Here is a 144,179-nt window from a genome sequence, read left to right as displayed (position 1 = left end):
CGGAGCTCCAAAGGAAGGGTATTCCAAAGGTGGGAGGCCTTACTGGAAAAAGAATTGTTGCCCCAGGCTCTCTTAGATCGAGAAATGTGTGCATACCTAAGAGAGGAGGAACGTAAGTTCCTAGAAGGAGTATGCATGGAGATCCGTTTCCTTAGAGCGATGGGACCTTTACCATGTAGGGCCCTATGGACAATGCAGAGAGATTTAAAAGGGATCCGTTCTTTGATGGGGAGCCAGTGGAGGGTGGAGATAGCCAATTTGGCAGATGAATATTTTGAGGAGTGAGTAAGAAGCCTGGCAGCTGCATTTTGCACTCTTTGCAGCTTCTTTATAACATAAAAAGGGGAGCTAAGGAACAGAGAGTTTCCGTAATCCAGACGGGAAAGAATTAAGGCTTGGATGATAATTCTTCTGACTGTAGGAGGAAGAAGAGAGAGAATCTTTCTGAACATGCGCATAAGACCAAAGCAGGTAGAAGAAACTTTACTGGCTTGAGAGTCCATAGTAAGCCTGGGGTCAAGCATCACAGCTAGAGGCCAGGGAACCCCCAGAGATATGTGGACAACTAAATCTAACCTTCAGGAGACCTATTGTGCGCTCTATCACCCTCCTAGTACGTCCATGGGCCTCATTGTAATTCCTCTCTGCATCCGTCCTGGGATTCCTCACTGGTGTCAGGAACCCACGCAAGTTTGGATAGCCAGAATCACCTAGAAAAAGGTGCAATACAGAGTCGTCATTGTTAAGCCCCTTAGTCAGACAGCCTGGCTGTCTGCTACGTGTCAGTTGGTGCTAGTAAACCACAGAGGGTAATCCAAAAACCCAATCAGGCTGGGTGGAATATAATCATTACATACAACAATGCCCTAACGGGGAAAAAACAAATTGTTTATATATCATAAAACAACATAGGTGAAAACAAACTATTTATTCATACAAATATAATAAATTTTATTTACTTATACATAAACATCAATTTAAAAGATTCATCCTATATGGACATCCCATCTGATAAAACAACAAACCAAAGGACAGGTAGTGTGAGAAAAAGTGCTCGTGATAGATAGAAAGAAGAATAATACATATTCCAATGGATCAAAAACTTATACAAGAAGCATTAAAAACAGTCGGTTGGTTCTTTTCTGTTTGCTGCATTAAATCCATTCCACATCCTCAGAGAGTCTAAATCAATTGCTTCAATCCTCCAAAGACACTATGCAGAAACCAATCCAGACTATGATATATCCGTCGACGTTTCGACCCCTCTATATCTTGGGCCAAATCCCAGCTCCACAATGGGTCTTCTTCAGGACTAGTACGATGGGAGTCCCCATAACACCACAACAACTCAGTCAGAAACCATCACACTACTTTTTCTCACACTACCTGTCCTTTGGTGTGTTGTTTTATCAGATGGGCTGTCCATATAGGATGAATATATTAAATTGATATTTATGTATAAGTAAATAAATGAATATTATATTTGTAGGAATAAATAGTTTGTTTGTTTTCACCTATGTTGTTGTATGATATATAAACAAGTTGTTTTCCCTTGTTAGGGCATTGTTGCATGTAATGATTATGTGTCAGTTAGTGACAGACACACTTACCTATGAGCCACCCTCTGTCCTCTTGGAGTTGTTCCATCCTCTGTGGCACACTACTGTTCCTCAACACAAAGAAATCATGCACTGAACCTGGGAACATGGCATTCACATGTGAGATGTACTGGTCTGCAATACATACCAATTGGATGTTCATGGAGTGAAAATTCTTTCTGTTTCGGTACACCTGTTCACTCACTCTTGGGGGGATGATCGGTATGTGGGTGCCATCAATGGCACCTATAACATGGGTTATGTTGGCAAATGCATAGAATTCAGACTTGATGGCAGGTAGGTCAGTACTTTGGGGAAACCTCACATAGGACTGCAGGTGTCATACAAATGCATTTAGAAATCTTGTCAGTACCATGCTGAACATTGGCTGTGAAATTCCAGCACCCATGCCCACTGTCACTTGAAATGAGCCTGTGGCCAGGAAATGGAGTGGGGAGGGCACCTGCTCTTCAGTAGGGATGGCATGCTGATTACGATTTCCCGGAGTTAGTGCAGGTTCCAGTAAAGCACAAAGTTCCTGAATTGTTGCACATGTGAGTCTGTAACTGATTATGATCTGACGTTCCACCATGGTCATCATATCCACAAGTGGTCTGTACACCGATGGTGCCGTTCCTCACCACAAGGGTCGGTACCTACGAGGGGTATCAAAAAGGTGTGATGAACACACATACATAGGCACACATTGTCATCATTTGTGCACTGCCTAGTTCATTTCTAGTGACTCAACATTAACTGCTTCCTGACAGATCTACATCTACACCACAATGAGGGAACAGAGTTTTTCATGTGTGGTATATTACGGAATGGTCACATGCTTAGGTGCTTCATGTGGCTAATAGGGCCTGCATTGTGCACGTTTTTATTTATAGATGCATAGTTACTGCCAAAATGTCTGCCCACTGTAATCCAGGCCTTTCATTGTGGAAGTGACCTCATACTGCTAGCGGTTAACGTCACAGCGTAAGGCAGTGTTTACCGCCGTTCGCACTGTCATTAGTTAACATGGATGCCAATGGGGAATCCTGGTGTATTATGATCGCCGCCGGGGGTGACGGTGCACACCGCAGCGGTACGTACGCGATTTCGTCATCTATTATTCACTTGACTCCCTGATCTCGTGCAGACAGGTACTCCACTGTGTGTACTGCTGTGGTATGCCTCTGGCAATGGATGTGGCTCGTGTTGCAGGGGCAAGGGCCCCGGCCTTCACCCAGGAGGAACTAGAGAGGCTAGTGGATGGGGTCCTGCCCCTGTACGCAAAACTGTACGGACAGCCAGTGTTGACTGGACATATGTGTGCACCTCTGAGCCTGCATGAGCCGTGGTGCATGGCATGCAGTGTGCGTATGGCCTGTAAGTCTGAGAGTACTGTCCGTCCCATAGTGGACAATTAGCCAGCTGTACCTATCTTGCAAGTGCCTGACCTCTGTGTTCCATATCTGTGTCACCCTTTTGGGTCAGCGCCCAACAGAAGAGGGCACTTTGGCATGCCATCGCCAAGGAGGTGCAGACCCTGGGGGACTACAACCGGCAGAGCACCCACTGCACAAAGAGGTGGCAGGACCTGCGGCGCTGGGCACGTAAGGTCTGTGAAGCCCAGCTGGGGAAGTCCTCCCATCGTGGAAGGGGGTGCCCATCTGGCACTGACCCCCCTCATGCGACGTATCCTGGCGGTGGCGTACCCAGACCTGGATGGGCGCTTGAAGGCTGCACAGCAGTCAATAGGGGGTGAGTACTCATGTCACAAACTTCAGTCTGGAAGGATGTCTGTGTGTGCATTAGGGTTCATGCTGCTTAGAGGCAGGGACTCTGACTGGTGTCCATCTACATTATGGTCCCCAAAGGGTGTAGGGGTGGCTTTGTCAGGTCTCTCACCTGACGCCTCCTTAGGTATTCCAGAGGATTGGTGTAGAGCAGTATTCTGGTCAGTAGTCAGGGGCATGGCCATGGGCATAGTGAACGGTGCTGCCTGTTGGGTGTGTCTTCTGGGTGGGTGTATGTCTGGTCATTATGTACCTCCATTCAGCTATTTACAATTGTCTCTCCTGTTTTGTCTCCCCATCCCTGTTCTCTTGTGTTGGTTTGGTACAGCAGCAACATCTGGCGAGGGAGCTGAGGCACCAGCAAGTGGGGAAGCAGCAGCCAACGGATCCTCGGAGGCAGAGACATCTGATGCCCAGGGGACCAGTGGGTGGGAGGACGAGGGGAGTTCCACAAGGGAGGCAACTACCACTGGAGGTAGTGACTCTGAGACCTCCTCCGATGGGGGCTCCTCGGCAGTGGTGGACCCTAGTGGCTACACCACTACAGTGGCATCTTCCGCCACCCCCCCCATTCCATCACCGCCGTCCCTTCTGCTCCCCACCGAGTTGCCCGTGTCCGCTCACCCAGGAAGGTGGGCGTCTCCTTCGCACCAGGCACCTCCTCCCCTGCCCCAGTCAGCCCTGCTGCCCTCACAGAGGAGACGAATGACCTCCTGAGAACCCTCTCTGTAGGGCAGACAACCATTGCCAATGCCATCCAGGGGCTAGCATCAGAGGTGCAGCAGACAAATGCCTATCTGGATGGCATTCACAGTGCTGTGTCTCCCCTACAGAGATCTTTTCATGCTCTGGCCTCCACTTGTATGGCAGCCAGTTTCCCTGGCCATTCTGTCCCCCCTCCAACCTCCTCTACCCCTTCCAGCACCCCACTCCCTTCACCCGTCCAAAGCACACATTCAGACACGCAGTCAAGCACATCAACACACAAGAAGCACACTTCTTAACACAAGCACCACACCTCCCACCACAAGCATTCACACAGACACATGCACATACAACAACATCCACTTCCCCCAGTGTGCCCACCTCTTCCGCCTCCCTGTCGGTCCCCTCTACATCCACACCATCATGCACTGCACCTTCAGTCACTGTTGCTGCTCCTCTTACTGTACTCACCACAATAGCAGACATCCATACATGCACCACACTTCCCACCACAGGCATACACACAGCCAACACACAAAGGCACACACACCAACATCCACTTCCTCCAGTGTGTCCACCTCTTCCACCTCCCTGTCTGTCACCTGTACATGCACACTCACAGGCACTGCACCCTCATTCACTGTTGTGGACCCCAGTCTGACAGTCACCACAAAATGAGACATCCATTCATGCACCCTATACAGCAAACCTGCACTCACCACAACTATTGTAGTTGACACATGCAGCACACTCACCAGACTTGCAGACACTCACACAACATACATCCACACTAGTTGCCTATCTTCTCCCACTCTGTCCACCCCCTCCAAAAACACACAAACGCACCAAGACACCCACCCATCACACATCCACCACACCACAGCATACTGTCCAGTCACCGGCACCCACTACATGCACCCCTACATCACATACATCCACTGCCTCTGCCTCCACTCCCACGCCCTCATCCAGGACCACCCCAAATGCTCTGAAGAAACTTTTTCTCTCCCGTGCTGACCTCTTCCAACCCACTGGTCCACCCCGCCTTGTCCCCAAGCGTGCTCACCTCCTTACCCTTTCCACTCCTTCCACTTCACAGCCCACCCCTGTCCGCTCTTCACATTCCCATGCACCTTCCCCAGGGGAAAAAAGGCCCGGGCAGAGCCTAGTCCATCTGGCTCCACCCGCTCGACCCCCCCACTTCAAAGGACAAGCCCACCCCCCTCCACCTTCCAAACGAAAGTCCAAGGTCCACCCCGTCACAAATCCCCACCCCCATCACCCCCTGCCCCCATTCCGTGAGGTGCCTGGATACCCTTTTGTTGCCCCATTAGGTGGAGTACCGTGTACTTTTGGGTCCGTTGTGGCCCATGGCACTTGTAGCCGTACAGACTGGCCATTGGCCCTGTTTGGACTATTTGGATCTGTGAGCTTTCATTACATATATCTGTGTGGCCTGTGTTTTGGTGGCACACTGTTGTGCCCTGGTCTTTCGTTTCATTGTTTATGGGTGTGGGGCATTTGTATGTACTATGATCAAGTTAGATTTTCCTTGTGTCGGTTAAGTACCTCTTGCTGTGGGGTGTATGACTTGTGCTGCTGTGAAAGGTTGGGGGGCATTGCAGGGTGGGTGGAGTGGGTGGGTATGTGACTGTGCCCTTTCCTCCCTTGATTCGTAGGTTGCAGTACTTACTGTTGTTGTCTTCGTCGGTGGTCTCGGTCATGGAGGTATATGGCAAGGAACAGGGCTGGCATGATCTACAGCTCTCTATCCATGTCTGCTTCGGTGCGTTGGGAGGGCCTACGGTGAGTGTTTCATTGGATTTGGTGCATTTCTGCCTGGCTTTGTGTGGCGGTGGATCCTGCCCTGGAACTGGCGGCGGACAGGTGGTTCATTATTTGATGGGCGGGTTGGGCCTTTCCGTCGACCTGTGGGCGGACTCTGCCGTCGTCGTCGGCACTCTGCTGGCGGTGGATGGTTTTCGGGATGCCTGTCTTTCGTTTGGTTCATTATTTGATGGTTTGGCCCGCTCCTCTGTTGGTGTTTTTTTCCGCCACCACCGGCGGCACGGAACGGACCGCTGTGTTCATAATGAGGGCCTAAATCCATGTAACCAACACATGTACCAATATTGTTGTAGAAAAGGATTATACAGACTTTGTGGACCTACTAATCCTAGTCATTCCCGACCTAAAAACAAAGTCATGTACACTTATGGGGCTTACTTACCCCACAGGATTTACCCACAGACAACCACAGGTAGCATGCCAGCACCTAAATACAATGGACACCTGTCATGTGCATGAAGGCCACAGACAGTTCAACTATTCATGATGAGTGGGAACATCAATAGCCCATTATTTAAGTGGCAACATCACTATCCACACTTAAGACATTAGTAATCTTACATTTGTATAGGAACATTTCAATGCCATAAACTACTTCTAAAGTTACCATGACAGAGACATACAACTTAAAGCTAGCCAAATGACTGACCACACATACCATTCGATCAACATGTGAATTTGAGCTACCACACCTGCAATACAATTAAGTCAGTGTAAACAATAGGATTCCATACAAAAAGCCTTCAGAACATATCCACAATAACAAAAGTAAGTATGTTTAAGTTGCATCAAAATGTTAATGTATGGCATAACATAACAAATTACACATGATGTTGGCAAAAACCAATGTAGTTTGTACCTATTAATAAGATGTCTTGGCATGTTTAGCATACCCACAACACATTGAATTAGGAAATTCCTGTGTAGCCGCTTACCATACAAAGAACATGTACATGGTACTAGTATTCTGAGCTCGCTCTTATATCAATGGCATGGGTTGCACTAGGAGTGTAGGTATACCGTCATGGTTTCCAACATGTAGGATGCACATTCAGATGAAACATTAAAGGTGCCAATATATAGACCTCACTTACAAATGGGGACATCTCCCAACAGGTCTGAGTACGTGTAGCAAATGTGGCATGTGAAATGTCAGATTGAGATCAAAGCCTCACAATAAGTTGATACTCATTTGAAACCTCAGGAATAATAGGACTGTTTTGAACTTGTCAGACTTTTTGTTGCACATAGAGATAGATCAAGGGGCATTGGGATGGACAGATGGCAAAGACCAGGACAACTTACCATCAGGATATTGGGATTATGGTTCTGTAGGGGGCAAGGATCAGCCAGCAGGGTATATAGAGCAGTATAGTAGTGCACACATGATACAATCACATGTGCATCATCATATGCTTTTCTACAGAAGTGATAGCATAGGTGAGTAATATGTCCCTATATACAATACTATGTGCTCACCTCTGTACCAGTGTTGAGGACTGTACATCTAGGTGTTCCTAGGAGATCTTTTACCTTTTGCACTTACCCCCTTGTGGCTGCTGTGCTGCTCTCAAACACCCATCTAACTCAGGGTAGACCACCACCAATATGCAGGCCATTCGGGGGATCAAGGTATTACAGGCACCCCTTCCCCCTTGGGGGGACATCCCTAACTGGGCCTCAGTGGTCTTCCAGGCCCTGTGTTGCAGGTCCTCCTACTGCTTCCTACAGTGGGTCCTCTGCCGGCTGTGGACCCCCATGGTCTGAACTTTTTTGGTGATGGCATGGATGACACAGAGACGAGGAGAAAGTCATGTCCACATGCTCCATCCCAAAACAAGTAGGGTGAAAACTTAAATTAGTGCAGGTAGCCAAACATACCTTTCTTCACACTTCAAACTATTTTTCAAGTTACCATCTATAGACAGGTCATGTGTAAAGTGGAGTCAGCCATAACCAGTACCAGGTGGTGGCTAGAAACATGACCAGAGCATCAGAATGTCCTTAAAGTGGTATACCTCAACAACTATTTGTCACACCACCATTAGTGTTAATGCTGTAATGTATATTTGTGGATCAGGGTACATACATCAAACACTACCTACTATGTCTCAGGGGTAATAATCTTTCTATGCACATGTGCACATGTCCAACTCCCCACACATAATAGCTCAGTCCTTCATTACTGCACATTTCATCTACATCATCATACACTACCTTTCACCCATTGGTATTACATTGGACTCACCTGCTCCTCTGGTGCATTATATAGCTGTTCATACAGGGGTAGGACCTCCTTCACAAACTTGTCCAGCTCTTTTGGAGAGAAGGCAGAGCCCTATCACCTGCAGGAGGTGGCATGATTGCTCCCCGAGGCAGTACAGAGCAGCTCAGGTCATGGAGGTCTTGCTGGCAGCAGTGTCAGGAGTCAAGTGTACGATTCTGTAGAAGATGGTGGTCACGTCCACCACGTACAGTACTGTCACCACCGGCAGACGTCGCCATTGGCCCAAGTCTGCCAAAGGCAGCAATGTGTTCCAATGGCAATATCCACAGTGGTTGTAACCGCCTACTGCCATGATGACATCCTCTAGCGGAGTTAGGGTACTTCCTGATGTCCAGTACAGTAGGTCAAGCAGCTGCCATTTTAGGGCTCATATATGTACGTTAAAGTAATGAAAGATGTGTCATTTACTAAAAACTCATAGCTATGATGTGTTAAGTGCTGGCTTTATGTTTACAAGTATCAGTGTACATGTCATTAGTAGAGGATGTGAAATTGATGATTTTGGGTTATGTACATTAAACAGTGTTGTCACCATACTAATAACAATCCAAACATAGTATAGGTGCAATAAATATGTGTTACATGTCAACTAAGTTGATGTAACTTTTACGGTCAGTGACATGTATCTCCCTTTGAAGAACATGCAAGGGTTTAGCGGATCTGAATACAGTAAGCATTCATATTTTGCCTAGCTATGTGCTGAATACAACATATTTATTGTTTCATGTGACATGATTTAGAAATATGTGTGACGTTGGTGTGATCATATTTGTAATGTAAATGTAAATTGTAATTACCTAGGGATATTGTTGGATGCTAAGTTGTCCTGGACGCCGCAAATTAACAAAGCTACTACTTCTCTAGTTCACAGCTCTACGGCAATAAACAACAGCTATAAAAATTCAAGAAATGGGATTGTTTCACCAGTGTTTGAGGTCTATAGGTACAAAGCGCAGGCTGCTGCCTTATACGGTGCCGAACTTTGGGGAATTGCAAATCTAAACTCACTAATATCCCAAGAAAACAGCTTTATGAGGTGGGTATTGGGACTGCCACCATCTACTCCTTTAATCCCTCTCACTTATGATTTAAATATGAGGCAAATAGGTAAATTGGCAGTTCTGAGGCCATTACTTTATTGGTGTAGACTTTGTACAATTCCAGAACTGATTCATTACAAGCAAGCACTAATTGAGATAATGGACCTTGATAAATCAGTCTCCCTCCTGTGGCTACATCATATAAGGTATTGGTTCTACAATCTAGGGCTGAAATCTTATTGGGGCGAACCCTATACACTCACGTTACAATTCAAGATTCGATTAAAGCAAGTATTCTGGGAATTTCCCTCGATTAGGCTTTTCCGTAATAAGGATTTGGGTAGATTGACATCGAGTTTTTTGGAAATTAAACCAATACCAAGAGCTGAGGACTGGTTAGATACAATCCACCCTAGGCAAGCGAAAACACTATTTATGAAGTTTCGATATGGGATCCTTCAGTCTAAGGCTTTTACTACTAAATGGAGCCCTCAGAGTGAGATTAGTCATGAGGCGAAGTGTGGGTTGTGTAATATGGAGACTATTGAAACGGTGGATCATGTTTTGCTAATCTGCAAAACTTACTATAAACCAAGGAAAAAATGGATTCAACCTATTTGTAGGAATGAAGGAATTAGAAATTACACTGAAGCAACCAGACTGCTTAGGTCTACCATCACCCCACCCATTGTCTTTGGAATAAGCTGTTTTCTCTTAGCGACTTCATTTATTAGGGACAAGGAGGGCTTGAGCTTTTAATAAGTTCAGATTCAACAAACACACACAGATAAATTTTATGATGACGTAAATGGTTAATAGGTTCTCCTCCAAGCAAGTTAATAGACCCTAGGTATTTATTCATTTAAGATGTAATTTTAGTCTTTTATATGAAGGAAAATATAGGTATTTATGCACTTTAAGAACATTCCCTCTTATCTATTCATTGTTTTATAGAACGGTTAAATAGCTTTCTATTAGATAGCTAATAAAATAGTAGGATCATTTTGGGCAGGAGATTAATTTTCGAATTTTTTAAATTTTTAGTTAAAGTAATGATGAAAATGATTGTTATTTATTGATTTTAGGAGCGCTATTTGTCATTTATGTAAATTGGTCTTAACATTCATGTGAATAACTGCTGCTGAAACAATGTTTTTTTTGGGGGGGATTGTATTTTCCTTTCATGGCTTATAGCCGAATAAAGGTGTGTTGATGATGATGATGATAATATTTGTAATGTATGGAATGTGTCATTCACCAACATTTTGGTGTTGTCCCACATAGTTACCCTGGCCTGAGGCAAGCAGGACAACCTCCAGTGTACCGTCTACTAGCAGACCTGCAGACCATAGAGGTGCGACATGTTATCCAAATATATTGCCTGGATAGGCATACAACTATGGATCTATGTCGTCAGTTGGAGCCAGATCTGATGCCTGTCTTTTGCAATCCCAATAGCATAACTCCCATTGTTCAACTCATGCCCGGGCTGCACTTCCTGGCCACTGAGTTCTTTCAGTATACAGTGGTCCTAACTGCAGGGATGTCTCAGCCCATGTTCAGGCTGGTATTGAAGGCTGTACTGTCTGCATTGTTAAAACACCTGGACAGCTACACCAGATTTCCCCAACATGAGGATTTGGCCCATGTGAAGGGCACATCCTGCATGTGGTTGGAGCCATACATGCCACTAATGTAGCCTTGGTTCCCCCAAATGCTAATGAACAGTTATATAGGAACAGGAAAGACTTCCACTCCTTAAACTTCCAAGTGGTCTGTTTGGCTGACCTATACATTTCACAAGTTTGTGCAAAGTATCCTGGATCAGTCCATGATTCCTTCATCATGCGTAAGAGCAATATTCCACTGCGGATGACACGATTATACACAGAGAGGGCCTGACTGGCTGGTAAGTCATATCTGTCATGTGTGACTACCTTTTTTACTGCTACCATATATGTGGATGTCCAAGATTAAAGTTTGGATTGGTATCAATATACCTTACAGGGGACTGTAGCTACCCAAACTATCCTTTGTTATAGACACCAGTGAGGTACCCAACCACGACAGGGGAAGTCTGCTTCAGTGAGCCCACGGAAGGACAAGGCGTTTCATGGAGCAGACTTTTGGGCTCCCGAAGGCAACATTTCGCAGCATAGACAACTCTGGGGAGCCCTCCACTACTCACCCTACAAGGTATGTAAAATAGTTGTTGCCTGCTGCACATTCCACAACCTTGCCCTGAGAGGTCAGATACCATTCATACCAGATGAGGTGGAGCCAGCAGATCCTGTAGGTGGAAATGCAGATTTGCCAAGTGAGGATGAGTGTTGGACCTGGCCCTTTCTACAGGGTCATTCCCCAAAGTGTTTGCCTTTTCCTCCTAATTTTTCTGACTGTTTTTGGCTGACGTTATGACTGCTAATCAGTGCTAAAGTGCATGTGCTCTTCCTTGTAAACGTAGTATAATTGGCATATACCTGATCGGCATATTTAATTTACCTGTAGGTTCCTTGTACAGTGGTATCTCTATACCCTGGGTCTGAAAATGAAATGCTACTAGCGGGCCTGCAGCACTGCTTCCACCACCCACTGAAGTAGCCTTTCAAACCTGTCGCAGGCCTGCTAGCGCAGGACCTGCATGCCTAGTTTGCTGCCACAGGGACCTGGCAGCTAAATCTACTTGCCAGGCCCAGAACTCCCCTTTTACTACACGTATGTCACCCCCAAGGTAGGCCCTAGGTAGCCCTATAGGCAGGGTGCTATGTATGTAGAAGTCAGGACATGTGCATAGTAGTGTGGCCTCTACTGGTAGTGACTAGCAGCCTATTTGGTTTCTCACTGCTGTCAGTGCTGACTTCTCATAAGATTGTATTGGAAATGCCCTGCCTTATGTCTAGGGGATATTGGCTGATTTATGAGGGGTAGCGTAGGCATGTTTGGCATGTTTGTAATGGTAGTGATTGCCCAGTCCAGACTGAAACTCGACCAGAGTGGCATTGTGGTCATACCAGCATTTCATGTCTTCTTGGCTTGCTTCCAGGTTCTCTTGTGGGAGAGCTCTGAAGCGGGCTGTCTGGTTTCTCAGAGCCAGCATGTAACTGAATACATCCTGGTGGGGTTTACTAGAGGCTTTCTCCAAAGCCGCCTTTACCAAACTCAAAGGTCCCCTCACAGGGTGGCCATACAAAAGCTCAAAAGGTCTAAAGCCAAGCCCTTTTTGAAGCACCTCCCTGTAAGCAAACAGAAGACATGGCAAGAGGATGACCCACTTACACCTCAAGGTCTCTGATAGGCCCATAATCATGCCCTTCAAGGTGCAGTTGAATTTCTCAACCAGACCATTGCTTTGGGGGTGGTAGAGAGTGGTGAACTTGCACGTTACCCTACATTACCCCACACACCATCCACAGAGACTTCATATAAGTTGACATGACGTTAGTACCCCAGTCGGACACCACCTCCTTGGGAAACCCCATGTGGGTTTAAAAAAAAAACATCAATGCACGGCCCACCACAGGGGCAGTGATCGATCTCAAAGGAATGGCTTCCAGGTACCGGCTGGCAGGTTTCACCAGGACCAGAATAAACCTGTTGCCCATGGCTGTCTTGGGATCCAGAGGACCCACAATGTCAATACTGACCCTTGTAAAGGGGTACTAACCAAAGGGAAAGGTTGGAGGGGAGCTTTACATTTCCCCCCACTCTTGCCACTTGGCTGACAAGTTGGGAAGACTTACAATAAGCATACGAGTGCCTGCGCATTAGAGGCGAATAAAAGTGGGTGGCAAGCCGTTCAAAGGTCTTGTCCTGCCTAAATGTCCAGCTAAAGGAACATCATGAGCCAGACTCAAAAGGAAGGCTATTGTGCACTGGGGTACCACGAGCACATGAGTTGACCCAGGCTCATGAACCTTAGGCTCGCTACATAGGAGGCCATCTTCCCAGGAAATCAAATGTGATCCACGTTCCTGGCCAGACGCCTGGTCTGCAGCCTACCGCCACAAAACCTCCAGAGTAGGGCATGATTTCTGTGCCTCACAGAATGCTTCCCTGTTGGGCCTCCATTCCTGCTGCCACTGTGACAGCTCAAGGACCTCATCCACTTCAGCCCCCTGTTCTCCTGTAGGCTCTAGGTCCTCCCCCTCAGGTTCAGCCTCCTCTTGGACTGTGGGAACTTCTGGGGCCAGTTTCCCGCCGCCCCTTGCCCTTCCTCCTTCTGGCAGACACCTGGGCCACTCTTTTAGGCTCCACTGTCTCCTGATTACCCTGAAGGGCTGCCATAGACCAGGTAGACATATACACACACCCAGGCAGACCCAACAATTCAAATTGTGACCTGCGTTCCACCTCCTACGAAGTGGAATCTACCAGGTCATTGCTAAGCAAACAGTCTATAGGCATGGTTGGACTCATAGCTACCTTCAAGGAACCAGAGACTCCCCCCCCCATTCAAAGGGAACATGCGCCACTCTGCACAGGCACTCGGAGTTGTCCACTGCAACTACTTGGTGAAGTACACACGGATCTTTCTGCTCTTGAGACACCAGGTGACTCATCACTGTAGTCACACTGGCTCCTGTGTCTCTCAGAGCCTCCATGCTCTGTCCATTGCTGGTCACCCACTGCCTGTACCTCTTAGAGTTATCAAACACAAGGGTGTTCTGAACCATCTCACTGTCTCCTATTGAGACAAGGGTCATTTCAGCTGGCTAGCCACCCGGATGGATCCAACTCCTCCCCAAGATCTACATTGGCCAAACCCTGTGACTGAGCACCAGTGGGTGACAGTGTCCACTAGGGACATTTGGGGGTCACCCCTCATGTGACCATCCTGATCACATGCAAAGCACTTGTGAGGACCATTCTCTGCAGGTTTCCCTGTAGAGACCCATGGTTTCTTTCCTACTGTGGGCTGGGATACTTTATCTTGGGAACTAGGTTGGGTGCCTTTAGAGAACTCTCCCTGCTTACCCTTACTCCCCCATTCTTCTGACAGGGACCCTGCCCACACTTGGCGTGGTCTCCCCATACCTCTTTTGGACCCTAGTGCTCTCCCAGTGCTCCACTTCCTGTGTAAGCTTCCTGGGGTCAGGCAGCTTGCTGTCAATCCAGTGCTGGCGCAGCTCTGGAAAACATAAACTGTAGAAGTGCTCCCAAGCAATCAAATTGTAAAGCCCCTTGTTAGAAATGGGATCTTTGGTTGGCAGTCAGGTTACCCCATGTCCAAGCAATGATCCTCACTCTACTTAAGGGTAAGTCACACACAATCCAAATTATCCTGTGCCCATCCTCTAGTAGCTTGGCACTCAGCAGTCAGGCTTAACTTAGAAGGCAATGTGTGAAGTATTTGTGCAATAAATCATGGAATGACACAGTATAACACCACAAAAATAAACCACACAGGTTTAGAAAGTTATAGAATATTTATCTGAGTAGATTCAGGTCAAAACAATCAAGATTTGATAAATACAAGTTAAAATATCACTAGTAATGATGAATAGAGTCTTTACTTCTGAAAAACAACAATGGTCTCTTGTGATCGCAAAGTACCTGGTTTGCGTCTAAATTATCAGCACAGGACCACAGTGGAGGAGATGAGTGGAAAACGGAGAGTTGTGAGTTGGTTTCTCCGGGTGCACACAGATGAAGTGTCAATGCTTTTCCACGTAGCAAGGGCTTTGTGTCGATTTCCCGCGCACAGACTTGGATCCTCTTTGGGTTGCAGGGTATTTGGACACCCCAGGGACGATGCTGAGAAATCCTGGGTGTGCAGGACAAAGTCACAGGATGTGTGTCGATCTAGTGAGCGATGCGGGGCAATTTCTGTTGCACGGCAGGTGCTGTGTCGATTCCTCTCAGAGGAAATTGGGCTGCATTGTTCTGGCTCAGCAATGCGTTGATCCAGTGGGCTGTGCGTTGAAGTCCAGGTTGCAATGGTGGCGCTGCATCCTCCTCCACTCGGGAAGTCGGTCTGCGTCATTCTGGTTCAGCATTGTGATGATTTTGTCACTGCAGGGCAGACTATGCGTTGATTCCTATTTTCGCTTCACAAAGAGTTCTTTGGAGAGGTGAAGTCTTTTTGGCACTGAGACTCCAGGAAACAGGAGACAAGCTCAATCCAGAGCACTTCTCAGCAGAGCCAGAGGGCAGCAAGGCAGCAGGGCAACAGCAAGGCAGCAGTCCTTTACAGCAAAGCAGTCAGGTGAGTCCTTTGGGCAGCCAGGCAGCTTCTCTTAGCAGGTTGCAGGTTCTGCTTCAGAGTTGCTTTACCTGTTGGTATCTTGTCAAGAAGTGTCTGCAGAATTGTCCCTGTTCGTAGGGTCAGAGACCCGGTTTATATACCCAAGTGTGCCTTTGAAGTGGGGGAGACTTCAAAGAGTGACTTAGAAGTGCACAAGGTCCCCTTTCAAATTCCATCCTGTCTGCCAGAGTCCCAGTAGGGGGTTTTGAAGTCCACTGTTTGAGGGCAGGCCACTGTCCTTTCAAATGTAAGTGTCAGGCCCTCCACCCTCCCAACCCAGGAAGACCCATTTAGTATGCAGATGTGTGCAGGTGTATCTAAGCATTATGTGTTTGGGTTTTTCTGAGTGAAAAGCACAAGGGAGCTGCCAACTAACCCAGCCAGACATGGATTGGAAGGCACAGAAGGATTTAAGTGTAGAGAAATGCTCACTTTCAGTGGCATTTCTAGAATAGCAATATTAAATCCAACTTCACCAATCAGAAGGATTTTGTATTACTAATCTGGCCATACTAAATATGACAGTGTAACTCCTTTCAGATCAGAATCTACCAGTATATGATGGTACACCCAATGCTAGCCTATGAAGGGAGCAGGCCTCACAGCAGCGTAAAACAAATTTAGGAGTTTTACACTACCAGGACATATAAACTACACAGGTACATGTCCTGCCTTTCCCCTACATAGCAACCTGCCCTATGTGTTACCAATGGCCTACCTTAGGGTGACATGTGGAAAAAAGGGGAGTTTAAGGCTTGGCAAGTACTTTTAAATGTCAGGTCGAATTGGCCGTGAAACTGCACACACATGCCTTGTAATGGCAGGACAAAGACATGGTTAAGGGGCTACTTATGTTAGTGGCACAATCAGTGCTGCAGGCCCACTACTAACATTTAATCTACAGGCCCTGGGCACTTATAGTGCATTTTACTAGGGACTTATAAGTAAATTAAATAAGCCAATTGGGTATGAGCCAATGTCACCATGTTTTAAGGGCGAGAGCATATGCACTTTAGCATTGGTTTGCAGTGGTAAAGTGCACAGAGTCCTAAAGCCAGCAAACATGTGGTCAGAAAAAGAGAAGGAGGGAGTCAAAAAGTTTGGGGGTGACCCTGCAGAAAAGCCATTTCCACCACCCCTCATACATTGTTACCTTACTGCCCTTCACCCAACCATCCAGTGACCTGCAAGAAGAATCAGCACATTCCAAACATTTTTAGGATTCCTTCTTCTTATAGGACCTAAACTTGTCCTTATAATGATCAGGGGTGAGACCATACCTTGTGATCAGGGCGTCCTTTATGATAGGGTAGTTGAGCCCCTGGGGGTCCCCTAAGGATGTCAGAATATCCCTCCCCTCTACCTCGAAACACTTCCACAGACCCCACCCCCCATGAGCTTCAGGGACCAGATTCAAATGGAGAGCAGACTCATACCCCTAGAACCGCAACAGTATGTCATCCTCCCTTTTGTAATCCTTCACAAGGTCCTTAGGAATGTATACCCTGCTCTCAGACTGCACTGTGTTACTGCTGCCACCATCCCTACTAGATTGGCTCCTCTGATCCAGATTCCTCAAGCTGAGCTCATGAGCCAACAATAACTTCTTCTCTTTTATGGCCATCCTCATTTTCTCTAACTCCAACTGGTGAGCCCTCCCTGCCTGTCTGTCCTGCCACTCTTCAGGAGTCAGACTCTTGGATAAAGCACTTCTACCTGCCCTGGAGACCCTCTACCTAGACATAACAGGCTCACCCACTACACCACTGTGAATGGATTGCTCTTCCTCCTCCTCATCCTTTTCCTCACCCTCTGTGTGCTCCTCAGCTTCCTTGGCTGTTACCTAGGCCCTCAGTGCCTTCTGCAGCTCCTCTTTCCTTGTGGAGCCCTTAATGGGACAAGCAAGGTTTTTGCAGAACTGCCTCAACTGGGCAACTGTATAGCTCTCCAGTTTCCCTAAACCAAAAGCAGCTCTAGCTTGAGAAATTATGAAACATTAAAAGTGCAAAGTTCCAAAGGCAGAAAAACAAGTTCCCAAATGAAGTTCAAAAATCAATAAAGGATTACCACCAAATGGAAGTAGGGAAAAAATCCAAAAAAGAGAAAAAAGCAAAAATCACAAAGACAAGTAGTATGTGGTCACATAATGGTCTGCATTGAAAACAGTAGTGTACACTTAATCACTGTATCAGGTACAAATACAAGTCCAATCCCAACCGCTGATCACCAATGTTAGAAATGGGATCTTTGTTTGGCAGTCAGGTTACCCCCTGTCCAAGCAAGGGCCCTCACTCGACTCAGGGTAAACGAGAATCACCCTTAGTTAAACTCCGCTCACCCTCTTGGTAGCTTGACACGAGCAGGCAGGATTAACTTCATAAGTAATGTGTAAAATATTTGTACAAACACATACAGTAACTCAGTGAAAACACTTCAAAATGACAGAGGTTTAGAAAAATAGGTAATATATATATATAAACAAACCAAGACCAAAATAATACAAATCTGACACGCACGAGTCAAGTTATGATTTTAAAAAGATAAAGGCCCTCATTACAACATTGGCGGTAAAAGCCACTTACCGCCGTGCAGAAGACCGCCAACACACCGCCGCGGCCGCGGAAAACCGCCACAGCTATTATGACCCACAGCACGGAATCTGCCAAAATTCAGACACCCACACAAGTCCACCACACCAAAGGTCAGTGATAAACTGGAGAAAACAAATCCTCCACCGTCACGCCAACACAAATATGCCTACACTATCACGACACACAAATCCACGCGGCGGTCTTTCAACTGCGGTATTCCATTGGCGGGACACACACATCTCCAAAACACAGCCACATTGGAAAATTCCAAATACACACACCTGATACACATACACACACCACTCCCACACATCCAGTACAATATAAAACACACACCCACATCACCCACAAACCCCTACGACCAAATTTCACGAACGAAGGCCAGAGAGAGACACCACCATCAACAATACTAGCATCCACAGGCACACAACACCATCACCCACATAACTTCCACGCACCTCACACTACACACCACTACATATCAGCACACTTATCACCCCACACACCACCCCACACATCACCTACACCACCCCATGGAACGGCAAAGACACCCCAGGTTCTCGGAGGAGGAGCTCAGGGTCATGGTGGAGGAAATCGTCCGGGTAGAACCACAGCTATTCGGATCACAGGTGCAGCACACCTCAAATTGCAAGGAAGATGGAGCTATGGCGAAGATTAGTGGACAGGGTCAACGCAGTGAAACATCACCCAAGAAATCGGGAGCACATCAGAAAGAGGTGGAACGACCTACGGGGGAAGGTGCGTTCCGTGGTCTCAAGACATCACCTTGCGGTTCAGCGGACTGGCGGCGGACCTCCTCCCCCACAACTAACAACATGGGAGTAGCAGGTCTTGGCGATTCTGCATCCTGAGGGCCTTGCAGGAGTAGGTGGAGGAATGGACTCTGGTAAGTCAAATCTTAACTATTACATCCCCCACCCTACCAGCATGCCAGCACATACCCCCACCCTCACCCCATCACTCTAACTCCTCAAAATGTCCCAATATCACAACCCACCCATCCCAACACCAAGCCCTGCATGCAACAACAACACATGGACACACATCACTAAAGCATGGCCACTGCACATACCCATACACCCCCCTAAACCATCATCACACAAGGTCCCAGACAGGAATGCAAGCACTGGGGTACACAGTCACACACCGATTGCACACCATGGCACACACACATGTAATAAACATCCTTTTTTACCCCTGCAGGACCCCGACCCAACGTCACCAGACAGGAGGGTCCACACATGTCCACACCATCAACAGAAGAGGCCCACAGTGATGACAGCACCTCTGTCCAACTGGATCTAGATGACCAGCCCGGCCCATCAGGGACCTCTGGACAGTTGGTTCCCCACACCCAGTCACAGGCCACCACAGAGCTACCCCCCTCTGGAAACACCAGCACAGCCCCCACCCAGTGGGCCCATACCTCCGTCCCCAGAACATGTCAATCAGCAGTGTGTCCACCACTACAGGGAACCCAGGCTAACCCACCACCCCAACAACAACAGGGACCTGGGGGCAGTGGTAGTGGGCACACGGTCCAGGGGACGGAGGCCCAGGAGCACAGGGGAGCTGGGAGGGCTGCTGTGTGACAGGGGTCGGACAGGCCCAGGGAACCCAGTCTCCACGAGGCCCTCTCCTCCATCATGGGAGCCTACCACCACTCCCAGTAGACGATGGCAACGGTACTGGCCAAGTTTCAGGAGACCAAACGCCTGCAGGAGGAACAGTATATGGGCTTTAGGGAGGAACTCAGAACCATCAATTCCACCCTGGGCACCATCGTAGGGGTGCTGAAGGATATACTCAACACCAAGAGGGACACTGTGGCACAACAAGGGGCCCCTGACAGTAGCATGGACGATGAACTGCCCACCACCTCCGCCGGCGCTAGTGGACAGGAGGCACTGCCACAGGACCACCACACCAGCACCCCACCCCCTGCAGAGGAAGAACCACCTCACAAACAGTCCCTGACATCCAGGAACAAGACAGAGAACAATGCCAAGACCCCAGCCAAAAAATGATACCACCCTGATTGTCATCCTACTGTCCCACTTTGTCACCCTGTCCATCCTTAAACTGCCCCAGCTCCACTTACTATGCCCATTTGGGCAATGCATCTGTGAGACTAAGAGACTGGACTCCGCCATGGATATTCCTCCGCCATCACCCCTCACCATTTTACAACCCCCTCCAATATTGAGCACTTAAATAAACACCCTTAAAGCACAAAACAATCTGGAGTCAGTCTGTGATTTCGAAATACTGTATTAGCAATAACTGTTGCAAAAAGCTCTTTCATTTGTAATGTCAACATACCTATGTCACACAGCTCTAGTCCATGAGCAATCAAAGCAGATGACACACTGTGTGACCCAGATCTGTGAAATCGTAAGGGAAAGTGACAACTCAGTAACAATACACTGGGTGAAAATGACAGACAGTAGAGAGGTAGTAGTGTTTAAGTACACGTAGTAGGCAGCTCTGTATTCTTACCTGTGTTACACTGGAAATATTGCTGGATCACTGAGTCCCCGTTGTCCATGACTTCTTCCTCTGCTTCCTCGTCTTCACTGTCCACAGGCTCCGCAGCTGCAACAACTCCGCCATCTGGACCATCCTCCTGCAGAAAAGGCACCTGTTGTTGAAAAGCCAAGTTGTGAAGCATACAGCAGGCCACGATGATCTGGCACCCCTTCTTTGGTGAGTAGAATAGGGATCCACCTGTCAGATGGAGGCACTGGAACCTGGCCTTCAGGATGCCGAAGGTCCGCTCGAACACCCTCCTAGTTCGCCCATGGGCCACATTGTAGTTTTCCTCTGCCCTTGTCCTGTGATTCCTCACTGGGATCAGTAGCCATGACAGGTTGGGGTAACCAGAGTCACCTGCAAATGGCGAGGGACAACTGTTAGACACACACTAACCTGGAGGGATATCCCCAGACCCACACAGCCATTCCCATTGACTAGCTTCCAGGTGCTCACCTAATAGCCACACACGGTGCCTCTGGAGTTGACCCATCACATAAGGGATGCTGCTACTCCGCAAGATGTAGGCGTCGTGCACAGAGCCAGGGAACATGGCATTCACATGGGAGATGTACTGGACTGCCAAACATACCATCTGTACATTCATCGAATGATAACTCTTCTAGTTTCTGTACACCTGTTCACTCCTGTGGGGGGGTACCAAAGCCACATGTGTCCCATCAATGGCACCTCTGATGTTGGGGATATGTCCCAGGTCATAGAAGCCACCTTTCACTGTAGGCAAATCGTCCACCTGAGGGAAAACAATGTAGCCCCACATGTGTTTCAGCAGGGCAGACAACAATGTGGACAACAAGTTGGAAAACATAGGCTGGGACATCCCTGATGCTATGGCCACTGTTGTTTGAAATGACCCACTTGCAAGGAAATGGAGCACTGACAGCACATGCACTTGAGGGGGGATTCCTGTGGGATGGCGGATAGCTGACATCAGGACTCCAACTGGGTGCACAGTTCCTGGATTGTGGCATGGTCCAGCCTGTATGTGATTAGACATGTCTTTCTTCCATTGTCAACAGGTCCACCAATGGTCGGTACACTGAAGGATGCCCCCATCTCCTCACATTTCCCAGCGGGCGGTGCCTATGAAGGACAACAGCGAGCACAGAGTCAAACAACTCAGAGGTAAGTACCCACAGCTCACACAGAACACCATTCATAATCTAAAAAGTGCCCTGTATGTGTGTTGAATCTAGGCCTAGGTATGTGTGACGCAGTTGAAAATGTAGCCATGTGGGCCCCTGAAATGGGGCTGCCTGACCTGTAAAGTGGGACAATGGGATGTGAGGTAACTTCGCTGGCGTTGTACACTGTCACAGTAGGCGGTGGAAGAACGCAGCTCAATGCTGCATTGGTTAACATTGGACCCTATGGGTCCCAGGAGCCAATGACGATGTACGCGGGCGATAACGGTACGCACCGCCGTGGACGTGACCGCCATTTTCTATCTGTTCAATCACTCGATACCCACATTCGACAGGAGAGGACCTACACTGAAAGTGCTGCTATGACCTCGGTCAGGAAGAGACAATGGCTCGAGTGTCTGGGGAAAGGGCCCCTGCCTTCACATCGGAGTAGTTGGAGAAACTTGTGGATGGGGTCCTTCCCCAGTACACGCTACTCTATGGTCCTCCAGACAAACAGGTAAGTACACTGGGAGCATGCTGTATGGGCTATGCCTGTGTGGAGAGGGGTGGATGTAAGAAGGAAGGGGGAGAGTGTGGCGTGCATGAAAGGACGGTGAGTGCATGTGCCACATGGCAAGGGTAGGGATGGGGGCCAATCACTTTGACGGTGCAGTTGGTAAGAACTTTCTCTTACCCCTGTACAAATCATGTAGGTCAGCGCCCACCAGAAAAAATATATTTGGCGTGCCATCGCCAAGGACGTCTGGACCCTGGGGGTCTACCACAGATGGAGCACCCACTGCTGGAAAAGATGGGAGGACATTCGCCGCTGGAGCAAAAAGACAGCAGAGGCTCAGCTGGGGATGTCCTCCCAACATGGGAGGGGTGCCAGTCACACCATGACCCCCCTGATGTTCAGGATCCTGGGGGTGGCGTACCCGGAGTTGGATGGGCGCTTGAGGGCATCACAGCAGCCACAAGGGGGTGAGTACACTCACATTCTGCTGATTTTTCGCGCAGTGGAGGTGTCTGGGTGGGGGAGGTGGGCTGTGGGTTTCCCAAGGCCAGGGCGAGTTCCGTAGGCAAGGTCTCTCCGTTAGGCAGGCCATGTGGCACCCCACAGCACCTCTGTAGAGTGCCAAGTACACCTAGTCATACCCCTGTGTCATCCATGTGTGCAGATGTCGTCCATGGCCCAGTAGGCCATTTCCCAGGAATTGAACAGTGGAGGCCAAGAGCGCGGCATAGTGCAGGGGGCTTCTGTGTCTGTCGTGCCCGCCAATGGTAGCAGTAATGCATGCACTCAACATGTCTTTCTTCTGTCGTCCCCCCCCCCTTTTTGAGGTCTCCCTGTTCTTGTGTGCATTAGCATCATCAGGCGGAGGAGCAGTGGCACCGGAGAACGAGGGGGCTGCATCCCACATGGCCATGGAAGGCCACACTACGGAATCAGACTTTACCAGTGGGATGGAGGGTGAGGGGAGCTCCACGGCGGGGACAGGAGCTGAAACCAGTGACACGGACTCGTCCTCTGATGGGAGCTCCCTTGTGGTGGCGGCAACATATGTGTACCCCCATCTACATGTACAGCCGCCACCCCCTCTTCCAGCACCGCCCTCCCAGCACCCCCTCAGCCTTCGCCCCGTGCCCGCTCACCCAGGAGGGTGGGCATCACCTTCTCCCCAGGCACCTCAGGCCCTGCCCCAGTCACCCCTGCTGCCTTCAGTGAGGAGGCCATTGACCTCCTCAGGTCCCTCACTGTTGGGCAGTCTACCATTTTAAATGCCATCCAGGGTGCAGAAAGGCAGTTGCAACAAACAAATGCATTCCTGGAGGGCATTCATTCTGGTCAGGTGGCCTCCACCTTTCTCCACCCAGACCCAATCCCCTGTACCCCAGCCTATCTCAAGCACACCTACAGACCAGCATGCACACACGTCAACACACAAGGGAAGCTCAGGCAAACATAAGCACCACACATCCTACAGGCATCACACACATATGCAGACGCACCAACATCCACTGCCTCCACTGTGTCCCCCTCCTCCTCGTCTCCCTCCTCCCTCCCAGTCTCGTCTACACTCACACCTGCATGCACTACCTCTACAGCCACTACTACCATCACCAGCACACCCACCACCACACCCCGCTCACGTGCACTCACCACCCCCACTACCATTCACACGCCCACTGTGTCCTCTCCCAGTGTGTCTGTGATGCCCCCTCCCAAGATACACAAACGCAGGCACACACCCACCCAACAGCCATCCACCTCACGACAGCCTCCAGCGCATGCACCTTCACCCAGTCAGCAAACGGACACCTTCTACAACCACAACCTCTTCCTCCACTCCCAAACCCCGTCCAGCTACCCGTCCCAGTGTCTCCCAAAAACTTTTCCTGTCCAACCTTGACCTCTTTCCCACACCTCCCCCACCCCGTCCGTCTCCTAGAGCCCGAACTAGCACCTCAGCCACAACATCTCCGGGACCAGTGGTGCCTGTAGTCACCGGAATCTGGAGTGCACCGGCCACCAGGGCAGCCAGTGTGGCACGGAGCCACAGCACAGACAGTCCCCACCTGTGAAGCATCAGAAGTTGGCCAGTGCCTGGCGGGAGAGGGGGAAGACTCCAGCCTCCAAAGCCGCTCCCAGGGGTCCCGGTGAGAGTGTGGAGTCAGCTGCGACACCTTCCAAGGTGGGGAAGGGGCACAAGAAAGTCAGCAAGTCTGGAAAGAGCAGCATGGCGGAGAAGACCGCCATAATCCCTGCTGCCCAGGAGGCCAACGCCATCATCCCGCTGTCCAGGAGGCCACCGCCAGCACCAGCTGCCCAGGAGGCCACCGCCAGCACCAGCCCAGCTGCCCAGGAGGCCACCACCAGCACCAGCCCAGCTGCCCAGGAGGCCACCGCCAGCACCAGCCCAGCTGCCAGGAGGCCACCGCCAGCACAAGCCCCGCTGGGCCATGAAGGACCGCCAGCAAAAGCCCTGCTGGGCCATGAAGGACCGCCAGCAAAAGCCCCGCTGGGCCATGAAGGACCGTCAGCAGCTGAGTCACTGCAAAGGAGACCGCCGCTCCAAGCACCCCTGAACAGGGCACCACCGCCTCAAGCACCGCTGAACAGGGCACCGCCATCTTAAGCACCGCTGAACAGGGCACCGCCGTCTCAAGCACCGCTGAACAGGGCACCACCGCCTCAAGCACCGCTGAACGGGGCACTGGCGTCTCAAGCACTGCTGAACAGAGCACCGCCACCATAAGCACCGCTGAACAGGGCACCACCGTCTCAGGCACAGCTGAACAGGGCACTGCTGGCCCATGAGCGCCAAGGGCACTGACGCTATTGAGTCCCTCACGGACAGAATGAAGCACTCTGGGCACCATACCCCCTCCAGAACCAGTGGAGAGACCCATCCACTACCTCTGTCCTTAGCAGGATGAAGCACCCTGGGCACCATGCCCCCTCCAGAACCAGTGGAGACTGTTATCCACTTGAGACACTGTGGCTTTGCACTTCCCAGGATGGAACAGTGGGCAACCCACCCACTGTAGAGACTTGAGATACTGTGGCTTTGCACTCCCCAGGATTGAACGGTAGGCATGTGGCCCTCTCGTGGATTTGGCATTGTGCACTCAACCGGCTGAGGTGCCCCCCCTTTCCCTCCCCCTGAGGTGCCTGTTTTCTTGCTCTCTGATGCCCCTGCAGTGTTCTCTCCGTCATGGTCGGGGATCTTGTGTGGGCCTCGCCCATACCATGTTGGCCCAGTGTTCCACTGACTTAATTGGAGCACTACCTCGACTACTATGCTTGGTATATATTTTGTACATTTTCCACGCCCAGCGATGCTGCGTAGAAATCCGGTCACACGATGTCAAGAAACCGCGCTGTGTGGGGGCTTGTGTAGTTAACAGCAGCCACTGTGGGTGTTGTAATCCAACAAAAGAGGGCGAGGTAGTGAGTGATTGGCGCTCCTACTTCCACAGTTTATAGCTTAAAGTCACTAAATTAACACGGTGCACAGAACCCAGGTATCCACCCTCCAAAAATTACCTCCACGATATACCCCAAGGGGATATCTAACAGTAAAATAAAGGGTAATGGCACACATGCGGTATTTCACTCTAATTAGATAAAAAAATATTCTTACATCAGTCAAAGTAATCTACACACTGTATAAATCTGGAAAAAACACCAAACATTTATCCTTATACAGATTTATTGACCCTATTTTACATATTGAAATCCACAAAATTATATGAACTGTATACAATCATAGATATCACTCTATTTCAAGGCCTATATGTAGTCATTAACACAAAAGAGAAATAATACATTTCAGTATCGACTTCATTGTTCATATTCGCAATCCCATAGTTGATCTAATTGACACCACTGTCTAAACCAAAAATTCCCAAATTGCTTGTCCGTCGTCAACACGTGTTTCATCCGGGGGAGTACCCCTAGGATTTCCTCAGGACTTTCTTGTCAAATAAAGATCCATCAAAAACTTCCTGAAAACAATATTGCCATATGACACAAATCAATTACTGCTTATCCTATTCACCTATACCCTAATTCTAAATTAAATTTAAAATTGAAAACCAACCATGTGCTCTGGTGAGAACCATGCAAGTTTTCCGACATCACCATTTTATGAGTGATGTTTCATTGTGTATCTAAGTGAACAAATCTATTTGTAAATGTTTTACCCTCTTGTGCTATAAATTGTGTAGTAGTGCAAAGAAAACAGGTAAGTGCAACCCCACTATGAATTAAATTGAGATCATATATAGTACTTGAAAGATATACAATTGCAAATAAATAAAATAATAAGAATTAGAATTAAAAATAATAAAAATTATAAAAATAATACAAATGTGTGCCATGCTCCTCATTCACTAAGAAGGGCCCACTTGTGCTTCCTTATAACCCCAACAAAAGGAGGTGTGTCCCCTAGTTCATTTAATTTTTACCTTACTAGCTCCGTTGTACCTAATTTCTTTTAATGCTACAATGCATCTCTTGATTCCCGAAGTATGTAATCTAGTAGTATATAGATATGATAATAAATATACATAAGTATTTCATTGATTATACATTTAATAACGTATTGAAATGTCCGTGTGAACCCATAAAGAGCTTACCAATTAGCTTATTTGTTTGATTAGATTCTGGATCCTGTCTCCACGTATTTCTTATCGATTTCCTCTATTATGAAAATTGGCACCAATTAGTTACAAGTCCTGTGAAATTAAATCTATCCATGCATTTGGAACGCTCGAAATCACTGTTTACCTGTTGTAGTGTTTAGATGTCCACGAGTACGCTCCCGATTAACTAAACCGAATCTCTACCGTGCATCCTATTTAAATGCCTCAGAAACTTAATCAAAATGGAAGACGGACTACCGCGATCCTGGCCGTCTCTTCTATCAACATAAATGATGCACTTCTGTCTTGCGACTTCCCCTTCCTAGTTGCATTCAAAAGATACTAGACATCAAAAACGGACTACATTGACTACAAATGAGTCTTAAGAGAGGAGCAGCCACACAATTCTAGTTATTATAACCTTATTAGAGCCAGTTCTGATCTCTCTATGCTATGTATCAATACACTTATAATTGCTTGTCACTCATTCCATAAAATTAATTAGTGGCTTTTTCAGAAGGTTATTTCACAACAATCAACATATAAAAATTCTTATAAAACCACATAAACTGTTTACATCATACTTCACTTGAACTAATGATTCAATTTTCAATATATATGTAGTATACACTACAGTTATCCCAGAAATTAGTATTTTGCATATCTTTAATCTTATTAGGTTAATTTTAAATTCACTAACTGAAACTTTGCTTATTATTTCTCACCGAGAAAGTACTCAATCTCATGATCTGTGTTTAATCCTTGTTCCACCGCTCCTAACTTCATGATCCATAACGATTCCCTTCTTCTCAAGGCCAATTCTCTAGTGCCTCCCCGTGGGTTCTTTTCACACTGTTCAAAGCCAAAGAATTTAAAGTCTTTATGTGCCTCTTGTGCTTTACATATCATCATATGCGAGGCTATCGGATAACATTCATCTAGTTGTCTGATTGCCCTCCAGTGTTCCGAAATTCTCGTCTTAAGTGAGCGTATCGTACTGCTCACGAAATTTTCTCACATTTGCAAATAAGCATGTAAACTACAAATTTTGTATTGCAATCTATGTGTGACTTTATATGTACTTTACATCCTCTTCTATCAAAAAACTCTTTCTTAGCTTGCCATGCCCATTTACACATTGCACATGAGCCGCATTTGAAAAAACCACGATTATGTACACAAAGCCAATTTGCCTTAGTCTTCTCTGGTACATAACTTGGACTTAAAATACTCTGGAGGGTGTTCCCCCTTCTAAACGATACCTCCGGTTTCATACCTATATATTTCTTGAGCACCTCATCTTGAATCAGTATTGGCCAGTGTTTTTTCATTATTTTTAATAATTTCTGAGAGATATTCGTATAATCCAAAACAATCCTCAGTCTCCGAGCACTATTCCTCTTGACCTCCTCATTTTTTTGAGTCGTTAGTGATAGTGTCTGTGAACGGGAGGTCTTAAGAGCCTTGTTGCGGGAATTAAGTATATTGTTCTCCAAATAGCCTCTAGCTCTAAATCTATGTTCCACATCCACAATAGTATCATGAAAATCACAATCTCTACTAAAGATCCTTCTCGCTCTGATCATTTCACCCAACGGTATAGCCTCTATTTGGTGTTTAGGGTGTGAGCTTGACGCATGCAATATAGTGTTGCAGGAGGTAATTTTCCGAAACAGTCTACTTTCTATCCTATTGTTCTCCACAAATAATTCTACATCTAAGAATTCTATTTTGGACTCACTGTATTTATATGTGAATTTAATATTCACATCATTACCATTAAGGTAATCACAAAAGCTCTCCAAAGCTACTACATCCCCTGTCCATAACAGAAGACAATCATCAATGTATCGCCCCCAATAGAGGATATATGAGTGCCATGTTGCCGCATTAGAGCCCCACACACAATTTTCTTCGAACCATCCCATGAACAAATTAGCATATGACGGTGAGAATTTCGAGCCCATTGCTACACCCTGTTTTTGTCTAAACCAGCTTTGTTTAACCAGAAAGTAATTGTTACTAAGTATAAGATCAATCATATCCAGCAACATATGCGTATGTTCTAATAGACTCGCTGATCTCTTATTTAGAATGTGTTCTATTGCTTTCAATTCCCATTCATGTTGAATACTAGTGTAGAGTGCTGTCACGTCTAGAGTTACCAAAAACATACCTGGTTCCCATTGGATACCTGACAATAGACTCAGTACATGTTTAGTGTCATTGATGTGTGAAGGTAAATTATTTACAAATGGTTGTAAAAAAATATCAACAAATTCTGACAGTCTCTCAGTGGGCCCTCCTATGCCTGAAACTATCGGTCTCCCCGGTGGAAATTTAGATTGTTTATGAATCTTCGGTAATGTATACAGGCATGGATATTTAGGACGAAATACTTGTAAATACAAAAATTCTTCCTCATTCAGTAAATCCTTATCTCTCCAGTTCATTAACATTCTATTTATTTTCCCTGTCAAAGCTGACATTGGATTGTACGAAAGCTTTTCATAACATGCAGTATCGTTTAATTGTGTACTCATTTCCTGCTCATAGTCTGTCCGATTCATTACCACTATATTCCCTCCCTTATCCGCTTTTTTAATAGTCAAGTCCGCATCTGATTTCAAAGTCTTTAATGCCATGTATTCCTCTTGTCTCAGATTCGATTTCCTCCATTGTCTCTTCTTCGTTTCTTCTTTGTCCAGATCATTCCATACTAGTCCAAAAAATGTTTCTATATTACTGTCCATAGTTGATTTGGGTACCCAGGTTGATCTTCGTTTCAAACCGCTGGCAATATGTTTATCTGGAGATATACTCAAGTCTTGTAAGATTAAAGACGTAGTTATTGGATCTCCCTCATAGTCTGTAATTGTCATTAGTGTTACAGTGTCATAAACATCCTGAATCGACATTTCACTAAATGCCCCCGTTCCTATTGGAGCCATTTCTGTATCTATTACACGTGATTCAAAATATCTCTTAAGTTTTAATTTTCTAATAAACTTGAATAAATCAATTTTAGATTGACATACATTCCCCTTGAACGATGGACAGAAACCCAGTCCCCTATTCAAAAGTGATAACATCTCCAAGGATAGTTGCTTATCAGAAAGGTTAACCACATTATTCTCAGATTCAACATTTGTGTCTATGTCTTTTTGTCCCGTGACCTTGTTTTCATGCCCACATAAGTGTCGCCCTTTGCTTCCTCTTTTCCCTCTCCGTGTCCTCCTACCCAATTTCTTTTCTGATTTATCTCCCAATTGCCTTGTTTTATTCTTTTCAGTTCTTGTAAAAAACCTACTGCTTGCGAGTCAGATCCCATATGCAAATCTCTAGTCTCAGTATCACTACTATCTGTCACTAAACTACTTCTGGAGGTGGACGCTGAGTCTGTCAGGTTATTAGAATCTACTGTGGAAGCTACATTCTTTACCAAGTGGTCATTTTTACGCGAAAACGTGAACACTCTACCATTAAGGTAATCTAGTTCGTCCCTCTTCAATTTCCTGGCTTTTCTTTGCTTAATGTCCTCCTGAAATTTCATTATCACATCATTTAAAATAACATAATTTTTATCTGTCGCCTCCTTCAAGTTTAGCAACTGTGGGTGTTGCACATCGTTTCTCTAGCCGCGTTGCATCGATCTCCCAGCTGCAATGTTGGTGGACCGTCGATCTTAGCCTTGAGGCCGGTGGAGTGTTTTTCAGCCACGAGGCGAGGGGTGTGTTGAAAGTTTCCCCTCACGGCGGTCTTTGTGTGGATTTCTGTCCTTTTTCACCAGAAGCACCTTTCAAGGGCCCTGAAACAGGTTAGGGCACCACTTGGCAGGCAGGACTCTCAGCAGAAAGCCCAAGTGCAGGCAGAGAGACATCTTTGTTGTCCCTGAGACTTCAACAACAGGAGGCAAGCTCAGTTCAAGCCCTTGGAGATTTTTCACCAGTGGGAAGTCACACAAAAAGTCAGTTTTTGTCCTCTCTCAGGTAGAAACAGCTACTGCACAGGCCAACCCAGCAAAGCACAGTCACAGGTCAAGGGGCAGTTCTCCTCCAGCTTCTCCAGCTCTTCTTCCAGGCAGAGGTTCCTTTTGTTTCCAGAACAAATCTGATTTTCAGGGGTATGGGGGCTCTTCTTATACCCTTTTCTGCCTTTGAAGTAGGCCTACTTCAAAGAGAAGTCTCTGTTGTTTTCAAGATCCTGCCTTGCCAAGGTCAGCCCAAGTCACATACCAGGGGGTTGGAGACTGCCTGTGTGAGGGCAGGCACAGCCCTTTCAGGTGTGAGGGACCACTCCTCCCCTCCTTTCAGCCCAGATGGCCCATCAGGATAGGCAGGCTACACCCCAGCTCCCTTTGTGTCACTGTCTAGAGGAGAGGTGCAACAGCCCAACTATCAAACTGACCCAGACAGGGAATCCACAAACAAGCAGAGTCACAGAATGGTTCCAGCAAGAAAATGCCTACTTTCTAAAAGTGGCATTTTCAAACACACAATCTAAAAAACACCTTCACTTAAAGATGTATTTTTAAATTGTGAGTTCAGAGACCCCAACTCCACATGTCCATCTGCTCCCAAAGGGAATCTGCACTTAAATAATATATAAAGGCAGCCCCCATTTTAACCTATGAGAGAGACAGGCCTTGCAACAATGAAAAATGAATTTGGAAGTATTTTACTGTCAGGACATGTAACACACGTCAGTACATCTCCCACCTTTAACATACACTGCACCCTGCCCATGGGGCTACCTAGGGACTACTTTAGGGGTGCTGTACATTTAAAAAAAGGGAAGGTTTGGGCCTGGCAAGTGGGTACACTTGCCAACTCGAATTGGTAGTTTAAAACGGCACTAACAGACACTGCAGTGGCAGGTCTGAGCCATGTTTACATGGCTAATAAGGTGGGTTGCACAATCAGTGCTGCAGGCCCAAGAGTAGCATTTAATGTACAGGCCCTGGGCAGTTCTAGAGCACTTTTACTAGGGATTTACTAGTAAATCAAACACGTCAAGCATGGATAAGACAGTGTAAACATATAATTTATACAGGGAACACTTACACTTTTGCACTGGTCAGCAGTGGTAAAGTGTCCAGACCAAACAAAACAGCAAAACCAGAGTCCAGCACACAGAAGCAACCTGGGCAGTAGAGGCAAAAAGCTAGGGGAGACCATGCCAATGATGTCAAGTTCAACATGTATTGTGTGTGGTAGTACATTTTGTATTGTGTATGTTGTGCAGGTATGGGATGTGTGTGTAGTGAAATTTGTATGGGTGCCTATTCTTGCTTTTTGTAGCCCTATAATATGTTGGTTGTCTGTGGCCGTGTGTGGAGTTCTGGCTGCACATGATTGAGGGTTGTGTAGGGGTGTGTTATGTAGTGCAGCGTGTAGGTGTGTCATGTGTGTGAATTTGTGTAAGGTGTTAGGTATGCAAACTATCCAATGTGGTGTAGTGTTCTGACTGATGTGACTTTAGACCGCTGCGGCTCGCACTGACAATGGTTTTCCGCCATGGAAAAACCGCTCTCATGATTTGTGGATCATAATATGAGCAAATGATTTTTGTCGGGCTGGCGGTGCTGGTGGTGCGACCACCTCTTTTCCATCCTCCAGTGTTCTGGCGGTTTCAGAATTATGTCTGTTTTTGCCAGAATTAGCTGTGTGACTTAATTCGGCAGTCAGATCACAGCCAACATGGCAGTCTTTTGTTGACCTCCACTGCAGCAGTCTTGGGAAAAGAATGCCAAACTCATAATGACCCCCTCAACACCATAATTTGCAACTCAACCGATGGCAGGATGCTTATTTTAGCATTACTAAACTTCCAGATCCTCATTGTAATGTCTTACAGGAAGAGGGGTTTTTATGTCCTGAGAAGGAAGAGAGTTTTCTTAGTATGCCAGAATGTTACACACACCTGCCACGTTTCCTATCCACTTTTGTGTGACATTTCACTGTTTTCATTGGATATGTGTGAGACATTTCAATGGCTTATATGTGTCGCTTTGACCCTTTATGGCGAGTAGACCCTCTGCAGTGTCTGTGCAACAAGGTATGCTTTTAGGAATTGCAACTTGCTATATTGTCAAGGTCTAGAAATTTCTTTAAAACAATTGCATCGCTCCTAAAGTGCTTGTGGAAAGTCTCTGACCTACTTCAGCAGGCTGGTTCACTATGAATAGAAACAGTGGTTAGTGTATACTTGACCTAGGAGATAAAGGTAAGAGTTTGTACTGCACTAACACAAACAGCAGGTGGTTCCCAGCTGCTCACCTGTAAAGGAGTGAACATAATTGAGCATGGTTCACTATTAACGCTGTTGTTTATTATTCACTGATGTGCAATATCTCAATCCTCCAAAAGAAACATTGGTAAATGCATTAGGTTTCACTTATGTGATTAATAATAAGCTGTTTTTTTTGGTGTAAATTGTAGTTTGTTGAGCAGGTGTGCAATATAAGCTACTGAAAATCTGTGAAAGTGTTATGACTTGTTTATTGAGAAAGGCAATTTATTGTGCTGTTACTGGTGATGCTAGAAACCGCGGAGAATAGGTAAAAGGCACAGAGAAAAAAGCATTTCCCCAGACAAGTCGCTTGGAATGGGTGCAGCTATGAGCGGATTAGGTAACCGGTGGAGGAAAAACCAAACAAGCATAAAGAGTGGTATCAGAAATATGGACAAACTATTCAAAAGAGACTAGTCAGTAGAACAACAATATTGAGACACGTGGCAGTATCTGATGTAGGTCACAAGGAAATGTAGATGGATGGATAACACAGTGGGGATTTCTTCAATATAGCAGATTACACAAAATACTTTTTACGATATGCGTGCTATTACAGCAATACTTGCAAGATAAGCAGTTTCATGTAATAATCTGACCTTAAAGAACAGTAGCTTTCAGAGAGGAGACAGAAGTAGACCGAAAATTGAGATTAGTAGGAATCAGAATATATGTAAAACCTGCAATTCCAGATCTTAGAAGGTGCCAGTTAGGAGTCAACAAGAGTGAGATTGGCCAGGAAAAGAGAAGGCAGCATAATTGCATGTACAGAGAATCGTAATTTCCACATTGATCAACCGGCAGCCATTGTGCATGCGAGTGGGGCACAGACAGCCACATGTTCAGATCACAGACAACGCTATCACGGCAGGCTTGGAAACGTGAAGGGGAAAATGTATTTAAAGTACATCCAATATAAGATTTGTACGCATTCGAAGAGCACGGCCACCGCCATACAGGGCAGTCTCGGAAACATGAAGGGAAAAATATGTGCACATTATCTGCATATGCGCATGAAAACGAATAAAGGTTTCGCCCACCAATGCAGATAAAAAGGAGTATTTGTGCCATGGGACACTGATAAGAAGAACATAGAAGGGAATATAGGCTACAACCAATATAAACGGCGGAAAAGTTAAAGTGGCAAGCACGCATACCAATAAGAAGTGAAGGCAGGATATAAATCCCTTTTAAGCTATAATAAATACAATAGATATCACAACCACAGTACAAGCGCTGTGCAGACGAAAGCTAAAAAACAGAGAGCTGAATAAATGTTCCAGTCGCCAAATGCTCCCTCCATAGGAAGTCAATTAGCCCCTATCGTTTGTGAATCCCTCGTCCAGTATGGCTTTTGAAGTCAATGCACATACTTGCAATCTGGGATTTATAGTTTTGTATTTCGTAAAAGCTAAAACACAAGAACTCACTGAAAGCGTATTACACATCTCTACATCTCTAGCTACATAGTTATGTTTCAAAGCTTTACTTTAAAGTCAAGATAAGCAGTATTTGGGGAGGGCTCATGGGTGGTTGGGGGGACAGCTGCTGTGATATCATGAATTTTAGCTTCAGTGCTGCTCATCTCCAACAGTTATCTAAAACGCCAGGTCTTTCTGCAAAATGCAGAAGGCATCATGCAGAATAAAGTCTCTTGAGCCCTGCTTTGCCAGGACCAGTTAAAGACTCATCTGCCTAGCCTGATTCCCATCTATACTGCCGGGTCGCTGCAGCACGTACTCTAGGCCTCCTCTCAACTGAGCTATTTTACGTGTGTGTCTACTATGGGATATTATGAAGTATAAAACCAAAGACAAGAAGTTTGTTCGAACAAACGTTTTTTCGTTCATTAGTAAAATTGCAGGTATTTGTACTATATTACTCCACCTAAAGCAGAATAACTTGTTTTTATGATGTATACTGCACTTCTGCTCTTTCTTAGTTCCCTAAATAAGAGATAATTGCATTACTCAACATATGTTGCTTAATTTGCAACTCGAGGAAGGATGGAAGGCTGATTCCTCCTTGTCTGGGTTTAAACTTGTGACATTAAGAAAATCGCATTTATCTCGTTAAAACACTCAGAATTACACATTTTCCTTTCTTTATTATTTATTAGGGTCAATGTATAACTTCTCATACTCTGAACTCACTTTATAAAGGAAAGAACGAGATACCACTGGCAATAGTCACACTTACCGACTGCACATTTAACTGCTTTAAATTTACTGGAACATTTCGATCTTTTAAAATATTCACCTCAACAGATGCAGGTGAGGCATGGTAGGAAAATAGGCACTTAGGAACGTTTAGCCGCACAACTGTGCAAATCTGTGGACCCATTCCATGGCGTGTGACCACGGAAATGGGTCCACACGTCCCCTAACGCCTGGTCTGACCCAGATGTTAAATAATGGTGCAACGCAAGCTTTGCACCATTATTTAGCCCCTCCTCCCACCTGTGCGTCATTTTAGCATGGGGTGATCAATATAGGCCTATGGGATAGCACACTTTTTTAGATGGGAAACACCTACCTTGCATCTCATTGACGTAAGGTAGGTTCATGCAACAAAAAAATGGTGCAACCTCCAATATTTTGAAGTTAGATGGGTCTAACGTCAAAATGTAAATATAGAGTTAGTTTTGCGCTGAATTTGCATAAACAAATGACGCAAATTAGGCACAAATGTAGTATAAATATGTCCCTCTGTTTCAAAAGTAGTAATTTCACTTTCCTAGTTAGAACAAAGGAAAACCAACATGTAAACTCATGGCAGTCTTGAGATTGAAGCACGCAAATGCATTTTTGAGACTATCAACTTTTTAATTTTTCTGAAGACACAAATAAAAAAAAGTTAGGGAACAGTTTTAGGTGATGGCTGATAATGCATTGCAGTCCCCAATGACCTTTGCTAGAGGCAACAACCTATCAAAGTGATGTGTGCAAGAAGTACTTTGTTAACGTAACATAGCAATGAAGGAGTGAATTGTAACAGGATTAAAAGGCACCTAGAGTATCAGCGTGTACTATTGAATTTCCCCAGGGGCATTGACTCAAATTGGCTATTGATTTTGTTGCTCTTTTTTTGTTGTCTCGCAAAGACTTTTTCTGTGGTGGTAAATGACTACTACTGAACGTGACAGGAAATCTGGTTTTGTAGTACTGTACCACTGAATTTCTTAAAAGAGTATTTTTGGTGAAATAGTGCATGGTATAAAATTGCGGAGACAGGGACGTAATACAAGCCCCAGCTGCCCCTGTGGTGCCGGGGGAGAGCAACCTTTCAGGCGTCCCATCCATGCTTCAGTGGGCCTTTTTCAGCCCAGGGCTAGTGAATATCTCTGAAATATAGAAGACTTAGGGGTACTTCAACATATTTTGTGGTGGGAGGGGGGCATCATTTTGTATTATGCCACTGCCCTGACATAATGTATGAGGTTGTTGTCTGAGAGAAAATTGTCATTCAGTAAATCAAAATCAGGCAATCGCACTGGTCACAAAATAGAAAGAGCTTAGGGGCATATTTACGAGCCTCTAGTGCCACAGCAGCATCACTTTTCGTGACTCTCTGGTGACACTTTTTTGTGGTTTTACGCCTCTTTGTAAACATGGGCCCCTCCAACGCAGTTTTCTGCATCAGAAGGGTGTGCAATGGGTGTTGCTGTGGGCGTTCCACTGCAACACCCATTGCTTTTGACTCTGCCTCAGATTTAAGAGTTGCCGTAAACTTGAGACAGAGCCAAAAACTAACGCCACCCCAGGGGTGGCGTTAGCATGGCAAAATGAGGAGGAATGCTTTTATTTCTCCTCGTGTTTTGCTTTTTCTGCATTCTGCAGCACACATAAAGGACACAAGATGCAATTAACAATTGTTTACGTGCTGGAAGGGGCACCTTCTTGCACATAAACAGTCATTCAAAATGACACTTTGGTACTTCTATGTGTGCTGCATTTTTCAGCATACATGGAATTGCCAAATTGCCATTATAGATTATTTATGTGCAGGACGGGAAACCTTCCTGCACATAAACAATTTATGCCCTCAACTCAGACACCCTTGCACTATGGTGCAAGGATGCCTTCATTGGCATTAGGCAGCTTAATTCAGTGCCAGCGCAGGGTGAAATGCAGGGGTGCGCCGTATTCCTGTAAATAAGGCGCATCCCTATGTTTCAAAAGTGGCTCAGCGCTGCACTGCTATTTTTTGCGCAGCACTGCACTACGCCACTTTAGCATAAATCTGGGCCTGAGTATTTTGTTGAGGATGTGGCCTTACAGATAAAATAATCTGACCTTAAAGCAAGAAAAACCTCTATGAAAATGTATTTGGCAGAAAGAGCAAAAATAGTTTTGAGCTGGCCATATTAATTAGAAATGGGTAAATGACTGGATGCCATTTTAAATTCCCCTGAGCATGACTGAATCATGCTGAACTGTGGGAGATTCACAAGTGACATTAGAAGAGTGAGATTAGTCACTGGTGACAACAATTCATCACTAAACCTACATTAAGTGATAACTAGATACTTATTGGGGACTGCTATGATCACTACTTTAGGTGTTCTATGGAACTACCATCAAAGTGAACTGGATGGATGGCAAAAACATGTTGTAGCATTTAGTAGTACATATAAAGTTTCATTCTGTAGGATGCCTGTTTGATTAGCTAGTGTAGCATCAATTTTACAAAGAATCATTAGTAATATTTTCCTGGATGGCTTGAATGGGATAATAGCTTATCAGGATACCATTTTACATTTTGGAGGGAACCAGAAAAATGTGATTACAATCTCATTCATTACTTATGTCTGATAGTGAGGAGTGGCATGCACTAAAAATATAATAAATTCATGTTTGTCAGAACCAGGTGGAGTATTCCGGTCACTACATACATGCAGAATGCATAAAACCAAAGGTAAACATGTAGCAACCACTGTTTAGTGATCTTAAACTTTCAATATAATATAAACAAATGATGTAATTTTAAGTGCCAAGATTTACAGAAAGTTGGTAGAGTACAGAAGCCAAAGCTGTTCAAGACATGCATTGGTACATGCATTAGGTTTCGCCTATGTGACTAATAATAAGCTGTTTTTGTTGTAAATTTTAGCTGGGTGAATAGTTGTGCAACATAAGTTACAAAAAGTCGGATCAAGTGTCATGATTTGTTTTTTAAGAAACGCAATGTATTGTGCAGTTACTGGTGTTATTTTAAAGTGTGGAGATTAGGTAAATGGGCTAGTACTATGATTAAAAAAACGTACCTGATAAGTAGGATTGAAATTGGTGCTGCTATGGGGTGAATGTGTAAAGGGTGGATTAAAAACCAAAGAAGCACAGTGTAAGCTCTGTTTTTTTAGTACCTAAAAACTAGCTTTTGAAAAATAAATGAAAAGGTGTTCTTTGGTTATTGGCCATTGATAAGATACAGAAACAACGTATGGGCTTTTGCTCATGCGTTCCCTATGGTGGAAAACTGACAGGCCCCAGAATGGCTTCTCGGATCCACTGCCAAAGGAAGCTGGGAAAATCTAGGAATGAGGAAACATATATGAGGCACAGTGGTCAGCATTGTAAGGGGACGCAGTGCGGTCAGTACTACAAGATATGCTGCACCCTTACATGTCTTGCGATCAGTTGTGTCTCAGGGGAGGGACACTGCGAGATGATGGCACCCCACTCGTCCGATCTTCACCTGGGACCGTGAGCAAACCCGCCAACTGTGAAGCACACCCCAATCCCCGTGAACAGTAGTGGGATGGGCGAGACTCTGCGCACAGAGCTCCAATGCCGCTCCAGTCTGCGGAACAAACCGATCCATACCTTAAAAGTTCCTCTCACAGAGCACAGCCAAGCGGGTATTGTAACTCCGCTCGAAAGCTATTTCGAAAGCGGGAAGGAGTCTTGGGCATCGGAAGTTCAAAACTGGACCACCACCAACTAAAGTTTGCGCAGCCAGGGAAAAATGTGTGTGCACCCAGGGAAAGTTAAGTAAAGGTGCAATTAAATAATAAAAATGTGGGAGTAACAACGAAATGTAGCCTAGCCGTGCATGCTGCCATGAAAATAATTCTTCAAATGTATCGGCGAAAGTAGTTCCAGCCATCAAAGTTCTGCACTTGTGAAAGGTTTTAGATTTGGCTCAAATGAACGAACTAAAGACAAACACTTTAAGAATCAGTTGGACATTCTGAACTGCTGGTCAGTGCTGCCCCGAAAATAAATATACCGGATAATAGGGCCTCTTTGGAGCATTACAGACATTTCTCGAAATGCCAAGGGGATATGAATGTAATACAGCATAGCTTCTATTTCTAATAATGTCTCCTGGCAACGTTTGGTAGATATTTTTCTTAAAATGCTACATGTAATGTTAATACCAGACCTGCCATTTCCTCAACTCTAAGGCTTATTATGGAGAATCAATTCCGGTTTATTTTAACATACATCTTTACAATATGTTTAGCCTGCTTTAATGCACTTCTGCTAATTGGTGGACAAATGACAAAGGAAAAGCAAATCATGACACACTGTTCATAAAGTTAATCTTTTCATTGTACTTTAAATCTAAGAGCAAGTGCCTGCAAAGCAATGAAAACCATTGGTTTCTATGTGCTCGCTTAAACTAAAAATAGTGCATTTTCTGATGGCCAAGAGGCTGGGTTACTGTTACACAAGCAATTACTCTGTGGGTATTTTACCTTCAGAATAGGCTCCCCTTGCCATGTCCACGAGAACACTCATGTTTCTACGGCTGACCCGAAATGTATGACTGCAGAAAATTCATTAAATGTTAAAAAAAAAACTCTTGTTCTGTGATTCAGAATTTGCTGTACACGTCTGCAAGTTCAACATTATGTGCACCTATGGTTTACTTAGGTGTTCATCATGTGTATGAAATGAAGATAGGGTTAAGGGTTACTAAGCACTCTGCCAAACATCACCTAATATGTGTTAGCGGTGAAGCTGGAAATAAAATGCAGCTTCGCTAATTGTGCCCCTGGTAACTTAACCACTAATTCACATATCTCCATTTTATTTCAAAAGAGTAGACATGAACACTGAAGAGGTTCCCATAGTTTGGCTCCAGCAGTTGGCACCTCAGGTGAAACATGCTATTCGCGCCTCAAGTTTGTTTCATGATATTGTTTTAATTAGGTTTGTATTACTCTAATTTGGTGAACCACTTATTTCGGTGCCCTAGAGGACTGCCTTGTCCGTCTTCACGGCGTCTTAGTTTATGCAAATTCATATGCATGAAAATGTGTGATTTTCATGCCACTTTGAAACGTTCTATTTTGAATGAACTACCATTCCGAATTCTACTGTAGCTGCATTCATACAGTGCTTACTACCGCCGATGAAGCACTGAGGCGCTTTAATTGCCACAGTGAAGCACATTCTTACATCATCTGAATGCTTTGGGTGGTTGTGGTCTCCTCTAAAATGGCACTGCGCCTGTAAAGATAAGCAATGCTGAATACGGCAATGCTGAATATAGCGAGAGTCGTACGTCCTATTTGGAAGAGCCCGTTGGTAATTTTGAGTTGTCATAGACAAGATTTCCTACTTCGATCCACTAGCCTAGGGTGATACTGCAACAAATTGTGTTAAGGAGGAACACGCCAAAGTGCTCCATGGGAGATCATGTTGAACACCCCTGATGGTTTGCCGCTGGGCTCATCATCTGTGCATATTTAACAACAACATTTTAAGGTACCGCCGTCAGAACACCGCACCGCGGTCGAAAGACCGCGGCGGTGATTCTGACATTTGCCCTGGGCTGGCGGGCGGCCGCCAAAAGGCCGCCCGCCAGCCCAGGGCAAATCAACCTTCCCACTAGGATGCCGGCTCAGAATTGAGCCGGCGGAGTGGGAAGGTGCGACGGGTGCCCTTCGCGTATTTCAGTGTCTGCTGGGCAGACACTGAAATACTTTTTGGGGCCCTCTTACGGGGGCCCCTGCCGTGCCCATGCCATTGGCATGGGCACGGCAGGGGCCCCCAGGGGCCCCGCGGCACCCCCTACCGCCATCCTGTTCATGGCGGGAGAGCCGCCATGAACAGGATGGCAGTAGGGGGTGTCTGAATCCCCATGGCGGCGGAGCGCGCTCCGCCGCCATGGAGGATTCAGACGGGCAGCGGAAAGTCGGCGGTAGCCCGCCGGCTTTCCGCTTCTGGCCGCGGCTGTACCGCCGCGGTCAGAATGCCCGGCGGAGCACCGCCAATCTGTTGGCGGTGCTACCGCCGACCTCCGCCCTGGCGGTAATTACCGCCAGGGTGAGAATGAGGCCCTTTATGAGGCATCTAGGCTCCTAGCTGTTTTTACTCACTTAGCTTTCGGTTGTGGGTCTGCTAAATTTCCCCATTGCCCTCCCCTCCATTATAGCGTAATATGTTTTTATTAATGCACGTGTTTCGTGTGATCATGCTGATATGTTACAGCTCAAACATATAAAATGAAACCCGCCTTCTCCTCCGCTCTGTGGCGGTTCACTGTAAATACAGCGCTTTGCACTGCTAACAATTTCTGAGTAGCGAGATCTCTCTGCGGACACGTCTTAATGCGATTAAACAGATATCTCTTCCTTCCGAATTGTAATAATCGGTAGCTGAAAGATGCTCTCAGGGCATTTGTCAGCACCTAGAAGCAACCTTTTGGCAAACACGCACTTGAAAATCCAAGAGGTTTCGCTATTAGTAATGCCTTGGTTCATGCTACATAGCATAAACAAAAGTAACAAGATTGTCTCTAACATGCACACTCGAAATGCGTGCGGCCATGGGGAAATTAGGCAAACAAGCAGAGAGCTGTACTTGTTTTGTGCTTGTTTACCGAATTTCCCCGTGGCTGCACACATTTCAAGCATGCATGTTAAAGGCAATCTTGAAATGCATGCAGCCACAGCAGAAAAGTATTTTTTTCTTCTGACCGCTGACGGGCAGGAAAGTTAACCATAGTTTCATTGCTTTCAGCCAGAATAAAGTACCCATATGTGTTCCCATAAAAAGCATTTTTCCTGTCAATACTTTATTAAAAGCACAATTTCAATACGTGCAGCCAGGGAAAAATGGAATCCAAGCCTTAATGTAATGAAGGAAGTTCCAACCATAAGCATATGAGAATGCCTAATTGGGCCTCAGGATACTGATAATAAAAGCACAGCCCAGCAAGCTCTGGTAAATGCAGAAAAAGTGTACTGCAGCCAATAGAAATGGATGAAAAGTAAGTGGCTAGCAAAGGAACCAATGAAAAGCAAGGAAAACAAGAGGGCAGGATCCAAGCCCCTTTTAAGATTTATATTATTACAATAGATTTCACAAGCACAGCACAAGTGCTGCGCAGGCGAAACCTAAAAAACTAGATGTTTACTGGGGTAGTAGAAAGGCAAATATTTCAAATGGTTGAAAGTGAATTTTAACATTTGATGTCCTGAAACTTTGTTAAAGTAAAAAAAAAAAAATGACTTCAGTAAAGTAGAAATTGTTTCAATGGATTGAAACCATTACAGAATGATGCAATTCTGCTGCAGTTATATGGAAAGGAGTGGGCAGACTTGTAACAGTCACGGACATTGACGCCTGGACCTAGAATTCCTTCTGTTACAGTAGAGTAATGCAAAATGATGTAATCAGTGTAAAACATATGACGCAACCTTATAATTGGGAATGGAAATGTGTCAAGTCTGAAAAGGGGCCAGATGTACAAAGACATTTAGGGTCTGATTTAGATATTGGTGGATGAGTCACTCCACCAGAACGGTGACAAATATCCTATCTGCCGAAATATTAACTCTTTTTATACCCTCACCATTGTGGATTGATATCTGCATGTAGAGTTTCAGCATTTATGGTGAGGTTGGCCAGGGCCTTTGCAGGAAACCTCTTGGTGATGTCATGAGTTTTTTTGGTGTCTCTCAGAGGGAAAATTATTGTCTGTTGATAAATGTCTACGATTGAAAGTGGTGGGAAATCCAGATTTAATATATAATCACTGAATTTTAGAAGGAAGTTTTCACTGAAAGAGTCTGCCAGAAGAGTTATTTTTGATAATGATCTGAAATTTACATTGAAAAATATTTTTATTTTTTAGCATTCATAGAGAAAATATGCAAAAATGAAAATAGCGGCTCAGATGCTTCAGATTTCTTGCGCTGACCTATGCCCACCATAACAACACCATGGTAGCGCTGTGTTTACTGTACAGAGCTCCATGGTGCACATTTTCCACAAATGTGTCAGAAATTCTGATGCATCTGTGGTCCTAAAGTCATACATGACATGACACTACTCCAGCAATGCATGAAAGCCTCACATTTTAAAAAGCCTTGCATCAGTTGAATGCCTTCTCTGAGCAGGAGTTACATTTTTGGTGTAGTGAAGGTGCAAAACAACTCAGTGAAATCTTGTAGATTTCACTGCGCTAGTTATGCGTGGCTTTTTACGTAGGAACACCTACCTTGCTTACATTATACTTGGTGCAGGTACAATGAGGCATAAGGCTTCACAAACTGGCACAATTGTCCCATTATGCCAGTTTGTAAATGTGGTGCACTATATGGGACTGCTTAGCCCCACGGCTGCATTAAAAAAATGACAGAACAGTGGCGCTAGGGTCTTGTAAATAAGTCCTTGAGAGTTGGTCTCTTACTCTCTTAAGTCTACCTTGGGACTACCAGTTCTTTCACAAGAGAATTGATAAAAAGGTGAAATTACCACTACATTTTCAATTTTCACACGTTATTCTCTCACTTACAATGTGTGTGGAGCCACATCACATACTGGCTATGGATGCAGTGTAATTCATATTTAAAAAATCACAATTGGCCACTTGTTACTTTTACACTTAAGAGGTCTAGATGCTCATGCATGATGGTGGTCACTCACCCCACGTTGGTAGTACTGACATGCAGAATTATATCTGGCCTTCTAGGCAGCCCACAAACAATTACTGATGCGTTCTAGAGAAAACATTTTTCTGTTAATTGAAGAATAAAATACGAATCCAAAGTATAATTAATTTAAAAAAAAGAATGATGGCAGTATTTTTCAGCATGATTGTGGCTCATTCATATGGAATGTATAGTTCTCTGTAACTCAGTGTCCCTATCAATGTTAGGTCTTTGCATGTCAATGCTTCAGCCAGGTTAATAAATGTGAAGTAGCTGTTTCTATTACACTACATTTTGTGTGAAAATATGTTTTGAGGATTTATGATACCATATTTAACCTAAGATTGGTTCCCCTGGTAATCCAGGCACCCTGCTAGGTATATTTTCCACCTGGAAGGATAAACAGTCCCAGCACCTTAGCACAACACTCTTTCATTCCATAATTTCATTGTCTGTTTGAAATGTATTTTATAATTGGGCATGTCCTCATTAACTTCAGCAGCTGTCGGTCAACGGAGAAATCCTGAAAAGTAGTGAGGTAGTCATCAGCATTACAAGTCTCTTGTGTTACCTCTTTATGAAGAGGTATGAACTGTTTGAAGCCACAACATCTTCTAAATACCCTCCTAAGTATAACACCCAAGTTCCTCTTAGGTATCATGACAGTCAAAGGTCACCCCTGCCAGAGCAATAGTGCAATGAAAAATTCAAATCATGAAATCAAATCAGCGATTATAAACCGCAACTACTCACCCGTAAGGGTCTCAAGGTTCTGAGGGGGTTTGTCATCTGAGCTTCACTCGAAGAGCTAGGTATTAAGGTCCTTCCTGAACTGATTCAGCAGTGGTGACTGCCTGAGATGGAGGGGAGGGTGTTACAGCTATTTGCTGCGAGGAGGCAAAGGATTTTCCAACAGTCAAGGTCTTCCGTATGCAGGGTGCAGTGGCTAGTGCTCGTTGAGTGGAGCAGAGAGGTCCAGTGGGGGAGTATAATGCATTTCTATATTTATTTAATTTGCTATGCCCATTTTGATCATTGTCCCATCCATAAGTTACCATACAAGGAACTCAAAGACTAAAATATGCTTTACAACCTTTCAAAACCTAAACATCGTTTGTGCTTGCTTGATTTTCCCTGAAAGTAAATTCTAGAACCGAAGCTTCATTACGCAGAATCTCTAGTTTCTCTCCAACCTTTTTGGGGACCCAAATATTCAATTTGATTAATGGACTTAAGTGGTCAAGAATGGGGATATCAAGACACTTTGGCCCTCATTACAACCCCGGCGGTGATGCCAGCAGGCTGGCGGTAAGTACCACCAAATTATGACCATGGTGGTGATAACTCCCATAGACAGCCAATGTACACACCAATCGCCAGAGTGGAAACAACACACACCACGGCGGTAGCCACCAATGGCCAGGCAGAAGACAAAGTACCGCCCACCATATTTTGACCCTGCTAATCTGCCACCTTTTCCAGGGTGGTACCAATGCCATCAAAAGCCTGGCGGAAACACATCACAGAAAAGAAAGGACTCACCATTAAAGACACAGGGAAGAACAACGCTGCCATGGAACCCAAACTGCAAGTTATCCCGATGATCTTCTACGTCATGCTCCACATGGAACACCAACCACAAAGAAGACGATGACAGTGAGTACAGCCGCCTAGCACACGAGGGATGGAGGGAGGAAAACAAGAGTGACACACACACACGCACAACACACACCCGACACACACACACCATACACACAACCAGCTGCACACGAAAAACAATTTGTGCCCACTACACAGCAGAATATTGCAAGGACAACAGAACTGGACGAAAGTGTAATGAAATCAACATCTAAAAAACGTAATTGATTTTTCAATGAAACAGATATGTACACATGTACACAAAGGGACATTGCCCAGTCTAATGTTCAAAGGGCCCACATGGCCACGGGGCATAGTCTAAGGCCCAACTCAAATCCTGACTTCATCCGGACAAAACACTGCATGGGCATCAGTTTGCAGCTGGACAGGCACCTCGGGGGGGCACTTCATCCGGATGCTGGAACAAGCCTACTGGTTCTGGATGGGGCTCTATGCCCATTGCTCTGTCCTGAGGAGTGCAAGGCCACAGTCTCTCAGGTGGGTGACTTTCCAAATGGTTCTGGATGGGGCTCCATGCCCGTTGCTCTGTCCTGGGGAGTGCAAGGCCACAGACTCACAGGTGGGTGACTTTCCCAGTGGTTCTGGATGGGGCTCCATGCCAGTTGCTCTGTCCTGGGGAGTGTAAGGCCACAGTCTCTCAGGTGGGGGACTTTCCCACTGGTTCTGGATGGGGCCCCTCGCACAGCAGCCCCTGGAGGATGGCCTACATGGCGCCCACTGGTGGTGACGGCTGCAGTGTGTTGGCGGACGGAGGTGCCTCTTGGGCACCCTCTGCACTCGCTGATGGCTGCAGTGTTGTGGTGTATGGAGGTGCCTCCTGGGCAGCCTCTGCACTTGCTGATAGCTGTAGTGTCATGGGGGATGGAGGTGCCTCCTGGGCAGTCTCTGCCCTTGCTGATGGCTGCACTTCATCAGCCCGGGGCCCCGTGACAGCTGGTGGTGGTGGAGGTGTCACCCTGACAGCCTCAGCTGGAGTATAGGGCTCCATCTCCTCCATTACATGGGGCATGGATTCCTTACCCTTCCTGGCAGGGGTAGATGGCCTCTTCCCCTTCTGGGATGGAGGTGCAGACTCCTTCCTCTTCTTGCATGGAGGTGCAGACTCCATCCCCTTCTTGCATGGAGGTGCAGGCTTCTTCCCCTTCTTGCATGGAGGTGCAGGCTCCTTCCCCTTCTTGCCTGGAGGTGTAAACTCCTTCCCCTTCATGCATGGAGGTGCAGGCTCCTTTGTCTTCTTGCCTGGAGGTGCAGGCTCCTTCCCCTTCTTCAATGGAGGTGTGGTATTCTTACCACCACAACTAGGTGGTGCTACCACTGTCCCTGGGGGCTGTTTGGATGAGGTGGTGTGCTGTTGCCTCCCTCATGATGTTGGCCATGACTGCCAACACCCCTGCTATGGAGAGCATGGTGGTGTTAATGGCCTGCAAGTCCTCCCTGATCCCCTGATACTGTCCCTCCTGCAGCCGCCTGTTCTCCTTCACGTTGTCAAGGATCTGGCCCATTGTGTCCTGGGAATGTTGGTAGGCTCCCAGGATCTCAGAGAGTGCTTCGTGGAGAGTCGGTTCCCTAGTCCTGCCCTTCCCGTGGTGCACAGCAGTCCTCCCAGTGTCCCTGTTGGCCTGTGCCTCTGTCCCCTGAACAGTGTGCCCAATGCCACTGACACCAGGTCCCTGATTGTCTTGGTGGTGAGGTGTTGCCTGGGGTCCCTGTACAGGCGGGCACACTGCTGATTGACGTGTCCTGGGGAAAAAGGTGTGTGTGCGCTGGGTGGGTGCTGTGGTGCTGGATCCTGATGGGGAGGATCTGTGGTGGTCTGTGAGTGGGTTGGGTGACCAGCTGTCCAGTGGTCCCTGATAGGCCAGGTAGGTCATTCAGATCCTGAAGTCCAGAGTTACTGTTTGGGGTATCTTCTGTTGGTGAACTGGATAGTCGTGGCACCTCCTCTCCACTGACATTGGCTGGGGTACCTGTGGGGATGTAAGTGATGTATTATGCTTCATGTGTATGACATATTGTACATTCCTGGCTTCCACTCTATCGTTGGTGTTGCCCTGCCATCTTTTGCTTGTGTATGGTGATATATTGTGGGATTATTAGTTCCTCTATGCTGTGCATGCTTTTGTGATGGGTGTCCATGCAGGGCTGAAAGGGCTGTCCATGCATTGGTATTGCATGCAGGGCTTGACATTGGTGTTAGTCATACGTGTAGGTGCAGTGTGTGAGAGGGAGTGGAGTGATGGGAGTGAGGGTGATTGAGTGTGATGCCATGCAGGTATGGGGGGTGATATGTTGTAAATGTTGACTTACCAGTTTCCAGTCCTCTGGCTACTCCAGTGAGTCCCCCAGGATGCAGTATAGACAAGACTTGCTTCTTCAATGCTGTAATCTGTTGGGGAGGAGGTGATGGTCCACCACCAGTCCTCTGGATAGCGAGCTGGTGCCTTGCTGCTATGGAACGTACCTTGCCCGTAGGTCGTTCCACCTCTTCTTGATGTCGTCCCTTGATCTTGGATGTTGTCCCACGGCATTCGCTCTGTCCACGATCCTCCACTCTAGGAAGGTAGCCTCTTTCTAGCCTTGTTACCCCCACTTTTGGCCTGTTTGTGAGTATATGTCAGGATGTTTTTACTGTCTCACTGGGATCCTGCTAGCCAGGGCCCAGTGTTCATAGTGAAAACCCTATGTTGGCAGTGTGTTTGATATGTGTCACTGGGATCCTGCTAGCCAGGACCCCATTGCTCATAAGTTTGTGGCCTATATGTGTTCGCTGTGTGGTGCCTAACTGTATCACTGAGGCTCTGCTAACCAGAACCTCACTGTTTATGCTCTCTCTGCTTTCAAAATTGTCACTGCAGGCTAGTGACTAATTTTACAAATTCTGATTGGCACACTGGAACAACCTTATAATTGCCTAGTATATGGTACCTACGTACCCAGGGTATTGGAGTTCCAGGAGATCCCCATGGGCTGCTGCATTTATTTTGCCACCCATAGGGAGCTCAGACAATTCTTACACAGGACTGCCAATGCAGCCTGAGTAAAATAACGTATACATTATTTCACAGCCATTTTACACTGCACTTAAGTAACTTATATGTCACCTATATGTCAAACCCTCACTTAGTGAAGGTTAAGTGCAAAGTTACTTAGTGTGAAGGCACCCTGGCACTAGCCAAGGTGCCCCCACATTGTTCAGGGAAATTTCCCTGGACTTTGTGAGTGCGGGGACACCATTACACGCGTGCACTACATATTGGTCAAAACCTATATGTTGCGTCACAATGGTAACTCTGAACATGGCCATGTAACATGTCTAAGATCATGGAATTGTCACCCCAGAACCATTCTGGTATTGGGGGACAATTCCATGCATCCCCGGGGCTCCAGCATAGAGCTAACTAACTCTCTGGGGTTTCCTCTGCAGCTACCGCTGCTGCCAACCCTCAGACAGGTTTCTGCCCCCCTGGGGCCTGAACAGCCCAGCCCCAGGAAGGCAGAACAAAGGATTTCCTCTGAGAGAGGGTGTTACACCCTTTCCCTTAGGAAATAGGTGTTAACGGCCTGAGAGGAGTAGCCTCTCCTGGCCTCTGGAAATGCTTTGAAGGGCACAGATGGTGCCCTCCTTGCATAAGCCAGTCTACACCAGTTCAGGGATCCCCCCAACCCTGCTCTGGAGTAAAACTGGACAAAGGAAAGGGGAGTGACCACTCCCCTGACCAGCACCTCCCAAGGGGCAGTGCCCAGAGCTCCTCCAGTGTGTCCCAGACTTCTGCGATCTTGGATGCAGAGGTGTGAGGGCACAATGGACACCTCTGAGTGGTTAGTGCCAGCAGGAGACGTCAGAGACCCCTCCTGATAGGTGCTTACCTTTTTTTGTAGCCAATCCTCCTCTGAGGGCTATTTAGAGTCTCTCCTGTGGGTTTCGCTTCAGATAACAAATGCAAGAGCTCACCCGAGTTCCTCTGCACTTCCCTCTTCGACTTCTGCCAAGGATCGACCGCTGACTGCTCCCAGACGCCTGCAAAACTGCAACAAAGTAGCAAGAAGACTACCAGCAACATTGTAGCGCCTCATCCTGCTGGCTTTCTTGACTTTTTCCTGGTGGTGCATGCTCTGAGGGCTGTCTGCCTTCACCCTGCACTGGAAGCCAAGAAGAAATCTCCCGTGGGTCGACGGAATCTTCCCCCTGCCAATGCAGGCACCAAATTTCTGCATCACTGGTCTTCTGGGTCCCCTCTCATCTTGACGAGCGTGGTCCCTGGAACACAGGAGCTGGATCCAAGTGTCCCAGACAGTCCAATGGCCCTTCTGTCCAAATTTGGTGGTGGTAAGTCCTTGCCTCCTCACGCCAAACAGTAAACCTGTATACTGTGTGAACTGCAGCTGCTAGGGCTTCTGTGCACTTTTGCAAGACTTTCTTAGTGCACAGCCTAGCCCAGGTCCCCAGCACTCTGTCCTGCATAGCCCAACTCGCTGAGTTGGACTCCGACTTTGTGGGACCCTCTTTTGTTGTGCTGAGTTGCCCATCATGCTCAGATCTTCTGAATGCCTGTTCAGGTGCTTGTGCAGGAGCTGCCTGCTTCTATGTGGGCTCTCCGTGTTGCTGAGAACCCCTTCTGTCTCCTCCTCCAAGTGGCGACCTCCTGGTCCTTCCTGGGCCCTGGCAGCACCCAAAACCTTCAGCCATGACTCTTGCAGCTAGCAAGGCTTGTTTGCAGTATTTCTGTGTGGCAACAACTCCGCGTCCTCCAGCACGCCGTAGGACATCTTCTGACCAAAGGAGAAGTTCCTAGCACCTTCCGTTGTTGCAGAATCTTTGGCTTCTTCCACCCAGAGGCAGCCCTTTTGCACCTTCATCCGGGGTTTAGTTGGCTCCTGCCCACCCTGTACACTTGCATGACTTTTGGACTTGGTCCCCTTCCTTTGCAGGTCCTCAGGTCCAGGAATCCGTCTTCAGTGCTTTGCAGTCAGTTGTTGTCTTTACAGAATCCCCTATCTCAAGTTTACTGTCTTTCTGGGGTAGTAGGGTATCTTTACTCCTACTTTTCCGGGTCTTGGGTTGGGGTATCTTAGACACCCTTAGTGTTTTCTTACACTCCCAGCACCCTCTACACACTACACTAGTCCTGGGGTCCATTCGTGGTTCGCATTCCACTTTTGGAGTATATGGTGTTTGTGTTGCCTCTAGGCCTATTGTCTCCTATTGCATTCTATTGTGTTCTACAGTGTTTGCACTACTTTTCTAACTGTTTACTTACCTGATTTTGGTCTGTGTGTATATTTTGTGTATTTTACTTACCTCCTAAGGGAGTATATCCTCTGAGGCACTTTTGGCATATTGTCACTAAAATAAAGTACCTTTATTTTTAGTAACTCTGAGTATTGTGTTTCTTATGAGATAGTGCTAAGCGATATAAGTGGTATAGTAGAAGCTTTGCATGTCTCCTAGTTCAGCCTGCTCTGCTATAGCTACCTCTATCCGCCTAAGCTGCTAGAACACTACTAATCTACTAATAAGGGATAACTGGACCTGGCACAAGGTGTAAGTACCAGAAGGTACCCACTTTAAGCCAGGCTAGCCTTCTACATCCACCATAGCTCCATCTTCCTGTCAATGGATATTTGCTGTACCTGTGTTCCAAACAGCTGTGGCTCTACCCTGACAATTTCCTTCACCATGACCCTTAACTCCTCATCAGTGAAACAGGGGTGCCTTTGTAGGGACATGGGTGTTGTGTGGTGTGTGTTGGTGAGAGTGTGTTGAGTAATGTGGTGGGGTGTGTACTGTGGGGTGAGTGAGGGATGTATGGGTGTAAGTGGTGTGGGTCTAGTTGTCTCATTGGTCTTTGTGTCAGTGTGGTGGCAATGGTTTGTATTCCTAAAGGGTTGTGGGTAATGTGGGTGTGTGTTTCATAGTGATATGGGTGTATGGGTGTGGTGTGTACATGTGTGTCAGGTGTGTGTTTTTCGTATTGGCCAATGTAGTGTTGTTTTGAATGTGTTTGTACATTCTGAGGGCGGCAGTATGTACCACCAATGGTTTACTGACATTAAATGTCCGCTGTGGTGATTCATGGGTCATAATGTGGTGGTGTTGTTCTGTTGGGGTAACGGTATGGGTGTTGGTACCGTCATTTTATCACTGACCTTCGGGCTGGCGGATTTGTGAATGTGGCAGTATTCTGTTGGATTGGTGTGTGTGTGTCATAATATGGTGAATGGATATTCGTCACTGCGGCGGTATGTTGGCAGCCCTCAGTGTAGAGATAAGCAGCATTTACCACCAATGTCATAATGAGGGCCTTTATCTTACAGGTACATGGTTGCACTCAGATTAAGGCATTTAAAAACAAAAGAAACTAGGTTCATGTTGATCTGTTTAGACACCAGAATAAAAGGTTCTGTTTTTTCATAGACAATGTCTCTAAGTACTCTTCACTGTATTGAGGAGTTGTATACCAAATCTTTTCATTTTTGCCAGTCATGGTGTCTGCATAACTATGTAGTTCACCTTGATGAGAATTAGGTACACACAACACCACTCCTTCTATAACTTGATCCTGTATGATCTCTATAGAGTGTACCTCCTTTATCTGATTTCAGAGGCAATTGTATATGCTGCTCCTCAACTGATTATGATGAGTAATGGTCAGATTGACCAAAAACTTACTGTACAGGACAGCTGGCACAAATGACCATACGCTTCTTACTCAAACACAATCTCTTGTTCTTATTTAGGTATTTAGAAAGTGAAAAGTTTGCCAGATGCAATAGGGGGCTTTATAGGCCAGAGATCAAGATTATGGTTTAGAAAGGCTCAACTCTTCAAGTGATGCAAGGGTCCATAGTATAAGTAGGACTCACTGACCCTGTTCGTGCTGTGGTGTAATTTTAACAGTGAGCTGGACACAAAGAGGGAGAGAGCCCCCTATTACAGGTGCAGAGCTTTAGCAAAGGCATGCATTTGTTTGGAGCAACTGCTCCACTATTCACAGTGCAGGCAGTCCCCACCCTGTACTTCAAAGGGAAACAGAGATCCCCCTGCAAGCATATGCATGAGTAACTGCACCTAATTGCAGGGGCATGACTTGTGGGTGGGTGATCCATGAGGTCCCTTCTCCTGAGAGCCTCTATGCCTGCGCTCCTGCATCCATAATAAGGAGAGCAGCACAAAGGCAAAGTGTTCCCTCATTTTCATACAGTCCTTAGCTCTATCCTGGAACTACCAGTTCCTTGACAAGAGCAGTGATAAAAAGGTGAATTCACCTCTACATTTTCCATTTTGACATTTTACTCTCACACTTAGGATGTGTATGGATCCACATCAGATTATAGCTATGGATCCAATGTAAGTCAGATTTAAAAAAATCACCATTTGCCACCTGTTACTTCTACACGTACAGGTCTAGAAGCCCAGACACAGTGCTGGTCAGCCACCCCACTTTGGTAGCACTGACACGCACAATTATATCTGGACTTTTAGGTGGCCCACAAAACAATTCCTGATGCGTTCTAGAGAGGACAACTTTCTGTTTATTTTAAGAACAACATAAGAATCCAAAGTATAATTAATTTAAAAACAAGAAGGGTCGCAGTAGTTTTCAACATGAATGTGGCTCCTTCGTAAGTGGAATGTATAGTTTACCGTAACTCAGTGTCCCTATTTATGTTAGATCTTTGCATATCAATGTAGGTGCTCCTATTACACTTCATTAGTCTGCAAATAAACGTTTCCAGGAGTTATCACACCACGTTGAACCCAAGATGGATTTCCCCTGGTGAATCAGGCAGTCTGCCAGGTATTTTGTCACCTGGAAGGATAAAACGTCCCAGCATCTTAGCACCACACTCTTATAATCAATAATTAAATTGTTTGACATGTATCTTATAACTTGACATCTCGTCCTGACCTTCAGCAGCTGTTCCTGATCAGGGAGACATCATGAAATGCAGTGAGGTTGTAGTTAGCATTACAAGTCTCTTGTGTTACCTAATTATGAAGAGTTGTGATCTTTTTAAAGCCACAGCATCTTCTAAAAAGTCTCTTTAATACAAACCCCAAGTTCCTCTTAGGTATCATGATGGTCAAAGGACACCCCTGCTAGCAGCAACAGTGCAATGGAAAATGAAACTCAGTACAAAGCATTTCTATATTTATTTTATTTGCTACACACATTTTGATTGTTGCCCGCATCCACAAGTATCATACATGGAACTCAAAGATTACGTATGCTTTACCTCTTTTCATAACCTCAGCATCATGAGTGCTTGTTTGATTTTCTCTAAAAGTAAATTCTAGAACTGAAGCCCTAGTTTGCAGTCTATAGATTTTCTCCATCTGGGGACCTAAAGATTCCATTTGGTTAACAGAAAAAAGTGGTCAAGAAAGGGGATTTCAAGAAACTTTGGCCCAGATTTACACTTGCTTTGCACTGAATTAGCATCATTTTTCTAAGCCAATTCAGCGCAAACTTAACTCCATATTTATATTTTGACACTAGACCTGTCTAGCGTATAAATATTGGAGTTAACATCATTTTCTGGATGCGTGAAACCTCCTTGCGTCAATTAGATGCAAGGTAGGTGTTCCCATCCAAAAAATGACTCAAAGCCCTTGCACCATATTTATCCACCCGAGCAAAAATGACACATGGATGGGAGACGGACCCAAAAAATGACGTTAACTCCAATTTGCGTCAAATTTTAACGCCTGGGTCAGACCAGACATTAAAATGAGGCCCACACACCACTACTTAAGGAAAACTCACAGAAGCAACATCACTAACCCACAGGACAGGATGGAAGTGCTACTGCTCCAGCTTGCGAGACGACGCAGAGGACAGCAACAACAACAGCAACCACCACCACTACAACGTGGCCCACAAAGGCAACACAGAAGGCAGGAGAGAGGTAAAACAGGGGGTCTATCAATATGATGACTTCCAGCATGTGCTCTGCAAAATTGACTGCACCCATGTCCGACTTGTTCCACCTGCAGCAACAGAGCATCTATACCTGAATCGCAAACACACACATTCCATAAATGTGCAGGCCATAGTGGACCACTGCGTACTATTCACATACATTTTGGCCAAGTATCCTGGGAGTGTCCATGACACATATATTCCGGCACAGCAGGATCAACAAACACTTCCAGGATTGACAATATGGAAATGGCCTACTTGTGGGCAAGTCAACAGACCTAGCAATTTACACACAACATACCAACCCTGTAGGACACACAAGACATACACCACTCTAATAACACAAGGCCAGGGTAACACAGATGTGCAGACAACAACACATATGCACCAGGCTGCAGTACAGCACAATCAGTGCACACCACAAACACATACACCCACATGTACGTAACACACTCACAACTTGACAGGCACACCACATGAAGGACATGAGCATATATGTATCCTTTGCTAACAGAATATGTACACAAACCACTACAAATGCCCACAGGTTGCCCACTAGGTACATTACACACTCACAGCACACCAAACAAAGAATAGCACAGCACTGTCAATGGCATACACCATGCTCATGTAACGTAAGTCACGCATAGGCACATATCACTCAAATCATGTTTTTCAAGTCTCTGCCAGAACAAACTTCACATGCTAGACAACTGGTGCCAAAACCAACTACATCTCATCAACACATACCTGACTTAACTATAGTGTGCATATACAACTGCCTGATGCATTGGGTCACACACATAGGAATACAACATCAATGGCATCACATACCATGTGGCAGATTTGTGAGAAGTGGCACCACACCTACTGTAGTGCCACCTCATATGCTCCACTTTCTGACCCACAACACCATCATGTCTGTACTGTAAATAAAACAATAAATGGCCCACCATGGGACAGAGTCACTGTTAGACAGTGCAGAGCATGGATGCCATAGTGGGACCTTGTGGGGGTATAGATGATATCACTGACCTTACATGTACTTGCAAAGAGACACATTTGCTAAGTAGCTCAGCTCCATCCCATAGCCTGCACTGTACATATGTGGACAATAGAAATGCTGATTCATGTTTTGGAAGATAGGAGAGACACTGGTAGTGATGCTGATCATCCTGAAACAATGGGATACACACTCTTGGATACCTGATGGCTGGCACAAACTTCAGCTGCCAATCAGGATCACTAAGGGTCCTATGTAAGAGCCCCCAGTGCCATTGTCGTGGCCTGCACTGTATGTACAAGTTGGCGGATGACCACTCTTTTGTGACTTGAAGCTATATTGGAAATCGACCACCCTCCCACACAGCACTTAGCGTGGAAGGGGCTTGTAATGTGTGTTACTGCAGGTCTGTCACCACAAGATACATAGCATGATGATGCTGACACAGGTGTAGGTGTCATCTAAAACCTGAGGCATTGCCAACAACAAACACCATCCCAGGGGTGCTGTTTGCAGGTTACAATAAGGAAATAGACTGTTACTTGACCTCATATGAATGTGTCACTTATGCATACTGCATACTGCTGAACACACAGAAAGAGCCAATTGGCCATCAAAAATGTATAGGTATAGGAAGCTGTCCCTACATCTATAGATACATCCACCTCCACAGGGCAGCTAGCCAAGCACCCTGTTACAAGGTTGGCTGACTTGGTGCATGGCTGCATATTAGGTGCCGGCGCAGGGGACAACAAAGGGTGGCCTAGTAACATGTCACACTTGGTGCTCTCCTGCATAGTCAAAATGTTGCAGCACAGTGCTGCCAGTGTTGGAGGTTTGCTGTGCATTGTCACTTCCTCATTAAAATAGGCCTAAGTGTTGTACTTCATCTGTAATGACATGTCAAAATGGCTGGGATGTCCAGGCACAGAAGATCTACCATTTTGTCACCACATTTGACCCCAATGTGCTGTGAGTATTTATCATGTCCCCCCTAGTGATAGCACACTGATACAAAGTTGCACTACACAACCCATGGTACATACATACTGAGCATCAGTTAGGATTCCAAAATAATTGTCCCAGGTCCTCGAGCCTGTTGTGTAGCCATTTTAGTTATAGGTCCATGCAAGTTACTTTAGCACACTAGGCCTGCTGCTGTGCACTTTAACCTAGATATATTTTACTCAGCTTTGTTTATTATTTTAACAATAGCAACATTTGCGGTCTTGTTTTATTTCTCTCTATCTAGCTGTTCTTTGCTTAGGCCAGCACTGTGTTTTTAAACAAGACATTCCTTTCATTCTGTTCTTCTCTCAAAGCTGCAGTAAGATAGGTTGCCGGTAAACGTGATAACATTTTGTCTCTGGTATTCATAGAAACATACACATCCTTACGTGGGGCATTTTCTCAGAACATCAGCTGTTTTATTATAAAAACACTTCCCTGTCCCATACACGTTAGAGGGAGATTCCAGCCAGATGCCCACAACTGTATGCCGATTGCTGAATGCTTTGCTACAGATGCTTATGCAGACTTCAGGCCTTTGCTCAGGTATGGGGGATGATGTCTTCCCAGGGGAACCTGAAGGGCAGAACTAGAGCTTAACATGCTGTGCTCTAATATAGCCTAGGTAGGAATTAGTCTATTGACTCTAGTGACAATACGGTAGAGTTATTTCTAAGCTTTACTATCCTTGTCACAAGTTTAATCCTGTCAAGCTTTATTGTCCTTGTTATTGCAGTACATGCTTTATTGTCTAAGATGCAGCTGATTCATTAAAACCTTATTGAAACATATACTGCCTCTGCTTGTCCTTGTATATGTGAGACTAATGTAACTGAGAGAAACGGATGAGATCTGAGTGACCACGATTTCCTTGGGGGGTCAATTGTGTCATGCGCTCGGCTTCCCAAACATCCCTGCTCTTGGGTGGAGATGAGGCACTGCTAGTTAGCTGGAGCAAAAAACCCGGATTAGTCTGACAGGTGTCACCTGTAGTGGGTTAGACTCAGTCCCCCACACCACAGGTGATTCTACTGCTCAAATCCGGTAGTCTCATTAGGATAATGAGAGCTTAGGCGACAAGCTAATACCCAAAATTGTCATTTTCAACAACACAGTTCTAAGAAACTTTGCAAAAGGCCAGGAACTCACACTATACCATAAACACAACCAAATCAAAATTACAGCTACCATGCAACATGACAAACCTGTTGCAAACCTAAACAACAACACCTTTTTATCACTTGCAGGGGATCAGGGTTGTGGCATACAGCTGTGGATGATGACCCCATTTGCAAACCCAAGCACAGCAGCAGAGCCTGCATACAATGAGGGACACCGTAAGACATGCAATATTGTGGAATGGACATTTGGCATACTGAAAACAAGATTCAGGTGCCTGGACCTCACCGGAGACAGCCTTCTAATTGCCCCACGCATTGTGTGCAAAATCATCCTGACATGTGTTATTCTGCCCAACATATGTGTGCGGATGAGCATCCGGATGTATGACCAGGTAGATGACCTGCCTGAGGAGGAGGATGGTGGTGATGATATAGAGGGGGAACAGCACAACACAGCTGCTGAGGTATGCTGGACTCAAAACATAGTTGACAACATTTACTCTTAAGAACGACTGAATTCACCTTGTCAGTTTTGTAAATAAACTCTTCACTAATACAACTAATTCTGCTTTGTTCTTTTCATTCTCCTCTACACATAGCATAGGAATGTGAGTCAAAGGTCAGGGATCATGTTACAAATAGGAATCTGACAAGTACTGTTGCAACATCATATGTGATGTATAAGATTGTACTGCCACCATCACACACATCACTAACAGCGTCATCACTGGTATGCGACAACTGAAGGACACAATCTTTGGACCACTATATATTTTGTACATCCATGTTGCCAACTTGTAAGTCAATAGGTCATCAGACACAACTACATCTTGTCAGAATAGGATGTATGCAAGGGTCCCCGCACATGGGGTAGTGGATGCCAATAAATAGAAATTAAGTTGTGTTGGAACTGAACTCTGTCACAACTGAGTGTGAGAATTGCAATGGTGGCATTGAACATGTGTGACAAGGGGGGGACATCATTAGTAACAATGGTCATCATGATTTGCCCAGGTATTACAACCAATGGTAGAAGTTGGGCCTATGCAGTACATCCATGGCAATCTGTCCTGCCACTGCCATGAGGCACAATCCTGACACAGGGTACGCATGACCTCACACATTGAACGGACACATCGATGGATTGCACATCAGCATGGATGAGACCATATGTAGCTAGGGCTGCAGGTCTACCACACAAAACCAACAAACATTGTTAATTGCACCAATTTCAATCAAACGTTTGTGATCAAAACATATTCGGAGTAGAATGTAGGCAGAGTGTGTCATACACACTATGTACCAAAGATGTACACATGTCAGACAAATATGCAGGCTTCACACAAGTCTCCATAACCTCAAAATCTACATAAGGAGACAGTTGTCAGGTAATAAGTTCTATGTAGCAATTGTTCACCTATCATCAACAATGCCTGACCCGTGTATGTAGCTTTAACCCCTTCGCTGCCAGGCCTTTTCCCCTTCCTGTGCCAGGCCTTTTTTTGCCTATTTGGGGCAGTTCGCGCTTAGGCCCTCATAACTTTTTGTCCACATAAGCTAACCAAGCCAAATTTGCGTCCTTTTATTCCAACATCCTAGGGATTCTAGAGGTACCCAGACTTTGTGGGTTCCCTTGAAAGAGGCCAAGAAATTAGCCAAAATACAATGAAAATTTCTTTTTTTTTTTTTAAATGGAAAAAGTGGCTGCAGAAGAAGGCTTGTGGATTTCCCCCTGAAAATGGCATCAACAAAGGGTTTGCAGTGCTAAACTCAGCAGCTTCCTAGCTTTCAGGAACAGGCAGACTTGAATCAGAAAACCCAATTTTTCAACACAATTTTGGCATTTTACTGGGGCATACCCCATTTTTGAATTTTTTTGTTCTTTCAGCCTCCTTCCAGTCAGTGACAGGAATGGGCATGAAACCAATGCTGGATCCCAGAAACCTAACCATTTCTGAAAAGTAGACAACATTCTGAATTCAGCAAGGGGTCATTTGTGTAGATCCTACAAGGGTTTCCTACAGAAAATAACAGCTGAAAAAGAAAAATATTGAAATTGAGGTGAAAAAACCATCAATTTTTCTCTACGTTTTACTCTGTAACTTTTCCCTGCAATGTCAGATTATGGAAAGCAATATACCGTTACGTCTGCTGGACTCTTCTGGTTGCGGGGATATATAGGGCTTGTAGGATCATCAAGAACCCGAGGAACCCAGAGCCAATAAATGAGCTGCACCCTGCAGTGCGTTTTCATTCTATACCGGGTATACAGCAATTCATTTGCTGAAATATAAGGAGTAAAAAATTGCTATCAAGAAAACCTTTGCATTTCCAAAAAGGGCACAAGATACGGTGCTGAGGAGCAGTGGTTATTTGCACATCTCTGAATTCCGGGGTGACCATACTAGCATGTGAATTATAGGGAATTTCTCAAATAGATGTCTTTTTTACACACTCTCCTATATTTGGAAGGAAAAAATTTAGAGAAAGACAAGGGGCAATAGCACTTGTTTTGCTAATCTATGTTCCCCCAAGTCTCCCGATAAAAATGATACTTCACTTGTGTGGGTAGGCCTAGCGCCCGCGACAGGAAACGCCCCAAAACGCAACGTGGACACATCCCATTTTTTTTAAAGAAAACAGAGGTGTTTTTTGCGAAGTGCCTACCTGCAGATTTTGGCCTCTAGCTCAGCCGGCACCTAGGGAAACCTACCAAACCTGTACATTTCTGAAAACTAGAGACCCAGGGGAATCCAAGGAGGGGTGACTTGCGGGGCTCGGACCAGGTTCTGTTACCCAGAATCCTTTGCAAACCTCAAAATTTGGCTAAAAAAACACATGTTCCTCACATTTCTGTGGCAGAAAGTTCTGGAATCTGAGAGGAGCCACAAATTTCCTTCCACCCAGCGTTTCCCCAAGTCTCCCGATAAAAATGATACCTCACTTGCGTGGGTAGGCCTAGCGCCCGCGACAGGAAACACCCCAAGGCGCAACGTGGACACATCCAAAATTTTGGAAGAAAACAGAGGTGTTTTTTGCGAAGTGCCTACCTGTAGATTTTGGCCTCTAGCTCAGCCGGCACCTAGGGAAACCTACCAAACCTGTGCATTTCTGAAAACTAGAGTCCTAGGGGAATTCAAGGAGGGGTGACTTGCGGGGCTCGGACCAGGTTCTGTTACCCAGAATCCTTTGCAAACCTCAAATTTTGGCTAAAAAAACACATGTTCCTCACATTTCTGTGGCAGAAAGTTCTGGAATCTGAGAGGAGCCACAAATTTCCTTCCACCCAGCGTTCCCCCAAGTCTCCCGATAAAAATTATACCTCACTTGCGTGGGTAGGCCTAGCGCCCGTGACAGGAAACACCCCAAAGTGCAACGTGGACACATCCAAAATTTTGGAAGAAAACAGAGGTGTTTTTTGCGAAGTGCCTACCTGTAGATTTTGGCCTCTAGCTCAGCCAGCACCTAGGGAAACCTACCAAACCTGTGCATTTCTGAAAACTAGAGACCTAGGGGAATCCAAGATGGGGTGACTTGCGGGGCTCGGACCAGGTTCTGTTACCCAGAATCCTTTGCAAACCTCAAAATGTGGCTAAAAAAACACATGTTCCTCACATTTCTGTGGCAGAAAGTTCTGGAATCTGAGAGGAGCCACAAATTTCCTTCCCCCCAGTGTTCCCCAAAGTCTCCCGATAAAAATGATACCTCACTTGCGTGGGTAGGCCTAGCGCCGGCGACAGGAAACACCCCAAAGCGCAACGTGGACACGTCCAAAATTTTAGAAGAAAACAGAGGTGTTTTTTGCGAAGTGCCTACCTGTAGATTTTGGCCTCTAGCTCAGCCGGCACCTAGGGAAACCTACCAAACCTGTGCATTTCTGAAAACTAGAGGCCTAGGGGAATCCAAGGAGGGGTGACTTGCGGGGCTCGGACCAGGTTCTGTTACCCAGAATCCTTTGCAAATCTCAAAATGTGGCTAAAAAAACACATGTTCCTCACATTTCTGTGGCAGAAAGTTCTGGAATCTGAGAGGAGCCACAAATTTCCTTCCACCCAGCGTCCCCCAAAGTCTCCCGATAAAAATGATACCTCACTTGCGTGGGTAGGCCTAGCGCCCGCGACAGGAAACACCCCAAAGCGCAACGTGGACACATCCAAAATGTTGGAAGAAAACAGAGGTGTTTTTTGCAAAGTGCCTACCTGTAGATTTTGGCCTCTAGCTCAGCCGGCACCTAGGGAAACCTACCAAACCTGTGCATTTCTGAAAACTAGAGACCTAGGGGAATCCAAGATGGGGTGACTTGCGGGGCTCGGACCAGGTTCTGTTACCCAGAATCCTTTGCAAACCTCAACATTTGGTTAAAAAAACACATGTTCCTCACATTTCTGTTGCAGAAAGTTCTGGAATATGAGAGGAGCCACAAATTTCCTTCCACCCAGCGTTCCCCCAAGTCTCCCGATAAAAATGATACCTCACTTGCGTGGGTAGGCCTAGCGCCGGCGACAGGAAACACCCCAAAGCACAACGTGGACACGTCCAAAATTTTTGAAGAAAACAGAGGTGTTTTTTGCGAAGTGCCTACCTGTAGATTTTGGCCTCTAGCTCAACCGGCACCTAGGAAAACCTACCAAACCTGTGCATTTCTGAAAACTAGAGACCTAGGGGAATCCAAGGAGGGGTGACTTGCGGGGCTCGGACAAGGTTCTGTTACCCAGAATCCTTTGCAAACCTCACAATTTGGCTAAAAAAACACATGTTCCTCACATTTCTGTGGCAGAAAGTTCTGGAATCTGAGAGGAGCCACAAATTTCCTTCCACCCAGCGTTCCCCCAAGTCTCCCGATAAAAATGATACCTCACTTGCGTGGGTAGGCCTAGCGCCCGCAACAGGAAACACCCCAAAGCGCAACGTGGACACATCCAAAATTTTGGAAGAAAACAGAGGTGTTTTTTGCGAAGTGCCTACCTGTAGATTATGGCCTCTAGCTCAGCCGGCACCTAGGGAAACCTACCAAACCTGTGCATTTCTGAAAACTAGAGACCTAGGGGAATCCAAGATGGGGTGACTTGCGGGGCTCAGACCAGGTTCTGTTACCCAGAATCCTTTGCAAACCTCAAAATGTGGCTAAAAAAACACATGTTCCTCACATTTCTGTGGCAGAAAGTTCTGGAATCTGAGAGGAGCCACAAATTTCATTCCACCCAGCGTTCCCCCAAGTCTCCCGATAAAAATGATACCTCACTTGCGTGGGTAGGCCTAGCGCCCGCGACAGGAAACACCCCTAAGCGCAACGTGGACACGTCCAAAAATTTGGAAGAAAACAGAGGTGTTTTTTGCGAAGTGCCTACCTGTAGATTTTGGCCTCTAGCTCAGCCAGCACCTAGGGAAACCTACCAAACCTGTGCATTTCTGAAAACTAGAGACCTAGGGGAATCCAAGATGGGGTGACTTGCGGGGCTCGGACCAGGTTCTGTTACCCAGAATCCTTTGCAAACCTCAAAATGTGGCTAAAAAAACACATGTTCCTCACATTTCTGTGGCAGAAAGTTCTGGAATCTGAGAGGAGCCACAAATTTCCTTCCACCCAGTGTTCCCCAAAGTCTCCCGATAAAAATGATACCTCACTTGCGTGGGTAGGCCTAGCGCCCGCGACAGGAAACACCCCAAAGCGCAACGTGGACACATCCAAAATGTTGGAAGAAAACAGAGGTGTTTTTTGCAAAGTGCCTACCTGTAGATTTTGGCCTCTAGCTCAGCCGGCACCTAGGGAAACCTACCAAACCTGTGCATTTCTGAAAACTAGAGACCTAGGGGAATCCAAGATGGGGTGACTTGCGGGGCTCGGGCCAGGTTCTGTTACCCAGAATCCTTTGCAAACCTCAACATTTGGTTAAAAAAACACATGTTCCTCACATTTCTGTGGCAGAAAGTTCTGGAATATGAGAGGAGCCACAAATGTCCTTCCACCCAGCGTTCCCCCAAGTCTCCCGATAAAAATGATACCTCACTTGCGTGGGTAGGCCTAGCGCCGGCGACAGGAAACACCCCAAAGCACAAAGTGGACACGTCCAAAATTTTTGAAGGAAACAGAGGTGTTTTTTGCGAAGTGCCTACCTGTAGATTTTGGCCTCTAGCTCAACCGGCACCTAGGGAAATCTACCAAACCTGTGCATTTCTGAAAACTAGAGACCTAGGGGAATCCAAGGAGGGGTGACTTGTGGGGCTCGGACAAGGTTCTGTTACCCAGAATCCTTTGCAAACCTCAAAATTTGGCTAAAAAAACACATGTTCCTCACATTTCTGTGGCAGAAAGTTCTGGAATCTGAGAGGAGCCACAAATTTCCTTCCACACAGCGTTCCCCCAAGTCTCCCGATAAAAATGATACCTCACTTGCGTGGGTAGGCCTAGCGCCGGCGACAGGAAACACCCCAAAGCACAACGTGGACACGTCCAAAATTTTTGAAGAAAACAGAGGTGTTTTTTGCGAAGTGCCTACCTGTAGATTTTGGCCTCTAGCTCAACCGGCACCTAGGGAAACCTACCACACCTGTGCATTTCTGAAAACTAGAGACCTAGGGGAATCCAAGGAGGGTTGACTTGCGGGGCTCGGACAAGGTTCTGTTACCCAGAATCCTTTGCAAACCTCAAAATTTGGCTAAAAAAACACATGTTCCTCACATTTCTGTGGCAGAAAGTTCTGGAATCTGAGAGGAGCCACAAATTTCCTTCCACCCAGCGTTCCCCCAAGTCTCCCGATAAAAATGATACCTCACTTGCGTGGGTAGGCCTAGCGCCCGCAACAGGAAACACCCCAAAGCGCAACGTGGACACATCCAAAATTTTGGAAGAAAACAGAGGTGTTTTTTGCGAAGTGCCTACCTGTAGATTATGGCCTCTAGCTCAGCCGGCACCTAGGGAAACCTACCAAACCTGTGCATTTCTGAAAACTAGAGACCTAGGGGAATCCAAGATGGGGTGACTTGCGGGGCTCAGACCAGGTTCTGTTACCCAGAATCCTTTGCAAACCTCAAAATGTGGCTAAAAAAACACATGTTCCTCACATTTCTGTGGCAGAAAGTTCTGGAATCTGAGAGGAGCCACAAATTTCATTCCACCCAGCGTTCCCCCAAGTCTCCCGATAAAAATGATACCTCACTTGCGTGGGTAGGCCTAGCGCCCGCAACAGGAAACACCCCAAAGCGCAACGTGGACACATCCAAAATTTTGGAAGAAAACAGAGGTGTTTTTTGCGAAGTGCCTACTTGTAGATTATGGCCTCTAGCTCAGCCGGCACCTAGGGAAACCTACCAAACCTGTGCATTTCTGAAAACTAGAGACCTAGGGGAATCCAAGATGGGGTGACTTGCGGGGCTCAGACCAGGTTCTGTTACCCAGAATCCTTTGCAAACCTCAAAATGTGGCTAAAAAAACACATGTTCCTCACATTTCTGTGGCAGAAAGTTCTGGAATCTGAGAGGAGCCAAAAATTTCCTTCCACCCAGCGTTCCCCCAAGTCTCCCGATAAAAATGATACCTCACTTGCGTGGGTAGGCCTAGCGCCCGCGACAGGAAACACCCCTAAGCGCAACGTGGACACGTCCAAAAATTTGGAAGAAAACAGAGGTGTTTTTTGCGAAGTGCCTACCTGTAGATTTTGGCCTCTAGCTCAGCCAGCACCTAGGGAAACCTACCAAACCTGTGCATTTCTGAAAACTAGAGACCTAGGGGAATCCAAGATGGGGTGACTTGCGGGGCTCGGACCAGGTTCTGTTACCCAGAATCCTTTGCAAACCTCAAAATGTGGCTAAAAAAACACATGTTCCTCACATTTCTGTGGCAGAAAGTTCTGGAATCTGAGAGGAGCCACAAATTTCCTTCCACCCAGTGTTCCCCAAAGTCTCCCGATAAAAATGATACCTCACTTGCGTGGGTAGGCCTAGCGCCCGCGACAGGAAACACCCCAAAGCGCAACGTGGACACATCCAAAATGTTGGAAGAAAACAGAGGTGTTTTTTGCAAAGTGCCTACCTGTAGATTTTGGCCTCTAGCTCAGCCGGCACCTAGGGAAACCTACCAAACCTGTGCATTTCTGAAAACTAGAGACCTAGGGGAATCCAAGATGGGGTGACTTGCGGGGCTCGGGCCAGGTTCTGTTACCCAGAATCCTTTGCAAACCTCAACATTTGGTTAAAAAAACACATGTTCCTCACATTTCTGTGGCAGAAAGTTCTGGAATATGAGAGGAGCCACAAATGTCCTTCCACCCAGCGTTCCCCCAAGTCTCCCGATAAAAATGATACCTCACTTGCGTGGGTAGGCCTAGCGCCGGCGACAGGAAACACCCCAAAGCACAACGTGGACACGTCCAAAATTTTTGAAGGAAACAGAGGTGTTTTTTGCGAAGTGCCTACCTGTAGATTTTGGCCTCTAGCTCAACCGGCACCTAGGGAAATCTACCAAACCTGTGCATTTCTGAAAACTAGAGACCTAGGGGAATCCAAGGAGGGGTGACTTGTGGGGCTCGGACAAGGTTCTGTTACCCAGAATCCTTTGCAAACCTCAAAATTTGGCTAAAAAAACACATGTTCCTCACATTTCTGTGGCAGAAAGTTCTGGAATCTGAGAGGAGCCACAAATTTCCTTCCACCCAGCGTTCCCCCAAGTCTCCCGATAAAAATGATACCTCACTTGCGTGGGTAGGCCTAGCGCCCGCAACAGGAAACACCCCAAAGCGCAACGTGGACACATCCAAAATTTTGGAAGAAAACAGAGGTGTTTTTTGCGAAGTGCCTACCTGTAGATTATGGCCTCTAGCTCAGCCGGCACCTAGGGAAACCTACCAAACCTGTGCATTTCTGAAAACTAGAGACCTAGGGGAATCCAAGATGTGGTGACTTGCGGGGCTCAGACCAGGTTCTGTTACCCAGAATCCTTTGCAAACCTCAAAATGTGGCTAAAAAAACACATGTTCCTCACATTTCTGTGGCGGAAAGTTCTGGAATCTGAGAGGAGCCACAAATTTCCTTCCACCCAGCGTTCCCCCAAGTCTCCCGATAAAAATGATACCTCACTTGCGTGGGTAGGCCTAGCGCCCGCGACAGGAAACACCCCTAAGCGCAACGTGGACACGTCCAAAAATTTGGAAGAAAACAGAGGTGTTTTTTGCGAAGTGCCTACCTGTAGATTTTGGCCTCTAGCTCAGCCGGCACATAGGAAACCTACCAAACCTGTGCATTTCTGAAAACTAGAGACCTAGGGGAATCCAAGATTGGGTGACTTGCGGGGCTCGGACCAGGTTCTGTTACCCAGAATCCTTTGCAAACCTCAAAATTTGGCTAAAAAAACACATGTTCCTCACATTTCTGTGGCAGAAAGTTCTGGAATCTGAGAGGAGCCACAAATTGCCTTCCACCCAGCGTTCCCCAAAGTCTCCCGATAAAAATTATACCTCACTTGCGTGGGTAGGCCTAGCGCCGGCGACAGGAAACACCCCAAAGCGCAACGTGGAAACATCCAAAATTATGGAAGAAAACAGAGGTGTTTTTTGCGAAGTGCCTACCTGTAGATTTTGGCCTCTAGCTCAGCTGGCACCTAGGCAAACCTACCAAACCTTTGCATTTCTGAAAACTAGAGACCTAGGGGAATCCAAGATGGGGTGACTTGTGGGGCTCGGACCAGGTTCTGTTACCCAGAATCCTTTGCAAACCTCAAAATTGGGGTAAAAAAACACATGTTCCTCACATTTCTGTGGCAGAAAGTTCTGGAATCAGAGAGGAGCCACAAATTTCCTTCCACCCAGTGTTCCCCCAAGTCTCCCGATAAAAATGATACCTCACTTGCGTGGGTAGGCCTAGCGCCCGCGACAGGAAACACCCCAAAGCGCAACGTGGACACATCCAAAATTTTGGAAGAAAACAGAGGTGTTTTTTGCGAAGTGCCTACCTGTAGATTTTGGCCTCTAGCTCAGCCGGCACCAAGGGAAACCTACCAAACCTGTGCATTTCTGAAAACTAGAGACCTAGGGTAATCCAAGATGGGGTGACTTGCGGGGCTCGGACCAGGTTCTGTTACCCAGAATCCTTTGCAAACCTCAAAATTTGGCTAAAAAAACACATGTTCCTCTTATTTCTGTGGCAGAAAGTTCTGGAATCTGAGAGGAGCCACAAATTTTCTTCCACCCAGCGTTCCCCCAAGTCTCCCGATAAAAATGATACCTCACTTGCATGGGTAGGCCTAGCGCCCGCGACAGGAAACACCCCAAAGCGAAATGTGGACACATCCAAAATTTTGGAAAAAACCAGAGGTGTTTTTTGCAAAGTGCCTACCTGTAGATTTTGGCCTCTAGCTCAGCCGGCACCTAGGGAAACCTACCAAACCTGTGCATTTCTGAAAACTAGAGACCTAGGGGAATCCAAGGAGGGGTGACTTGTGGGGCTCGGACAAGGTTCTGTTACCCAGAATCCTTTGCAAACCTCAAAATTTGGCTAAAAAAACACATGTTCCTCACATTTCTGTGGCAGAAAGTTCTGGAATCTGAGAGGAGCCACAAATTTCCTTCCACCCAGCGTTCCCCCAAGTCTCCCGATAAAAATGATACCTCACTTGCGTGGGTAGGCCTAGCGCCGGCGACAGGAAACACCCCAAAGCACAACGTGGACACGTCCAAAATTTTTGAAGAAAACAGAGGTGTTTTTTGCGAAGTGCCTACCTGTAGATTTTGGCCTCTAGCTCAACCGGCACCTAGGGAAACCTACCACACCTGTGCATTTCTGAAAACTAGAGACCTAGGGGAATCCAAGGAGGGGTGACTTGCGGGGCTCGGACAAGGTTCTGTTACCCAGAATCCTTTGCAAACCTCAAAATTTGGCTAAAAAAACACATGTTCCTCACATTTCTGTGGCAGAAAGTTCTGGAATCTGAGAGGAGCCACAAATTTCCTTCCACCCAGCGTTCCCCCAAGTCTCCCGATAAAAATGATACCTCACTTGCGTGGGTAGGCCTAGCGCCCGCAACAGGAAACACCCCAAAGCGCAACGTGGACACATCCAAAATTTTGGAAGAAAACAGAGGTGTTTTTTGCGAAGTGCCTACCTGTAGATTATGGCCTCTAGCTCAGCCGGCACCTAGGGAAACCTACCAAACCTGTGCATTTCTGAAAACTAGAGACGTAGGGGAATCCAAGATGGGGTGACTTGCGGGGCTCAGACCAGGTTCTGTTACCCAGAATCCTTTGCAAACCTCAAAATGTGGCTAAAAAAACACATGTTCCTCACATTTCTGTGGCAGAAAGTTCAGGAATCTGAGAGGAGCCACAAATTTCATTCCACCCAGCGTTCCCCCAAGTCTCCCGATAAAAATGATACCTCACTTGCGTGGGTAGGCCTAGCGCCCGCAACAGGAAACACCCCAAAGCGCAACGTGGACACATCCAAAATTTTGGAAGAAAACAGAGGTGTTTTTTGCGAAGTGCCTACTTGTAGATTATGGCCTCTAGCTCAGCCGGCACCTAGGGAAACCTACCAAACCTGTGCATTTCTGAAAACTAGAGACCTAGGGGAATCCAAGATGGGGTGACTTGCGGGGCTCAGACCAGGTTCTGTTACCCAGAATCATTTGCAAACCTCAAAATGTGGCTAAAAAAACACATGTTCCTCACATTTCTGTGGCAGAAAGTTCTGGAATCTGAGAGGAGCCACAAATTTCCTTCCACCCAGCGTTCCCCCAAGTCTCCCGATAAAAATGATACCTCACTTGCGTGGGTAGGCCTAGCGCCCGCGACAGGAAACACCCCTAAGCGCAACGTGGACACGTCCAAAAATTTGGAAGAAAACAGAGGTGTTTTTTGCGAAGTGCCTACCTGTAGATTTTGGCCTCTAGCTCAGCCAGCACCTAGGGAAACCTACCAAACCTGTGCATTTCTGAAAACTAGAGACCTAGGGGAATCCAAGATGGGGTGACTTGCGGGGCTCGGACCAGGTTCTGTTACCCAGAATCCTTTGCAAACCTCAAAATGTGGCTAAAAAAACACATGTTCCTCACATTTCTGTGGCAGAAAGTTCTGGAATCTGAGAGGAGCCACAAATTTCCTTCCACCCAGTGTTCCCCAAAGTCTCCCGATAAAAATGATACCTCACTTGCGTGGGTAGGCCTAGCGCCCGCGACAGGAAACACCCCAAAGCGCAACGTGGACACATCCAAAATGTTGGAAGAAAACAGAGGTGTTTTTTGCAAAGTGCCTACCTGTAGATTTTGGCCTCTAGCTCAGCCGGCACCTAGGGAAACCTACCAAACCTGTGCATTTCTGAAAACTAGAGACCTAGGGGAATCCAAGATGGGGTGACTTGCGGGGCTCGGGCCAGGTTCTGTTACCCAGAATCCTTTGCAAACCTCAACATTTGGTTAAAAAAACACATGTTCCTCACATTTCTGTGGCAGAAAGTTCTGGAATATGAGAGGAGCCACAAATGTCCTTCCACCCAGCGTTCCCCCAAGTCTCCCGATAAAAATGATACCTCACTTGCGTGGGTAGGCCTAGCGCCGGCGACAGGAAACACCCCAAAGCACAACGTGGACACGTCCAAAATTTTTGAAGGAAACAGAGGTGTTTTTTGCGAAGTGCCTACCTGTAGATTTTGGCCTCTAGCTCAACCGGCACCTAGGGAAATCTACCAAACCTGTGCATTTCTGAAAACTAGAGACCTAGGGGAATCCAAGGAGGGGTGACTTGTGGGGCTCGGACAAGGTTCTGTTACCCAGAATCCTTTGCAAACCTCAAAATTTGGCTAAAAAAACACATGTTCCTCACATTTCTGTGGCAGAAAGTTCTGGAATCTGAGAGGAGCCACAAATTTCCTTCCACCCAGCGTTCCCCCAAGTCTCCCGATAAAAATGATACCTCACTTGCGTGGGTAGGCCTAGCGCCCGCAACAGGAAACACCCCAAAGCGCAACGTGGACACATCCAAAATTTTGGAAGAAAACAGAGGTGTTTTTTGCGAAGTGCCTACCTGTAGATTATGGCCTCTAGCTCAGCCGGCACCTAGGGAAACCTACCAAACCTGTGCATTTCTGAAAACTAGAGACCTAGGGGAATCCAAGATGTGGTGACTTGCGGGGCTCAGACCAGGTTCTGTTACCCAGAATCCTTTGCAAACCTCAAAATGTGGCTAAAAAAACACATGTTCCTCACATTTCTGTGGCGGAAAGTTCTGGAATCTGAGAGGAGCCACAAATTTCCTTCCACCCAGCGTTCCCCCAAGTCTCCCGATAAAAATGATACCTCACTTGCGTGGGTAGGCCTAGCGCCCGCGACAGGAAACACCCCTAAGCGCAACGTGGACACGTCCAAAAATTTGGAAGAAAACAGAGGTGTTTTTTGCGAAGTGCCTACCTGTAGATTTTGGCCTCTAGCTCAGCCGGCACATAGGAAACCTACCAAACCTGTGCATTTCTGAAAACTAGAGACCTAGGGGAATCCAAGATTGGGTGACTTGCGGGGCTCGGACCAGGTTCTGTTACCCAGAATCCTTTGCAAACCTCAAAATTTGGCTAAAAAAACACATGTTCCTCACATTTCTGTGGCAGAAAGTTCTGGAATCTGAGAGGAGCCACAAATTGCCTTCCACCCAGCGTTCCCCAAAGTCTCCCGATAAAAATTATACCTCACTTGCGTGGGTAGGCCTAGCGCCGGCGACAGGAAACACCCCAAAGCGCAACGTGGAAACATCCAAAATTATGGAAGAAAACAGAGGTGTTTTTTGCGAAGTGCCTACCTGTAGATTTTGGCCTCTAGCTCAGCCGGCACCTAGGCAAACCTACCAAACCTGTGCATTTCTGAAAATTAGAGACCTAGGGGAATCCAAGATGGGGTGACTTGTGGGGCTCGGACCAGGTTCTGTTACCCAGAATCCTTTGCAAACCTCAAAATTGGGGTAAAAAAACACATGTTCCTCACATTTCTGTGGCAGAAAGTTCTGGAATCAGAGAGGAGCCACAAATTTCCTTCCACCCAGTGTTCCCCCAAGTCTCCCGATAAAAATGATACCTCACTTGCGTGGGTAGGCCTAGCGCCCGCGACAGGAAACACCCCAAAGCGCAACGTGGACACATCCAAAATTTTGGAAGAAAACAGAGGTGTTTTTTGCGAAGTGCCTACCTGTAGATTTTGGCCTCTAGCTCAGCCGGCACCAAGGGAAACCTACCAAACCTGTGCATTTCTGAAAACTAGAGACCTAGGGTAATCCAAGATGGGGTGACTTGCGGGGCTCGGACCAGGTTCTGTTACCCAGAATCCTTTGCAAACCTCAAAATTTGGCTAAAAAAACACATGTTCCTCTTATTTCTGTGGCAGAAAGTTCTGGAATCTGAGAGGAGCCACAAATTTTCTTCCACCCAGCGTTCCCCCAAGTCTCCCGATAAAAATGATACCTCACTTGCATGGGTAGGCCTAGCGCCCGCGACAGGAAACACCCCAAAGCGAAATGTGGACACATCCAAAATTTTGGAAAAAACCAGAGGTGTTTTTTGCAAAGTGCCTACCTGTAGATTTTGGCCTCTAGCTCAGCCGGCACCTAGGGAAACCTACCAAACCTGTGCATTTCTGAAAACTAGAGACCTAGGGGAATCCAAGGAGGGGTGACTTGCAGGGCTCGGACCAGGTTCTGTTACCCAGAATCCTTTGCAAACCTCAAAATGTGGCTAAAAAAACACATGTTCCTCTTATTTCTGTGGCAGAAAGTTATGGAATCTGAGAGGAGCCACAAATTTCCTTCCACTCTGCGTTCCCCCAAGTTTCCCGATAAAAATGATACCTCACTTGCGTGGGTAGGCCTAGCGCCGGCGACAGGAAACACCCCAAAGCGCAACGTGGACACATCCAAAATTTTGGAAGATAACAGAGGTGTTTTTTGCGAAGTGCCTACCTGTAGATTTTGGCCTCTAGCTCAGCCGGCACCTAGGGAAACCTACCAAACCTGTGCATTTCTGAAAACTAGAGACCTAGGGGAATCCAAGGAGGGGTGACTTGCGGGGCTCGGACAATGTTCTGTTACCCAGAATCCTTTGCAAACCTCAAAATTTGGCTAAAAAAACACATGTTCCTGACATTTCTGTGGCAGAAAGTTCTGGAATCTGAGAGGAGCCACAAATTTCCTTCCACCCAGCGTTCCCCCAAGTCTCCCGATAAAAATGATACCTCACTTGCGTGGGTAGGCCTAGCGCCCGCGACAGGAAACACCCCAAAGCGCAACGTGGACACGTCCAAAAATTTGGAAGAAAACAGAGGTGTTTTTTGCGAAGTGCCTATCTGTAGATTTTGGCCTCTAGCTGAGCCGGCACCTAGGGAAACCTACCACACCTGTGCCTTTCTGAAAACTAGAGACCTAGGGGAATCCAAGATGGGGTGACTTGCGGGGCTCGGACCAGGTTCTGTTACCCAGAATCCTTTGCAAACCTCAAAATTTGGTTAAAAAAACACATGTTCCTCACATTTCTGTGGCAGATAGTTCTGGAATCTGAGAGGAGCCACAATTTTCCTTCCACCCAGCGTTCCCCCAAGTCTCCCGATAAAAATGATACCTCACTTGCGTGGGTAGGCCTAGCGCCCGCGACAGGAAACGCCCCAAAACGCAACGTGGACACATCCCATTTTTTTAAAGAAAACAGTGCCTACCTGTGGATTTTGGCCTGTAGCTCAGCCGGCACCTAGGGAAACCTACCAAACCTGTGCATTTCTGAAAACTAGAGACCTAGGGGAATCCAAGGAGGGGTGACTTGCGGGGCTCGGAACAGGTTCTGTTACCCAGAATCCTTTGCAAACCTCAAAATGTGGCTAAAAAACACATGTTCCTCACATTTCTGTGGCAGAAAGTTCTGGAATCTGAGAGGAGCCACAAATTTCCTTCCACCTAGCGTTCCCCCAAATCTCCCGATAAAAATGATACCTCACTTGTGTTGGGAGACTGAGGGGAAAACTGGGGAGTAGGAATTTTGTGCTGAAGCGGTGATCCTACTAAGAAAAATCAGGAAAATATGCTTTTTTATGCAAATTTTGAGGTTTACAGAGGAGTCTGGGTAAGAAAATGTTGGGGGAGCCACGCAAGCCACACCTCCCTGGACTCCTTGGGGTGCCTGGTTTTAAAAAGTTTCTGGGTTTTTTAGGTTTCCCTACATGAAGGCCGCATCCAGGACCAAAAACATTTGTGGGCCCTCCCCCCCAAACACAAATTTTTTTGGAATATATCACTTTGATGTGTGCACATACGTCCGTGATGTGCCAAACACTAAAATTGTGAAAAGAAACACACTTAGGTTATGTGAAGAAGACCCCTCACCCACCAACCAACTTGGTGGCATGCTTCATCATCGGGGTCCCACCCGAGGCACCTAGCGTGTCACAGGTGTGCTGCAACGCCTGATTACAGCGGAGCAGGTTTTGTCATTTTTTACTACACATACTGGTTGGATTTGGCACGAGGGTGAGTGATGGTACAGTGGATCAAATTTTATTAACAAGAGATTTCACAAAAATGAAATGCACTGCTAATAACTGAAAGGCAAAAAAGTGAACCAATGACTCACAGCTCGTGAGCTGTAAAGCCGCGACAAGGCACCAACCGCTTTACAGTCCATCACACACCTTTCATACATGACACGCACAAGACCATTCACACCGCCAGCCACGGGCCCAGCACATTACAACACTCACATCGACAGACCGCGCCATTCAAGGGCCCATCACTTACATACGCCCACATGCCTGATACAAGAATCACACCAGCTGATGGGAGTGTGGACTGCCGTTTGGCTGGCACTGCCAGCCAAGCGCCACCCCACGCACACCGCCAGCCAAGCGCCACCCCAAGCACACCGCCAGCCAAGCGCCACCCCAAGCACACCGCCAGCCAAGCGCCACCCCACGCACACCGCCAGCCACCCCAAGCACACCGCCAGCCAAGCGCCACCCCACGCACACCGCCAGCCAAGCGCCACCCGAAGCACACCGCCAGCCAAGCGCCACCCCAAGCACACCGCCAGCCAAGCGCCACCCCACGCACACCGCCAGCCAAGCGCCACCCAAAGCACACCGCCAGCCAAGCGCCACCCCAAGCACACCGCCAGCCAAGCGCCACCCCACGCACACCGCCAGCCAAGCGCCACCCCACGCACACCGCCAGCCAAGCGCCACCCCATGCACACCGCCAGCCAAGCACCACCCCACACACACCGCCAGCCAAGCGCCACCCCAAGCACACCACCATCACTTTTTTTGTTTATAAACAACAAATAAGCCACTAATTATAAAATAAGCACAAAACTACAAACACAAAAGCTCTAACTAAATACATGACAGAGATGCCAACCGTGAAACATATGAAAATATAAAACAGACAGCTTACGCTCAAGGTATTTCCCAGAAATTCTTTTGGGTATGGTAACTTCTGTAACAGCCGGGAACACACAGCCCAGGCTTTGAAGGGCATTCGGGGCAGTACATCCGGCTCTCCCTCCGGATTAATCTCCGGGCACATACTCTACATTTCTTTGTGGGCATGTCTTTTTTGGGAGTGGGAGGAATGTGATCTGGAAAGTGCCGATCTTTCAATCTAGCCACATCCTCCACCACTTCTACTCTAGGAACTCTTGCCGGTTCCACCACAATAAGGCTTTCTATCACCGACTCCTGAAATTTAACAAATGTCATCCTTGACTCGGGTGAACCATCCTTGTATACAATAAAGGCATTCAAAGTTGCCAAATGAAATAAATGTAGGGCCAACTTTTTATACCACACATAAGACTTACGAAGAGCAGTGTAAGGTTCTAACCTCTGATCTACTCTATCAACACCACCCATGTGCCTATTGTAGTCCAAAATGCACGCAGGTTTGCGCACTTCCGCAACCTGACCCCAAACAGCCACAGGGGAAGTACTCTCCTCATGGATGGTCGATAGCATGTACACATCCCTCCTGTCTGAAAATTTCAGAGCTAGCAGCTCATTATTCCGCAAGGCACTGCACTGTCCCCTCTCAAGTTTTTTACAGACAAGCTCCCTTGGATAGCCTTTCCGGTTAGAATGGATTGTGCCACAAGCAACAGTGTCCACCCTAAACAACTCCTTGAACAACTGCACTCCAGTGTAGAAATTATCTATGTACAAATGGTGACCTTTGTTAAACAGCCGTCTAGCAAGTTCCCACACAATCTTTTTGCTAACTCCAAAAGTGGCCGGACAACCAGGAGGGTCAATACTGGAATCCCTACCAGTGTAGACCCGGAAATTATACACATATCCTGTACTGCTTTCTGACAGCAGATACAATTTAATCCCATACCGTGCCCTCTTACTAGGAATGTACTGCTTAAAAACTAAACGCCCCTTGAAAAGGACCAAAGACTCGTCCACACTTATCTCTTTGCCTGGAACATAGACCTCTGAAAACCGATCCACAAAATGATCAAGGACAGGCCTAATCTTAAAAAGGCGGTCACTATCAGGGTGATCTCGTGGCAAGGCTAAAGCATTGTCTACAAAATGCAGCATACGAAGAAGAAGCAAATACCGATTACGTGTCATAGTTGCAGGAAATATAGCAGTTGCCATCAAGGGACTAGTAGACCAATAAGAAGCCAGTGACGGCTTCCTGATCAACCCCATCAAAAAAGACAAACCTAAAAACCTTTTAATCTCTTCCAGATATGTGGGAACCCAATGAGTAGCTCTAGACTGAGGCTTAAGTCTGGCAGCGTTGTCCCGCAAATATTGCTCTGCATACACATTTGTCTGCTCCACAATCTGTTCCAAAAATACATCGTCCATAAACAAGTGAAAGAAATGGACAGGCAGAAAGTTTTCCGTATTAACTCTACACCCTGGGAGACCAGTAAATGCAGGTAACTGTGGCTGCTCCATGTTTGGGGCAATCCAGGTGTCAGGTCTTCCAATGGGAAACCCTGCAGCCCCAGGCTGCTGCACTCTTGGCACATCAATGTCCTCCGCTAACACAGGCCCTTCATCTGCACTGAGAGTAGCTTCCTCATCAGAAGAATACTCTCGGACAGAAAACTCACTTCCAGAATCTCCTGCTTCCTCCTCTGCCTCAGATGCAGAGTCAGTGTCGTAATCATGGTCTGAAGACGACTCAAAGAGCATGCGAACAACCTGCTGAACGGTCACTTTGCGGCTAGCCATGATCCTAACAACAAATGGATTGCCAACAACAACTAGCACTAAAATAAGTAATAAACAAAGTGTAGCTTTATCACAAAGAGTTATGTACTACAAAAAACTATACCACTCAGTTGCCTGAAATAGCTACTCACCAAGCAACTACTCTGCACAGACAGCAATCACCAATGATATCCCACTAAAAAGAAAAAAGAAAAAAGCAATTTAGACATATGACAACACAAACATCACTGTGCTCAAATCTAAGGACAATGTCAAACACAAAATACTGCATTTAGTACACCACCTACAAACATGTCAACAATACTCCTTTGGAGTAAATTGCTTTCACTTACCTAAAACATGCAACTATGCAAACCACAGGACAACTACTGCCAAAACCGCAAAGATCCACAGCAAAGGAAGCAAAAGCGTTGAACTAGAAGAAAAAGAAGAAATAAATTGTTATAATCACAAATACAAATACTTTGCCAGTTGACAAACACCCCACCACCAAGAACTTAGAAGTTGTCCCTGGTACCTAAGTGGATCCTGCCCCCTTGGGGGTAGATGGGTGTAAAAAAATTGGCCAATCTGACCCCAAGGGGGGCAGAAATGGGCAACACCTCTGTGCCCCTTTTCAGGGGGCGACCCTTCCCAAAGGGGGCACCCCCAGCACAACACAAAACAAAAAAATCCCTGCCGTATTGGTGGTCTCTGCCTTCCTTGGGGGCAGATGGGCCTACAAAATTACGGGCAGAGATGGGCAATACAAACTTTCCCCACCTTAGGGGGGCGACCGTTGCCCAAGGGGTGCCCCCAAACACACACCAGACACACAACACAATCCCTGGCACCTAGTGTGCTTCCACCCCCCCCCCCCGGGCCAGATCGTCCAAAAAATGGCTGGTCTGCCATCGGGGGGGGGCTGAAACAGAAAAAAAAAAACCTTGCCCAAGGAGTTGCCCCCAAAATAAACAATAAAAACAAAATCCCTGGTGTCTAGTGGTTTTCGCCCCCCCCTGGGGGCAGATCAGCCCAAAAATCGGCGGATCTGCCCCCGGGGGGGGGCGAAATACAAAAAAAAATTGCCCCCAGGGGGGGGGCGACCCTTGTCCAAGGGGTCGCCCCCAAAATACACATAAATAAACATATCCCTGGTGTCTAGTGGTTTTCGCCCCCCCGGGGGCAGATCCGCCGAAAAATCAGCGCATCTGCCCCCGGGGGGGGCGAAATACAAAAAAAAATGGCCACGGGGGGGGCGACCCTTGCCCAAGGGGTCGCCCCAAAATACTTATAAATAACAATATCCCTGGTGTCTAGTGGTTTTCGCCCCCCCCTGGGGGCAGATCCGCCGAAAAATCGGCGGATCTGCCCCCGGGGGGGGGGGCGAAATACAAAAATAAATTGCCCCCGGGGGGGGGGGGGCGACCCTTGCCCAAGGGGTCGCTCCCAAAACACACATAAATAAACATATCCCTGGTGTCTAGTGGTTTTTGCCCCCCCCTGGGGGCAGATCCGCCGGAAAATCGGCAGATCTGCCCCGGGGGGGGTGGAATACAAATAAAAATTGCCCCTGGGGGGGCGACCCTTGCCCAAGGGGTCGCCCCCAAAACACACATAAACAAACATATCCCTGGTGTCTAGTGGTTTTCGCCCCCCCCCCCCGGGGGCAGATCCGCCGAAAAATCAGTGGATCTGCCCCCAGGGGGGGGGGCGAAATACAAATAAAAATTGCCCCTGGGGGGGGCGACCCTTGCCCAAGGGGTCGCCCCCAAATTTACCAAAAAAGAAAATCCCTGGTGGCTAGTGGAGATTCCTGCTCCACGATCGCGGGCCCTGCCCGCGATCGTGGAGCAGGAATCTTGTGAAAACAGACACAGGGGGAAAGGAAAAACCCTTTCCTTTCCCACCGTGTCTGTTTTCACCACCCCCGCCCCCCAAAAACGGAGAGGACTCACCTTGCAGGTCCTCCTCCGAAGACGCGCTGGAAGCAAATGGCTTCCAGCGCGCCCGGCAACACTAGATGACGTCAGCGCGCTGTGCACGCGCTGATGTCATCGGATTGCCGTTGGAGGGGGCGGGGGTGGAAGGGGATGGTCTTCCCCTTCCATCCCCGCCTTGGGGGGGAGGGGGGTGCACGGGGGGGGCGCGCTAGCGCTCCCCCAAGTTCCCCTGTGCCTAGGACGAGATGATCTCGTCCAAGGCACAGGGGAACTGTAGCCTTGGACGAGATCATCTCGTCCAAGGCACAGAAGAGGTTAAATATTATGCTCTGTATGACAACATCACACGTCACAGACAAAAACACAATGCACAATCACAAATTAGAACTATTGCATTGAACTGAATGACAAACATATGTGGATGCACTGTTGTCACACATTCATATATATGCACGACGTGCAACAATTTGCATGCTGTTGAGTCTGTAACACACACATTGGTGGAAGAGACCAATCACACCCTTGTCACATTGTTGCATGGACTACCACATGTAGCCATACCCAAAATGCCACACTGCAGCACAGAACATGTCATATGTATGACAATGCAAAAAAAATGCAATCAGGAATTGGGTCAAAAAATATGACGCAAATGTGTCTAAAAGATCCGCAAAGTAAATGACACATGGGCCCTTAGCGCGAAATCCACCTTCGCACACCTCTCAATGCTGCCTTCAGTGTCTATTTAAACAGCGCATGTATGTTATGCGTCTACAAAAACCAACGCAAATGTCAAATGTGTCAAATAATTACACGTATAACTGAAAAACGTGAGCATGGGGACAGGAAGTGATGTATTAGGCAATCCTGTCTACAAGCATTGTACAGTAGGTATAGTTTCACTTTTTCTATACAAACTTTGGCTTTCTGACTGTGTGGTTGTGTTTTGGAGCTGGTGGTTTTGTCTAGGTTGTTGATTGCAGTTTGTGGTGTCCCTCCTAGTGTGTCCTCTCATTAATTGTGTGAATTGTGTCCCAGTTGTTGTAAGTTTAAGTGTTTATTGTCTAAATTTGTATTTGTATTGTGGGGGGTCTGTCTGGGGTAGTTTAGCGTTTGTGGTAGTTGGGATTATTTAGTGGGGTTAAGTTTCCATTTATTTTTCCTTTTTATATTGCTGTTTGGGGTCAACTTTGACCATTACAACATATCTGGAAGGGGGAGGCAGACAAGGATGTCAGAGGAGGAGTTAGGTGGATTTATGTGGCTGATTTGCCACTACCTTCCCATGATGCTCAAGATGGGTGGCCGGGTCAGCCAAGGATACCGGACGGAGGCCAGGCAGCTGCAGTGGGGCAAGGTGCTCCACCAACTGAAGAGAGTCTACAGGACTGGCAGGAACGAGCACCAATTCAAGCATCTATGGGCAGATCTGGTGGCCAGGGAACAGGATCTGCATGATCACCTTGATGTCGACATCGCAGACCTTTTGGGGAGTCCCCAATTGGCATACTATTCACTGTTCACTACTCTTGAATGACTGTAGCAGATGAGTTGGATTGCTGCATGCAATGCTTGTGGACAGGTTGTATGCAACCAGTCTGAAGTGTATCTGCGCCAGTGTAGGCCTGGATTTCACATGCCCAACCATGATACCAATTCAGGTCAGATATCTGGTGAGTCCTGCACAACCATCACATAGGCACACATTTCAGAGGCCATGGCGACACCTGTTCCCCGGCATAGTGTCATGTATGAAACGCCAAGAAACTGCCAGCCTACCATATTTTTTCTCTGGATTCTGTCAAAAAAGTTGGGCAATGCATGAATAGCGCAACTTTGTCATCATTTAACGCACATGACCCCTGCCATTATGTTAGCTAAAGGGGCTTACCCTCCTTAGGGGGCAATGTATATGAGGGCATTTAATACCATTAGACAACTTTGCCACATTAGTCATGGACTATTCAAGACATGATCATTGCAGACCTTAAATTGAGGCGCATGTCTGTCACAAAGTGCCTCTGGGTGCCTTTCAGGACAGGCATGAGTACCTGAGTCATTTGTCTTGCAAATCACCAGGGTAGTGTCATGTTTGTTTACACAACTTCCCCTCATACCATGTTGTTCCGTCTTCAAAGACGACCACATATGGTTGTTACGGGGTGTAGCACAACATGAGTCCTTGGCCCAGTGTTAGTGTTCAAATGTGTGGCTCTTAACTGAGTGTCTGTGTTATAGTGTGATTGTAGTGGTGTGTCTGATGCACTGTTTTCCACTAGGATAACTAGCTCACTCCTCTCAACTAGTTCACACTGAAATTTGTTGCTAACTTGCAGTGACTGTGATATGACATTAAGCATGGTTTTCCAATCATGTCTTGCAAATTGACCTGCCCCCTACACAATCTGTGAAGTGGCACGATTTGAGGACCCAGATGTATCCAGTAAGTGTGATAGTGTGGTAATGTCCTGTGAAGTAATTTGGGGTTTTGTGTGAGTGAGTCCTGTGTGTTGAATACAATGCCAGATGTGATAAGCTGTCCAATGATCAGATATCAAAGTAGGCTGGATGCTGACTTCATTGCCCATTTAAAAGATCCCCATGCACCTCCAGAGGGTAACATCTTGTGAGGCACGTGATGCACAATGGCCAGCATCGTGTATACAAGGTGTTGACAAGCCACATGTAGGGCAATATTTGACTATAAATGACAGTGTGCAAGGCTGTGAGAATATTGTAGTGGCACCCTTCATCATTCTCACAATACAGCGATGCACCACATTGAACCCAATTTGATGCAGTCCTGTACTGTCATAAAGATGGAGAACTGGGCTGGCAATTGTCCCCTAGTATGGTGCTCCGTCGTTTGCACTCCATACATGTTACACTTATGTGGTATGTAATAGGCTTGCATGCAGGTCAAAGCCAAACATGTGCTGGCATGGAAATGGGAGTGTAAGGAATAGTAGTGGCAGATCAGGTATTGCTGTGTATCTACACCTGGACACATGAATGTAGATGTGATAGTCCTATGGATACCAGCTTCCTAGTTGTCAGCCCTCCTAACCAATGGTCCACTCCATTGAGATGATGGATTGCATGGCCATCCCCCCTTGGGCTCAGTGGGAGTTGAATACCAAATTAGTAGGTAGATGTGATGCTCACAGTGTAGGTGACAGTTATATTCATCAGGCTTGCATGTGTACCTATCACCTCTGACCCCTAATGGTTACCAACAGCATCCCATCCTCCCATTAACATGCCCATGTTCCTGGTGATGTATGGTTGTAAATAGACACAGATGATGAGGAACATTGGGCTTGATCTCTGTCAAGTTTGCACTGCCTTCGCATTATTGTTTAGAATGCAAAAGCAATGCACAATTCCATGTGTCTGGTTCTTTTTCGCATTTTGCGTCGCCTTAGAGGCCATGAAATTATGCTAAGGCAACGCTGTTGTTACATTTACCAGGGCCATTGTCTTTTCTAGAATGTGAGTTGGAATACATGTCTAATTGATGTAGCAGTGTAAGGTACTAATCTGGACAGACTCCAGACAATGCTGTCACTGATGGTTGCCTGTCTCCATTTCACAGCAGCCAACATGAGCACTGAAGAGCTACGGGCATTCAAGTAGAGGGCGGTGAGGTACCACCATATATTGGCAGTGGAATCTGGCTACTGTAGGATGACTCGCCGATACCATGCTGAGAGGATACCTGGGGAATGGCGGGCATTCCCACAAGGGGTCCCTACATTGGCAAGGAAGGCACCGCAGACACAGAGGTCCTCAGAAGTGAAGGGGGGCACATCTGGCACCACTCCCACAACCTCGGCTGCAACTAATTTGTCAACAATTGCGCAACAGCCCACACCACCTGCTGCCATGGACATGCAACTGTTGCAGGATCTGAGGAGGGACGTTTCTGTGGTACTGACATGTTTGGACAGTTTAGAGAAGGAGGTGGCCGCCAAAACCACGCGGCTGCAGTTCATTAAAAAAACTCTGAAGAAGGCAAAACTCTGGCCCCTCCCTTCTGCTTTTAAGTTACGTTTCATTATGAGCTTTAGGGGGATAGTGTTAGGTTAGTGTAGGTATGTAGTTTAGTTAGGTTAAGTGGATTTGGGGGGTGGGCTTTCACTTAGTACGTGTTAAATGTTGGGTGGGTGGCGGGTAATGTTGGGATATCTATGTGTTTAATAAAAAAAAAAGGTTTAAAAATACAAAAAAATATATTTTTGTTTAGTTTAGTTAGTATATTTGTGGTATTAGTATATGTAGTCCTGTATGTGTCCTGTTACTTAAGGGTGGTGGGGGGCCAATGTTTAGAGTGTGGTGTTGAATGTGTTAGTTAAGTTTAGCATAGGATAGTTAGCTTTAGATGTTGGTTAAGTGTAGTTAGAGTAGGTTAGGTTAGGTTAGGGTGGAATTTAATAATTTGTAGTTCTGTTTAAAACGTGATAAACAATTTTTGCGTACTCCTTTACATTTTGTGTTAAATGATAGTGTCTCAGGATCTTCCCATGAGTGCACAGTGGAAATTCTGTTTTGGCCTGCGGATTCTGTCCTGCCTCCATATACCTCTCTTGACATGTGCATCACATACTGACCACTGAACCGTCACAATGACAGCAACAATACATCTACGTGTCCATGCATCTGTCATCCAGTGTACCCACCACTCAAGGTGACTATGATAACTTTGTATTGGACAGGTTGGTGTGGTAATTCAGCTATCAGTTTTGGGGTCCTGTGTATGAATGTCTGGGACTGTGGCACATCTGGCAATAGCCTACATTTGAACTCTATCCTGCAAAAGTGACCGGTGGCAATCACTGATGTTAGGTTCCTCTGTTTCACACCAATGTGGTCTACTGGTACTCTCAGCTGACGATATAGCCCGAGAAATGTTTCACAGCCATTCCTGCCATATGTAGTGAGTGATGCATACATATCTTCTTCATTTTTGACATACTTAGTGAATTGCTTGTAGGGGATGAGACCCGCATTGACATTTATCATGTTGGAACGTTGTGTGTAGGTATGTGCCCCCATTTTCCTGCACACTTGCACTGACACTCTGTGACTAATGACATGGTTACATACATCACAATTCCTAAGCGTAATAGATTTGTCACAATACACATAGACAAACTGTTTGTTTAGGAGGTGTTTATTTTTTGTGTGTGTCGTAATGCAATATATACAATGTCCAGGTCAGTGACCCCCATTTGTGAAATCCATACAATTGTGACACAACACGTTTCCAGGGTTGAGGGACATGTCATGGGACATGCTTGGGTGAAGTGTGGTTCAGTGCAAAGGAACATGAATTGGCAATTGGAAAGTAAGAGAGACAATTATAGTCCATAGCAGAAAGGTCAACAGTGTGTTGGTGAAGAGTGCACATATCCAACTGTACTAACACTGGCATGATCCCTAGAACAGGACATAGGAAAACACTACCCATGTGGTATTGGGTGGTGCTACCGGGAAGTCTTATGGGTGAAGATGATCAGTTCCACATCTTCATCTCATCTTCATCCTCCGATGTGTGTGGTGTCTCCTCTGCCCTTGATGGTGGTGGTGGGGAGGTTGAAGGGGCCACACACACTTCATTGGTTGGAGATTTGGACTTCCAATTTCTGGCAGTTGCCATCTGTGGGACAACATATGGAATCACTGCAGCAAGGAGGAGCTCCTGATTTTGGAGGATAGCAGCAACATCGTGGTGGTAGACAGCCATGTCTGCCCTGTGGGAGGCCACTTCACAGTGCATGGAGTCCAGCTTGTTCTCAATCATGCTGCTGCCAGTTTAAGAGGTGTAGGAAAGTACCATCTTTCTTGGCATGTTACTCCCATTTTTACCTGTATATCAGTATGTGTTTGCCTGTCTCACTGGGATGCTGCTGGTCAGAACCCCAGTGCTCACAGTTTATGGCCTAATGTGTGTGTCTGTATAGTGCTTAACTGTGTCACTGAGGCTCTGCTAATCAGAACCACAGTGTTTATGCTCTTTCTGCTTTCACATTTGTCACTATCGCCTAGTGACTTATTTGACCAATTTAATTTGCCACACTGGACCCCCCTTATGAGTCCCTAGTATATGGTATCTAGATACCCAGGGCATTGGGGTTCCAGGAGATCCTTATGGGCTGCAGCATTTCTTTTGCCACCCATAAGGAGGTCAGACAAACCATTCCACAGGCCTGCCATTGCAGCCTGTGTGAAATAGTGCACACACTATTTCACAGCCATTTTCACTGCACTTAAGTAACTTATAAGTCACCTACATGTCTAACCTTCACTTGCTGAAGGTTAGGTGTAAGGTTCCTAAGTGTTAGGGCATCCTTTTACTAGCAAAGGTGCCCCCACATAGTTCAGGGTCAATTGCCGGGACTTTGTGAGTGCAGGGACGCCATTACACGCGTGCACTACATATAGGTCAATACCTATATGTAGCTTCACAATGGTAACTCCGAATATGGCCATGTAAGGTGTCTAAGATCATGGAATTGTCCCCCCCCATTCCAAATCTGGGATTGGGGAGAACATTCTATGCATCCTTGGGGCTCCACCATGGACCCCCAGTACTGCCAAACCAGCTCTCTGAGGCTTGCAATGCAGCTACAGCTGCTGCCACCTCACAGACAGGGATCTGCCCTCCTGGGGCCTGAACAGCTCAGTCCCAGGAAGGACAGAACAAATCATTTCCTTTGGGAGGAGGGTGTTACACCCTCTCCCTTTTGAAATAGGTGTAACAGGCTGGGGAGGGGTAGCCTCCCCCAGCCTCTGGAAATGCCTTAAAGGGCACTGACGGTACCCTCCTTGCATACACCAGTCTGCACCAGTTCAGGGACCCCCAGTTCCTGCTCTGGTGCGAAACTGGACAAAGGAAAGGGGAGTGACCACCCCCCTGTCCATCACCACCCTAGGGGTGGTGCCCAGAGCTCCTCCAGTGTGTCCCAGACTTCAGCCATCTTGCTTTGCAAGGTGTGGGGGCACTCTGGAGGCTTCTGAGTGGCCAGTGCCAGAAGGTGATGTCAGAGACCCCTCCTGATAGGTCCTTACCTGATAAGGTAGTCAATCCCCCTCTCAGGGCTATTTAGGATCTCTCCTGTGGGGGGGTATTCAGATTCTACTTGCAAGTTTCCAGCAGGAATCCTCTGAAACTACTACTTCATCCTCTGACCTTCGATCAACCTCAGACTGCTCCAGGAACCGCTGCGACAGCAACAAAGTATCCAGAAGGGCTACTTTTCCTCTGCAACTTCAGCTCCAGCCAGAAATTGCAACAGTTTCCATGGTGTGCACACTCTGGGGACTCCCTGTCTTCACCCTGCACCAGAAGGACCGAAGAAATCTCCTGTGAAGTGACGGAGTCACTTCCCTGCTCACGCATGCACCTTCTAAGTTGAAGACCGATTCTCTTGGACTCCTCCTGGTGATGAGTGTGCTCCTTGGAACACAGAGTGTGGACCCCATTGACACAGACTGTCCTGAGGTCCTGTTGTCCCAATTGCGAGGAGGTAAGACCTTTCCTTCCCCGAGAACAACAGTACACCTGTGCACTGCATCTTCTTTGCCTCCTGAGGCCTCTGTGCACTATTTGCAAAAGTTCTTCATGCACAGCCTGGCCCAGGTCTCCAGCACTCTATCCTGTGACGCTCAACTCGCTGAGTTGTTCTCCAGCGGCGTGGGACCTTCCTTTGTAGTGCTGCACCAACGTCATTTTGTACCTCCTTTGTCCCCATGTCCTGGGACTCCTGTGGGTGCTATCTGGTATCCTCTGGGCTCTCCAAAGTGCTGAGAGCCCCCTCTTCCACCTCACACAGAGTTGAGGCCCCCAGGTCCCTCCTGGGTCCGGATAGCGCCAACATGATGCAAAACATGACTTTGCCGGAACCAAGGCTTGGTGGAGGAATCCAGCGGCAAAACTCACCTGAATCCATCTTCATGACGTGGGACATCCAGTGCATTATGCAGGAACCCGCTGACATCTTCCTTGGGTGCATTTCTGCAGTCTTCATCCAACCAGGAACTCTTCTTTTGTACCCTCTTCTGGTTTGGCTGGGGCTCCTGTCCTTCCTGGAACTTCTTTCGACTTCTGGACTTGGTCCCCTTCCTTCACAGGTCCAGGAATCGACCATTTGTTGTTTGCAGTCTTGCTTGATTCTTGCAATAACTACAATCATGACTTGTAGTGTGTCCTAAGGAAACTTGCAGTACTTTACTCCTGCTTTTCTGGGCTCTGGGGTGGGGTAATTTACTTATCTTTACTGTATTCTTACTCTCCCAGCAATTCTGCACACACTACACTTGTCTAGGGGGGAATTCGTGATTCACATTCCACTTTCTTAGTATATGGTTTGTGTTGCCCCTAGACCTATTTTCTCCGATTGCAATCTATAGCCTTTCCTATTGTTAGCACTATCCTATGTCTAATTGCTTACCTTATTTTGGTGTCTAGTGTATATATTGTGTATAAAACTTACCTTCAGAAGAGTATTGCCTCTAAGATATTTTTGGTACTCTGTCACCCAAATAAACTACCTTTATTTTTGGTAACACTAAGTATTTCCTTTACTTGTGTATAAGTTCTGGGTAACTACAAGTTATATTGCATGAGCTTTGCATGTCTCCTAGTTCAGCCTAAGCTGCTCTGCTACAGCTCCCTGTATCAGCCTAAGGTGCTAGAACACTACAACATTTCACTAATGAGGGATAACTGGACCTGGTGTAAGGTGTAAGTACCAAAGGTACCCACTACAAACCCAGGCCAGCCTCCTACAGGAAGGCAGTTGTTGTGGCCTTTTCCTCATGGCAGCCACTATGTCCCTCAGACACTGCTGGACTCCATGCATTGGGGATTGTGCGCTTCATTGGGCTGCAGTCTGTTCCATGGCTGTAAAGAGGCACTTGCGCATACCCTCTAGGCTGGGTGCCATAGTCCCCATCCCCACCCTCACCTCCTTGGCCAGCTCCCACTGGACTCCTACCACTGTCCTCTCAAGGCTGGTCCCTGGGTCCTCGGAGTCTTCAGCTGTGTTGGTGCTGTCGGGTCCTACCATTGGGGTGTTGGGCAGCTTTTCATCAAAAAGTATAAATCTGGCCCTTTATCTTACGGGTACCTGGTTGCAGTCAGATTAAGGCATTTAAAGATAGAAGAAGCCAGGTTAAAGTTGATCTGTTTGGACACAGAAGCAAAAGGTTCTGTTTGTTCATTCACAATGTCTATATCTACTCTGAATTAACTGAGGAGTTGTATACCACATCTTTCAATTTTAGCTATTCATGGTTTCTGCATTACCATGTTGTTCACCTTGATGAGAATTAGGTCGAAACAATACCACTCCTTCTATATCTTGATCCCATATGATCTCTACACAGTGTAGCTCCTGATTTCAGAAGCAGTTGCACATGCCGCTTCTCAAATGATTATGAAGAGTAATGGTCATATTGACCAAACGTTTCTTGTACAAGACAGCTGTCACAAAAGGCCCATACACTTCTTGCCCAGACACAATATATTGCTTTTATTGAGGTATTTAGAAAGTAAAAATCTAGCCAGATGCAATGGAGGGGCTGTATAGGTTGGAGGTCAAGTTCATGATTCAGATAAACTCACCTCTTCAAGTGATGCAAGAGGTCATACCATATGTATGACACACTGGCCCTGTTTGCGCTGTGGTGTCATTTTAATTGTGTGCTAGACACAAAGAGGGAGAGAGACCCGTATTATAGATGCGCTTTAGCGAAAGGCAAAGCAGCAGTTTGAAGCAGCTGCTTCCTCTTCCACAGTGGAGGCAGTTCCCAGCCTACACTTTAAATAGGAACAGAGATCCCCCTGCAATTGGGTGTAGCGAGTAACTGCACCTACTTGGGGGATGACTTGTGGGGGTCCTTTGGGTCCCTTCTCCTGACAGCCACTTTACCTGTGCCCCTGCATCCATAAGAAGGAGCCAGCACAAAGAGAATGTGTTTTCCTCATTTGCATAGGGTGAGTCTTCTTCCAAATAAGACAATGCCCCTGTAATATGGGACCTGTGGCACTCTGTATTATTCAATGAGCTGCACAAGCATCTGTAGTTCTGCCTGGGGATGCAGAGAGGGGGGCAACAAAGACTTGTAATAGGGAGGTTATTTTTTATCAGCAAAGAGCATGGGACTTGAGTTAGGAGGTAATGTACTTTAAAGAAGTGAGGCTTCAGCTCTTTGCTGTAATGGACGACATTTGGAGCAGTTGTGATGGCTATTGGGTTATTATTCTCGAGACAATGAAAGGTTGAGTTATTTTGAAATGGCAGGTGCAAATCTTCCAATTCATTTATATATACTTGTGTACGGACATCTATTGCTAACAAATTTAGAAAAATATTAACATTTTTTTGTGCCTCTCGTCTTATTTCAAGCCCTACCACCTTTTCAAAGGAACTTGCCTGCCAAAGAATCTGAAATATACTAGAGACTACAGGAAGCATCAGTCCCTGTTAGAAATTAATTCATGGCTGAAAAACATACTTTTAATGTGATTTCAATTAAAGGTACCATATCATTACCAGTTCCTACAGAAGCACATAGTTAATGAAACAGATCAAGCTCTTGTTCTTCCCAGGATAAATCTGAGTGCAACTGTCTGAGTTATTTATTGGGGGCAGAGGTCACTAGATCTCTCCACTGGAGGCTGTATTTCAATCCAGAAGATTACATGCAGCATAACACAGCTTTTTAGGTGTCAGTTTTTAAGTGTTTCGAAGGTGTGGTGGTCTGTTCTTATGCATTGTATTTAGAATATTCTGAGAACATCTGCAGTTTCAACAAAAAAACTTGAAACATTTTGTATCTCAATAGGTTATGTGTGTGCCACAAAATCAAACCGATGACAAAACCCATCAATTCGTAGGATATTTTTTTTCCCAAGTTTCTTTCACAAAAAGTAAAGTGGAAAAAGCGGGTAGTTGAAAATTGGGGGCAATGAATATTACTATGTATGTAACAATGCCTTAGAAAGCCTGCATTGTAGGTCCAGCTGCCAGTCAATAAATCAGCACACTGTAAACTCGAGAGAGGAAAGCACCGCCATTACTCAGGAAGAAGGATCATAATTTTAGGAATAAAGCATGAATTTACTACACCGTACTATCCAGGAGTTATTGATCAAGCTGAGACATTTAACAATGTGGTAACGGAATCAATAAAACTTGCCATTCTACCAAATTTAAGTTGAATTAAGTCAGTACGGGTGACAGTGAACCCTAAAAGAACACCACAAAATTAAGTTACAGAAATTATTGGGGGTTGAAAACCTGCCACGAAGTTAGTAATATCTCTCTCGTAACCTTAAAATGTGGGTCAGACGAAAGTGGTTTGTGAAGAGCAAAGAAAGAGCAAAGAAGTAACACGATGTAGTGAAAGGTTAAAGAAATATGAGAAGAGGATTAACAAAATCCAAATATGCAGCATCAGGATTGGTCAGAGTTTCAGGATCCCGCAAGTGACAGGAAAGTGCAGCAAGGTGGTCTGAGTGAGAGTTGAACGTTTCAGTCTGTAGGAAGAGGGTGAGTGAAAGTGGTGGCAGGTTTTCTGGGGATGACAGTGTGTACATGGATTCCAAAGATGAGCAAATTATGGTATGCAGTAGGAATTCGTTTTGTTGCAGCTGGTGGCAGTGACTGTATGACAGATTAGATTCCGTAGGAGTTTTCCTTTTTATTTCTTCATTTCGGATTAAAACAAATCCATAAAAACACAAAATAACAATAATTATCACGACATGGGAAACAACTTAAGTTCCCTATTAATATCACACTGATAAAATATAAATGCATATTAGAACACTCTTAAAGACGTTTTAAAATGTTTAAACCCAACATTCTATGTTAAATTTATATTTGACCGAAACGTGTTTGATTACTCAACTAAAATAAATTGAGTTAAACAGTTAAAACACGAATATATTATATATATTAAAATGCTATACGCCCAGAATAAGATAATATGCGACACATAGATAAAAATCAATCCCCACATCTTCGACCACACTAAAGTTTTCTCCAAAGTCCATGTGCACCTGCCAAAAAACTAGCCTCATTGTGGCAAATTGTAGGGAACTGCAACATTTGAAAATAAGTCAAAATGGGTTTTACCTGGCAAAAACCTTCACCCCTCAACGGAGGTAGTATATAACGCTGTCTCAAGGTGCAATACAGCCCACAAAAAAAGATAAAGTGCATTGTGTCCTGAGTTGAAAAATTATCACAAGAACATGGGCTCTGATTATCCCCATTATAATGTACCTCGGGTTCTCCAAAAAACACAATGTAAAAGGTGTAATCTAAAACGTGTTAATAAAAAAAGGAGATTCACTACTCGGAGATAGGGCTTCATACTTAAATCTGTTTTCAAAAGTATGTATGACCAGTCCAAAAGTTTTTCAGCTCCTCTCCCTCACTTACCATAAGTTGCTTTTTAATCCAAAAAAATTGCCGAAGTGCCTCAAACAATGCTGATCAACCCAGCTTCTCTAGGGAATCTTTAATACAACCATGGAATACTGAAGCCTTTGTCGAGGGCAAGGCAGTCTATAATAATAGCCTAATTAATTTCCAAATTGGGGCTTGACCAGACTTTAAACCATCTGACTATAGAGGAAAGAGCTAACTTGTAGTCCAGGCCCAGTTCTTTGTGGGCAAAAAGGCGGGAGCTGACTGCAGGAGACACAGTATTCTTCTTGCGAAGACATTCTCCACTCTCTGTAGCTCACTACAGTCCTTGTTCCCTGTAACTCACTTCCATATCTCATTATCGCTAAACATTTGGCTGTGTAGACTTTTATCATTGCCTCTGTCGGTCTAGCCCCCAGCCAACTTGCAAAGTCAAAAAGAGAGGCCACTGCCTTGACCAACAAATTTCTCATTACCTTTCATTGTGGAGCCCAGGATCCTTTCTTATCAAACATAACCTCTAGATATGGAAAAGTGGAAACCCTCATCACCTCCTGACCACCCCCAAAAATTTCCTTAAGGCTCTTGTTTGGGATCCAGTTACCATAGTATGAGACTTGGACTAGTTTATGTTCATATTAAGGGAGGACATGAATTCAATGAAAGAGCCAAGAAGACTTCTGAGCCCCACCGCGGTCCTGGCTAACAGGACCGTGTCATCCACATACACCAATGCCAATATCATCAGTGACAGTGCATAGTACCGGACGCAAGTTATTGATATATAGAGTAAACAAAAATGGGGCCAAAGTACAGCCCTGCCTCACCCCTTTATGGATTTTTATAGGTACCGACATGGACCCTCCATGGTTAAATCTAACTACTGCTGTTAGGTCCTGATGAAGGTCATGCAGGAAAGTAACAATGCTACTATCCAGACCTATCACAATTAACATAGACCATAGCTGTGCTCTGTTGACTCAATTGGGCATCCAAGACAAATTCATAAATGCTATGTGTAACCACTCTCTTTAGGCCACTGTATATTTACCCACAATCAAGTGCAGGTTCAGGCATTGGTTCAGGCATTGGTCAAGTGACTCCTAACCCCCTGAACCCAGACTGAAAACAGGAGATCACATTCCTTTGTTCTAGCCAATCTATTGGCCTGGCCAAGATCACCCTTCCTGAGATCTTAACAGACAAGTCGGTTAGCAAGATCAGCCTGTAGCATCTTCGGTCCGATCAGACCCCTTTTATAAATCAGGGGATAATGATTTTACGTCGCTAAGTAGGAATAGGGCCTTTTCTCCATGCTGCGTTAAATACATGAGTTAGGACCTTTGTCCAAAGCTCTGTGTCATGGCAAAATGGTACCCCATCAGGCCCAGGGACCTTGTTTTTAGACATAGTTACAATGGCAGCCCCAATCTACTCTTCTGTAAGACAAGTGGCTCCATACGCCCTGGACATATTCAATGTTACAAGGGGTCGTACTCTCCACTGAACTGCTTTAAATTCCTGAAAAGTGCATACCGACTCGTCAGCTGGAATGGTGATGAGTGGGTAATCTATGACGCTATTCACCTCACCTGTTGTTTAAATTAAGAGGATTCATCAGATCCTCCTAGGCTTGTTCCCTGATCCAGGAGCGGCTCGCGGGGTGCAGAAGGGGTGGGGCGGTGCACGGGGGGAGGGAAATAAACATTAAAGTAAAATAAAAAGAGAAAACACTTAACTTCCCACGCTGCTGCGCCCCTCCTCTCCTCTGTTGCTGCAGGCAGGCACAGGCTCCCAGTCTGCCCTGCAGGATTGACACTTTCACAATGTGGAGGGCTTTGGTGTTATTGGAGTCAAACCATCTCTCACCTAAAGGATGACCATGACTTCCAGTGGCCCTAAGAATGCTGTTGATCAGGTTCTACCAAAAGTCTCCAGAAGCATTAAATCATTCCCCAAAACATTCAAGCACAGTTCGAGGTCTGGATAACATATATTATACAAGGCATCTAGGAAGGCATCATGGGAAATATTCCTTAATTTCAATCTGCGGCCCTGATCATGTGGAATAATTCCTTTTGTTTGAAGGGCCTTTCTCTGATAACATCGCCTGGAGGTTCCCCAATACAGAAAAAGGTCCAACTTCAGTCATTATATTCTAGGTCCCCCAATGGCTGAAACCTGTTTCTGAGTTCCAGTGGAGCTAAAGTCCCCCTATTTTGAAAAACTAATTACCCCAGTGTGGCGATGGAAATTGTTGCAAACCCTTGACATTAACCTCAAGGCTGGTGGAAATAACAATCCTAATGGGAGAACTTTGATGTCTGACCCCCTCAGCCAAAATGCGGGAGATTAGTGGCCAGACTATATCCAGCTATCTAAATTTCAATGCAATATTATCCCCATTGAATAGTTTTTCCATGTAGCCAAACCAACCTACTCTTCTGGCCATAATGATATTTTCACAATCATGACAGGGTATACCTCCTCTTCAAAACACACCTATTTATGGCTTTCCGGATGAGATTTCACACATAGGTTTCTCTACCCCTGGTCTCAAGGGAGGAACATTTGCCAAAATAGTCAAGTAAGGAGTAGAGGTCAGGGCGAGATGTAGTCTAGGTACGGGGCTTGATGTGAGTTACAGGCAGGATTTACAGAAGCCCCATTTCCAGGCTCACAACTGCAATCACTCCTAACTGTGGTGGATGCTCATGCAGGGTAATCAAGCAATGCCTCTCACCAAAACCGGGACATACTATCCCCTGTCTGGCCCCAGCACCAGTCCCTTCTTCATAAGTAGGAGGCCTTCTGAGTGGGGTAAGCTGCATCACTGGTTGATGATCTCCTAAATCGCCCCCATGCCTAATCCAGCGGCGTTCCCCGGACGCAGGGGCAGGCTGATTTAAAATACCAGATTGTGTTACCTCCCCTCTGGGGGACTGGTGATGAAGAGACTCGATTGAAACCAAGTGGGCTCAAATAGGATCTAATTGTGTTTCAAGTAATCAACTTCCTCCAAATTAATGGCCCCAGAGGTGAGGGAAGTTGTCTCTTTTATGTGCCCTGTTGCAGCTGGCTGCAACTATTTGCCACCCCCGCAGTGAATCCCTTATTTCTTTCGCTTGGGAGATGGTTCAACCGGGGATGCAGCATTCTCCCTCCAGGAATGACTCCTACCAACTTCAAAGGAGGCAGAGCCATGCATCAATGCTAGACCACAATAAGCTGATTAACACCCCCACCCCCGGAAGGGGCCTCCTCAATCTGGCTATCAGCATCAAGACAGGTTAAACCAGAACAATTTGCCCCTTCTCCCAAGTTATCCGCCTTCCCCAGTGGCAGCCTCCTTTCCGCTAGATCAATTACGCTTGACACCACCCTAATAACCCAATCTAGCACAGTGTCAATGATGGTGGGCTTACAAGGGACAACCGGGCCTCCAATCACTTTGCGCTTACCCATAATGTGCGTCAAAAAGAAAAGATGAAGACGTTTCTCACCACTTCTTCTAGTAATGAGGGTTAAACCTTGACTTCCACATCAGAGCGGTGGCTTAGCGGCCTAGTCTGGCCACTGACGTGCACAGATGGGCCTGCCTTTGGACTGGTCTTTGCCCAGGGATGTGCAGGCCGTCCTATGCGCATCACATGCTGTGAGAAAACTAGAGCTCTTTTGAAGCACCTTGGCCTCTCCATATGTCTCAGGGTGCGTTGGGGGATGTAGTCCTACTCAGCAGGGCCTGCCAGGCTGCAGTGAAGTGCAGCAAAACAGTAACAGTGTCTTACACCGCAGAAAAACTAAAGCACTTTTGAAGCACGTTGGCCCCTCCTTACCACTCAGGGTGATCTGGGGGATGTAGTCCCACCCAGCAGAGCTTGGCAGGCAGCAGTGAAGTGTGGCAAAATAGTAGGAGTTTTCTGCGCTGCAGGATAACTAGAGCACTTTTGAAGCATGTCAGCTCCTCCTTATGCCTCAGGGTGCACTGGGGATGTAGTCTCACCCCAGCAGGCCTGACAGGTGGCAGTATGGCAAAACAGCAACAGCGTAGGAGTCTTTGAGATCAGTGCATTCCATATTTTCAAATTATTTTATTGTTGTTTAAAATGATTAATTTGCAGTGAATGTTTTGTTTTTAGTAGTTCTGTTTCAGAGTGTGTGAGGAAGCTTGGTGTGTTTGTGTTTCTGTCATTTTTCCCATATTTATACTTTTTGACGCAAAACTGCGCAAACGCAGTTTTGTGTCAAAAAGTAGAACACTGGCTTGTGTATTCCAGAGCGCCAGACAGGTGCCAAATTTATGGAATCCTGAATGCCGGTGAAAAGGCTGGGCTAGCGTCTGGGAAAATTACATTAGCCGGGTGGGGGTGGCAGTATGGGGGAAGGAGGTTTTGCACCAAAAAATTATGCTAAGCTGGCTAGAGGCAAAAAAAATGTTTTTAACCAGCCTAGCATCATTTCCTGCTGCAAAACCATCCATACCACATGACTCCTGTCTTATAAAAGACAGGAGTCATGCCCAAAACCCCAATGGCCAGAACAAGGGACAAGAGTCCCCTGGGAATGGCCATTCCACCCAGTGCCATGTTGGGGGACCTATTTTAGGGCCTCGAGTGGCACTTTACATTTTTTTTAAATACTTACCTCTACTTACCCTATTTACCTTGGATGGGGTTCCTCAATCCTCTGGTGTCCCTCTGGTGTGGGTGGGGTGTTCCAGGGGCTTGGGTGGGCACCTGTGGGACCTTACCATGGTGTTTGACCATGGAAATGGGTTCACTGGTCCCCTAACTCCTGCCCTGACGCAGGCGTTAAATAATGGCACTAAGCAGGCTTAGCCCCATTATTTAGGCCCACCTTCCCCTCCCCCGCCATTGTTGCATGGGAGGATAAATATGGCGCTAGGGGCTTTGAGTAATTTTTGGGACGGGAATGTCTACTTTGCATCTCATTGACGCAAGGTAGGTTCATGCACCCGAAAAATTACTTTAACTCCAATATTTTGACGCTAGACGGGCCTAGCATAAAAATATAAATATGGTTACGTTTGCACTGAATTAGCATAAAACAATGACGCTAATTCATTGAAAAGAAAGTATAAATAAGCCCCTATGTTTTGCAGGAGCTGATAGAACCACTTTCGATTACTTTGCTGCATTGGTATTTGTTGTATTCTGGGCAATTTAAAAAGTCTGCAGATTCGGAGAATCTATATTATTAGGAAGGATTCTGGTTTACATTTTATATTTGCCTGTTAATTTAAATTAAGAGAAAAAGTATTAAAATGAAACTAAATCTTTGCTTGTTTTGTTGTCACTAGATTCTACAGGATCACTTATATGTACTCGGATACACTCCTCTAATCTGCCATCTCAAATTCAAAGAAAGGCACAGATTGCAGACCACCAACCATGAGTTTCAACGTGTTGTGTTCAGCAGACTACATTAAACTCCTTGGAGACAGCATAGTTGAACTTTCGACTAAACTTGATGAACTAGTTCTGGGAATGGAGGAGGTAACAAAACTTCGTACCAATCATTAAACTAATATTGTTGTCCCATATTTGTGCAGCAGGTTCTAAATGGCATTGCAATATTGATGGGGATTGTGGATTGCAGAAAATCTGGCAACTTTGTGGAAAAGTATTAAAAAGAATGTCAGCTTGAACTCTAATTTCAACCCAAGCAAATAGAAAATGATAACATGATAGCACAACATGCACCTGATATTTTGTTTAGAATGTGAATTTCGGATACTGAAAAAGTTGTAGATATGATGTTGGATAACTGACCTTTGACAAAGGGTCTGATTTAGATCTTGGCGCTATAGGTCCCGCTGTTGGTCCGGCTGCCATATTTAGATGCTGGCTGTCCCATAGGCGAAACACCACCTGAGTCCTGCCGACTCCACCAAGGATTCCTATCTGCGTCAACTGCACTATAGGAAATAGTTGCTGGTGGCGGGACTCCATCCACCTTGATCGCTGTGCAGATTTTGATGTGTCATACCACCAAGCTAACTGTGGCAGTCTGACCTCCACATCTGAGTTGACGGGTTGGGGTAAATGAGGTAAAAACTTATCTTTCTTCCCGATTCCACGTTTGTTTTCAATTGAACATGACTGGACAACACCTTTCGTCACTGCTGCCACTGAACCATGGAGAAAACACAACCTCCCCGTTGCTGGACTCGATGGTATTGAACTCACATTGCCTGTGTCCATTATTGTGTGGCCACTGCACATTTGCTCAGAACCACTGCAGTCATATACATGTCACAGTGACTTTTTCAAATTACTGTGACATGTACTGTATATGTTGGGAAATCAATAGTGTCCCACATGGATGGCGACACACTGGTACAAGACACATATCACACACATGCACATCTGTCATTATGGTGTCAGTATTCATTGCCAAATGAACGCTGGCACCAAAGAAACTCTCACATTAGCACTTGTCCATTATGTCCATGTCTGCACGTTGCAAGAAGACCTGTACCTGTCATGTTGTGCTGTCAGTTGTGTATGTGAGTCAGTATGTATATGTATATGTGTGTGTGAGATGGGGTTGGCTGGTTGAGGTGGATGGAATTGGAGTGGGTGATGTGGTTGTTTCAGTATGTGTGCCACTTGAATCTGGTTTGGATGTTGTTGTGTATGTTGTGTTTTTGGTTGTGTTGCTGCATGCAACGTTCAGGTGAGTGTTGAGTGACAGTAGTTTTGATGTATATATTTTTGCCTTTCTATGACTGTGTTTGTGTAGATAAGTGTGTTGTTGTGTTGGTTTTTGTGGTTGTGTCCTTTGTGGATGCAGTGTCAATAGTGTGTGTATGTTGTGTCATGGATGTACGTCAATGTGTGATTGCAGCATGTGTGGGTTGGGATGTGGCGCAATGCCAATGGATGCAAGTGTGTATGTGGTGTGTTGTGTCATGTGTGATACAGGTGGACACATATGTCTAATGTACAGTGTGTGTGTGTGTTATGAGACTTAATTGTATTCCATTGCCACTGCAGTTATTTAATGTGCATTGGGTCCAGCAACAGGCTCCCTCTGTTAGCAATCAACTGGAAGGACACTGCCTACAAAACTGTAACATCTAAATGTGGTCAGAAGGGACCCCCCAGCCTGATGACTAGGAACAGCACTCGATCATGATGGTGTGCAGGTCAGCCGCAATACATTTAAATATGGCAGGCCGACCACCGGCAATGTCCCGGTGTTCTGAGGTCTGCCGTCCTGGAAGATTTGCATTAATACCGTTAAGATCTAAATTAGGCACTAAGGGCCAGATGTAGGTAGGAAAAATTTAGCGAGTCGGAAATTGCGTGTCGTTGCAACTCGCAATTTCCGACTCGCTGAATGGTATCCAAGAAGAAAACGCAACTTCAATTTGCGACTCGCAAATGAAGTCGCACCGCAGATTGCGAGTCCGCTGTTTGTGATGTCGCTTTTTGCGACCGCACTAAAAACGAACACGCAATTTGCGAGTGGGTGTCGCAAATTGCGACTGTGCCGCAAATTGAATGCAGGTGCTGCAGAACACTCTGGAAAACACTTCCTGGCTCATGATGATGACATCACAGCCAGGAAGTTTACAAATACACCTGGGAGGAGGGAGGACCACACCCATTTTAACAGCAGAACTGCAAACAGAGAGAACAGCAGCTACCATGGCTGAGACACCAAGGAAGCGCAAACTTAAATTTGCAGAGAAAGAGCTGGAGGTGCTGACAGAGGAGTGCTGCCAGCACCATGACCAATTTTTTGGGAGGGCAGCCCTCACCGTGCCACAGGTGGAGAAGAGAAGAATCTGGACGGACATCCAAGACAAAGTGAACTCCCTGGGTGTCAGCCACCGGAGCATCGATGAGTTAAAAAAATGGTGGTATGACCTGCGCTCCCGGACCAAGGAGAGGGTGGCAGAGCGGCTCCGGGAGATGAGGGGCACTGGAGGGGGACCGTCCACAATACCATCACCCACACCCCTGGAGGAAAGAGTTGAGGAGAACCTTGAGCCAGAGGCAGTGTGCGGGATGGGAGAGCTGGATACATCAGAGCCAGGACCATCAACCGGTGAGTACCATGAGACATGCATGTATCCTCAATTGTGCCATACCCCCACCCACCTTGTACACAGTCGCATGCACAACCCAAATAGCTCCATTTCAGAGTAGCAACCACCTGCATGGTGCATTATGGGCAATGTAGTCAAGTAGGCAGTTGATAGACAACAGTTTATTAGGAACTTGATAACAGATAGTAGATACTGACAGTGTGTTCCGTATGTCCCACAGGTCTCCCACAAGACACCCCCACCAGCCAAAGCATCCAGGGGCCACTGATGAGCCACCAGCCAACAGATGAATCAGGACCAGCCACCACTGAGACCTGCACCACCAACACTCAGTCCCCTCATGATACACCAGTTGCCATACTGGTGTGTGATCCAGCACCTGGTCCCAGCCACAGTGCCACTGTAGAAGACACGGAGCCTCCACTGCGTTGCAGGCGACGTGTAAATGTACCACCAGAGCCGCAGGCAGAGTCAGGGGACGCCTCCATGTCGCGTGCTGAGGCCGCACTCCTACGTGGTCAGCGCCTGCAAACACAGGAGATTAGGAGAATTTCAGGGACAATGCGGCGCATCAAGCGAAACCAAAGCAGTAGTATGCAGCTTGTACACATGGAGTTGCAACAACTGAACACACATGTGAGTGACCTTGCACTCTCCATAAGATAACTTGTGGTCGAACACATAACTGAGAGAGAGGGTGCAAGGCGTTGTGACAGGCAGCTACTTAACCGACTGAACAGCATGTCTGCCTCCATAGTCAGGCTGGCTGTGAACACTACTCGCCTTTCTAGGTGCACCGTCAGCCTCCAAGTTGACATGGGCCACTTTGCCAGTGATGTGGCACGTGGACTGGGCCGTCTCAGTTACGCTGTTGATATAATGGAGACACGGCAGGTGGCCAGGGGTGCGGCTGACACGCCGCAAGACAGCGAGGAGGGCTCCACCATCAGCAGTGTCTCTGCCAGTGACACCAGGGCGTTGCGCAGTGGAAGCGCAAGGCAGGGCACTGCTGACTCCCCTGGTACCAGCCATGCTGGCCGAGGCCGGCGTAGGATATGAACTCCACACTGTCCTGGGGTTGGGGCACATGAGGTCAATGTGTCCTCATGCCAGGTGGACTGTTACAGCCCCTGAACTGTTGTCAATGTATATAGTTTTTTTGGTTGCACAAATTAAATCACTTGTTAGTTCCACTTCACACCTGGACTCTTTGTGTGTGACATTAGTGAGTGTGGTGACCTTTAGCACGTACCTTCCAAAGTATTGGTTTGCAATGTGTTCCTGTCTCAGTCTGCCTTGATTTGCGATGCTTCTATCCCCATGATGGTGATGTGGTAGCTCTTGCTCTTCATCCTCCGAATCAGGGTCTTCAGGGGTGAGAGGTAGCCCACGTCTGGTGGCAATGTTGTGCAATATAGCGCATGCAACAACAATCTTGAAAGCTGTAATTGGGGTATACTGGAGGGCACCTCCACTTCTGCGGAGGCATCTGAATCTTGCTTTCAGCAGTCCAAAGGTCCGTTCTATGATATTTCTGGTCCTCCTATGTGCACTGTTGTATCGCCTCTCTGTCTCATTGCTGGGTGTTAAGTACGGGGTAAGTATCCATGGTCGAAGTGCATATGTACTGTCACCTGTGTGGCACAAAATGTACAATGTTAGTTGGGCATAGATGGGTTCCACATTGACCTGTGTGTATGTCTGCAAGGTGTATTCAGCTATACCTAGGAGGTATCCGTCTCCAAACTCCCCACGTTCTAGGCGTTGGTGTATCCCACTGTGCCTGAAAATGAAGGAGTCATGTGTACTCCCTGGAAATTTGGCAACCATGTCAGTGATAACATAGTGGGTGTCACATACCACCTGGATGTTCAGTGAGTGGGTACACTTCCTATTGCGGAACAGATATTCCAGGTTTGCAGGAGGGCATATTTGTATATGTGTCCCATCTACACACCCTATGACATGAGGGAAGTTGGCAATCCTGTAGAATTCCAACCTGGTGCTGTTGATTTCTGCCTCATTCCTGGGTAGGTATATGTATCTGGACATGTGTGTGAGTAAGGCATCTAGGAATGCCCTGAAGAACTGTGAGAGTGAACTTTGGGAGATCCCACCTGCCACGGCAACGATCCCCTGATAGCTACCCGAGGCCAAGAGGTGCAGTGAGCAAAGCACTTGCACATGCGTAGGGATGGCGCAGCCACGCACAGTCTGGCGTTGTAGCTGTGGAATGGGTAATTCTATTAAATCTAGTATTGCTGCACTGCTGAGTCTATATTTATCATAAATCTCCTCCTCAGTTTGTTGGAAAAGTGTCTGCCTGGTTCTGTATATCTTCTCCTGTCTCTGGCTCCTACTCCTCCTCTGCTGGGCGGCGTGGGCTCTCCTCCTCATTCCTATCACATATATCTCCGCCATCTTGAGTAACACAGGTGCCTTCTGGGTCTCCTTTTATATTTTGGTTCTGGTTACCACCTGCTCTGAGTTAGTGGTAAATTGGAAGTGCAAAATGGGCTTTTTGCAACTAGTCGCAATTTGCGAGTGGCTATTGCATTTGGGTTGCGATTCGCAAATTGCGACTTCCTATTAGCGGGTCGCAAAATGGGGTTGCTATTTTTGTGAGTCGGTAATGGCTCGCGTCGCATTTTGAGAGTCGGAAATTGGATTTTTGCATCCCATTTCCGATTTTGCGGGGTCGAAAATTGCGATTCGGCCCATTTGCGACTCGCAAAAGTTTCCTACATCTGGCCCCAAGTGAGTTCTGAAATGTCAGAAGCCATTCAGAGTTCAGACAATCTGAGTCACAATGTCAAACCACAAAAATGTCATTGATAGTGTACCTGTAGTAGCATCCTTATTGCCTTGGCATTTCCTAACTGATGAAGACAGAATTGAAACAGGTACCTGAATATTGAGTTAGAATTGAATTAGAAAGTAGCAGTCACTACAGTGTAGTTACAGTTAGGACCATGTTTCCATAGGAAATTGATTTTTTGGTTTGTTAATAACTCAGAATCCCTTTGATGAATATTCACAAAACATTTAAAAAAAAGGTTTATCTATCACAGCTCTTTCTTGGAAAACTTTGGGATTGATCTGTTAACCAGGGCTGAGAAAAAGACATGCTTTCCCTATGCAATTTCCCTTAGGAACTTTGGAAAACAGTACAGTCATCAATAAATCAAAGCAAGCTTTGTTTTGGTTTATGAATGAACCATAAAAGCACATTAAAGCAATTAAGTATAAGATAGTATGACAAAAATTACAATCATGCACATATGAAAAGCAAACAAGTGTCTAGAAGTCATTGCCACTTATGAAAACACTAAAAATAGAAAAATGTGCATGCACTGATTCCGATGGAGCAAGCACAGATCAAAATCCAATTCATATCTGTTGGACTTTTGCTTATGCAGGGTCATCCCCAGTCTTATGCCTCCTGCCTCCTATTTTTTTCTGACCTGTTGCTGTTGGCTTTTCAACTCTGAGCACTTTACCACTGCTAACCAGTGCTAAAGTGCATATGCTCTCCGTGTAAATTGTATGTAATTGGTTTATCCATGATTGGCATATTTGATTTACTAGTAAGTCCCTAGTAAGGTGCACTAGAGGTGCCAGGGCCTGTAAATCAAATGCTACTAGTGGGCCTGCAGCACTGGTTGTGCCACCCACATAAGTAGCTCTGTAATCATGTCTCAGACCTGCCACTGCAGTGTCTGTAAGTATATTTTTACACTGTAAGTTCGACTTGGTAAGTGTACCCACTTGCCAGGCCTAAACCTTCCGTTTTCTTACATGTAAGGCACCCCTAAGGTAAGCCCTAGGTAGCCTCAAGGGCAGGGTGCAGTGTATGGATAAGGTAGGACATATGGTAATGTGGTTTATATGTCCTGACCGTGAAATACTGCCAATTTTGTTTTTAACTGTTGCAAGGCCTGTCTCTCTCATAGGATAATATGGGTGCTACCTTTAAATATGATTAAAGTGTAGATTCCCCTAGAGAGTAGATGGACATGTGGAGTTTGGGGTCCCTGAACTCACAATTTAAAAATACATCTTTTAGTAAAGTTGATTTTAAGATTGTGCGTTTGAAAATGCCACTTTTAGAAAGTGAGCATTTTCTTGCTTAAACCATTCTGTGACTCTGCCTTGTTTGTGGATTCCCTGTCTGGGTCAGTTTGACAGTTGGGTTGTTTTTCACCTCGCCCTAGACAGTGACACAAAGGGGGCTGGGGTGTAACCTGCATTTCCTGATTAGCCATCTCTGCTAGGAGGGAGGGGCGGAGTGGTCACTCTCATCTGAAAGGACTGTGCCTGCCTCTGACAATGCCAGCTCCAACCCCCTGCTGTGTGTCTGAGGCCTTGCCTGGGCAAGGCAGGATTTCACAAGTAGGTGTGAGTCCCTTTGAAGAAAGGTGACTTTAAAGACTAAAATGGGTATAAGAAGGGCACCCAAATCTACAGACTTTAGAAACACTTCTGGAACCAAGAGGAACCTCTGCCTGGAGAAGAGCTGATAACTGAGGAAGAAGTGCTGCCCTGCCTGTGACTGTGCTTTGTGGAGCTTTCCTGCAGTGCTGCTTCTGCCAGAGTAAGAGGGCAAAGACTGGACTTTGTGTGCCTTCCATCTTGTGAAGAAATCTCCAAGGGCTTGAGTTAGTTCTTGCCTCCTGTTGTTTGAAGTCTCAGGGACAGCAAAGACTTCTCTCTGCCAGCACCTGGGGTCTCTGGAGAGACTCCTGCCCCGACAAGTGGTGCCCTATCCAGTCCCTGGGCCCTTGAAAGGAAAGCTGGTGGAATCCAAGGAAATCGTCTTCGAACGACTTCGGACCGACGCCACTGCTGAATCCGGTAACGCCGCCTGCACCTGACGCCGTGACCTTCGCTGGAACGCGACGCTCTTCGCAGGCCCGATGCCGCAGCAGCCCCGCTGAAGTTCGCGACTCCGTGGAAGTCACCGCACCATGTCGTGACCGACGCCGCTTGAAGTGCACGGATTCAACGTTTCGCACAGACGCCGCGATTCCCGACTTCGCGCCTCGGCTTATTTTCATTCTTTACATAAGGTACTGTACTTGGGGGTCTACACGACTCCGTGTCCGGCGCCGCTGGTGTCGGCTTGTTGGGAACGACTCCGTCACGACGCCGTGTTAACATCTCATTGAAGCATTTTTGTTTCTAAGCGCTATTTTTGAGTTTAATCTTTAAAAATTCATACCTTGACTTGAATGTCGGATTTTTGTCGTTTCGTCTTGTTTTGTTTAGATAAATATTTCCTATTTTTCTAAACCGGTGTTGTGCCATTTTGTAGTGTTTTCATGAAGTTACTGTGTGTGTTGGTACAAATACTTTACACCTAGCGCTCTGAAGTTAAGCCTACTGCTCTGCCAAGCTACCAAGGGGGTAAGCAGGGGTTAGCTGAGGGTGATTCTCTTTTACCCTGACTAGAGTGAGGGTCCTTGCTTGAACAGGGGGTAACCTGACTGTCAACCAAAGACCCCATTTCTAACATTGGTGGCAGCGGTAGGATTTGGACTTGTATTTGTACTTGACATACAGTGATTAAGTGTACACTACTGTTTTGAGTTCAGACCACTACGTGACCACATACTACTTGTCTTGTGATTCTGCTTTTTGTTCTCTGATGTCCTCCTGGAAGTATTGCTAATATTTTTGGACTTTAGTTTTTAGTTGTGAAGCCTTTGCAGAATGGAAGTCAATTTCTGGCACCTATTATGTATAAAAAGTGGCAGCTTAAAGCATTCTGCATGGAAAGGGGACTGGCTGTGAACAAGAAATCCAGAAGGGAGGATCTTGAGTCAGCCCTGTTTCAGTATGAATTGAAACATTGTCAGTCAACACCACCAAATGAGTCTGAGGAGGATAACTACTCTGAGGAGGAGGACTACTCTGAGTAGGAGGGCAGTGGCCCTGAGGAGGGAACAGAAAGAGATGATTGGCTCCTAGCTCGAATCTGGAGTCTGGAAGAGCTAGATGCTGAGCTTGAGAGGGCTGAGGAGAAGAGAGCCTTAGTCCTGGAAAAAGAAAGGATTACAGCTCAAGAGCTGAGCTGTGAAGAGCTGAAGCTGGAGGCCATGAGGGCTGAGTCCAGTTCAGATGGTGGCAGCAAAAATCTTGTATCCAGTAATGCTGAAGAAGTGCACATGCCCAGAGTTGTGGTGCCCGACTTGAAGGAAGGAGTTAACACACGCCAGGAGGTTCAGGGGTATGAGGTAGCTCCAGTGATGCACAGGGTCCCTGAGGTGGATTGGGGAACTGGCATGGGGAGTCATATTCCTACTGGTGGGAGGGACACTCTACTGACTCTAGCTGAGAGTGACAGGTAGAGGGGTTCCCCCCAGGTAGAAGTCCTAGTTATGGAGTGTGAAGACATCCCAGAAGAGTGTGGGTTGAGTGTCAGGGACAGTCAGGTACTGTCTCACCAGTCTCAGGAGGGTGATGTGGGGTGCTTTTTCAAAGCAGAGTCACTGGATGGTTGGGTGATGTAATTGCTGGAGAGCATATGTCTAGTCCTTATTTTTCAGAGCTACGCCAACACCAGGTGGAGTGTGAGTTCTCTGACCCCAGGGAGCTTACAATGGAGGCAGACCTCTTGGTGAGTACCAGAGAGTCTGAAGAGGCATTTGGGGGGGCTCCTGAGAGGAGTGGTCTAGGTATTTCCCAACCAGGTGAGGTAGGGAAGGATTGTAGTGTCCCAGGTAGGTCCCAGTGTAGTGGGATGGGTGGGGTACCCCATGTCCAGTCTCTGAGGAGAGGGAATGGGGATGGGCTGAGGTCCAAGGTGCCTGAGATCCGGTCCCAGGTCCTGGAGGGTTCCATGAGGGAACACCAGGAGGGGAGCCTAGCCTGTACCATAGGGCCATCTGTTGAGGGAGATCCCACAGTGTCAGGAGAACTTGGGGGGGAGGCTGTAGCCAGCGTCCCACCAGTTCTGGTGTCTGGAAGTACCACTCCTAATGAGGGGGTGCAGGAGTCCAGACAGAGGGTTGAGAGGGGGTTGCTGACCCCAGTGGAGAACCTGGAGGGTCAGGGGTCAGCTCTGAGAGCAGAGCCCCCCAGGAATGACCTTGGTAAGACCATTTCTGGGTTGGGGCGAATCCAGACTCTGTCAGATGGGCAGAGGTCAGGAGACCTGCGCCAGCCAGACTCTTGTGTGGCCCTTGGGGACAGTGTGTCCCTTGAGGGGGGTAAGTGTGCCCCCCTGGAAGTCCTGGTGTGCCAGGCAGTAGTTCAACCGCAGGGTGGTGACACTGGGTTGAATGATCAGGTTCAGGAGGTAAACTCTGACCTGGTGGGGGGTAAGTGTGCTCCCAAGGAAGTCCTGGTGCGCCAGGCAGTGGTTCAACCGCAGGGTGGTGACCCTGGGTTGGATGACCAGGTTCAGAAGGTAAACTCTGACCTGGTGAGGGGTATTCCTGGGTTGTCAGGCAGGGGTCCAGTCTGTGGGTACAGACCCTGGACTGGAGGATCAGGTGCAGGGGATAAACCCTGACCTGAAGGAGGGGGCTGTTTGCCCAATCACCCCCCCTGGTGTGATTTCAAGGGGTACTCTCCCTGAGGGGTGGGTGCAGAACCCTGAGAGTAGGGGAAGGGGAGAGAAAGACTCACCCCTGACCCCAGAGCAATCTAAGGGTACAGACCCTGGATTGGAAGGCCAGGTTCAGGATCACAGCTATTTCTCAGTATCAGAGCAGCTTTCAAAAAGCTAACTATGTTCAGAATGATTTCACCTGAGAGCATTTGCAAGTACATAAGGGCAGGTCGAACTTGAACACAATTTGCCTGCTTAAGTAGAGGGATAATAAAAGCCTTTTTGGGGACCACATAAAAAGTGCAAAACATGGTAAAGCATCAGATGTCCTGCAGAGAAACATTGTCGCAGCCGTAGGGCCACCATGTATGGCCCCAGGATCTGCCGCAGGGAAATGCTAACAAGTAATGCAGCAGATTCAGCTTAAACCAAGTGAGTAAAAAATAGTCATACATACTAGGCACCACCAATAGATATGGTTCAATAGTGGGAACAGTTTTCAGCAAGAAATGATTACATGTATGAACCTTCATTAAAGCTGTCTGGTCCCTATCCAGAGCCTTTTGCCTCAAGAACTGAGCTTTAAGCCATATCCGGTGAGCCTTGACTATATGCTCAAGTATATTAAAGAGCTCCACCCCACCTTAGGACTGCAATGTGTCCTTGATATATTTTAGGCAGGATATGCAAAGTATGTGGTCAAGGGTCAGATAGTCATTCATGATCTCTGTGTTCACCTTCGTCTCAGGCCTGGACCAAACATCTAACCAGAGCGGGACAGGACAAAATGTCAAAATACCTTCAAAAAAACCAACACCTAATTCTTCGTGCACTGAAAAGATAAGAGCACATTGGGACACACACAAGAGGCATGGCAGAAAGGTGTTTTCCACTGTCTGCAGCACAGACTACTTGGCGTAACCCCACACTTCACTCCCATGGACCACCTTAGAAATGCATTTGGTCCTGCACACCTATAGCAATGCCCTAATTGATCGCTTGCCTGGTGAAGAGGCAAAGCTGAAAATAGCCACATTAGCTCGTATGAATTTCTCTTCTTTTCCTACACATCAAGGAACTGAGAAAACTCTAGCCTTTGGCAGGATACTGCCACATAAATCAAACATTTTAGTTTTGGTGTTTCGAGGACCAACCACCATAATAAAAGATTTTTTAATGTTCATTGCTAGGCCCAATTCCTCCATAAGGGTGGAAAAGGAATTTAGCAGGGATTGAAGACCTAACTCTGTCTTAGCCATAATGACGGCATTTTCTGCTTTCAGAAGCACTGGTAATAAGCAAGGTACCATCTATGGACAATCTGCTTTGGTGGTGATCAAGACCAGCTCTAGTTGATTCACATACAGGTTCACTTGTTGTATAGCTATTTTAGCCATGTTTTATACACATTGGGGGTGATTCCAACCCTGGCGGACGGTGTTAAAGCTGCGGTAATACCGCAAACAGGCCGGCAGAAAAAAAGGGAATTATGACCGTGGAGGAAAACGCCAACATAGACAGCCACTTTAACACTCCGACCACCACGGCGGTACAGACAAACAGCGCGGCGGTCACCGCCAACAGGCAGGCGGCAGACAATGTACCGCCCACCCTATCACAACTCACCAATCTGCCACCTTTTCCGGGGCGGGAGCCCCGCCGATAAAAACACGGCGGAAACAGACTACGAACAGGAAAACGCTCACCGATACACACTCCACGAGGAAGGAGGACAGCATGGAACCCGAATTAAACATCTTACCAGCTATTGTCTACCTGCTCATCTACCAGGAGTACGAACGCCGGCGCAGACGACAACGGTGAGTACTGCACCTACGACACAGGGGAGGGGGGAGGAGGAAAGCTTACGGGCACACACATACGCCAAACACCCACCCCCCCACCCCAAATACCTACACCCCAATGCAGAGCAACAAGTCAGAGTGACACCCCCCAATCCCCCCGGAATAATGCAAAGACATAATTAAAATGATCTTTAAAATTTATGTATAATATAGCTCTATTGAAGTTATGGGAAATATGCAATATGAAAGATACAAAATAAAGAATGAACATAGTGAAAAATAAATACATAGGCAATAAGTCCTGCACATTTTGTCAAAGTTCCATAGTCCGTGGGCCAATGTGCACAAACACATGGGCAAAGCCCACACAGGAGACCAGATACCATTGGAGAGAACACTGCTGGGGCATCTGATGATAAAATTACAGGCACCTCAGGGGGAAGGGAAGGGGGGGCACCTCATTCACAAGAGTCCACGACGCCAGATCCACGAGGGGCCTCCATGGCCACTGTACCATCCTGGGGAGTGCAAAGCCACAGTCTCTCAAGTCTCTACAGTGGGAGGGTTGCCCACTGTGCCATCCTGGGGAGTGCAAAGCCACAGTCTCTCAAGTCTCAACAGTGGGAGGGTTGCCCACTGTGCCATCCTGGGGAGTGCAAAGCCACAGTCTCTCAAGTCTCAACAGTGGGAGGGTTGCCCACTGTGCCATCCTGGGGAGTGCAAAGCCACAGTCTCACAAGTCTCTACAGTGGGAGGGTTGCCCACTGTGCCATCCTGGGGAGTGCAAAGCCACAGTCCATCAGATGGATTACCGACTCCACTGGTAATGGAGGAGGCATGGTGCCCAGAGTGCTTCGTGAAGCCCTGCTCGACACAGAACCGGCACTGTCAATGGGCAAGCGGTGCTTGAGACGCCGGTGCCCAGCGGAGCGGTGCTTGACAGGAAGGGCCCAGCGGAGCGGTGCTTGAGACGGCGGTGCCCAGCGGAGCGGTGCTTGACAGGAAGGGCCCAGCGGAGCGGTGCTTGACAGGAAGGGCCCAGCCGAGCGGTGCTTAAGACGGCGGTGCCCAGCGGAGCGGTTCTTGTCACGGCGGGGCCCTGTTCAGCGGTGCTTGTCACGGCGGGGCCCTGTTCAGCGGTGCTTCTCACGGCGGGGCCCTGTTCAGCGGTGCTTGTCACGGCGGGCCCTGTTCAGCGGTGCTTGTCACGGCGGGGCCCTGTTCAGCGGTGCTTGTCACGGCGGGGCCCTGTTCAGGGGTGCTTCTCACGGCGGGGCCCTGTTCAGCGGTTCTTGTCACGGCGGGCCCTGTTCAGCGGTGCTTGTCACGGCGGGGCCCTGTTCAGCGGTGCTTGTCACGGCGTTGCCCTGTTCAGCGGTTCTTGTCACGGCGGGGCCCTGTTCAGCGGTGCTTTTTACGGCGGGGCCCTGTTCAGCGGTGCTTTTCACGGCGGGGCCCTGTTCAGCGGTGCTTCTCACGGCGGGGCCCTGTTCAGCGGTGCTTCTCACAGCGGGGCCTTGTTCAGCGGTTCTTGCCACGGCGGGGCCCTGTTCAGCGGTGCTTCTCACGGCGGGGCCCTGTTCAGCGGTTCTTGCCACGGCGGGGCCCTGTTCAGGGGTGCTTGTCACGGCGGGGCCCTGTTCAGCGGTTTTTGTCACGGCGGGGCCCTGTTCAGCGGTTCTTGTCACGGCGGGGCCCTGTTCAGCGGTGCTTTTCACGGCGGGGCCCTGTTCAGCGGTGCTTCTCACGGCGGGGCCCTGGTCAGCGGTGCTTCTCATGGCGGGGCCCTGTTCAGCGGTTCTTGTCACGGCGGGGCCCTGTTCAGCGGTGCTTCTCACGGCGGGGCCCTGTTCAGCGGTGCTTCTCACGGCGGGGCCCTGTTCAGCGGTGCTTCTCACGGCGGGGCCCTGTTCAGCGGTGCTTCTCACGGCGGGGCCCTGTTCAGCGGTTCTTGTCACGGCGGGGCCCTGTTCAGCAGTGCTTGTCACGGCGGGGCCCTGTTCAGCGGTGCTTCTCACGGCAGGGCCCTGTTCAGCGGTTCTTGCCACGGCGGGGACCTGTTCAACGGTGCTTGCCACGGCGGGGCCCTGTTCAGCGGTGCTTGACCTGTGTTTCTAGGGAGCCAGACCTGGCCAAGACTTCCCGCTCAGTCGCCATCCGACCTTGCGGTCGCGGGGCCCTCCTGTGATGGAGTCCTGGGCCCGTGGGTGTCGTCCGTCACACCAGGAATGGGGCTGGTGGGGCCCTCCTGGTCAGCTCGCCTGCTGCCTGACTTCTCCACCCTGCTGCCCTTGCCCTCCTTCGCTGAAGCTCTGTGGCCCTTGCCTCCCTTTGATGATGTGGCAGGTGACGGGGCAAGGCTACTGTCCTTGCTGGCAGCCGTCTCAGGCTTGTCGCGCCGGCCCTTAGTTTTTTTTGTCCTCTTCCCAGGGGGTGGGCTGGCTGTCCCCTTGCTGCTGGCCGATGTTCCTGCCCTAGGAGCTGGTGGACTCCAATAGCCCTGCACTATGGTCCTAGTAGATGCAGGGCTGGTGGTGGCTGAGGTGCTCTTTGGACTCTTACCAGATTGAGGGGGTGGGTCAGTGGTTGGAAAGAGATCAAGGTTGGAAAGGAAAAGCAATTTGGAAAGACAGGGACGGGTAGGTGTAGTGGGTATGGGAGTGGAGGAAGAGGATGTGGTTGTAGGAGAGTCAAGTGTGCTGTCTTTGGGTGCAGGTGCTTGTGACGGAGGCTGTCGTGAGGTGGATGGCTGTTGGGTGGGTGGCTGCCTGCGTTTGTGTGGTTTGGAAGAGGGGGTCACAGACACACTGGGAGAGGACACAGGGGACGTGTAAATGGCAGTGGGAGTGGTGACTGCACATGTGCGGACTGTACTGGAGGGTGTGCTGGTGATGGAAGTACTGGCTGATTGTGGTATGCATGCAGGTGTGAGTGGAGACGTCACAGGGAGGGAGGAGGGAGACGAGGAGGTGGGGGACACAGAGGTGGTAGTGACTGTTGGCATGTCTGCATCTGGATGTTGTTTGGGTGAATGCTTGTGGGATCTGTGGTGCTTATGTCTGGATGAGCTGCACTTGGGTGTTGAGGTGTGTGCAAGCTGGTCTGATGGTGTGGATGGGATAGGCAGAGGAACAGGAGCCTGGGACTGGGTGGAGGGAGTTAGAAGAGGGAGGCTGGAGACAGGGACAATGGCTGCCGTCAGTGCTGAGGCCAGAGCATTGAACGATCGCTGATGGGCAGCCTGACCCGAATGAATGCCCTCCAGGTATGCATTGCTCCGATGCACCTCCCTTTCTACACCCTGGATGGCATTCAAAAGGGTAGACTGCCCAACAATGATGGTCCTCAGGAGGTCAATGACCTCCTCACTGAGGGCAGCAGGGGTAACTGGGGCAGGGCCTGAGGTGCCTGGGGCGATGGAGATGGCCAGCTTCCTGGCCGAGCGGGCACGGAGCGAAGGCTGAGGGGCTGCTGGGAGGGCGGGCTGGTGCGCTGGGTGGCGGCTGTACCTGTTGTGGCGGTGGGCACGGATGTTGCCGCCACCGCAAGGGAGCTCCCTTCCGAGGACGTGTCGGTGTCGCTGACGTCTCCACGGGTCCCCGTTGTGGAGCTCCCCTCGCCCTCCGTCTCACTGGTGTACTCAGAGTCCGTTGCATGGCCCTCCGGGGCCATGTGAGATGCAGCTCCCTCGTGCGCCGATGCCACTTCTCCTCCGCCTGATGATGCTAATGCACACATGAACAGGAAGACAAAGAAAATGGGGGGGGGGAGAAATGAAGACAGGTTGAGTGCATGCATTGGCAACACCGTTGTCGGAGAGGACAGACACAGAAGCCCCCAGCACTAGGACGCGCAATCGGGGTACACAACTCAGTTATTGTGACTAGGCCTACAGGTCTATGGACGACAAATGCACACATGGGTGAGGCCGGACCATGGATAGCTGTACTTGGCACCCTACAGAGGTGGGGGGCGGGGCACAGGGCCATGCCTAACGGAGGGGCCTAGCCTACAGAATGCGCCCTGGCCTAGAGATACCCACAGCCCTCCTCCCCCACCCAGACACCTCCACTGCGCGCAAAGATAGCAGAATGTGCTGATACTCACCCACTTGTGTCTGCTGTGATGTCCTCACGCGCCCATCCAAATCGGGGTAGGCCACCGCCAGGATCCGGGACATCAGGGGGGTCAATTGGCAGCTGGCACCCCTCCTACGTTGGGAGGCCATCCCCAGCAGAGACTCGGTGGTCTTTCTGGTCCCGCGGCAGATGTCCTCCCACCTCTTTCGGCAGTGGGTGCCCCGTCTGTTGTGGACCCCCAGGGCCCGGACGTCCTTGGCGATGGCACGCCAAATTTCGATCTTCTGATGGGCGCTGACCTATGTGACATGGACAGGGTGGGAAAGGAAATATCATCACTTTTCTGCATGGTCAATGTGAGTGGCCCCCCCTCCCCAAACTTGCCATGTGGCACATGCTCTCATCTGTCGTGCGTTGCACTCCTCATTCGCTCACCTCCCCACCATCTTACATCCACCCCACTCAACACAGGCATAGCCCATTCAACGTGCACCCTGTGTACTAACCTGTTGGTCTGGAGGACCGTAGAGTAGCGCATACTGGGGGAGGACCCCATCAACAAGTTTCTCCAATTCTTCTGAAGTGAAGGCAGGGGCCCTTTCCCCAGTCGCAGCAGCCATTGTATCTCCCAGACCGAGGTCACAGCAGCACTTGCAGTATAGGTCCTCTCCTGTGGATGATCAGGTGTAGAGTGATTAATCAGATAGAAAATGGCGGTCACGCCCGCGGCGCTGCGTACCGCCGCGGTGCGTACCGCGACCGCCGGCGCACATCGTCATTGGCTACTGAAACCCATAGGGTGCAATGTTAACCAATGCGGCTTAGCACCACGGTCTTCGACCGCCTACCGCACGGTGTGCCACGCCAGCGCATTGACCTCACTTCCCACTGTCACACTTCACAGGTCGGGCAGCCGCCATTTCAAGGGCCCACATGGCATAATTTCTACTGCGTCACACAGGCCTAGGCCTTGCATTGCCACTCATACAAGCCTTTCAATGCATAGCGATTCGTGTACTGTGCAAGCTGTGTGAACGAACCTGTGGGTTGCTTGACTCTGTTCTCCATGTTGTCCTTCCTAGGCACCGTCCGCTGGGACTTGCGAGGAGAAGGATGAATCCTCCCGTGTACCGACTGCTAGTGGACCTGTCGACAATGGAAAAACGACATATCATACTTAGATACAGGCTTGACAGAGCCACTATACATGAACTGTGTGCCCAGCTGGAGCCAGACCTGATGTCCCCCATCCGCCAACCCACAGGGATTCCCCCTCTGGTGCAGGTTCTGTCAGTACTCCATTTTTTGGCAAGTGGGTCTTTTCAGACAACAGTGGCCATGTCATCAGGGATGTCTCAGCCTATGTTTTCTAAGGTTTTGTCCAGAGTGTTGTCTGCCCTGATGAAATACATGCGGAGCTACATTGTTTTCCCTGAGGTGGGCGATTTGGCTACAGTGAAGGGTGATTTCTATGCCCTTGGACATATCCCCAACATCATTGGTGCCATTGATGGGACCCATGTGGCTTTGGTTCCCCCGCAAAGAAAGTGGGCAGGTGTACAGAAACAGAAAAAGTTATCATTCGATGAATATCCAGGTGGTCTGTTTGGCTGACCAGTACATCTCCCATGTAAATGCCAAGTTCCCTGGTCAGTGCATGACGCGTATGTCATGCGAAATAGCAGCATCCCTTATGTGATGGAACAGCTACAGAGACACCGTGTGTGGCTACTAGGTGACTCTGGTTACCCCAACCTGTCGTGGCTACTGACCCCAGTGAGGAATACCCGGACCAGGGCAGAGGAACGGTACAATGAGGCCCATGGGCGAACTAGGAGGATCATAGAAAGGACCTTCGGACTCCTGAAGGCCAGGTTTAGGTGCCTGCATATGACAGGTGGATCCCTAATGTACTCACCAAAGAAGGTGTGCCATATCATCGTGGCCTGCTGTATGCTTCACAATCTTGCTTTGCGACGCCAGGTGCCTTTTCTGCAGGAGGATGGTCCAGATGGTGGTGTTGTAGCAGCTGTGGAGCCTGTGGAGAGTGAAGAGGAGGAAGACGACGGGGACGACACGGACAACAGGGATACAGTTATACAACAATATTTTCAGTAGCACACAGGTAAGAATCACCCACGCCATTTTACATTTACTTAAGGCCTTATGCGTCTCTACTGTCTGTGTTTCCCCCCAGTTCCTGTTAACTGATTTGTGACTTTCCCTTCCCTTTTCAGAGCTGTATGACCCACTGCGTGACTTCTGCTTTGTTTGCCCATGGGCTAAAGCTTATTGACATTGGTATGTTGTCATCACAATGTAACTGAACATTATTGCACCGTTATGTGTAATACATTTGTTAAGAATACAAGCAGACTCCTGTTATTTTAAGTGCAATAAGTGATTTATTTCAAGTGCTACATATAGGTACATGATTGTAAAACGGTGATGGGTGGGGGTGGAGTAATGTCCATGGCAGAGTCCAGTTCTCAGTCTCACAGGTGCATTGTCCATATGCCTGTGGAAGGATGGAGCAGGGGAAGTTAAAGGTTGGACAGGGTGACAATGTGGGACAGTGGGATGACATCAGGGGGTATCTTATGCTGGCGGGGGTCTCTGCATCCTACTCTGTCTTCTTGTGAGATCTCAGGTTCCGCTTGCGGGGTGGTTCTTCTTCAGCAGGAGGTGGGGTTCTGGTGGCCTGTTGTTGTGTGGGGGCCTCCTGTCCACTAGCGCCGGCGGAGGTGGTAGGCTGTTCCTGGTCTAGGCTAGTGACAGGGGCCCTTTGGGGTGCCACATGGTCCCGCAATGTGGTGACTATCTGGTTAAGGGCCACGACGATGGTCCCCATTGCGGAACCAATGTTCCTCAGTTCCTCTCTGAACCCCATGTACTGTTCCTCCTGCTGTGCCTGGATCTCCTGGAACCTGGCCAGTACCGTCGCCATCGTCTCCTGGGAGTATTGGTATGCTCCAATGATGGAGGAGAGGGCCTCTTGGAGAGTGGGTTCCCTGGGCCTGTCCCACCCCTGTCGCACAGCAGCCCTCCCAGTTACCCTGTGTTCCTGGGCCTCTGTCCCCTGGACGGTGTGCCCACTACCACTGCCCCCAGGACCCTGTTGTTGTTGGGGTGGTGGGTCAACCTGGGTGCCCTGTAGTGGCGGACACACCGCTGATTGACGTGTCCTGGAGACAGAGGCATGGGCCCGCTGGGTGGGAGCTGTGCTGGTGTTCCCAGAGGGGCTTAGGCCTGCTGTAGCCTGTGGCTGTCTGTGGGGAACCGACTGTCCAGAGGTCCCCAATGGGCCGGGCTGGTCATCTGGGTCCAGGGAGACAGAGCTGCTGTCATTGCTGTGGGCCTCTTCTGGGGGTGGGATGGACATCTCTGTACCCTCTGTGGCGGTGTGGTGGCGTTCGGGTCCTGCAGGGGTATAAGGGTATGGTTATTGCTTCTGTGTGTGGCATTTCATGTGATGGGTGGGTGGCCGTGTACCCAAGTGCAGGCATTCCCTTGTGGGGGCTTTTGTGAGGGTGGCTTGTGGGGGTGATGTGTGTGTGCAGTGGGCATGCTTTGGTGATGGGTGTCCATGCTTTGTGGTCGCATGCAGGGCTTGGTGTTGGGATGGGTGGGTTTTGATGGTGAGCCATTTGCAAGGAGTTGGTGTGATGGGGTGGGGGTGAGAGTGGGGGTATGTGCTGGCATGCAGGTGGGGTGGGGGTGGGAAGAAGTAGTTAAGATTTGACTTACCAGAGTCCATTCCTCCGCCTACTCCTGCGAGGCCCTCAGGATGCAGGATGTGCAAGACTTCCTCCTCCCATGCTGTAAATTCTGGGGGAGTAGGTGGGGGTCCGCCGCCAGTCTTCTGCACCGCAATGTTGTGTCTTGATACCATGGAACGCACCTTCCCCCGTAGGTCGTTCCATCGCTTCCTGATGTCTTCCCGATTGCGTGGATGCTGTCCCACCGCGTTGACCCTGTCCACTATCCTTTGCAATAGCTCCATCTTCTTGCAATTGGGGTGTGCTGCACCTGTGCCCCAAAGAGCTGGGGCTCTACACGAACTATTTCCTCCACCATGACCCTGAGTTCTGCGTCAGAGAACCTGGGGTGTCTTTGAGGTGCCATGGGGTGGTGTGGATGAGGTGAGGGATGTTGTATGTGTTGTAAAGTGTGATGTGTGTGGTGGTTTATGGTGTTTGTGCGTGGTAATTGTGTGGGTGATGTTGTGATTTGCCTCTGTGTGATGGTCTACTCTAAGCAGTGCTGTCTCTCTCTGTCCTTAATTCGCAATTGTGGTCGTAGGGGTTTGTGGGTGATGTGGGTGTGTGTTTTATATTGTATTGGGTGTGTGGGAGGGGTGTGTGTATGTGTATCAGGTGTGTGTATTTCAAATTGTCCAATGTGGTTTTGTTTTGTAAGGGTGTGTGTATTTTGAGCGCAGCGGTGTGTACCGCCAATAGAATACCACGGTTGAAAGACCGCCGCGTGGATTCGTGGGTCGGAATGGCATGGGCGTATTTCTGTTGGCGTGACGGTGGAGGTTTGGTCATCGGCATTTTTTCGCTGACCTTTGGTGTGGCGTACTTTTGTGGATGTCGGGTTTTTGGAGGTTTTCAAGTAGCGGGTCAGAATGACCGTGGCGGTTTACCGCGACCGCGGCGGTGTTATGGCGGTCTTCTGACTGGCGGTAAGCGCCTTTTACCGCCGAGGTCAGAATGACCCCCATTATTTTTTCCATCTAGGCCAACAGCTGTGCACTTTCACATAGATGCGCTTTCATCAGAATGGTTTTATTTTTCTATCAATGGCCACTTTTGCTCTGATGTTTTTATTATTTCTTTCGCACTGTCCTTTCGCCTAGGATAACACTGTGTTCTTAGCAAAGACTCTGTGCTCCTTCCAAGGTTACAGTGAGATAGGTTTGCCGACAAACGTGGTATGCTGTGTCTCTACCATTCACAGTAAGAGAGGATTGTTTCTTAGAATATTAGTAGTTTTATTATAAGAACACCTCTTTGTTCTAGACAGTTATAGGGAGATTCCAGCCAGATGACCATGACTGTATGCTGATTACTGCTAGCTTTGCTATAACTACTTGCTTAGACGACTGAGCCCCTGATCCAGATGGGGACATGGTCTTTTTAGACTTTAGGCCTCTTCTTCAGGTATGAGGAATGATGTTCTCCCAGGGGGAAACACATAGGGCAGGTTAGGCTTAGTGTGCTGTGCTCATACGTAACGTAGGTGGGAGGTTATAGATCCACTCCTCAGTTTAGACACAATGGTAGGACTGTTTTTGTGTTTTACACTTTTAGTCACATGCTCGCTCATATTGTACTTATCATTCTCTGTACTGATATGCACATGCTCTTGTCTGAGATGCAGATAATTTAATAAATGCTTATTGAAATACATTCTACCTTCGTTGTTTTTGCCTGAGTGAGGACTTGATCACTGAGAGAAAGGGTTGAGATCTGATGTCCCATGATTCCCTGAGGAGTCTATATCTGTATGAACCTGGTTGCCACAATCATCTCGGTCAGAGATGAGGCGCTGCTAGTTAGCCGGAAACCCCGGATTAGGTTGTCAGGTGTCACCTGGTGTGGAATTGTGCTCAGTACCAACAATCCAGGCGATCCTACCGCCCAAATCCAGTAGCCTCATTACCATGAGAACCTACGCGACAGAATAAAAACGGGGCTAAGATGCAGTCCTGTCCTACCCCCTGTTAATACTTAAACAACTTGTGCATTTTAACTAATTAGAATAATGCACGAATGCAACAGTGTTACTATGTATGTCTCTTAGGAAAAGGACAAATGTCCTGTTCAACCGCCATAGAGATCATAATGTTTCATAGTTTATCCTTACTTACTCGGTCAAGAGCCGAGGTAAGATCCATAAATGCTAAGTGAATGGAACCAGGACAGGCAGTTGTATATTTATTGAAATCCTATTATCGGTACAGCCACCTTTCAACAATCATAAGCAGAATGAAGTGAAAATCAAAACTCATCTTCATCCTCTGTAACAATTCTCTTTGTTAATATGGATTTAGTCCACCACTAAATGGTATCTACAAACGAACATATATAAGCTACAAAATCACTACATGGAAGACAGTCATAAATAAATACAGGCTGAAAAATATTTGAATCGGGTATTATAAGGACCAGCAAGTTTTCCCATGTAGAACCAAGTAGACAAATATTACGAAAGAATTTCCACTGCCAAACTAAGCTCCCACTTATAGTCTGCCATGAAAATACCACCAAATTTCTTCAGCCAGTATGTTCAGTTAAGTCATTATGGGCCAGATGTATCAAGGTTTTTTGCATTCGCAAACGGTGCGAATGCCCGTTTGCGAATGCAAAAAGCCAGTTCAGAATGTATAAAAGACATTCTGAACGCAATTTTAAGGAATCGCTAAAATAGCCATTCCTTAAAATTGCGACCCTGTTTAGAGAGTCGCAAATTGCTACTCTCTAAATAAGAAATCGCAAATCATGATTCCTAATTTGCGATTTCTTAGCACATGTATGAAGCCAATCCTAAATGTGATTTGGGCATTTAGGAATCGCTATTTATCACCAGGTTGAACCTGGTGGTAACCATGTGCAAAATTTAAAAATGCATTTTTAATGCATTTTTAAAATGTACATGTAAAGCACACATGTCCTTTTGGCATGTGTGCACCTTACATGTCCCAAAAAATAATTTTGGGGTGCAGCAGAGGGGGCCTTAGGCCCCCAGCACCCTGGGGCTTTGCATTTCCAAAATTGAGATTTCTGGTTAGGAAATCGCAATTTTGGAAATGCAAAAAATTCGCAGATATGGGCCAACAGGCCCATAGGTGCGAATGGGGCCGGTATTGCAATTTGCGATTCGGTAATAGCATTTGCGATTTTTAAGAAATCGCTATTACCGATTCGCAAATGTGATACATGGCATTTTGCGAGTCGGAAATAGCGATTTCTTAAAAATCGCTATTTCCGAATCGCAAAAGGCCTCCATGATACATCTGGCCCTATATTCTTCCGATAAGGACTCAAATCCTGGTATGTATAGCTATAAGTAAGCGTAAATTCCATTCTACCACACTAAATATTGACATGGGTCAAATGCCCAAACTGCAAGTTAAGTCCACAGAGAAGAATACATATTAGAATGACTGATCAGAAATGCAATTAACAATTTTAACATTTGGGCATATAAAGTCTTTTCATACAGTATCCAGACCTCAAAGTAATTCCACATTGGAGTACATAGAAAACTAATCAGCAACATATTAAGCTAAAAGAACTGAATAAAGCAGAAAACACTCATCACAATAATGTGTGTAATTCTCTATCCATATTTCAACCTTTTCATACAGTATGTAATCTGTCAATCAAAGATTTTCCTTGGTCCTCAGTCGCTGTCTAAATTATTTTTGTGTTTCCATAGTGTTACCTGTCAGATTCCTAGGAACGTCATTAGTATGGATGTGAATGATTTATGTTTCCCAAGTAAATGTGTATCAATAAGCTATTTCTTATCACTATTCTTAATTGATCTCAAATGTTCTCTCCAGCTTTCCTTAAATGTCCTCATATTCTTACTTTAACTTTAACATACTTTAAACCACAGATACAAACGATCAAATAAATGCAACCTTTGTGACTACAAGTGATGAATGCTTGAATGCTTGAATGTTATATGTGTTGTAGCTCTATGAATCCATGAATTCCTCAGACTCATTTAAAACAAATTTACAACAAATACATACCCCACCTTTGTATCATCCATTTGGTAGAGATGGTAGCCATTTTGTGACCTGTTTCTTTTTTTACAAGCATATCTTTTGGCATCACTCGGATTCAAACTTGATTTGGCCTCCACGTAAGGTATTTGTTAACATCTTCATCTTCAGTAAGTGCAAACCAGTGTTTCATTAAGCAGTTAAAACCAAAATCAAAGTCATTATCCATGCTGTACGTAGTTATATTGTCAGTATTGTGAATACAGAATAACTTTGACCCCCAGAGGCCAGCCATACATTTCAACATCCAGAGAAACGCTGCCTTAATTTGCAGATGAACTGTGTTTAATTTGTGAAAGGATCGCAAGCCAAAATCCATGGCATTTCTAAGGACACTAAATTAACTTAAAGTCTTTGGAGATTTATTTAGAAATGACCTCTGCTGAATCTTGACAATTTTGGTGTGAAGAGAGAATTATTTGCTTTACAAAAATTGTGTTATGAACCTATTCTTTTCTCTCAAGTATCCTTGGCAAAGGGGTGAGTGTCAATACACTTATTGACAATGTAAGTGTTTTCAAATATTTTTGCACATTACTAGGGTTGGTTTATTTTGCGGATTTCCCTACTAGATTAATACAATAGAGAAGAAATAGCTAAGAAAATAGATGTCAATCCACAGGTATAGCAGTATTCCAGGTGTGAAAGTTTCCCATATACAATCATACGCTTTAGTAATATACTGTTTTCATTTTAAACTTTCACTGAAGAGAGAGACAAAAAAATCTGAATTCCAGTGAGAAATACATCTGAACCAGTTGTCTTTTCTTTCTTTCAATTCCCCTATTCCCCCTGGACTCCACCGTGCCAACAGTGAATTCCTTTTGAGTGGTGGATTCTGGTAGGGCAATTAGGAAAAACCGCGGAGGGTATGTTGTCCCTACAAGACAGGCACATCTGAATTTGTGACATATAAATCAAATCATTTCCATTTAATTTCTGGTAGGTTTCTGATTTGACTTTAACAATTCAGAATGATTCACTGTACTGACTTTACCTTTCATTGAAAGTTTTCTCACTATATTCTCTTTCTAAAAACATTTTCATAAGAATAGCTTCCGACCTCCTTTTTTATTTGTATAAATGTTTTTCTATTAATTCCACAAGTGGAGGTTCAGAAATAAATAAAGCGCATCAGGAAAATCTCCCAAAATACATTTCAGAAATCCAATAATGATCAGGAAACAAATCCATGATTCACAGAAATGTTTAATAGCACCATGAAGCCGACACTTAGCCTCATATAGTAACAACAACAAAGAGAAGCCCTTGGGGGCCCTCATGCAGGATAATCTAGTCAAGGACTCTCCCCATCCCTCATAATACATAATAGGTGGAAGATTATGAAACCATTGCAGCATAATCAGATTTGGAAAGAGAGATGGAGAAAGAGCCCTGTTATAGAGAGGAAGAGACCAAGGTGAAAGGGCAGAATTGATCATTCCCCCAAAAACTGACCTATGTGAACCAACCCAGTTTTGTAGGGGACCTCAGATCCATTCTCCCCTTTTCCTATCCTTCCTGCCTTTTTGAGCATATAAACCATTCTTCAGAATATATATTGCCAACAAGTGAGCTTGCCATGATGAAAGATTTGAAGACATGGATCCAGCCACGCCAAGGCTGCACATATACAAACCACTGCCATGGCTACAAATACAAAAAGGTGCCCTGATTTGGTGACCATGTCATTGTGCACCCCCAGTAACATTATTTGAGAGGTCTTGTGATGTCCAGGGAAAGAGCCATTTCCATAAACCCAGTGCTCTCATGCTTCAGTGAATCTAAGGCAGGGCAGATACTAAATATGTGCTGCAGGTCTGCTTCAAGACATGGATGATAAGGACATCAAATACCAACATTCCTTTCCAATTAGGCAATCTTTGATAGTCTATAATATATAAATCAAAGAGTGTCTTAAAATGCTACACCTGCAGACCTGCCAAAAGCAATAAAGTACATCCGAGTTCCAATGATGTGTAGAAACAACAGTCAGTGGTATCTAGTTTCCTCTGTCATCTACAATCATGCTTATCCAGAGCATCCGTCATACCAATATTCAAATACTCAGAAATATGACTTAATCTACAACTAAGCTTCTTCCCTACATTCTCCATCAGAGATAGTTTGGCCAACCTGCTAGATCCTTTTCTTTAGAAGAATCTGAAGACATCTATAAAAACCCCACTTGTCCAGCCCAAAATCCTACGGAAGTTCTTCAAATGAAGTTATAATACCCCCATTGTAAAATCGCCAAGCTTCTGAAGTCCTATGGCTTTCCAACAACAACAGCAGGGGTTCCTAGCTAAAAAGGAAAGAGCATAATTTCCTTCATGTTGGGGTGCAATAATTGATTTTCCCCAACTCTGTTTTCTTTTATGGTCCGCCAAAACTTAAAAGCTGCATTGACGATCTCGAATTTAAACTTTTTAAAATAGCTTGGCTCAAAGATTTTCAAAAAGCAATTCTAGCATCTTGCCCAGTAAGCAACTCATAGATGGAGGGAATGCTATCTTGGGCAACATGGCATCCTTCATACCTACCAATGAGAGATCTCATATGTTGGAAAGCAGCGGCTCCTTGATAAAGTCTGAAACTGGGGACAGCCCAGTCACCTTTCTCTCTAGAAAAAGTCTGAAATTGCAGAGACCTTCTGGCTTTTGCATACAACCAGATAAACCAACTAGCCCAGTCATCAATCAATTTAAACCATTTATTCCCAAATTCTAATGGGATTGCTCTAAAACAATAAAACATCTTGGGTAAAAACAACATCTTAAAGACATTACATCACCGAATGATGGAAAGATGTAGATTGTCCATCCTCCACAAGTCTTCTTTAACTTTAGAAAGCACCAGCAAAAGGTTAATCTCAACTAAATGTCCTGTCTACTGTGATGCTAGTTTCAAGATAGACTGCCTCTTTTAGAGTATGAGCATGTACAGTTTAAACATACTTATCTGAGACTACCAGTTGTACCCAGATTTAGGGAGTATCCAGACACTCTACTGCATTGCCATCATTGGATCGGGTTTAACAACTGCCAAATCACTGGCATACGCCAAAATATTAGTTTTCATACCATGATATTGCATGGGTTTAATCAAGGGTTTGGGCTCTAGCTTCCTGATTAGCGTGTCAATGTAAAGAGCAAAAATACTTTTATTACTCGCTATTTGGTGCTGAGATATTAGTGGTAGATTGAACTACAGCAAGCTCATGTTGAACCACCACTAAATCACTTCCTCCTGGGATACTGCTGATAAGTTGGGCCTCACCTTCAGCTAATTCTCTGTATAGCTTTTATAATGTCTGTTTTTCCATCTCCTGGCAGCTCAGACTAAAAATGAGGGTCTCTCCACGAATTCTAGCCTTGAGTGTATCCCAGACTATCCCAGGGGGCCATTACGCTGGTTACGGTATGAAAAATCTGAGAGCCAGGCAGCCATATGCTCAGTATACATCTGATCAAAGAGTAGTCCTCTTTCGAAGGACCAGGTCGGTGTTAGCCCCACTCTACCTCTGCTTGAAATCTTGAAAGGATTATGGTCAGACATGACCCTGGGACATTTTTAAATAAGTATCCCTTGCATCAGACTATGCGACACAAATAATCCAGGTGAGTGTGTTTTTGTGAGGGGCTGAAAAAAAGTATATCCTGGGTCACGTATTTTATTTTTATGCCAAACATCCACTAGACCATGGTTATTCAGGAAGTGTGACAGTGCCCTAAAGACTCTGGCCCTATGGCAGGTTTAGCTATTAATGCCACCCTCTTCAGCTTCAAGAAGTGCCCCCAGGCAAATTAATAACCAGCCCCCCCACACATTATAAGGGGAGTTGGCCATAGACAAATTCATTATTCAGAAAATCATATGAGTCAAGGTCATCCAGATTTGGCCCATATAACGAGCAAAATGTCACTGTTCTCTCTGCAATTTGACACTCAGCGATGCCCACCTGCCAGATTTGTCAGATGAAGATCGTTCAACCCCCTTAGCATTTCTCCAAAATAAAATAGCCACACCTTGGGTGTTCATTCCTTTAGTAGTACAATCACCTCTATTGACACGGAATGACTTGAGTATGTTTTTCTTGGAGCCTTCTATGTGCATCTCTTGCAGACATAAAATTTATGTTTGGAGAACCTTAAGATTTTCCATAGTGTTCCATCTTTTATCATCATTCAGCCCACAAATATTAACAGATGCAATACATATACTAGATATATGAGCCATACATAAAGATTAGATAGCCAACCAACTTCAAGGGCATCAACCAAATCATTGTTTAACAATCCTTCCTGTAACCAAAAGAGGTACCATTTGAGATCTTTCACATTTTCTTTCTCTTGTGTAGTGCACCTCCTGCAAGCCCACCACCTTTGAACCCACCCATACTGCCCCTTACAGCTACCCCATCCCAGCTAAAGCCAACTCTCCCTCCCATCTTTCTCTCCACCTTCCCCCTTCCCTACCCCCTTACCCATATTGTGAAGCAATCAGACCACCACCGGACTGCATGGCGACCTCAGTAGTAAATCCCATGCTACTCTCCAGCCCCTTATGAACACAAACCAGTGCTGCCAACCAAAAAAGGTGTTAATATAAAAAAAAAAAACAAAGAAGGACATAGCAAAACTTCACCTCACAAGACCAGTGCCACTCTCGCGAATATGGCATTTGGCCTTTAAAAATGAGGGGACGATATGGACCAGCCATCAGGGAGCCATGTTTCCTATTTCTGCACTGGCTATGCAACCCAAGTGAAGACCTGCATGACAGCTCCCCCAAATAATCCTTGGCCTTGATTTCTGAGGTAAAACCCTGAGTGCTATTATTCAAAACAATTGTTAGGATGGCTGGATTCAGCAAATATCCTTCAGTGCCCATTTCATGGCACAGCTTGATGAGCTGTCTCAGCTGCCATCTCCTCTCGACAGTCACATGGCAGAAATCTGGTCGAGCAAAAAAGGAGTGTCCATCGAAGTTCTGTTTAGAATCCAGCTGAGCCTTTTCAAAAACAGCCTGTCAGAGCAAGAAGTTCCCAAGATAGATGATTATTGCTCTTGGACGGCTAGTATTCTTGGTGTGGCTTGAGCTCCCCCTTCTTCAGCACTAAAGAGATATTAGTGCGCTCTCTGTACCTCAAGGTCCCGGTTCCACGTCCTTAGCTCTGGAAAAGCACATTTGAGCAGAGTCACCATCAATACTCTACCATCACTGCCTTCGACTCCTTCGTCTAGCCCAACATGGTCTATTTTCGAAGTCCTCAAGCATCCACTGTATTTTTCTGATTCAAGATTCGTGGGCCTCCGACTGAACTTTCATCATTGCCCATATCTGTTTCCATCAGCATTGCATGACTTTCCAAAGAGGTTATTCTCTCATCAGTCTATCAAATCAATCATGATTTATGAAGCACAGCTAATCACTTGATAGGGTATTCAGACAGATGTCTTGAGGACCATGAGGAAATTCAAAAGTGAGGTGATGGTCTGGTGGTGCATGGGGAGGCTGTTCCAGGTTTTTGCTGTGATGTGAGAGCCTTAGATATTTTCCTTACTGCTCCTTGTAATTATTTAATAGCGACTCTTGCTTTGCAACCATCTGAGCAAACCTCCTCCTGTTGTTGTTTAATGGAGTCTTAAATAAATTTCAATTACAGCTCCTCAGTAGAATCCAGAGAGAGTTGGGAGTCACCACACCCAGCAGAAACCAACCTTTGCCCCTTCGGCCCTTGCAGCCTCTGTGATTCTGCATAGTTTTGATGAGTTGTAGAATAGTTTAATGTCAAGGGGGGAGGTTTAGGAAGGGCCACCCTCACTGATTTTTGAACTTGACTTTGTTCTATAGATTTTCTAGTTTGCTGCAAATATTTGACCACAGTACTTGGCCTTATTAAGCATGCAGCTTGAGCTAAGTCCCAAAGTGGAGGAACAGCTATCTTCAGCTCCCTGGGGCTAGAAGTTTTAGAACCATCAGTGAGAGAGAAAAACTTATCCCCCAGGTCCTGAGATTCATCCAGAGACATATATGTCCCAGCTCTTTCCACAAAGGCCCTGAGACTGCTCATATGTAATGGACTAGTTGCATGGCCTAATATCTGGTCTTTCCTTGCCTCTTTTAAATAGTTTGGTTCAGTCAAGTGGGGAATTTCAGGTTCTGTCGCACCTCATGATTGCAGAGCAGAAGCATCTCATTGGCCATCTGCCAAAAGGTCACCCCCGTTTTGACGCACTACTACTAAGCCTGTGCCCTGAGCTGTGCCTGTTTCTTTCCAATGGATGCCAAACAGGGGCAGACTGCCAGTCGTGCCACGCACATTCATGGGTGCCATCCACCCGCCACAAGTCTGCCCGACTGTCTGACCTGCGACACAGGCAAGTCCAAGCCTGCATGAGTGCCATTGTGATCTGCACCACTGCTGTCCCTGGGCAAGTGCCCCCCCCCCATCAACAGAGAGCCTATAGCCGCAACGCTAGCCTGAGAGGGCGGCTGGGGGGGTAAGTTGTATTGTCATGCTGTCAGTCCACCAAAGAGCCATGACTTGCTGTAGACCACTTGCCCCCTCACCTAAGAGCAAGAAATCTGTTTTGCTTACAGGCTTCAGACCAGGCTCTAGACAGACCATGGGAATTATAGGACCCAATGCATTCTCATTGCCATCCACCTTTCTGCCCACCTAGTCATAATCTGTAATTTGAACTGAGAAATGAGCTGCTGAAAAAAGGGTGAGCCATGCATGTGGAGTTACACAGAAGAACTTAGTAACAGACGGCTGCATTCCAAGGGGCAGGTCCTCGGCAATGTTACAAATACTAACTTGCTCCGCTGTGCACTGAATATTGACATTCATGGAGCCCCTGCCTTTACATTTGGGCCCAGGTTTTCTTCCTATATGAGGTTGTCGTCAAGCTCTCTGACACCTAGCTCTGGTCAGCCGAGCATTCTTCAGCTGCATGGCTTTCACCTGGGAGTGTAGCACCATGAGCTGCCTGGTCCACAGCAGATGATGGCGTGCATGTGCAGCAACAGCCAGGAATGCTGCAACAGAATGCTGGATTGTTCAAATAGCTCCTGCTGAGGTAACATACATCACTCCAGCTTCAAAGCTTCAGTGAGCCCCTGCTTACGTCCGTAGTTGCACACTGGGATGGTGGTTGCAATGCCAGCACATATCGCAACATGTTCCCTCACAACTTAACCTATAGCGGGAGAGGAGCGAGCCAAAGCCCAACCTCTCACACATGTGCCATCTTGCCTCATACCTAGAACTTAGCCATAGAGGCATATTTTCCTACTTCCGATAGTTTATTGCAAGGCTGCTATTCCTCTTACCTCAAAGAAACTCTTCATATGGAATATTGTCCTTTTGTTTACTTGCATGTGCTGAGTCTGAATGTAATATGTTGTTAACAGAAGTGGGTTTCCTATGAATACTAGTTGAAAAAGGTTGTTTTCAACAAATAATTCTACATCTAGAAAAACAATTGAACTCATATAGAAACTCGGGACTTAGTGTTATGTTGAACTGGTTATTATTGAGAAACTCATTCCATTTCATCAGGATGTCATCAACGTACATGCCCCAGTATATAACTTGGTCTGCACTGTATCATAAACCATTCCAGGCATGTTCCCTCTCAAATACCTCCATGAAAAAGTTTGCATAAGAGGGAAAAAATCTGGAACCCATATCACCCTACATGAAAATAATATTTGCCAGTACACAAATTCCATTAAATGCAATTGTATTTGAAAAACAAAAGTTAACTTGTTGATTTCATATAACGAATCCAATAGCTTCCATCCCCTTACTGTGGATAATACTAATAAACAAACAGGAATCTTGCCCATGCATCCCTCACACGAGTGCACACGTATGTGCACAAGCATTCACATGTAGCCAGCCCTGGGCCTCCTACCCTTGCGGTATCGCCACAACCTCATCATAGCAAGGCGGCCCCAGCAGTAAACATGTGCAGTCCATATTACCATGAGTGAATGAGTCCCAGTCTATGACGCTCCCTCAAAGTAAAAGGACAAAAACTGGGTGATCGAGAAGCAAAACAAATCTGGGCAGACCAGATAGTCGGAACCGCCTCCTCACACCCGCCACACCCAGCTGATTCCTATGGGGAAGAAGCAGCCACTATGCATGGCTATTCTTCACCTGGTCAGTGGTAACAAGTGACAAGGTGTTTTGACTAGACACCTCACTCGCCCGTTGCCTGCGTCCCCAGCTACTTTATGCTAGTCATGGGCCACTAAAACCACTTCCTTTGTCTAACCATGAGATCACATTTTTCTACCCCAGACTGTCCTAGGAACCCTCCTGGTTGTAGGTCACTACTTTCTTAGATATAGATAAAGATATATATACATATATATATTACCTAGTGGTTGTCACCACTAGGTAGTTATAGTTAGGACCTTTATGTTCATAGACAGAGTGATTTTTGTTTTGCCAATTACTTTGGTGCCATTTGATGAATATTCATGAAAGTTTCAAAACATATAATTTGGTAATTTCAGCTGCTGCCTTGAAAGCCTCAGGATGATCTGTCAAGCGGGGACCAAGAAAGATGGTGGGGTCCCAAAACACTTTTTCCCCATTCTACGTCAATAGGATTTTTCAAATTATTGAACATGATTACAGCCCAAACCACTAAACAGAATTACACCACATTTGGCAGAAAGCTAGCTCTTGGTCCAGAAAGCAAGCTTTTTGTGATTTGGTGTAAATCCCTTCAGCAGTTTTAAAGATATTAGAGTTTAAATAACCCCTCCCTGTATGGGACTTACATCAGTCATAAAGAACCCGACCTGCCTTATCTTGAAGACCTGATTCGTGTTGGACCAAGGGTAGATGTAACCAGAGGATAGAGGGGTGTGATCAACTGTAAGTTTGCTTCCAAGCGGAGCAATAGATCTATGGCTGTACTCAGCCAGTTATTAACAAAAAAGATTGATCCCAGGGAGGGGAAACATCTCTAATAATCAGACAAATCAGACCTCAAGGTATGGTGTCTTCGCCTTAGCACTCACAAATGTTAGAGCACAAACTTTGTCTGAGCTCAGCGAGAAAGTAGTATATCAATATTCTTTATAGGTTATAGAAAGTAATATCCAGTGATTTTCTAGACACAAGAATATTGGTTGATGAATTATCTCAATTTTATGTATTTCAAGAACAGGAAGAGGCCAACTCGTGTTTCGCGAAATAAGAGTCTCTTCATCAAGGCCAATATACTAACTAGTTATTACTTGACATCCGAACCCTTGAAATACATATTACAAGTACAATGTGTATTAATATAACATCAATATATTGACTAAATTAAGCTGATTGAATCAGTCAAAGTCTGAAGTGCATGTGCCTAAATATATTACACTTAGGGGCATATTTATAAGCCCCCATGGCACAGGGCGGCGCAGCAAGTGTCTTGCTGCTCCTTCCTGCACCACGGGAAAAGGGCAGAAATGTGCTGTGTATACAATATACGGTGCATTTCTGTCCTCTCCCCCTGTGCTGGTTCTAAAATTAGCTGCTTAGCGCCAACACATGCACCCTTGCACCATAGTACAAGAATGCCTGTGTTGTGGGGGTGATTCTTTATGTGCAGGATGGTAACCTTTCCTGCACATAAGCAATCATCAATGGTGTTGTGCTTTTTCTATGTGTGCTGCAGAATGCAGCACGCATAGAAAAAGCTAAAAGAAGGAAAAATGAAAGTATTTCTCCTCGATGCATCACTCTAACGCCAGCCCTAGGGTGGCGTTAGTTTTTGGCACTAATTCAGATTAAGATTTCTCTAAATCTGTGGCAGTGTCAAAAGAAATGGGTGTTGTATGGAAACACCCACAGCAACACCCACTGCACGCCCCTCTGCCGCAGAAAACTGCTTTGTGAGCCCATATTCACAAGGCAGCGTTAAACCATGCAAAGTGGCTTAAGGCTACCTTGTAAATGTGAAAATGGGCACAGCACCACCAGAGTATTGCTAGGAGCTTGTAAATATGCCCCTTTGTATATCAATACGGCATGATAACTGTTCTCCGTATGCATCTCATATCATGCAGGCCAATTTGTTACCAAGCCTTTTTCTGTTCTTGAAAGCTACAAAGTCTGATTGTGCAGTATTAAAAACAAAGGTGTCATGCTCCAAATCATCATGCAAATATGAAGCATGGCTAGAAAGATTGGATGTCAGATTAAATTAATTTATTTTATGCCAATGTCAAGAGTGGTGAAGTCTGTGGTATCTTGGGCTTGCATGGAACACTAAGGGGCATATTTACACGAAAGTGGCACATCGTTCCCGATGTGCCAATTCCTTCTTCACTCCTGTCCCACCTAACGCCACCATGGTTTCACTGTATTTACAATACCAGGCAACCATGGTGATCTTAAGTACAATAGGGCCAACATTTTTGATGTTATTGTGCTGCTTTGCTGCATTAGCATTGAAAATGTTGATGCTAGTACAGCAAAGCACAGGGAGGCCTATTGGTTAAAATGACAGAAAAAATGGCGCAGTGAAGTTTTGCAAATTTCACTGCACCATGTTTTCTGGCCTCCCTGCATCGGAACACCCCCTTGCATACATTATAACTGACGAAAGCATAATCTGGGGCAAGGGTTTACAAAGTGGCACAATGCAAGCATTGCACCACTTTGTCAATACGGCATGGGAGAAAGGCCTCCTTGATGCCGCCTTAGCATAAAAAAATTATGCTATGGTAGCGCAAGGTGGCACCATGGGCTTGTAGCTATGCCCCTAAGTTCCCAGGGAATGATCATGTTAAAGGCCTTGGGGTGTCAGTATGAAGGTCAGGCAAGTTGGTAAAAATTAGATCTAGTATGTGTCCTGCCTCATGAGTGGGACCGTGCATTTTCTGTTACAGATTCAGGGAAGCAGAAGTCTCAATGATTTGAGATTGACCGAGCTTGAGCTCAACATCTACATGAATGTTGAAATCGCACAAGACAGTTGAAGAATTGCAGGCTACTTAATGCTGTTTCGCCTAGAAACATATCAGCAGAAGTCTTAGCTAGTTTGGGAGAGCAATATATTAGTGCACCAGAAAAAGAAAAAATGGCTGATAACTTAAGGGAGAAAGTGGCACCCTTGTAAAGTGAGAATTTCAGAACTGTGAAGAATGTGCATATTTTTACAGTGCAAAAAATAACGGTAATGCCACTAACTCTGCTTGGTTGTTTACTAGCTAGATAATTACCCATTGGGTTCAACACCCAATGGGTGATATATCCTGCCTCCAAAATGTTAAATCCTCTCTTAAGGCTTTCAAATGAATTGATATTGGCTCGGTCAAACCGGTCCTGAGTTAACCCTGAGTCAACAAAACTTTGAATGTGTTCCCCTCTGAGGCTGGTGTAAAAGATGGATGGCCTACCAGTATTAAGAAGGGAGAAGGGGACAAGGTGAGATGCAGCCTGCTTGCTAGCATGTCCCATACTGCTAAGATGCCCTAATAACTGAGGTGGAGTATATCCACAAAGTCCTAAGTTTATTATCCAGCCAAGGCAATCAACAAGTAGTACTTCATTGATCACAAATAACTTTCTACCTTCATATTAGATGTGCCAATAATTATGCATTTACTTATCTTATCTCTGTTATCTACCTCCAGATTTGTGCCCAAATACCTGTGCAAGATACACATGCCTGGCTCTCTTTTCTACTTTTAATAAATAGGTTACCTTACTTTTGGTGGTAGAATGGCCCTATGTTGCTTCATACCTCTTGTAATGTGTTCTTCCATTTCTTGGTATTTATAACTGTCCCCTTTTGTATGCACACCTTCTGCCAATCAACTTAGATATCAATGCTAGGCAGGCAGTCTATTCTACCTTTATGTCTTTTTTGGTTCTCTGTCACACTGAATTCTCCAGCCAACATTTTAATAGTTACCAGTGAACCCACATCATGAGGAAAACCATTGTATGCAGTACCCAAGAGTCAAATGCAGTGATACTTCCGTGTAGAAGGTCTAGTAAACAAGAAACATACATGGTGTATCCAGTAGGAGATTACTAGAGAAACCTTCAGATTCTTGTAAGATACTGGACTCTGCTGCACCCCCTCAGTTGGGCTGGGTGTTTTTAATTGTACCATGGATATAGGCTCTGAGGTTTAAGCAATTGTCTTGCAATTATGTCTTATACCTTTATGTCAAAAGATTCTGTTAAATGTCTTGATTTACACTACTATTTATATGTGCATTCACAAAAATTGATAATTGCAACATATTGGATTATTAGTTAAGGGGGCAGGCTATCCACGTAAGTAATAAACACAATCTTTGTTGGGGTCAACCACTGAAGTCACTAAATTTACCTCAGTTCAACCACCTGATAGATATGGTACATAGCAGAGAGGCACAATTTAGAGGCAATGTGTACAGTATTTATAGAGTGCCAAACAGTAATAAGGTCAAAACACCAACACTACCATACAATACATTTTAATAAATTAAATGACACCAAAATGATTCCCAATATGGGAAACCAGAGATCTGATTTTTTTCTTTTTTAAATGAAAATAGTGCAATAATACTTAAGCACGAGCTGTGGTCAACTTGTTGCAGTAGATTGGGACCTAGGTGCAATATGAGGATGACTGGGATGGAGTTTAGCTAGACATAGAGACTAGGTTCGACCCAGTCAGAGGATGTGCCTTGGAACTTAGGGGCGTATTTATACTTTTTCATGCAGTTTTGCGTGGAAAAGTATACTGCCAGCTAGTGCCATTCCAAGATGCCTGTCAGGTGTCATATTTAGGGAATGACAGTAGCCGGCGGTTAGGCCCGGCTAGCGTCATAAAAAAGGACGCTAGCCGAGTGCCGAAGGCGTAGGGGGAACAGGAGGTTGTGCGTCAAAGGATGACACTAGTATGGGCAGAGGCATAAATAATGCCTCTAACCAGACTAGCGTCATTTTTTGATGTAAATCCCCATGGACATGACTCCTGACTTAGTAAAGACAAGAGTCATTCTCACCACCCCAATGGCCATGCCCTGGGGACATATGTCATTTGGCCCAGTGCCACGTAGGGGGGCCCAAGTTAGGCCCCTCATGCCACTTTGCAAAAAAAATTAAAAATACTTACCAGTACTTACCTTACTTACCTGGGAAGGGTCCTATGAGGGTGTCCCTGGGGCTAGGGTAGGGCACCTGTGGGCCCATTCCATGGTCTTAGACCATGGAAATAGGACCACAGGTCCCCTAATGCCTGCTCTGACCCAGGCATTAAATAATGGTGCTAAGCAACATCCTAGGGATTCTAATGGTACCCAGAGTTTGTGTTTTCCCCTGGGGGAGACCAAGAAATTAGCCACAATACAGTGAAAATTTCATTTTTTTTCACAAAAATGGGAAAAAAGGGCTGCCGAAGAAGGCTTGTGGTTTTTTCCCTGAAAATGGCATCAACAAAGGGTTTCTGGAGCTAAAATCACAATCTTCCCACCTTTCAGGAACGGGCAGACTTGAATCAGAAAACCACATTTTTCAACACAACTTTGGCATTTTACTGGGACATACCCCATTTTTACTATTTTTGGTGCTTTCAGCCTCCTTCCAGTTAGTGACAAGAATGGGTGTGAAACCAATGCTGGATCCCAGAGAGCTAAACATTTCTGAAAAGTAGACAAAATTCTGAATTGAGCAAGGGGTCATTTGTGTAGATCCTACAAGGTTTTCCTACAGAAAATAACAGCTGAAATAAAAAAATATTGAAAGTGAGCTGAAAAAAACAGCCATTTTTCTCCACGTTTTACTCTGTAACTTTTTACTGCAATGTCAGATTTTTTAAAGCAATATACTGTTATGTGTGCTGGACCCTTCCGGTTGCGAGGATATATAGGGCTTGTATGTTCATCAAGATCCCTAGGTACCCAGAGCCAATAAACGAGGTGCACCTTGCAATGGGTTTTCATTCTATACCCGGTATACAGCAATTCATTTGCTGAAATATAAAGAGTGAAAAATAGGTATCAAGAAAACCTTTGTATTTCCAAAATGGGCATACGATAAGGTGTTGAGAAGCAGTGGTTATTTGCACACCTCTGAATTCCGGGGTGCCCATACTAGCATGAGAATTACAGGCCATTTCACAAATAGACGTCTTTTTTACACACTGTCTTACATTTGGAAGGAAAAAATTCAGAGAAAGACAAGGGGCAATAACACTTGTTTTGCTATCCTGTGTTCCCCCAAGTCTCCCGATAAAAATGGTACCTCACTTGCGTGGGTAGGCCTAAAATCTCGCGACAGGAAACGCAACATGGACACATCATGTTTTTACATTGAAATCTGACGTGTTTTTTGCAAAGTGCCTAGCTGTAGATTTTAGCCTCTAGCTCAGCCAGCACCTAGCAAACTTAGGCATTTTTGAAAACTAGACACCTAGGGGAATCCAAGATTGGGTGACTTATGGGGCTCTGACCAGGTTCTGTTACTCAGAATCACTAGCAAACCTCAAAATTTGGCTAAAAAACACATTTTCCTCACATTTCGGTGACAGAAAGTTCTGGAATCTGAGAGGAGCCACAACTTTCCTTCCACCCAGCATTCCCCCAAGTCTCCCTATAAAATTGATACCTCACTTGTGTGGGTAGACCTAGCGCCCGCGACAGGAAATGCCCCAAAACACAATGTGGACACATCCCATTTTTTGACAGAAAACAGAGGTGTTTTTTGTAGAGTGCCTACCTGTAGATTTTGGCCTCTAGCTCAGCCGGCACACAGGGAAACCTTCCAAACCTGTGCTTTTTTGAAAACTAGAGACCTAGGGGAATCCAAGATGGGGTGACTTGTTGGGCTCTGAACAGGTTCTGTTACCCAGACGTTCTCTGTTTTCTGTCAAAAAATGGGATGTGTCCATGTTTTGTTTTGGGGGATTTCCTGCTGCGGGCGCTAGGCCTACCCACACAAGTGAGGTATCAATTTTATTGGGAGACTTGGGGAACACTGCATGGAAGGAAATTTGTGGCTCCTCTCACATTCCAGAAGTTTCTGTCACCGAAATGTGAGGAAAATGTGTTTTTTTATCCAAATTTTGAGGTTTGCAAACGATTCTGGGTAACAGAACCTGGTCAGAGCCCCACAAGTCACCCCATCTTGGATTCCCCTAGGTCTCTAGTTTTCAAAAATGCACAGGTTTGGTAGGTTTCCCTAGGTGCCGGTTGAGCTAGAGGCCAAAATCTACAGGTAGGCACTCTGAAAAAACACCTCTGTTTTTACTGTCAAAAAATGTGATGTGTCCACGTTGTGTTTTGGGGCATTTCCTGTTGCAGGCGCTAGGCCTACCCACACAAGTGAGGTATCAATTTTATCGGGAGACTTGGGGGAAAGCTGGGTGGAAGGAAATTTGTGGCTCCTCTCACATTCCAGAACTTTCTGTCACCGAAATGTGAGGAAAATGTGTTTTTTTAGCCAAATTTTGAGGTTTGCAAACGATTCTGGGTAACAGAACCTGGTCAGAACCCCACAAGTCACCCCATCCTAGATTCCCCAAGGTCTCTAGTTTTCACAAATGCACAGGTTTGGTAGGTTTCCCTAGGTGTCGGCTGAGCTAGAGGCTAAAATCTACAGGTAAGCACTCTGCAAAAAACACCTATGTTTTCTGTCAAAAAATGGGATGTGTCCACATTGTGTTTTGGGGAATTTCCTGTCGCGGGCGCTAGGCCTACCCACACAAGTGAGGTATCAATTTTATCGGGAGACTTGGGGGAAAGCTGAATGAAAGGAAATTTGTGGCTCCTCTCAGATTCCAGAACTTTCTGTCACCGAAATATGAGGAAAATGTGTTTTTTTAGCCAAATTTAGAAGTTTGCAAAGGATTCTGGGTAACAGAACCTGGTCAGAGCCCCACAAGTCACCCCATCTTGGATTCCCCTAGGTCTCTAGTTTTCAAAAATGCACAGATTTATTGGGTTTCAGTAGGTGCCGGCTGAGCTAGAGGCAAAAATCTACAGGTGGGCACTCTGCAAAAAACACCTCTGTTTTCTGTCAAAAAATGGGATGTGTCCATATTGAGTTTTGGGGCATTTCCTGTCGGCGCGCTAGGCCTACCCACACAAGTGAGGTATCAATTTTATCTGGAGACTTGGGGGAAAGCAGGGTGGAAGGAAATTTGTGGCTCCTCTCAGATTCCAGAACTTTCTGTCACCGAAATGTGAGGACATTTTTTTTTTTTAGCCAAATTTTGAGGTTTGCAAAGGATTCTGGGTAACAGAACCTCATCAGAGCCCCACAAGTCACCACATCTTGGATTCCCCTAGATCTCTAGTTTTAAAAAATTTACACGTTTGGAAGGTTTCCCTAGGTGCAGGCTGAGCTAGAGGCCAAAATCTACAGGTAGGCACTCTGCAAAAAACACCTCTGTTTTCTGTCAAAAAATGGGATGTGTCCACATTGTGTTTTGGGGCATTTCGTGTCGCGGGCGGTAGGCCTACCCACACAAGTGAGGTATCAATTTTATCGGGAGACTTGGGGGAACGCTGGGTGGAAGGATATTTGTGGCTCCTCTCAGATTCCAGAACTTTCTATCACCGAAATGTGAGGAAAATGTGTTTTTTTAGCCAAATTTAGAGGTTTGCAAAGGATTCTGGGTAACAGAACCTGGTCAGAGCCCCACAAGTCATTCCATCTTGGATTCCCCTTGGTCTCTAGTTTTAAAAAATGCACAGGTTTGGTAGGTTTCCCAAGGTGCCGGCTGAGCTAGAGGCCAAAATCTACAGGTAGGCACTCTGCAAAAAACACCTCTGTTTTCTGTCAAAAAATGGGATGTGTCCACATTGTGTTTTGGGGCATTTCGTGTCGCGGGCGCTAGGCCTACCCACACAAGTGAGGTATCAATTTTATCGGGAGACTTGGGGGAAAGCTGAATGAAAGGAAATTTGTGGCTCCTCTCAGATTCCAGAACTTTCTGTCACCGAAATATGAGGAAAATGTGTTTTTTTAGCCAAATTTAGAAGTTTGCAAAGGATTCTGGGTAACAGAACCTGGTCAGAGCCCCACAAGTCACCCCATCTTGGATTCCCCTAGGTCTCTAGTTTTCAAAAATGCACAGGTTGATTTGGTTTCAGTAGGTGCCGGCTGAGCTAGAGGCAAAAATCTACAGGTGGGCACTCTGCAAAAAACACCTCTGTTTTCTGTCAAAAAATGGGATGTGTCCACATTGTGTTTTGGGGCATTTCCTATCGTGGGCGCTAGGTCTACCCACACAAGTGAGGTATCAATTTTATCGGGAGACTTGGGGGAACGCTGGGTGGAAGGAAATTTGTGGCTCCTCTCGGATTCCAGAACATTCTGTCACCGAAATGTGAGGAAAATGTGTTTTTTAACCAAATTTTGAGGTTTGCAAAGGATTCTGGGTAACAGAACCTGTTCAGAGCCCAACAAGTCACCCCATCTTGGATTCCCCTAGGTCTCTAGTTTTAAAAAAAGCACAGGTTTGGAAGGTTTCCCTGTGTGCCGGCTGAGCTAGAGGCCAAAATCTACAGGTAGGCACTCTACAAAAAACACCTCTGTTTTCTGTCAAAAAATGGGATGTGTCCACATTGTGTTTTGGGGCATTTCCTGTCGCGGGCGCTAGGTCTACCCACACAAGTGAGGTGTCAATTTTATCGGGAGACTTGGGGGAACGCTGCGTGGAAGGGAATTTGTGGTTCCTCTCAGATTCCAGAACTTTCTGTCACCGAAATGTGAGGAAAATTTATTTTTTTTAGCCAATTTTGAGGTTTGCAAAGTATTCTGGGTAACTGAACCTGGTCAGAGCCCCAGAAGTCACCCCATCTTGGATTCCCCTTGGTCTCTAGTTTTCAAAAATGCACAGGTTTGGTAGATTTCTCTAGGTGCCGGCTGAGCTAGAGGCCAAAATCTACAGGTAGGCACTTTGCAAAAAACACTTCTGGGGTGACTTGTGGGGCTCTGACCAGGTACTGTTACTCAGAATCCTTTGCAAACCTCAAAATATGGCCAAAAAAAACACATTTTCCTCATATTTGGCTGACAGAAAGTTCTGAAATCTGAGAGGAGCCACAATTTCCTTCCACCCAGCTTTCCCCCAAGTCTCCCGATAAAATTGATACCTCACTTGTGTGGGTAGGCCTAGCGCCTGCAACAGGAAATGCCCCAAAACACAATGTGGACACATCACATTTTTTGACAGTAAAAACAGAGGTGTTTTTTCAGAGTGCCTACCTGTAGATTTTGGCCTCTAGCTCAACCGGCACCTAGGGAAACCTACCAAACCTGTGCATTTTTGAAAACTAGAGACCTAGGGGAATCCAAGATGGGGTGACTTGTGGGGCTCTGACCAGGTTCTGTTACCCAGAATCCTTTGCAAACCTCCAAAATTTGGCTAAAAAAACACATTTTCCTCACATTTCGGTGACAGAAAGTTCTGGAATCTGAAAGGAGCTACAAATTTCCTTCCACCCAGCTTTCCACCAAGTCTCCCGATAAAATTGATACCTCACTTGTGTGGGTAGGCCTAGTGCCCGTGACAGGAAATGCCCCAAAACACAACGTGGACACATCACATTTTTTGACAGAAAACAGAGGTGTTTTTTTGCAAAGTGCCTACCTGTAGATTTTGGCCTCTAGCTCAGGACCTAGGGAAACCTACCAAATCTGTGCATTTTTAAAAACTAGAGCCCTAGGGGAATCCAAGATGGGGTGACTTGTGGGGCTCTGACCAGGTTCTGTTACCCAGAATCCTTTGCAAACCTCAAAATTTGGCTAAAAAAACAAATTTTCCTCACATTTAGGTGACAGAAAGTTCTTAAATCTGGGAGGAGCCACACATTTCCTTCCACCCAGCTTTCCCCCAAGTCTCCCGATAAAATTGATACCTCACTTGTGTGGGTAGGCCTATCGCCTGCGACAGGAAATGTCCCAAAACACAACGTGGACAGATCACATTTTTTGACGGAAAACAGAGGTGTTTTTTGCAAAGTGCCTACCTGTAGATTTTGGCCTCTAGCTCAGCCGGCACCTAGGGAAACCTACCATACCTGTGCATTTTTTAAAACTAGAGACCTAGGGGAATTCAAGATGGTGTGACTTGTGGGGCTCTGACCAGGTTCTGTTACCCAGAATCCTTTGCAAACCTCAAAATGAGGCTAAAAAAACACTTTTTCTTCACATTTCGGTGAGAGAAAGTTCTGGAATCTGAGAGGAGCCACAAATTTCCTTCCACCCAGCGTTCTCCCAAGTCTCCCGATAAAAATGGTACCTCACTTGTGTGGGTAGGCCTGGTGCCTGCGACAGGAAGAGATCACACAACGGTCAATGTTGGTCCTTACATGAGGCAGCTGTTGACCCTGGGGTGATCCATTCCTGACGCAGGCACTAGGTGTAGGCACTCAAGTGTTGTAGTGTTTTTATCAGGACAGGTGAGGAATCACTGGGTGTTAGGAATTTTGTGGATCCCAGCATAGTCCTATTGTTTGAGTGAAAGAAATGCGAGAAAAATAGAGTTTTTATTCAACATTTCAGCTTTGCAGGGTATTCTGGGTAAGAAAACTTTGGGAATCCACACAAGTCACACCTCTGTGGACTCCCACTTATGTCTAGTTTCCAGAAATGTTTGGGTTTAGTGTGTTTCTCTATATGGCTGCCGAACCCAGGACCAAAAACACAGGTGCCTGCCTTACAAAACCAGTTTGTTTTGTGATAGATAGTTTTGATGTCTCCACAATACAATTTGGGCAGTAGAATTTGGGGCTGAACTAAATTGGGGAGCTCCCAACAGAGCACTCTCTCTCTCTGCGTGTCGCCGCATTCACCTGCTCTCTGGGTTGGGCTAACCCACTATTACCCCTTTGTACAGACTGTGCTTGCGAAGGGACAGCAAGACTGTCCTCATCACCTCCCTCATAATTTACTGGAAGAGGAGTTATCGAATGGGACTCCTCCGACTGAAAAATCACTCCCAGAGTCTGCACCATTGTCCTATCCCTCAGATGCTGTCTCAGTATCTGATGTCTCAGTCTCTGATCCTATGTCAGAGCTGTCCTCTATAACCCGAGTGACTGCAGCAGTCATCCATCAAGATGCCATCTGTGCTATTGGCTAAACTGTTGCTCTAAAACACTAGCCTACGTAGACAGTCACAAAATCGATGGTGTGTGTGAGATACGTGCAACAGTAGAGGCCACCTTACCTGCGCTTCTTCCTCAATCAGCACGTTCTTTCAAGACACTCAAACACCTTGTCACATACCATTCTTCAAAGTCTTTAGCACCTCCTGCGCCCAGTCCAACAATCATTATTGGTGCTCCCACTCCCTCCTCCTCGGATTCCCTCATTACCACCGAGCAAAAGCACCCTTCATCTCTCCATAGCCGCCCTCCACCCCGCACATACATTTCATTTGTATTATAGCGCAGGTAATGGCTGACTTTACTAATGTACTCAGCTATTTACATAAAATACAGATTTGCTCTTTGCAGTAGGCATATAAACCTTCTGCGTTTCTTTATGGCACTAAAACTGCCACTAGACAAAAGTCTGACCCTTTTGTAGCAGAAACATAATCACAATACTTACTTGACTTTTTTATTGCTGCCTAAAAGCTACAGTTGAAATGCGTCAGTTGAAGTATGTGCATTGCTTTGAAGACGCAAGCTGCAACTGCAAGACAACTGGTGGCAAATATATATACATATATATATATATATATATAGATCACTTTTATATGTGGGTCTGGTTTTCCTGGGGGCCGATCGCAGACCCCACGGAAAACACACATGTTTTGACAAAAGTGATTTATATATATATATATATATATATATATATATATATATATATATATATATATATATATATATATATATATATATATATCTACATAGATATATCTATAGATAGATCTAATATATATATATATATATATATATATATATATATATAGATATAGATATATATAGATATATCCATGTAGATAGATATATCTACATAGATTTATCTATATATATAGATCTATATACATATATATATAAATCTATATTTTTTTTAGTGGTTGTATGGTTTCCTTGGGGGCCAAAATGACCCCTGTCCATTTATTATTATTTTTTAAATAAAATTTAGCCCCTAGGGGGCGCAATTGCGCCCCCCCAGGGGACACCTACCTTTTAAAAAAAAAAAATATGCCCCCGGTGGGAGGCCGGCCTGTTTTCCGAGGGGGTCGGCCCCCCCAAGTGAAATCCCTGTTGTCTAGTGGTGTTTCCTGGCTGTGCTGTGACCCGGGGCCAGGAAACACTTTCAGGAAGGCCTCGTAAGAAAAGGGAGAGTCTCCCCTTTCTTACGAGGCCTTCCCGAACGTGGGGAAGGCCGTTTGGGGGCGTTTTCTTTGCAGCCGCTTCCTGCTCCGATGGGGAAATCAACAAAGTGACGTCAGCGCGAAGGGTGGGTGGGGGGCGGGGGGAGACACAGAAAAGCTTCCGTGTCTCCCGGGGTATAAAAAAAAATAAAAAAATCCTCGGGTGCAACGCACCCGAGGATTTATTAACCCCCTCCCTGGTGTCGGCCACTGGTCGTGACCCGCACCAGGGAGGTGGCCGACGCCCGCACCCAAAGGGTTAAGGCCCCCATGGTGATTTTAGCAGGGGGATAAATATGGCACGGGAACGCCTACCTTGCATCTCAATGACGCAAGGTAGGTTCCCACAAGCAAAAACTGTTGTTAACTCCAAAACTTTGTCGCTAGATGGGTCTAGCGCCAAAGTATAAATTTGGAGTTAGTTTTGCACTGAATTTGCATTAAAAAAATGACGCAAATTTGGCACAAAACAAGTATAAATATGGGGGTAAATCTCAAAAAGGGAAGTTCAAAGTCTTCAGCTGGGCACGGCAACAAGCGGTAGTCGAGAAGGGCTCCATGAGGATGGACAGCCATTAGAGGCAGTCCTATTTAAGCTTTTGGTTTTTCGCAGAATAGCTCACAATGAGAGAAATTCAAAATGTGTACCCAGGGAATGACACTCACTATCCAGATATCTTTGGCACCTTCTCCCGGTCAAGATTTCTTTACACACACTCAGTTACTTTTTTGGAGCTCTGATTTCACAAGCAGGACAAGGCTGCAATCTGAAGCCAAAGAGGGGTTTACAAGACCAGATCTTGTCCCCATCATGTACTTTAGCCGTGGATTTACCACAGCAGAAAAACTTTGAATGGGAGAAACCTGAATCTTCAGCCCAGTGGCAATGCATCCTCGCCAAATCAGCTTAGCAGGTTTGTCCCTGTCCTCTGGATGTCCTTGGAGCCAGAAAAGATTCTAAATCCCAGGTATCAGGGGTGGCAGGAGAAGGAGAACCGGTCACACCCAAGGGTGCTAGGGCATCAGGAACAGCACTTGGGAGTAATGAGTCAGTCAAGAAGAGACACTAGCAGGGTGCAAGTCAGGTCCATTTCGAACTGGTAAGCACAACATTTTTCAGAAAGCAATTTTTTAGCTTATGGTGACCTGTAGCTAGAACAAGAGGTCATCCTTATGAGTCTTGCAGCCCACTTCTTTGTTCTGAGTGCAAAAAGGAACAGGTCTGCTTCAGGGATGCTCATAGGTCCAGGACAGCAGGTTCAGTCCTCTTCTGATAGTCCATGGGTCCAACAGTGTTCTGAGAAGGGTATTGAGGATTCCATATGTCCCAGGGTTTACCTTATCCACTTTTACAGAAATTCCTGTGTGCCTGACTGCAAACAATCCCACAGTGTCCTTCTCTGGATAATTCCAAGTTGGCAAAACCCATCTCACCCTGTGCAGAAATTGTGTGTCCACACCAGAAGTGTGGACAGAAAACGGTACAACCCCTTCTCCATGATCACTTCAAACCACTTCTGAGGTAGGTCCACCCCAAAGGAATTGGTGCCTGCCTGAATAGGGAACAAAAATTGGGACCAGTCCAGGTGTCATCTGACATCTGCCTGTGACATGGGAGTCACTTCTGAAGTAAATAAAGTTCTAGGGCACTGGTAAAATGTTCATCTTTCCAGAGGTACAGAAAATACCTCTCATCACCTAGGACTTTGTTTCTGCAAATTAGCCTCGAGACACCATAGGCAGGGAAAAGTACCTTTTACCTAATATTTATTAAAAATAGACTTCATCATTGAATGTGACTTTTAATCAATATTACAAAGAGTTAATGAATGATATTTAAAGTGGTTTCCTAACCGTAGGTAGAATTATTCAATTTAATTGTGAATACCAATTTTTCTTCATGGAGCAGCCAGCTAAATTGGAAACGGCTTTTAGGTGCTAGCAGTGTTATTTCTACAGGTCCAACTTTTAAACACCAAATACCCTGCCTTATGGGCTCTAACGCCTACTTGAGGGTGACATTAATATCTAAAAAGGAAGCTTTAGGCCTTGCGAAAGGGTGTTCTTTGACCGGTTGAATTTAATTTTTTCATATGC

This window comes from Pleurodeles waltl, chromosome 1_2, assembly GCF_031143425.1.
Source record: "Pleurodeles waltl isolate 20211129_DDA chromosome 1_2, aPleWal1.hap1.20221129, whole genome shotgun sequence".
Lineage (NCBI taxonomy): Eukaryota > Metazoa > Chordata > Amphibia > Caudata > Salamandridae > Pleurodeles > Pleurodeles waltl.
The sequence above is the reverse complement of the archived record's forward strand: the minus strand, read 5'-3'. Positions refer to the sequence as shown.